General features: G+C 37.9%; 1 pseudogene; it reads right to left on the bottom strand.

Annotated features, from left to right (window-relative positions):
* Positions 1 to 33,499: 33,499 nt before the first annotated feature.
* Positions 33,500 to 124,302, bottom strand: LOC149236004 (uncharacterized; annotated as a pseudogene).
* Between the last annotated feature and the right edge of the window lie 19,877 nt (positions 124,303 to 144,179).

Raw genomic sequence — 144,179 nt, 5'->3', positions numbered from 1 at the left:
GATCCTATTAGCCACCTTTTTACACTGCCGTGATTAGGAAAGTTCCAAACCTCACCTGGAACCAGCTGTTATATGAAAACATCACTCGTTCCTCAAAAAACGAGTCTCCTTTAAGCTCTTTTCATCTGAATCATAAAATATGAAAACATCGTCGAGAAATTGGCCTTTCCGGCTCGTTAAAGTGAACGGAAGTGCTATCCGTCCTCTAGATTTTAATATTTTTGGACCTGAGGGATCATTACACAAAATGATCGAGCGTTTGTCTTGTTCGGCTCATTAAAACTATCGAAAGTCATCCCTTTCGCATTGTTTTATACTTTTTCGGACTTAAGGGATTATATTAAGAAAAAGGAACATTGGAGTTTCCTTTTCTTTTCATACTCTCTAAAATTGAAAAGGACTGAGTTATTCTTGTCGTTAAAATCATTAAAACAATAGTGACAAACTTGTCCATTCAGACAAGAGCAATTTCACTGTCGCTAGACTCGTTAAAACATAGCAACAGGTTTGCCCGAAGGGAAAATTATAGAACAAGCATATGTTATCCTCCTCAAGCTTGACAAAAATAAAGAGGCATTGGTCAGAAATGACTGGGGAAAATTGGGAAGAAAACTTGAAGAAATTTATTGGTAGTAGGTCGCTCTTGAACATGACACTTTCACTCTATCACCATGATTGAGTCAGGTTGGGTTATTCCATTCATCGGTCATATCACCATTGGTCCACTATACCATCCACTATTGGGGTTAATGCTACCAATCCATTTCAGTGTCGCCAATATGTTCAAGAGAAGTCACTCAAAGAATTCACCTACCTACCTTGTGTCTCATCCACTACACTTCATTCTTTCATGACTGCCACCCTGAACCTTGTATCATCAGATCGTTTTCACCTCTACAAAATCATTTGCTCAGTTCCATGTCGTAGATGTGGGATCCATTAATGCCCTCCTACGACGGGTCACTTCTTGTCGACATCAGCTCATTCTCCAAGGATCCAACCTAGGAATAACCCATTCCAGTACTTTGAAGCTTGCATACCTCAATGGAAAGTTTCTCACTTCTGGCGACAGGTTTACACTAATGTCCTTCGACTGAAATATTTTGCGTGGTGTTCGACATGAACTCATGTATTCACACCACATGAATTGTACTGCAGTACCTTGAGGCTCATCATCATTATCAGTTATTCCTCTCGTGTCTGTTAATAGCTTACATCATTGGCTGGTAATCAGGTGATGTCCTTCCATGTTCGACATCAGAACATCTTTTCACATGGATGGACTTGTACTTTTGAGTGAAGATTGAAAGAATTTTGAAGACCTTGGATCTAGTTCATCCATCTAGGTTGCGATATAATCAAGAAAATAAAGACATCAAATGTACATCATTGTTGCACAGATAATCATCCAAACTAAGGGATGATGGCTCTACCAGAGTCATCACTCTGCACACGGACGGTTGTCTGTCCTATGTACATGAAAATGAATTTATCAAGCTGAGCATCGGAATGCTCACCTCATCTAGATCATGAGAATATTATGAAGATAATTTATTGTATTGTATCTTATTACAGGTCACCTTCCGGTGCGAAAAACCTCGGATCCTCATTATAAAGCATTTCACCCGACATCAAAAGATTTACAACCTCATGCTTTAGGGGGCAACTGTTATTGACATATTTGGGCATTGCAACCCCAATCACATATTTCCATAAACCAAGGGCTTCTAAGTCCCTAAAAGTGTTGTTTCATACCATAAAGGAGCAAGGTCAGCTGATTACATCATCTCCCAAAAGTTTTCCATGAAACACCACTCAGAACTGGTCAAAGCAGGACCATACAGACTGCCCAGTGTAAGGGGTATGATGCATCTCACTTGCCACATGCAAAAAGTGCGATGCATACTAGAAAGCCCTTCTATAGGGTGCGATGAGTGAGAGCAGACAAATGGCACAAGCAGTTTTCTAGGTGGAGACCCTGAGAATCTTCTAGAAGCTACTCATTTGACACGTGCATCCTTGAATTCACCCAAGGATGAGTAAGAGATCATGAAATCTCCAAGTCGAACCAAGGACTATCAGAGATATGACACTAATCAAAATCCTAGAAGTTGACTCACCCCCCTACAAATATCTATAAATGGATCTCTCATCCCAGAGATCCAGATGTTGGAATTTGGTAATTTGCAAAGAAGTGGTGTTGGTTTCTCTTTAAAGACATTGTTGGGTGATCTTGCTTTGTATGAGGTGAAGAGGGCTTTCAAGCTGGGAGGATGGTGCTGGGTCAGACCAAGTGGTTGTAATCATCTCTTCTACTACTTTTACTAATAAAGCTATTTGAGTTTTCCTCCATATTCTTGTGTATCTCTGAATATTGTTTTGATATATGCATTTGTATGGTCAATATATATCTGATCCTATATTGTTTACTGTGATAGATCTCTATGCTTTGATGGTATTATGCTGTTGTGAATCTATAGGTGCTATTTGAAGTGGGACAAGTAAGGAAGCAGTGGCGAGATTCTATCAAAGGTGAAAGGAAACAAGCAAGGAGCCAAGCGGAAGACTGAGGTTGGTACTCTCTGCTTCTTTCTCATCTCTCTCTCGTAAAGGAAAAACAAGTGAATTTAATATGTTTGTTTCTAAGATAGCTACCCGTCTTAGTGGGACTAGCAGCTCTGAATAGACACTAGATTTCCCGATAACAATCCCCTTATCTACTATATAGTCCCTTGGAATATCCCTTTTCTCTCCAATTATCCAGTAGAGGTTGGCTAAGAAATTTATATTTCTCAAATCAGGGAATCTGAGCTATTACTTAGTCATTACCCATAAACACCATCGTGGTTGTTATACAGGATTTATGATTGTGGACAAGAGTATCTCTCCTAGGTCGGTGGCTAACCTAGAAAAATAGAGATACAAGGAACACAATGCTTTTCCTTAAAGTAGATAGATGATGGATTTAGGCCTATGTGGAATCTTCTGCACACTTTGCTCCTTCTTTAGCTTGGAAGCTCCAATCCTAGTTCTGATTGCCAAAATCAGAACCTACATAGTTAGATAACACAATCCAAGAAACTACGAGATCTATGTAGTATCACCTAATTACTTCATTCAATAGATCAACATGGTATTGAAATAAGTGAAATAACAACATCACATATAGGAAAAGAATGAATTCTTTGCAATACTATAAATGGAAGGAGATCACAACCATAAGTGGCAGTTGATATTGTAGAAGAGCTCCTCCAAGTTGTTGACTTGTCCTTTCCTTGTCAGAATATGCACCTTTAATCACCCTAAATGTATGAGAATATGACCACTCACTACAGGAACATCAGGGCAAAATCACTCTCCAAATGCCAACCCTTAACCATAGAGAAGGATGGGAATATATAAAGAAGTATCGTAAGTTGGGAGTTCTTATCCAATTACCAATCTAGGGTAAGAGATCCACATTTGATGGAGGGATGGGGTCAAAGGATAAGTGGTGAAAAATCCCAAGTAGGGAAGGATAGGATATGAATGTTTTATCCAAGGTAATTAGTTGTAACAACTTCTGTAAACACCTAGAAGGGAAAGTGTGCGGAATCCCGATCATTCACCCAGATTTATAGAACCAAATGAGGTGCAATGGGGAGCAACCCACTGGTGACCAACGTAGGCCAGAGTGGAGAAGCCTACTGGTGAACGCACTCCAATAGGCCTATAGGGAGCATTGGTCCTCAAACTAGCTCAGATAAAGCAGTTTAGAGTTGAAACTCTATGAAATGAAAGGTACATGCATAGGGATTTGTGAAATATGGTGACAAGGGGGAATGGGATGTTTATTGATCCCATTAGGAGGCTCACTGATAAGATGTGACAAAATGGCCTATAACAGAATTCCCCCTAAAGCGCAAAGTTAGAGATGATGACTCATGACTGAAATGCTTTACCTTATGACAAGTAGGGATAAAGGACAACTGACGAGCTTCATCTGTTACAATATATTTATAACATGACATCTTTGTTTGCTAAGGGAGGCATACCCATACTAAGCTGATAAGATAACATAATATGTACAATGATCAAAATACACATCCATAGATGTAATTGGTGGACCCACAACTATATGATTGTCTATATGATCATGGCCATCATACATTGTGATTTTTATGTAGCTCCTGAAATCACAACCCAGATGGATGAAGCTAGATCTAGGGTCTTCTATGTCATTCACATGACCAACCAATGTACGAGTCGAAACATGCGAATCAATGAGATAGAGTCTAACATGGTAGACACCATCTAATTACTAGCCAATGATGTAAGTCATTAACAGACATGGGAGAATCCATTGGTGATGTTAATGGCTCTCAAGGTACTACAATACAATCTATATTATGTGATTAAATGAGTTGATGTCAAACACCAGACAGAACCTTTCGGTTGAAGGCCATTGATGTAAACCTGTATCTGAGAGTGATGAAACTTTCCATTATTGTATGAAAGCACCAAGGTACCAAGGGTTGTTCCTAAGTCAACTTCTTGGATGATGTGCTGATGTCGACATGAAGAAACCTATCGTGGGAGGGCTTTGATGTATCCCCCATCAATGACATGAAACAGCTATGACGATAGAGACAGAATGATCCAAATGAATAAACATGGAACTGGATCAAGAAAGGCAAACACAAAATGAAGGATTAAGAGGATTGTAACAAAGATCAATTCAAGGAATTCTCTTAAACACATCGGTGACACTGAATGGAGTTGGTAGCATTGACCCAGAATTGAAATGGAGGCTCTAAAAATGCTATGATAATGAAAAGCCAAGTAGATTACCCAACCCTATGTCCATAGAGATGAAGTGGAAGAGTGCCATGTTCAAGAGAGACTCGATGCCATTAGAAAAATGAAATCCCTTGTTTTCCAAATTTCCCCAACCATACTAGTTAGTACCTCTTTTTTCTTAACAATATTAAGGAGGATAACATATGCGTCATCTGTAAGTTCATCCTTCAAATCAATCCCTCCTAGTATTCTTAATGAACCCTAAGAAGAAGTTGTTTTGCCCCATCACGATCGATGATTCCATCACTTTTTGATGTTTTTATGAGTCTAGCAAGGGTAAAAATCAACATATTTTTCATGTTTAGAGAGTTTGAAAAAGAGGCGAAAATGAAAACTCCAAATGTCCCTTTTCATAGGTAGTCCCTTAGGTCTGAAAAGGTAGAAAATAATACCCAACAGAAGATCTTAGCCATGCTCGACTAAGGTATTCCTTTTTTCTAGTTAGTATATCTCAATCTTGAAAAGGGTTAAACTTATATTGAGTAGACATATTTTCATTTACTTTTATGAGTTTGAAAAGACAAGTTCTTGACAATCTAGGGAACCATTTCAAGCGTCTTCACTTCTAGGTAAGAATTGAAACCTTTCTCTATCTTTCTACAGACAATTTTTGTTCTTTCATGCAAAAGTTTTAAGGTTCTTAGGCCCCCGAGGTTCATAAAAAATTCCCTGGGATCAACGCACCCTCCCATGATGAAAACTATGTTGCACCTAGGTAGGGGTACACTTCAGGCTGAGGTGAAACACTCTGGTAGACACTACTGGGGTGCATTTTCCTAAGTTGTTTCTTATTTTTTCCTCAAATTTTGTCAAGTTTTTTGCATGGGAAAGATCCTAATGGATCCCTTGTTGATGTTTCAGGTACCCATCAACACAAAATGACATTCATCTAGCGAGAAAGAGAACATGAGGAACAAGATTTGAATGTGGAAAACGGGATCTCCTTAGCTAACTGCCCAACAGAAAGAAATCAAGATTCAAAGTGTAATGGGGAAATAACATATATAAAGGCCCTAAAAAAACAGTTTAGGCTCGTATAGAGGATTCCTTCCCATCTGAAAAGGCCCTGCTAGCATCCCGAAGCTAAAAAATTGTGGGTTTTTGAAATTCTTCTGGCTTCCTGGTATGAGGCATCAAATGGAGTTGTTGAAATACCTTGTCTATTCAAGGGATATTTAGGCAAAATCATTCAAGTTTGGGGAGAATATTCTTGAGAAACAGGTATAGGACATTTACTTTCTAATAGGATTGTCAAAGCGAGATGCCCCCGTCTCTCTTCTAGGTGGAAGAAGTGGTGGAGAGATGGTGAAAGGCTATGTCGCTACCTATTACAGACCTTGAGCCCTTCCTACTAGGGATGGGAAGATCAACATAAAGTATGTAACCCAATTACCCTTGAGAACATTATTTTTCATTATTTCAAGGTCAGTAGGAAACTTGACACTACAAGTAGCAAGCAGATCTTACATGCAGTATGGGATAAAGTGTCTAGAGCCGACTATATTCAACTGGAGTGATGGTGTCTTGGTCAATTTGAAGGAACAACTTACTAAATAAAAGGAGGGGAAGTTGAAGAAATTTGGTTATGGTTTGATCTTAGTCTCTTTTTCTTTAGAGCAAGTGCCACTACTATAGCCTTAGTAGATTGTACTTGAGCCGATTGATCTGAGGACCCCATGGATGAGGAGGTGTTTAGAACATATCAGTTGACAGGTAGGCCCATCAGCGATAAAATTTTCACTAGCCTTCTTTGGGTGGCTATACAGACATTTCATCATAATTGATGATTATCCTTATGCAAAGATGGATTTCCATGATGATCTTGAGCTCGAGTTGCCTGAGGGTGAGAAATGGGATGCTTTAGGTTAGATACTTTGACCAATAGTTTTTTAAGGTTTTATGATTTTTTTTTTTGTGTTTTTTGATGTTCCCGAGACAAAACTATTTTCAAATGTTTTCATGCAGACATTGGACTTATTCAACAAGTGGGTGCTACATATCTCTGTCGCAGAGAGAGATAACCATAGGAGGAGGAAGTGGGACCAGTACAGGTCACTTTGGTAGGAAAGTATGCACTATGAGATACAGATGTCACAGAGATCCTATCAGAGGTGGAGTGCTCAGGGAAGGACTAAAACATGGGATTTATGAGACCATGCTCGATCAAATTCCATTGCGACTTCAGTGACACACAATCGGGGTGCCTAGTCGTATTGGTCGATTACTGTGTAAGATAACTCGTGCAATGTCATTTTATCATGAGAACCATTGATTTGTCTACTTAGATGTTTGCATGTAGCTTTTATATGGATGATGTAGCCATATGTGTCTTGGGGCACACATTTTGTAAAACCAAACTTTATATATATATATATATATATATATATATATATATATATATATATATATATATATATATATATATATATATATAATATATATATATATACATATATATATATATATATATATATATATATATATATATATATATATATATATATATATATATATATATATATATATATATATATATATATATATATATATATCTATATAGATATATATATATATATATATATAGACACACACACAAACACATAGTTAGTGTTTCCTAGTTAATATTCTTCTTTAAATATGATGTGATGTGAATTGAAAGTTATTTACATTCTTTGCAAATGTCGATCTAAAACAAAATTAGCTAGGGATCTTCTAATGTGTTAATATTTCTAGAAATATGTTAATATCATATGAAATTGAAATGGCTTTCCAGAAGATGCACTCTCAAAACCATGTGAAGGATTGCAGTATTTCTCACTAAATAGATGTTCACGACTTGTAGTAATACAAGTTGTGAGTCAAGCCTAATGACTATACAATGGATACCATGTGAAATAACATTAGAAAGTAGCTCAACCATTGCTCTATAATAAATGATGTTGTTAGTCGAGTGACCAATGAAAATCCATTACATACTCACTAGCTCACCATTCAGAGCAAATATAGCCTATGCTACGGAGGATAGGTTCTGAGTACTATGGCTAGCACCATCAACATAACTTATATACAGTTTGAGAGAGGTTTACATCTACAATCGAAAAGTAAACAAAACCAACATAAACCATGGGAAACTCTAAAAAACACATTGCAAACACACTCAACAAACTTAGTGATAGTATGTACCCAGTGTACCATGCATGGGATCGAGCATAGAATTTTTTGAGGTACAGTCCATTTCTAGGTTGCGCCAATGGAAATCCATCAAGATATACTAACTTGTAAGCCCCTTTTGCAAGGACTCTCTTGAAAATGTATGGTCCAAGCCACATAGTTTGGCACTTTCCTCGACCTAACTTGTCATCCTATTGGTCATATAAGAGAACCAAATATCCTTCTGAGAAGATTCTAGGCTTGACATTTTTTTCATATTATCCTTTGATGCATCTTTTATGGGATTCATTAGCTAACACAGAATCACGCTAAGTTTCATCCAAATGAGTTATATGTTAAATACGCTCCTCTTCTGTGGAAGTAGTAGGAACAAGTTCGATAGCTAGTTTTAGCAATGGAATTTCACATTCGATGGGGAGGATCACTTCCATACCATACACCAATTGGAAGGGTGTGAATCTAGTAGTAGTGATGACTGAGGTTCAATATACCCACAAGGAAGTAAAGAGAAGCAAGTGCCAGTCTGATTTGTTGACCCCTATCATATGTTGAAGCATAGTCTTAAGAATTTGTTAATCACCTCAACTTGTCTGTTAGCCTGGGGATAATAGGGAGTGGAATTTTCATGGGAAAGTCCCAATTTGGCAACAAATTCGGTCATCATATGATTCCAAAAGTGCTTCTTGTGATCCGTTACTATTTCTTGTGGAACACCAAACCTAGAAATCACGTGGTTGAAGAAAACGTATGCAGTGGTTTCGTTGATATTATTGAATGTAGGCATCACTTTGGCCCACTTAGTAAAGTAGTCAACAATGACAATGATGTAGCCATGCCCTTGGCCAAGTGAGGGTCACATGTCATAAAATCGATGCCCCTTTTCACAAAGGGACCAACGACAACAATGGGATGAAAAGGAGCAGGTGGAGCACAAAATTTTCGATCATATATCTGACACGCATGACATTTCTAGACTGTGAAGAAATAGTAGCAAAAAATGGTGGGCCAAAAGTAACCTGAGCATAAGATTTTTTGCGTGGTAGCGTAAATAGATAAATTTCCACTGCATGCCCTCGAGTGGCATTCATTCAAGACTTTCTCGACCTCTTCAAGAGTGAGGCACCTCTGTAAAATTATATCGATACCATGATGGTAAAGAGTGTCGCCGATAATCATATAGTTTCGGGATTGGTACCAGATATGTCGCTGCTCTAAGAGATAGGTATTAGGATGGAAATTCTAGGTCCCAATATAGATGAGAAAATATCCATACCATGGGTTAGATGATGAGATCATGAACAATGATTCATCTAGGGTGGAATATTCAGATGTAGATATAGCATCAAGGGAAGGGAGATCACACATTAGCTTGGCAAAATTATGGATTTATTCAACTTGGATTTGATGAATTCCAATTCGAAATATTGGAGAATAATGATCCACTTAGAGTATTTGCCCCAAAAAATTAATGTGACAATATGAATATCATAGGGTTGCAATCTGAAATGACCTTAGTTTTGCGAAGGAAGATGTAATGGCTAAATCTCTAGATGGCTTGAACAACCAGCAAAGCTAACTTTTCCACATGAGCATACTGGATCTTAGTATCATTGAGGTTCTGACTCAGATAATAAATGGGATGTTAAGTCCCCATATCGTCTTCTTGGAACAACACCATATCTATAATAGAGATGGCGACATCAAGGTACAGGAAAACTGTGCTAGTATTCTGGAGGATATAAAAGAGATGCTCAAACTAGTACATCTTTCAAGGCATTGAACTCTTTTTACCTATTGTCATCCCAATGGAAGGGAATCCCCCTTTTTAGTAAGTGAGTAAATCCTTTGGTTAGTTCAGCGTAGTTAGGGATGAACCTCCTCAGGAAGTTGGCTTTCCCTTGGAGTCTTTGTAACTGAACAAGAGTGGAAGGCACAGGAAAATCAATGATTTCCTAGACTTTTAAGGGATCAATACGAATTCCTTATTTCAAAACTATGAAACTGAGGATTTGACTAGAACAAACACAATACACACATTTGTGTGGGTTGAGTCAAATGTTATAATGTCTACAATGGAGGAAGATGGCCCATAAATGCATGGGGTGATCAGCTCGACACTTAGAGTGAGCATGGAGATCGTCCAAATAGGATTGTACAATGTGCTTGATTTCATGAAAAGTGCAGTCCATCGCACGTTGAAACATCACCCCTGTGTTCTTTAAATTGAAAGGGAGCTTCTAATAAGAAAAACTAACCCAAGGAAAAAAAAATGTGGTTTTTGGTTCATCTGCCAGGAAAATGTTGATTTGATTATATTCCAAGAATCTAGCCATGAATGGATAAATCTTGTAGCCAACACAGTCATCAATAATATGTTTAATAAATAGGGTCGGGTAGTTGTCCTTTGGATAAGCTCGATTTATGTCCCACTAATCAACACATACTCAGATTGTGTCATGTTTCTTCATGATAGGGAAAAGTTTTGATACCTAATCAGTTAAAGTAATGGGGTATATGAAACCAACCTGAAGAAGCTTTTCGATTTCAAATTTTATGCCAACAACCTTCTTGGGATGGACTAGATGGAGGCACTGTGAGATGGGTTTGGCACCAGGATATGTCTTGATTTCATGCACTACAATATTTGGGTCAATACGTGGCATTTCCACGTATGTCGAGGCAAAGACATCTTTGAACTCACAAAAAATGGTACAATAAATCTCGAATTCAAATGAAGTGCAAGATTCTTCGTTGTATAAATTTTTTATTATTCTAGTTTAATAGAAATATCGAGAGGAATGGTTTCTTTGATATTCAAAAGGTTCTTTTTAGAGTCAATCTCATGAATGGAAACAAAATTCATAAATGGTTTGAAAATATTTGGTAGGCACACACCACTGACATTATCTTCAATCGTATCTAGGAAGGAGGAATGGTGATGATGTTTGTCCCACGATGCATCGTCTGACATCATGATATCATTAATGTACACGAGAAAGGATCTGAGGGTGTGCCATAATCCATTGCTTGATCTACCCAATTGATCAAAGAAAAAATATGGGTCACACAAGCCAAGAAGACGACTTCATAATCTAGCTCAATGGGGCTAAGTGGCATCCACTGACCAAAACTTTTGACGATAGTTTAATCAAGAACAATCCATGGATCGGTCAGGATTGTAGATGATGATATCATGTTGATATAAGAAACCAAAGAAGAGGAGTTGGGAAGGACAAGGGAGGGAACGAAAAGGTTCCCATAAGAAATGAATAGTTCAACAAACAAACTCCAACATGTTGATAGGAATGTAGGGCTTCCCATACAAGAGGGACACTTCCAGTAACATTGGAATCAGAGGCAAAAAAGGTGAGTTGATTTATGGCCATGATCCCACCTTTATGAGGAAGGGAAATCATTCAGAAGTAATTTTAAATAACAACATCCATAACATAAACCCATGTACGTCCTAGTAGAAGATTATAATCTAAAGGTCCATCAATAAGTTATACTTCAATAGAGATGGCTTTGCCCCCTAATTCCACTTGGAGGGAGTTCAGAATCCCACAAGGTTTGTATGTCGTTCCATAAAAGGATTTTTAATGTGGTGGTCGATTGACTTAGTTGGGGTGAACTGATTTCCTTCAACCAAGACAAATACATCATGCACATCGAGGCTCCCTTGTCCATAATAGAACGATGAATTTTCTTACCATGGAAAGAAATATGGATCATAAAAGATAACTGAGCCAAAAGTTGAGGGGTATATCTTTCATGACAGAAAACCACTAGGTTGGAATATGATGGATCTACACATTTGATAGTTGACAATAAGGCCTTCTTTTGGGTAGGGCTATTTTGCAACACCTCAAGAGTTGACATAGATGAATGAGATTGAGCCAAATCTTCAACTATGTTGTAGTTTTGAATGGCTCTCAAATGAGTGTTGATAGTAGACATATGGATAACACCCTTCTGAGGCTTGATAGTCAATTCTATAGGAACTGGAAGTGGAACAAGATGAGATGAAGGTGGTGCCAAACTGGTAGGATGATTAGTAGCCTGATTGTTTAGTGGATTCACATTACCATAGTCCTTATTCTGAGTGGCCATCATGAAATCAAATTTCATATTTGAGGAGGAAAGCATCAAAACTATTTTAGAGGAAGAGGCATCCCAAGCAACCATATGGGTATCCTGATTGGGAAACGGGTCGGTCAAGAGAATAGGAGAAGAGGAATTGATTCACTTCAATGCAGTGTGGACAATCATGTGTAAAGTGATCCTCATTACAAATAAACATGGGTGTCGAGGTTTTTGTTTCTCATCTAAAGACAAATTTGTTTTTTTATCCTACGACGAGAAATATTTTTTTTATTACCTTTAACTTTCTTCTTTCTTATAGGTTTCTATTGAGACTTGCCTTTATCACCTGAGATGACATTTATCTCAGAAGTAGAAGCCACAGGAGAATGTGATGAAGGGTTTTGTACATGAGAGGCGAGATCAATACCAGATGGTTTAATCACTAACCGTGAACTGGCAGAACCTATAATGCCATTGGTAGCATGAGATTCTTTACTAGGTGGAGGAGGAACAATATTTGAAGGTTTCAGAGATTTTGATATCTTATCACAGAGAATGCCTGATTGTGTATAAACCATATCTAAATATTGAGCATGATCAATAATTTGATCTTCGGCCATGACTCCACCTTTGACCACATATTTTGTTATGGGAGCTAACAAATATTTGACAAACCATTCCTCTAACAACTGATCGGGGACATAAGTTTTGACCAATCGGCAACGACATCTCCACTCATGAAAGTGATCTGAAATGTGAGTAGAGTCTGATTTTTTAAAGTTAGTCGATAGTTCTGTTCTAGTTTCATATTTGTTAGGGAACTGGAAATGTGTGAGAAAGGTAGTGGCTGTTGAATTCGTGAAATGACATTGTGGGTAATTCAATATACCATTTAGTTACGGTACATGTAAACGTTCATTGGAAAATACAGAGTTGAATGGAATCAATATTAAGTGAATTGGATGAACACCATAGATCATATGTCATAACATGCGTCGATGGGTCTTCTCCAGGTTTCCCATTAAATTTTGGGATATTAGAAGGCAACTTAGTGGGAATAATATGCCACCATGGAGAATGAGTGATGGGATGGTTAGTAGGCTGAGTTAAATGCAAGAATTCAAGGGTAGACACAAAAGGAAACTGTTAATTAAAGTCTGAAGGCGGATGACCTAGATATGAAGGGCTAGCCTGGGCAACAGGTGCTTGCATTCTTAGATAAGGAAGGTTTTGATAATAAGGAACCTAGTTACCAAAATATGGAGGGTTCTGATAACCAACATATAAGTGGGTTTATTTCCCAACCCCAAGATGGCAATAAAGTTGCTGGAATGGTTGGGTTTGGATTTGATGGCCTCGAAAAGGTACTTTATGTGATCCATATTGTTTCCCAATCAGGGTTTTCAATTCCCCCTCATATGAGTTTGATTGAGACTGCGCCAAATTTTGAATAATTTGGCGTACCGAAACTTGAGGAGTACCTTGTGCAAGCGATTGAGAAGGTGAGGAACCTTATACAGGTTGATGAATCAGGATATAGGGAGAACTAGACACCATTAGAATGGGTTGTAAATGTTGGCTCACATGTATTTGAGCTTGTTAATTTCTAACGAATAGGTATGAATTTGCGATGAACATGGTACAATATGACATATCAACAATCAATCCCAATATGAACCAGGTTGTACGAGTAAAGTAAGTTACCAAACACTAGAATCCATTATAGGATGAGGAGGACTATAAGTACGTAGATTACCATATTGAGGTATAAAAAAAACAAGTTGACCCCAATCCATGGGAGGATGGGATGATGGAGGCAACTGTGATCCAGATGAAGGGTACCCAACATAAAGAGGGTTGGGCTATTGAAAATAGCTTTTCCCACTCACATAAGGGACATCCTGATGCTCTATTGTAGGCGTATATGGTGGAAGAGGAGAAGACTGTGTATCATTCATAAGAGAAGTGCCAGCCATTATTCCCGAATTGGATGTCATGGGAGAGGTCTAAGGAATTGAAGCCACACCAGAAAAGGTACTAGATAATGACTGGTAGCCAGGCAGGACAGACGAGCCACCATATAAATGAGCTTATGGTGATGTTATAAACATAAATGAGGATGTGACACTTGATGTCTCAACCATAGTGGTGGACAAAGGCTGGGAGCTTGAATCAACTTCATTCATGGTTAACAATCCCAATGAAGATAGCTGTGAAAAATCCATTGGTAATCCCAAAGAATCGGGTAAAGGAGATTGTGTTTGAGGTTGAGGAGAAGGAAGAGGAATGATTTGATGAAAATGATTTCCTTCCCAATGAACTGGAGTAGAAGGACGAGGCTCTTCTTGAGGGATCTCTTCAATAGTCAAAAGTCCATATGGAAGAGGTTCACTGTCAAGCCCAAGATATATTGGTTTTGTTTGAGACAAAGGAAGAGAGGAGGAAGGTCCCAAAGAATCAGGTAAAGATGGTTGAGGCTCCTTAAGTTCAATAACCTCAAGAAACAAAGTTTCTGACTCAGGGAGATCAAATTCAATGACCTCAGGTAACAAAGTTTCAGGGACTTCTGTTTCAATTGTGTCAGTGTCACCAACAGGAATAGATGTAATCTTGGGTTCAAAACTCAAAGGGACAGATGATTTTGGCTTATCAATATTGGGAGGAGGGCCAGAAGTAGTTCCCGATGTTCCCGATTCAGTAGTTTTCATTTTCCTATGTCTAGGATGATGGTTAGGAGTAGCCTCTGGAGGAAGTGGAGGCTTATTTTGCATTCTACACGAACAATGGGGAGGGGAATTTTTTTCTTCCATGTTGGGCAATAAATTTTATTAACACAAAAATAAATAAATCAAAAAGAGGGTAATCTAGGCATAAAGGATTACCAAGAAATTGTGAACTAAAATATACACCTTGGTGAACTAAGGAATTAACGTATGACAACCAATCTCCTCGAATGTTGTATTGTATGTATCACAGTATACAAGGCAACATAATCGATTACTTATGGATGGATAGAAACCTATTGGGGACTCTCAAAATATACGCGACGATACATGGGAGTGCAGTCCATAGTAGTGTTGTCTAATACATAACCATTCGATGAGAGTGTTCCCATATACTTTACGTGTGTGGAGCACCACCAATATACCCAAAGGTACGTGGAGTATGGTCCTACACACTCACATACGTGGAACATGATTTCATCCTTGCGATGCAACACTCGCAAACAATGAAAACTCCTACGTTTAATGGCACTTGAACATGTCTCTGACCTAGACCTCTAAATGTTTGTGTTAATGTTGCAAATTCTCCTTAGGTTGATTCAATAAATTTTATTGTTTATCATTGATTATGTTTCGGTTTTAGGGCTCACCACGAATGTCACCTAAATATCCTAAAATGAAAATCTAGCATGAGAAAATAGAAATTCTTTCTCTTTCAATGAAATATAGCTAAGGAAGGGAAGAAACAATCAATATGCAGCGCACATTAGGTAACAAGCTAGATGCATGATGAAATTTCCTTTCCAATGCAACTGTTCCTATGCTAATGCATATGAAAAACCCTAAAAGTTGATGCAAAAAATTCTTTTCATCACACTTAATTTTATAAATAGAGAAATCTGAGATGGAAATGTTCAATTACTGATTCAACTACAACTTTCAGAATGAGGACTAAACCAACAATCCATCTAAGCAATCACCAATCAAACACAATTAGTTTGCAAGCAACCAAGGGATAAGAGCAAAGAAAAATCAAAACCAATTCTTAGCAAAGGTAAAGAACAAAAATGCAAACCAAATGGAGTATTTAAAGAGACCACAAGACACTAAAGACTCAGGGAAGTTGAATGGGAAGTAGGTTGGAGAAAAATAGGCTCAAGAACCAAGGAAAAATTGTTGCAAGAGTAGGGGCCAACACTGGTGTAGAAGAGGCACCAGTGCATGGCAACACTAGTGCAGAGTGGGCCAGGGTGAGGTGCAATGCTTTGTCAAAGGCATAGGGGGTGCGTTGGGCATGGGAAAGAGTTTTATGGCACAAAAATTAGAAAAAAGGATCAATGAAATCACTTCCTAGGTCTATACTTGGTTGGATGATTCAACATGTCTATTAAGGAGGTAATTAAAAACAATGGACAAGGATACCACCAAGGGAATACTTCCTTCCCTAGTGGAGTTTCCAATTTGTTATACAAGATTTAAGATTGCAGACAAAAATTTCTCCCCTACGTCAGTGGCTAACCTAGAACAACAGAGAAACAAGGAACACAACAATTTTCCTTAGAGTAAATAAACGATGGAATGAGGCCTACTTGGAATCCTTCACACGCTTCGCTCCTTATTTAGCTTGGAAGCTCCAATCCTAGCTCTGATTGCAAAAATTTGAACATGCATAGTTAGATAATACAATCCAATAAACTACGAGATCTATGTAGTATCACCTACGTACTTGATTTAATAGATCAACATGGTATTGAAATAAATGAAATGAAAACATCACATATAGGAACACAATTAATTATTTGCATTACTATAAATGGAAGAAGATTGCATCTATAAGTAGCAGTTGATCTTGTAGAAGAGCTCCTCCAAGTTGCTGACTTGTCCTTTCCTTGTCACAATATGCACCTCCAATCACCATAAATGCATGAGAAAATGACCACTCACTATAGTAGCATAAGGGTAGAATCACTCTCCAAAAGTCAACCCCTAACCACATAGAAGGTTGGGAATATATAGAGAAGTATGGTAAGTTGGGAGTATTATCCAATTACCAATCTAGGGTAAGAGATCCACCTTTGATGGAGGGATAGGATCAAAGGATAAGTGGTGAAAACTTCAAATTAGGGAGGGATAGGATCCAAATGTTTTATCCAATGTAAGTAGCTATAACGACTTCTGGAAACTCCTAGAAGGGGAAGCTTCTGGAATACTAATTATTCTCCTAGATTTCTACAACCAACACAGGTTCAAAGGGGATGAACCTACTGGTGACCAACATATGCCACCGTGGAGCAACCTGTTGGTGAACGCACCCCAGTAGGCCTATAGGGAGCGCAGGTCCTCAAACTAGATCAGGTGAAGTAGTTTAGGGCTTAAACTCTTGGAAATTAAAGGTACATGCATATGGATTTGTGCAATATGGTGACAAGGGGGAATAGGATGTTCACTGATCCCATTAGGAGGCTTACTGATTGGATGTGAAAAAATTGCCTGTAACAATGGCTTACGCATTCATTCATGGCAGTGAACTATGGCAGCATACTCAACCTTGGCACAATACATTTTGATCACCATCATACCCAACCACAACTTAGCCATCAAAATGTGAATGATTTTCCCAAAGGTAGAACAAATTCCTTCCCCGAGCCTTCAATGAGTATTATGCATCCACCCATAATAAGCTTGCGAAAATAACGTAGTCATAGAAGAAAAAAGGAAGAGGAAACAATTCGGTAATGACCCTTTCCAACCAATAAAATATTATTAATTTATGACTCCATACTTCCACACTCATTGGTTCATTGCTCAGTGGTCTTCTTGAGCAGTTCTAGTAAGTGCACATTTTATTCTTATATTATTATTATTTTATGACAAACCCAATATAATAAAATGGAAAATCACTTACCAACTTACCACATACTCATTATTCTCAGGCTCAAAGGGGACATCACATTCATTCTAATTTTGAATTGTTTGAATTGCTTTGTATACTTCCAGTGACAAGACTTGTTTTTCAAAATTAGAAAATTACCTGAAAAAGGTATGATCATTGTTTGAGAAATGGAATTTGATCTTGAGTATTTTTGCCAACATAGCACAAAATACAAGACATGTACAAGGCCCGAAATATCAAAGAGCTAGTGGAAAAGGTTTGACTAAACCATTTACTCAAAAACTTCTTGTTTTGAACCTTTTTTTCATCTTCTATAAGTGCTTAAGCAACACGTCCAATATGTCCAACTTCCGTGCATGCTTCATGCAATACCCCTGGCCATCCCACCACATAGGTAGATACTCTAGGGATCATATTCATATGATAGGCATATATATATGTTGACTTAGTCAGGGTACAATCATGTATGTAATGTAAATAACACCTTACAATGTATGGTCAATGTAAATATTTACCTTTGAAATTTTATATGTATGTTTGATATATGTGCCTAGTGCCACAAGTCAATTACAATACCTGTTCTTAGGGTTGGTTACAGAGGTGCATATGCCAGACACCATACTACTTGAAATACCATAACATATTAAATTTCTATTATGGCAAGCATTGGAATTCTTATAATTGGGAACATTATGTGTTAAGTGTTTCATGTTTTAAGTGATTAAGTTTTTTTAGTTATAATTAGCATAGGATAAAGTTTTAATTGAGAGACTGAAGGAAAAGGGGCTCACTCAGAATGGAGAGAGAGAGAAAAAAAACTAGAGGAAATTATGGGGGGATATCAAGTGGTGGGTGAGGCAGGTGCTGGGAAATTGTAGGGGAGACTTCGAGAGAGAGAGAGAAAATGGAGGAGGGGAGATATTTTGTAGGTTTTAGAGCACGTGGAGAATGAGATAATGGACATCCCTAGCAGATTCTAGAAGGGGGCTTGTAAAGGTGTCACATAGAAAAAACACCATAAACGTAGAGGAGTCAATGACAGAAAGATCCATGAGATAGGGCACTTTCTTAACTACCTGGAGGTGGAGGATGCTAGTAGAAAAAGGGGGAAGTGAGGATGAGGAGGACACACTGGGAAAGAAGACAGAAATAAAGGCTAGGAAATGGAAAGGGAGAGTTGCAGCTAAGGAACTAAGTTGCGAAATAGATTTCACAAGGGAGGGAGCCTCATATTGTTGAGATAGTGTTAGGAGGGATAGAATAGAGCATAGATATATATTTCCACAGTTTAGTTTTAGAAACCTATAGAAAATTTTAGAGCAATAAAATCTCTCTATTATTGTTGTCTTTGAGTGAAGTTGTATGCACGGATTTTAGCAACAAGTTTGTAACTCGTTCCCTTGTTGTTGGGTTGTTTGCATATCGAATTTCCTTGTACTAGATTGTGATGGTTGCAGAATGAATTTCCTTGCTATTGTATTGGAGCCCTTGTTGTTGCATACTATTATTATTTTCATATCGGATTGTGTGGGGGTTAATTAAACCTATGCCTACAATGTTTTTTTTTATTTTGCATATCAAATTGTGTGGGGTTAAATGACTCCTAGCCTCAGCATCTAAGATGCTCTTAGGACTGAAATTTCCAAGTGGACCTATTGTAAGGTCCCAGAGGGCTACATAAGCTCCAAAAATTCCATAAAGGGAATATACAAGCCTAGAGCAGTTATATCGTACATAGTTATCTTGTGTGGGAGGACAACAAAAATATTCTCAGTTATCTTATTCAGTGCTTCAATCATTTACCCGGAATTCTTATCCCATATACACTTAATTTATGTTGATATAGCCTCATAAAGTGTGTGGTTGAATGGAATCGATGTCGTGTTCTATCGTGGTCTTTGCACGCTAGGTTTTTTTTTATGGTGCTAGAAAATCATCAACCGAGGGGATCTCCCCGATATGAAGTCGCAATCAAAACTCACACCATTTGGTGTAGGATTCCCATCCGATATAAAGGCAGAGTTGCCAATTCCTTAAATATTTGTTTTGCCTCTAGCTGTCAAAAAAAGAGAGTGATGCAATGGTATCTTCGAACAACAAGGTGAGTGCATATGGTGAGTGTGTATCGCAATTGTGTCTAGGTTCTATTACTACAAAAGTGGGGAGGGCCTCTAAGTGAGAGGTGATAGTACCACCTAGGAAGAGACACTCATGAACCAGAAGGACCTATCTCACATACATCATAATAGTCCACAATAGATGCGACAGTCATTACAACTAATGAACAAGGGAAGATCTATCTAACATCCAACAAAATAGTACACAATGGATGTGACGGTCATTATAAATAATAAGAGAGGAAAGGTTTATCTAGTATCCCACAAAATATTCCACAAGGATGAGACAATAGTGAATACCATTATAGAACATTCCCAATAAGATAAGCACTAAAATAATCGAAATAGTTCAACTATCTTAGTTCATGTGAAAGAAAACATTCACAGAATAGTCTTAAAAACATTCATAAGTCATGCATGAAAACATGTTGGTCTAACAATGCTTCTGTAATTAAGAAAAGTTCCAAGACACATATTTGAATTGTACATCACTAGCCCCAGTAGTGGGACATTGGAGCCACTCCTTGCTCCTCAAAGAACTAACTGATATCTCTAATGCTTTACGAGAGGAGCCAAGGTGAAATGTCCTTTTCTCATACAATGAGGGGGTATATATAAACAAAGGTAATGCTTCCCCTTATGACTCTTCTACTACCCTGATGACTATTCAAACATCCTATGAATTTTCAACTTAAATGACTCTTCATATTTTTGTGTGTCCATTGGACTTTCACTTTACAATACATTTGATTTACCATATGCATGGCCCATGATAGTGATGTAGCATATGAAAACTCATGACATGACTTAACACGATGCTATTGACATGGACTAAGTTGATGGTGTGGAAATGTTAAGTCACTATTGTTGGTGAGTGATAGATGTGTTCTTGGGTATGTTTTATCTTCTCCTCTGCATGCTTGATGATGTAGGGCCTTCAATGATTTTCGGTCTTGGGAGGCAGTTTCAAACTTGTGTCCCTTTTCTTGCTCTTGAGAGGTTCACTCATTCGTTTAGCTACAATTGAGTCCCTAGGAATGCTTCCCTTCTTCTTCTACTTCTTCATCATCTTTCCATGACTTGATAGTGTACCTATTCCTGCAATTCACTCATGAGAAGATGACATCAATATGAAAACTCCCTAATCTAAGATGATGCATTACTATCCATGAACTTAGCCCAGGACAAGTAACATGCTAAGATAGAGGGCCTAGTAACTGTGTATTGCACTATTCTAGGTGACAACGAGAGGGCTTGATCACTGAGACTGCATAGATCGCAACTGAGGTTTGACTAAGGAACTTTTCAACACAATCCCCACCGGGGAGAAAAATTTCACAGTGGCCACTAGGAGTTAGAATTGCTCAGTTCAAGTAGATAGTGGTTTGTGTAGGATGAGACTCTGGGAGACAGATATGCAAAGTTTCTAGAGGCAAGGAGGATAGGTCATCAAATAGGCTTAGAGGACAAATATGTGCAGTTTTTGAGGATAGTGAGCTCCAACTATGAGAGGGCCACTAGAGGACACGTCTACGTAGTTTTGGAGGCCAAGGGAGGTTGGAATCTTTGTGCATTGTGGGGTTCCAACAATCAAGGGGAAAGCTTGAGGACTGAAAGTGTGAACTGTGTATCTCAAGGTAGACTGGGAGGCACAACTGCGCAATTATGCGGGTCAAGGAATGTTTTTAGACTCAGAAATTGTGTAGAGCAATAACCCTGCAAGAATGTGACTACGCACTATGCATTTACAAGAAAAAAGGTCACATCGATGAGGTCTAATACTGCATAGTGCACATCTTAGACAAGGCCTGGTGAAGCTGAGTTTCCAGATTGGGAAGATTTTTAGAAAAATGGCTAAGTGTAGGAGGAAGATAGACGTGTGATGAACTTGAAATGTGATCACACACTTAGCATACTTTGACAAAATGGAAAAATAGACCATGGGAGCAACAAAAAAAGCATTACCCTCTATGTGGTTGTATCATGACAAGAAGTGATAACTGCGACACTTGAGATAGGCTATAGTTAGACCGTGACAACAATTGTGATAGTGCTCAAGACTTTGTGTATGAGTACGACAGGTGTTTACATAACTAGGAAAACTCGTATACACAAAGAAAAACCTTTGAAACCACCAAAAAGGGATTGTAGCACTACATATCTATCAAGCATGACAAAAGATAATAGTTAGCCCAACATGAAAAAGGGAACGAAACACTTAGCGAAAACACATGAAATGACTTTTAGTGTTTGCAACCATACATGTCATTGAATACATAATGATATGACAATGATAAGTCATCATTCATACTACACTAAGAGGTGTATTTCAAATATATGTGATATGCTGTGTTTTTGGTACCTTACCTCCAAAAGGTTGTGAATCATATGGAGTTTTCATGCTGTCCTGATCTATGATATTCTATCATATCTCAGGGTTCCTTTGTCTTCTTATCTGATAATTATATTTTCTCATAAGCTCGTTGAGTATCATATAGCATGTCCTCTTTCTTAATCTCCTTCTTAATCATCTTTCCATAACCTGCTAGAATTCCTATATTTGTAATCCACCCATGATAATTCCTATAGTCTAAGATGTTGAATGATAATCCATTGACTGAGTCAGAACTAGTATAGGGTCAAGGGGGAGAAGGCTTAGTGACTGGTTTTGACTAAGGAATAAGACTCCACAGTGCCCATTGAGGGACATAATTTCACAGTTCAAGGAAGTAGTGGTTGTTGCGGCAGTTTTCAGAGGCAAGGGGGATAGGGAAGCATAGAGTCCTGGGGGACAAATATGCATAGTTCTCGAGGGAAGTGAGCTCCGAATGAGGGAAGGTCACTGGAGGTAGCCTCTACATAGTTTTGGATGCCAAGGGATGCTGGTCTTTCTGCTCATTACATAGTTCCAGCAGGCAAGGAAAAAGGTTTAGGGTTGCATATGTGAAGCGCACAAATTAAGAAGGATAGATGAGGCTAGGTTGCTAGGAACCCTCCCGAATTTAGCTAAGTGTGGGATCAATGGAACTGATGTGAACAGTGATAGAACTTGACTGTGACCACACACTTGGACACTTATTGATAAAACATAGATCATCCAGAACATATGAAAACATACTTCACTTATGACAAGTGTGGCTTTGATGATAGAATTTGTGCGAATAATGATGACACTGATGTAATTGTGCATGAAAATTTGGTAATGAGTGCCAAACATGTCTACATGAAGGGAACAACTCATTTTCACAAATATTTCCCCTTGAAGCAAACCAAAACTTCCCTTTGCCTGACAAGCGATAACTCCCATGCTCGAAGATGACACTTGTTATATAAAGATAAAAGCACAAACAACTCTTCAGATCAAAGAAGGAAGCTTGAAATCATAACTTACCAATAAGTGACTAAGGAACGACTGATCATAAGATCCACCAAAGGCTCCAAAATTTGAGTGTAGGCCAAAATTTTGGATGGTGTTGCTGCTGCTACAACTCCTTTTGTGTAGGGCTTTGGTTCTTCAGAGAGAATTGATTCATCATGCAGATTGCCTTCGCCTTCCCATTTACCCCATGAACATACATGGCTAGCTCTATACCTCATCAGCCAAACACAGCATAATATTCAACATAATCACAATGTTTCGAGTTAGGAAAGTTAGTGTAGCTCATGAGCTTAAGATTTTTAGAGTATAATTTTTCATCTCTAGTGTTTCTCCACTGCCAACAGGCTGGGATAGTACCCTGGCGGAGTCACATAGGAACACAAACATTGCTCCACTACCAGCGAGCCTGGACAGTACCCCGGTGGATTTTCTTGCTTCACCTCTCTACAAAGGAAGCCTTTCTCTTCTTTTGCCTTTATTTTTTTATTTAAATAGAACCGCACATTGGCACTTATTTATTTTGGGGTGTAAGAGGGATCTCGACTTATTGAGAACATAAGAGGTTGCTCCTTTAGAGAAGCATATAGAGACCTTTGATTTAGGTTTTCTCATTTATATTTTTTGCCTTCTCCATTTCTACTAGTTGGATAAGCTTGAGAACACCAAAGAAGAAAAAAATGTGTATAGGCATAAGGGTTCATGACTAGACATGGGTTCATGGTTGGACCAAAACTCTCCTTACGGACGAATCATATTTTCTTATCGAAACTTCCTCCGCCAAAAGGTGTAACCAACACAAGGAAGACAATCAAATGGCTAGCCAAATGTTGAAGTGTCACAAGAGTCTTTATAGTTCGGCCACACATATACTAAGAAGCCAAAAAAAGTCTAGGCGCAACACCTATTCGCATGATAAAAAAAAAGGGAAACATAATAAGAAATAAAGAAAGAAAAAAGAAAGCAAACACAGACCCAGGAAACAAAACTAGAAGATAAGAGAAAAAATGGCTAAAGAAAACATGGTGTAAAACTAGAACAATAAAACAAGGACAGACTACAAGGAACAAGTGTTGAATCGGTACAAGAGAGGGAAAGCTAGGATACAAATAATCCTACTCCTAACCTAATAGCTAAAACATCGATTCACATGAAATGAGATTTCCAGTGAAGCTAGCATAATTGTTCCTCACTTGCATCCATGGAGATACGAACAATTAAAATGGATATAAAGCATTGTGCAATGGAAAAGACAAAGACTTGAATAACTTGCACAAGAAAAGGAAGGTCTTTCTCGTGGGCAGAAAATTTGTGTCACAAACAATACTTTCATCTAATCCACATGCTTACCTTTTCGATGAATACCATTTTTCAACAAACCTCGGAAGCTTCTTGAAGATGTGTCTTCATCTACATTGAGCTCCTTAGGAAGCATAAGAAAAGATTGAAACTTGTTGTTTCTACAGATCTTTCCGGGTAATATTGTTCTAGCGATTCAATGATTGGATCATAAAATTCATGATGTCCCTCTTGAAAACCCTAAAATATTGAAAAAGGTGAGTTTTTTATTAGAAGAGTGCGATCACGATGGGAATCGTGTGAGGAAAGATAGATTTGATAATACTCGACACTCATGTTGAGAGAGTCGGGACCTAACATAATCATCAGTGAAGGTTGAAGTGCCTCACCTTCTTGAAAAAAATATGAAGAGAGAGATGTTGAACAATGAAGATCAAGGGGTGTGAAACAACTGTCATTGGATATGATGATGGGAAAATGGTAAGCTGAATAACAATCACCCAAGATAGAGAAATGATGAGATGAGCTAATTGAAGCATTAGATTCCTAGTTTGAAATAAATGAAGAAAAATCAATTTGAACAATCTTGCGAATGTTATGAACAATCGAACCAAGTTCCTTGTGAGCTAGATATTATAGTTCACCTTCCTTCAACTGGTGACAAATTGTACAAGCATAATAGTCATCAAAATAGTTTAAAAAGGATGCTAGCACCATGGACGCATGAGACCAGTTGGGACATGGTGAATGGAATAGAAATTGATTCGTGTGACAACTTGTGCATTCATTATCACTCAAGAAGATTTATGGTGTGATGAGAGGACATATTTGCAATAAAAAATTCATAAGAAGACTAAGGAGCTAACCATTAAGGGACAAATTCGATAAGTATGATTCCTTCAGGAAAAGATAGTCCTTGAGATAATCCAGTTCACAATTCCATGACTCTATGAGAGATGCACATTCCCAAATCAAGTTTGATGTGAGAGATTTGCATGAAGATGAAAGAAATGCAATAAATTCATGAATTTGATCATAAGTAAGATCTTGAAAATTTGAGAGGTCACACCCGAAATACCAAATAGTTTTTACATGGGAACTCACATTGAGTGAAACCATGGAGATAGATGGATTATGTGAGAGAAAGAATATCTGATTTAGTTTAGGGGCCTAACCAAAGTCGCAAGATCCTAACATAATCATTAATTGAAGTTGAAGTGCCTCGATTCCTTGGAAGGTCCTAGAAATTTCCAGGATTGTAGAATTGTGTTTTGAAGCTTGAACCAAATCATGCATGCTTGGAGGATAGTTGGTTCTATTGATTTCAAAGCTTCTCACAAGATAGCAGCCATCTCTGTCACAGGTTTCAGTGGATTTTTCAACTTCAACAATCAGATTACTCGATTGGAAAGGCTTTTTTGATAGCATATTCAAAGACAAATGAATCAGTGATATCTCATGAGCAAGTTGATTTGAAGAATTGTGTTCATGTAGGAGAAGGGATGATGGGGAATAGGAAGGATACTCGATGATTTGATGATTTTGGATTTCATCATGGAAAACCTCATCACCTTGTGTCAATTGAGGGGATAACTCATTAGATGAAGAAAATGAAGAGCATGGAATATCTCCATCGTAAGTAGAAGTGTTACAAATGGTATGACACAAGGGGTAGTGAGGTGAAGAGGAAGTTTCTATATGAACATCTTCTTTGCTTGAATGAGGACTTATTATTTTGACATGGAAGATTCTGAAACAGAGAGGAAAGATTAGAATCATCTTCACCTTCCTACCCCTCCACCTGTGTATTGTGACTGCCTTGTACCTGATTACAATTTGAGCAAACATCTTTAGAATCAAGAGAATGTGAAGAACTGGCTTGTGAAGCATATTGATCAAGCGGGTCATGGTACAAAGAGTCAGGATATGTAGATGATAGAGTAAAACAAAAATATGGATTAGCTTTGAGACCAAAGTTGTCAACGGTGACATCATCTTGTGGAATGGAGGAGTGAGTCTTCACCATAGGCTTCATGAGCCATTATGGAATTTCCTCCATTGAAGCGGAAGAAGAATGAGAAGATGGGATAGATATTTGATTCATAGATTTCCAAATTTTACAATCACTGCAAGGAGGCACCCTCATCAGGACTGGAAAAGGTGGAGGAAAAAGAACAAAAGGGGCAGTAAGATCCTCCTCTAAGATTTGAGGTGCCTCAAGATTTGCAAGAGTTGGGGAAGAAGGAAAATTAGAAGGTTCAAGATCACCATATGAATAGACATGAACCAAGTGCTCAAACTCTTGTTGCAATAAATCCAAGTTCAAATTTTTTCAGGAATTTCACAACATAAGTGAAGAAATTGATCAGAAAATTCCTCAACTAATTCATCAAGCTTCATTCTTAAACAATTGATTCTTCCACAAACATATTTGTAGTTATAATTATCACAAGCTTGATGAAGCTCCTTGAGGAAATGATAAAGGGAATGGAGAGAAGTAGGTGGCAAGGTATGGAACCATCGATTAGCATGACCTTCAAGGGTGAGGAAGAAAAGCACAGAAGAAAACTCTTCATCATTGATTTCGTAAGATCCACAAAATTTAAGAAAATCAGAAATGTGCTCAGTTATGGATGTTCCATCCTCACCATCAAACTTTGACTAGGACAAGTGATCGAGAGGCTCATCGGAGAGTGAAAATTGATAAAGGAAAAAATTGGAGAAACACCCGGGAGTACGATTTGTGTATGAGTCATTTTAGATAAGAGATTCAAACTAGATGCAATGGGCTTAACTTGTCATATAGCCCTCCTTCTAGTGCCATTTTGTTGACGATGATGGAAATCTATCAACTGAGGAGATCTCCTCGACATAAAGTCCCAATAAAACCTCACACCATTTAGTGTAGGAGTCCCATCCGGTATAAAGGCCTGGTTGCCAAATCCTTAAATATTTTCCTTGGCTCTAGCTGTCATCACAGGACAGTGATGCAATGGCATCTTTGAAAATCAAGGTGAGTGTGCCTGGTAAGTGTGTAGTGCAACTGTTTCTAGGTTCTCTTACTGCAAAAGGGGAGAGAAAAGTGAGCCTCTAAGTGAAAGGTAACAGTACCACCTAGGAAGAGACACTCATGAACTAGAAGGACCTATCTAACATCCATCAGAATAGTCCATAGCGGTGTGACAATCATTACAATCAATGAACAAGGGAAGATCCATCTAACATCTAGTGGAATAGTCCACAATAGATGTGACAGTTGTTATAGTCAATAAGAAAAGAAAGGTCTATCTAGTATCCTGTGGAATAATCCACAAGGATGAGACAAGAGTGACAATCATTACTTACACATTCTCAAGAAGATAAGCACTGAAATAACCGAAATAGTTCAACTCTCTTACTACATGTTAAAAGAAAACATCATATATACAAATTTTTGCATAATAGTCTTACAAACATTAATAAGTCATGAATGAAAACATGTTGGCTTGAAAAGGGTTCTGTAATTAAGAAAAAGTTCCAAGACACATATCTACATTGTACATCACTAGCCCTAGTAGTGGGACATTGGAGCCACTCCTTGCTCCTCAAAGAACTAACTGATCTCGATAATGCTTTGTGGGAGGAGCTAAGGTGAAAAGTCCTTTGCTCATACAATGAGGGGGTATATATAATTAAGGGTAATGCTTCCCCTTGTGACTCGTTGACTATCGTCATGCTTTTTTAACTTCCTATGACTTTTCAACTTATATGACTCTTCATATTCTTATGTGTCCATTCAACTTTCACTTTAGTTTACATTTGATTTACCATATACACGGCCGATGATAGTGATGTGGAATATGACAACTCGTGACATGACTTGACATGATTCTTCTGATGTGGATTGACTTGATGGTGTGGAAATGTCAAGTCACTATTGTTGTTGAGTGATAGATGTGTTCTTGGGTATGCTTTCTCTTCTCTTCCACGTACCTTGATGATGTGAGGCCTTCAATGATTTTCAGTCTTGAGAGGTGGTTGAAAACTTATGTCCCTTTTATTTCTCTTGATAGGTTCAATCCTTTGTTCAGATACAAGCGAGTCCGTAGGCATGCTTCCCTCCTTCTTCTCCTTCTTCATCATCTCACCATGACTTGATGGTGTACTTGTTCCTACAATTCACTTATGATGGGATGACATCAATCCAAAAACTCTCTATTCTAAGATGATGCATTACTGTCCATGAAATGAGCTCGGGAAAAGTGATAGGATAGGGGACATGACCCAATAACACTGCATTTCACAATTCTAGGTGATAGGGAGAGGTATTTATCACTGAGACTATGCAGGGCACAACTTTGGCTTGACTGAGGAACTTTTCAGCACAGTTCCTACTGGGGAGAAAAATTGTGCAATGGTCACTGGGATTCAGAATTGCACAGTTTATGTAGATAGTGGCTGATGCAAGATGAGTCCCTGGGAGAAAAATATATGTGGTTTCCAGAAGTAATGAGGATTGGTTAACAAAGAGGCCTGGAGGAAAAATCTACACAATTCTTGAGGACAATGAGCTTCGGCTAAGGGAGGGTTAATAGAGGACACATCTACATGGTTATGGAGGCCAAGGGAGGATGGAATTCCTATGCATTATGTGGTTCGAGTAGGCAAAGGAAAATATTGAGGACTGAAAGTAAAAAGTGCGGAGTTCAAGGTAGACTGGGAGGCACAAATGTGAAATTATGATGGTCAAGGAAGGCTGCTGGAATCAAGAATTGCACAGAATAGAAACCGTGGAGGATAGTTACTATGCACTGAGCATTTCCAAGCAACAAGGTCGTATCGATGAGGGATGATACTACATAGCACATAGATTAGACAAGGCCTGGTGAAGCTGAGTTTTCCGGTCAGGAAGATTTTCAGAAAAATGGCTAAATGCGGAAGGACGATAGACTTGTGCTGAACTTGAAATGTGATCACAAACTTACATACTTCGATGAAATGACAACATATATCACCGAGGACACAAACAAAGCATTATCCTCTATGTGACCGTATCATGAAAAGAAGAAAAAAGTGTGACACTTGAGATAGGATTTAGTACGACCTTGACGACACTTGTGCAAAAATTCTCAAGACTTTGTGTATGAGTGCGACAGGGGTTTACATGAATAGGACAACTCGTATACACAAAGACCAACCTTTCAAACCACCAGAAAAGGATAAAAACACTACATATCATTCAAACATGCCAAAAGACAACAGTTAGGCGCAACATGCAAAAAGGAACAAAACGCTTAGCGAAAACACATGAAATGACTTTCAGTGTTTGCAACCATACATGTCATTGAAGACATAATCATATGAAAATGATAAGTCATCATTCATACTACACTAAGAAGTGTTTTTCAAATTTATGAGATGCGTTGTGTTTTCTGTACCTACCTCCAAAGGGTTGTGAATCAAATGGAGTTTTCATGCGGCCTTGATCTCTGATCTTCTATAATACCATAAGGTTCCTTGGTCTTCTTATTTGATGATTATCTTTTCTCCTCATCTCCCTGAGTATCATCTAGCATGTCCTCCTTCTTAATCTCCTTCTTAATCATCTTGCCATAACCTGGTAGAATTCTTGTATCTGTAATCCACTCATGAGAAGATGACATCAGTTTGATAAACCCATAGTCTAAGATGTTTTGATAATCCACTGATTGAGTCAGAATTGGTATAGGTTCAAGGGGAGAAGGTTCAGTGACTGGGTTAGACTGAGGAACAGGATTGCACAGTGCCCACTAAGGGACCAATTTGCATAGTGCCCATTGAGGGAAACAATTACACAGTATAAGTAGGCAGTTGCTGCTACAGGATGAGGCCCTAGAAGATGAATCTCTATAGTTTTCATAGGCAAGGGGGACTAGGTATTAGAGAGGCCTAGGGGAAAAATCTAAGTAGTTCTTGAGGGCAGTGAGCTCTGGCTGAGGGAAGGTCACTATAGGTAGTCTCTGTGATGTTTTGGATGCTAAGGGATGTTGGGATTTCTACACATTTCATAGTTGCAATAGGCAAGGAAAAAGGCTGAGGGTTGTAGGTGTGAAGTGCGCAGTTTAGGAAGGTTAGATGAGGTTAGGTTGTTAGGAATCCTTTAGAATTTAGCTAAGTGTGGGATCAATTGAGCTGATGTGAACAGTGATAGAATTTTACTGTGAACACACAATTGGACACTTAGTGATACAACATAGATCATCTAGAACATATGAAAACATACTTTGCTTAATGCAACAACCTGTGTGGTAGCTTACGACAAGTGCGGCTCTGATGATATACTTTGTGAGGATGATGACGACACTTGTGTAATAGTGCGTGAAAATTTGGAAATGAGTGTGAAGCATGTCTACATGAAGGGAACAACTCATTTTCAGAAAGATTGCCCCTTGAAGCAAACCAAAACTTCTGTTTTCCTGACAAGTGATTACTCCCCTGCCCGAAGATGAAACTTGCTAAATAAAGATAAATATGTGAATGAACCTTGAGATGAGAGAAGGGAACTTGAAATGATCAACTTACTAATAAGTGACAAAGGAACAATTGATCACATGATCCACAACAGGCTCCAAAATTTGAGTGTGGGCCAAAATTTGGAGGGTGTAGCAGTTGCTACAAAAGTTGTGTACCGAGAACCTTTTGACAACCCCACCAAAGGTTTCTTTGTAACATAAATTGTAAAGGAAGATGGAATTATTAAATGGGTTGAGTTAAAGGGATAGATTAAATTGTAAACTAGTATTGGTCTCGGGGTGGAAATAGAAAACCTTCATAAAGATAGGGTAGATAAAATATCTTTGGAATCCTTATTGCCTAAAGGGTGGAGACATTGATCTTTCAAATCCCTATTGCTTAAAGGGTGGAGACATTGACCTCTGGAGCTCTTTTCTAACTAAAGGGTGGAGACATTGATATATGGAGTCCCTTACTAGTTAATGGGTGGAGATAGATATCTATGGAGCCCTTATGTTGACTAGTGGGTGGATATAAACATCTCGGGAAGACCTAAACTGACTAGTGGGTGGAGATAGAAACCTCCGTAATCCCATACCTATGGGTGGGTGGAGATACACATCTCTAGAATCCCACACAAACTGCAGGGTGTAGGAAGCTTACCTTTGGAATTCCTGGAAGCTTGGAAATTGGGATAGTCTTCCAAAGCTAGGGGATGACAACTATGTTGGTAGTCTGTCAATGGTTGTGGGGGAAATTAGTGACTATACCCCAATGCCTATCCTAGTTCCAACCGACTTAAGTACCTTACTAATTGTGATATACCATTATATCCAGACTTTCTATGTGTGTAACTTTCTATATTGCATGATAGAATGGACTAGACAGAGGTTATCATTATAGTATTATGTGCGATTTGGAAATTAGATTATTGTGTGTGTTAGTGTAGAAGTTAATAAAAATAACCATATGACATATAAAATTCTTGTGTAGTACTCATAAAACCTTGGTTTCCCTAAGGTTGGGGTTATAGGGGTTGTGGGAATGATTTGTTACCTTAAGGGATTGTTGCATAACACTGCATGTCATTCATATTTAATGATTACACCTTGAGTAGATTTGATACATTAAGTATTTAAAGTCTTTGATAACCCTATGGTCCTTTCTCATGCCACCTGATATAATGATTTAGTCTATTACTCCTTTGTGACTGATATTTTTATATGCATAAATTTAGTTGATGCCCTTCACACCTCAACTCAGTTGGGTAAACAAGGGTAAGACAACATTGTAGGTTGTCTCTTCTTTTGACCATATAAGCATACCATATCCATGAATGTGTCTCAAAGAAATTACAATATCATGTGTATTTTTTTGGGTTATCTATTTCCTTATTTTTCTCCAATTTATTCATGCATAATTTTTTCCTTTATGCCAAGAATTTGTTAGCCAAATGGTGCCCACACTAGATCTCTACAAAATTACTGAATTCAATGGAATTATTGTGAAATGGAAATCAATCTAGGAAGATAACATTAATTCCCCATTTATTAGCTGAGGGTATTCCATATAGGAAAGGATGTATGGAAAGAATTGATAATGGATTAAAGTTTTGGTCACACGGTGCTTACCTAGAAAATATTTGAATCTCACATGTAACATTTTGCTGACCTGCACTAAATTGAATGCTAACTGATGTCGTAGGTTGAATGATAGTAAGGGTAATAGTATAAGTTTTCTGAAGGATAATTTGGAAAATGTCTATTCCTTCATCGATTAATCTAATCTTAATGATTTTGCATGATTTCATGATGACTTCCCATCTCAAAGAAACATGAATTTGTCATATGGTGTATCTATTACCCATCCATACATTCTTAGTTAATAAACGGATGAGGAGGAGAACATTATTAAACAGTCTGAAATAGAGTTCCAGTATATGTGTTGCCTTGATAGCGAGTGTAGGAAAATTGTATATTAGTTGTTGTAATGTTGTTTTTTGAATAATAATGAATTGTTATGATTGCAATAGGGTTAGAGTAACATAAGTAGTATAGAGTTATCAGAGGAACAAATTAAAACAAGCCTACAATATATGCACTTGGTCATTAATTTGAAAATTTCTAGGTTAGTTAACCTGTAGAATACACTGGTCCCATAAATAATTGAGATGACATGGTAGGATTTCAACCATATTTGTCGACAATTTGAGAATTTTACATGACCACAAGCTTGTGTAACAAATATTAGGGGAGATAGATTAGTGTGAGGCTTTATTAACTACTAGGCTACAATCCTGTAAGGCTTAGATTCCTGGCATACTATAGAAGAAATCATGAAACCATCTTCATGTTGATCTCGTTAAGTTTTGGAAGACACATTGTAAACATATACAATTCTTAGTTATCTGCAACTAATTTTCCTTAAAGGAACCATAGATTAGCCAATCCTTGATTCCCTTGTATGTTCTATATTTGAGTTGTGCTTGTGTTATTCAGGTGGAAGAAATCTCACCTACGTGTTGACACTATATGGAATTGACACATTTAAAATAATAATAATAATAATAATAATAATTGTCCAGAATTTTCCAAAATTGTAAAGGGGGGGGGTTGCCACTCTTCATCTTCACTGCAAATTCTTCGAATCTCTCAGGTCTACCTGCTCTTAAAAAATCAGAAAGGAATTTGTCATAATCAAAACATGGAGCCTTCGTACCATTGTCAATCATGATTTCTATATAGGTAGAAGCCTCCTCATATGTTCCTTCCTTGACCATCCCTCCAATGAACACAGTGTAAGAATTAAGATCAGGACATCAATTATTCCTATCCATTTGATCCCATATAGTGAAACCCATCTCAGGGATCCTTGCACGGAAATACAATTTCATCATCATGTTGTAGGTGTGAATAATAGGTTGAAACCCACATTGGCTCATTTCCTCAAAAAATTTAATGGCTTCATCTGGTTTTTGCAGAACCATCATCACTTTGATTAGAACATTGTATGTCTGGCAGTCATGATGAATCCCTTTCTCTTTCATTTCCTGTAACAACCCATAAGCCTTATCCAACTTCTTCTTGTTTCCATAATCATTGCTCAAACAGGTGTAAACAACAACATCAAGTGGGGAGCTATGTTCAAAAGACAACCAACTCTACAATCAGTAACATATTTCAACACTGATATCTTATAAGCATCTACGCAATAAAAAATTTCATAAAATACCAATCAATCTATGTGAAACATGTACTAAATCATAAGACAGTTAAATTTGTTTACAAGTATAGAAAATGACATACAAAAAAACATGTTAGAAGTATGTTGAGTTTCTATTAGAAACAGTTGGTGTTACCATTGTACAAATTTTATTTAATACAGTTTCACCTATTGAAAACATATGTTATTAGTCTTTCCAATATCTTACCATAAAAAAATATACTATAACATTCAATTTCATAATTGAGGGCATTGTTGTCTAATATCATATTCGGTTTGTTTTCAGAAATGGAGTATTATTAGTCATCGAAATTGTTGACACTGACCAGGGTTGTATCACAAGTGCTTTGTTACAATAAAGAAAAAAGTTGTGCCACAAGGATGTACTCTTCTAGATTATTTCCTCAGAAACTTGAAATTCCATTCCCACGCTAGAAGGGATGTAATGAGAAATCATAAGTTCCCTCCTATTGTGTTTATTGGTTGTACTTAAAATTTTTAACTACATTAAACATCTTATGCAAAGAATTTTTGAATCAATCATTTTCTCAAGATATTTTAGGATTATTAGCTCACAATTTGACTCCATGGTAAAAGTTTTGGCAACATCTGTAGTGAACCTCTTGTGAGGCTGCAAGGTTTTGTGGCATATCTCACAGAAGCTAAATCATAAATGGTTTAGTTCATTGATTTTAAAACAAAATATTGTCAAGATTATAAACTATCATTACATACCACCCTTTTTCATTTTCTGTAAGTGCTAATTCAGTTTAAATTACCAAGTAGGAATAGTGGTAAACACTATTTGTATCACCGTTGCAGTGGTACATTCATAGACCCAACAAAATAGATTCTATTGTGGTAACCTATGTATTATGTTCCATCAAGCCTCCTTTATCAACCAAATTTTTTTATTAATGTTCTACACTTCATGTTCATCGCAACAAAAGAGGAAAAGGAAAATGGGTGTTGCCGTATATAATATTATTTTTAAAAATTTGAGCTACCAAAGTTCAGGGCTCAAGCATAACTCCACGCTTATTAGGCACCCATGTTCTCACTGTCTTGGGATATCTACAAATTTTGATATCCATTTGTAGGAAGTGAAATGTTTTCCTAGTTCTTGATCTGTAAATTACATCCCTTGTGCAGTAGGGCATGTTATCTTCTCTGTACTATTCCAACTTTATTGGCCAATTCAACTACTTTCGAAAATTTTCCAATATTTAGCCAAAATTGTAGCCTAATTCAATATATATATATATATCTTAGTTGGACTCAAACATAAGTATTCTTATTAGGAACACATGCTCTTGCAATGGCTTGGGAGGTCCACCACAAGACACTTACAAATTTTCAATAATCATGGTTTTTACTCTCACAATTGAATAAGCAATTAGTTCAAACTGGTCTTTAAAGGCATATCTAGATAGAAATTGACTGCAACTAGCCCCGTCAACCCTCAACTTAAGCTTATTCCTTCTCGGATCCATATTTGTATGCTTCCATACAAAGACAATGAAATCAGTTCCCTCCAAGGCCATAAAACTATAATTACATAATCGATTTCTATAAAGAAATAAGTTTATAGTAAAAAACAACGAGGCACTAGTTGCAACATATATACATATTATGGATTGGGAAATCTAATAATAGAGATCACCAATAATCGAGCAACGGAATTTAAAGCTTGAAATTGAAAATTTAGAATCTCATGGGCGAATGATAAAGAGAACATAAAAATAAGACTAAAAATAGAAATAAGAGGTCTCAATACCCTAATGATGATAATGCAGAAATATATGTTTATGTTTTTCATTTGTCATGGTGTCCTCATAGTGATCTTCGATATGTGTAGAGGCCAAGGGGGCTTCCTATTCATTTCCACCTTCACTGGTAGTCTCCCACCCTTCAACCTCCCGGTCCACAATCCAAATGACCCTCCTCTTCTACACATTTCTTGAGCTCTCTCGACAGCCCATTAGATTGCAAGGCTTTTGAATTGTTTAAGTCGTATGAATTTTTTATGTAGACACTCGATTTCATGGGGCTTCTACAATCTGCAACATCTTCGCTGGTGGTCTTTATTGTCACCATTTCATGTGAGTGCAGAAAACTAGAATCGATGGAAAATGGATCATAGATTTAGTAGGAAAGAAATGATGACAAGATGTATGTCCTCGATCTCTGCTTTGGATGCATTTTAAAATGAAAATATGATCATCATAGTTAACATTTCCAAATATATAACCATATACATGTGAACCAAGGTCACCATTTGGACAAGAATTGAGTAATGATGTGCCAATGACAACCTTTTTCCCTAGGGGGTGAATAGAACATATTGCCATAAGAAGATATAAATAGTTCTACACTAAACTAGAGGTAGTTAAGGGTTTCATATAAGTTAGGAGAAAAAATTTATGGTAAAAAAACCAAATTCATTATAAACTAACTATTTTTTATAGCTAGAATAAATCTCCTAAAGGGAGAAGTATGGTTTGTTGAGAAAATCATAAAGGAATAACCAGTATCATGGTATAAGAGTAAGTTGAACCAAGAACAAGTAGGAGTCTTGTGAACATGATGTAAAGGAGAAATATTCTCTATTATAAGGTATGGAGAAAAAAATACTATGTATTTTTGAGGTACATTACATTTGGGCACCTAATTCATCTTTAAGAAATGTCAAAATAGAGACTATCAAATTTCTATCATTAAATAAGTGTTTAAGAAAGTATAACCTTTCAACCAATCTATAACAACATTTAAATCCCCTATCACTTGCAAGTTTATATTGTTGAAGTGACAATAAAAATGACTAACATAAATCATTGATCTGTATTATTGTAGTACTTGTTAAGTAATTGTATTTTTGTTCCTAAACTAAAGTAATCATTCATGTTAGTCATTTTTTGTTGTATCACTTATTAGCTAGTAATATATTTTAACCCAAGATTAAATTAGTCATTTATGTTAGTCGTTTTTAGTTGGGACACTTAAGATTGCTCTTTTTTAGTAGTATTTCACTCAGAAAAGCTACAGTGACTAACTTTTTTAGTCACTTAGTCACTAATTTCTCATTTTCTACTAGTGCATGTTGTCATGAGAAGCATATATTGATTGGTTATTTTAATATTATTGTGTTTGAGATATTAAATTGTCACCATATGTCATCATTATATAACTCAAATTATGGTGAAATATCTTTATACATAAATCTCTTTTCCAAGAAAAAAAGGGAAATAAAAGAATTTCCTCACAAATCCTAAACCACAACAATTTTTTATTGGGTTAAAAAAATAAAGAATACTTTCGGACATATCCCCTTATTTCATGCATGAATAACTCTTGCTCACCAAAAAGAAAGGGGAAAAGATGTAACATACTTCATATGCATATATTAAAATTCATATATGTGCATATATCATAATAATTAACTATATTCTCTCTAAAAAACCATCATAATAATTAACTACATTTTTTCATTCTTAAAAATGACTAATAAATTAACATAATTTATGAATGATCAAGATTTGGGAGAAAATGAATGATTTTTTTTTTTTGTTATCAAATCTCTCAAAATGAGTAAAATATTCAAATCAAACACCAAAATTTGAAAGATTACTTTAATGTCGAACACCTAAAGGTTCTACCCACTTTTAATAAACCAGAGTGAATTTTTGTATTCAATCTTCTGTGATCCATAATGAATTAAGCAAAGTCTTTTGGTAGAAATCACATAAGATAAATTTTTGGCTAACGCGTTTTGAACCAACAAGTGTGGTTCATCATCAGGACCAAATGAAGAGGCAAACCATGGCAAAGGCTTAAATAGAAAGCAATGTAGAGACATAATTTCAAGTAACAGTTATATTGAACAATAATATTTAAATTATGATATTAATTTATTAATATATTAAAACCAAATATTATTAAGTAACGACTATATTAAACATCTAGTTTTTGAAAAATAATATTTAAATAATGATATTAGTTTATTAATTTATTAAAAAATATTAATAGGTAACAACTATATTAAACGACTAGTTTTTGAAAAATAATATTTAAATAATGATATTAGTTTATTAATTTATTAAAAAATATTAATAATTAATGGCTATATTAAATGGCTAGTTTTTGAAAAATAATATTTCAATTAATTTCTTAAAAAAAAATCGAAGTCAAACTCTAAATAATAAGGGAAGTCAAAAATTGTAAAAAGGAGTCAAGACCCTAATCGAGACATGATCATTTAATAAATAAAATAAAACAAAAATATACACAAGTCAAAATATACATACATACATACATACATACATACATACATACATACATGCATGCATACATACATGCATGCATACATAGATACATACATACATACATACATACATACATAATCAATAAATAAAACAGGGTCAACAGTGAAATATGGGGCTGAGGCCCATTAAACAAATAACAAAAATACTAAAAGGAGTTACGAAGGAATTTGATGATAAAATACATAAAAAATTAAGGATCAAGAAAATAAACCCTAATGAAGAATAAATGAACAACAAACACTATAAAAAGGATGTTGATACCTACATAGATAAACAAACAAATAAAATAAATCCAAAAAGGAAGCCTAAAAAACTAGGAGGACAGGACAGGGACCCAACTTCTACTAATATTCCAACCATCATCTCTATTCAAATTATTGGGCCTTTTTTCAATTTCTAGGGCTTCCCTCAATTTACGATGATGGAAATGGCTAACCCTAGCAATGACTTGGGCCTCCTCAATGGATGATGCTTAGATTTATCTGTATGCTCTTCCAAATCAGAGGAGCGGGTCCTACCATGCTTGATTTCAGCGGCATGCTCACAAATCCTTTGATTAATAGAGTGACCAATCTCACCAATGTAGGGATCCCCATAAGAGCATGGGATAACGTAAACACCCTTCATATTCTTGGGGTCCACTGGGTATTTTTACAGATCTAATAGAGCTTTGGATGGTATTTAAAAGCCTAAAGGTTGAATCCACCTTATGCTTCCTTAGGATCCTCGCAATCTTGTCAATGGTCCTTGCATAAAAGGAAGATGAACACCAAAAAATCGATCCTTGGTATCTTTCTTAGCACTAGGAACCTTTTAAGCTCTAAGGAAAGCCTTAGTACATTGGTGTCTACTAGACCCATTATTAAAGAAAACACTTAGGAGATGTGATTTCTCTTCATTGAGATGGTTGTCATCAGAAACTCTTAAATGTCTAGTCTCTAAGGTGTTGAGAACAAAAAGATTTTGAGCTAGGAAATGATGGGAATTAGCATGAAGATATTTCTCCATATGAGTTTTCTTACGAAATACCTGATGATAAAAAGAACCATCATCATTCCTTGAGAGGAGGACATCAAGGAAGGGCGGACTACCATTACATTCAAATTCCATGGTGAACTTTATGGAAATAGATTGATTATTATGATGGAGGAAAAACAGTTCCAACTCTTTTTTACCATGGGACCAGATGACACAAGTGTCATCCACAAACCTCTTCCACATCTTAGGCAGAAGACAAGAAGAAGCTAAGGCCTTTGATTCAAAATCCTCCATGAATAGATTAGCTAACACAAGGGAGAGGGGGGAACCCATGATGACACTGCAAGTTTGCTCATAGAATATAGTCGTTACTTAATAATTTTTTTTTTTAATATATTAATATATTAATATCATAATTTAAAGATTATTGTTCAAATATAGCCATTACTTCAAATTATGTCTCTACATTGCTCTCTATTTAAGCCTTTGCCATGGTTTGCCTCTTCATCCGGTCATGATGATGAACCACACTTGTTGGTTCGAAACGCGTCGGCCAAAAATTTCTCTTATGTGATTTATACCGAAAGACTTTTCTTAAAACAAGAGTGAAGTTAAACAATCTTCTTTCAAATTTGTAATTAATATGCAGATAATCCATAAAACTAAACTTTATTATACACAAAACATTGTATAAAACTACAGGGTACAATCCATATTGTTGTGGATGCACGAAACCCTACTATTAATTACGTATTAACTAAAGGATTGTAGGTTTTTGTGATGATTTATCTGGATATGGTAAACGCTAATAGAACCCATAATATGTGTTAATATATCTTAGACCCAAACCACCAAGGGTTGGGTGTCTACAAACTGGATTGGGGTATGTTGGATGGTTGCATACAATGTCGATGGCTAATTACAATATAATTGAGGTGGCATCAAGGAAGGAATCGATTATATTAGGGAACACTTTGCAATGTAATGATATGTAATTTAGAAATTAAATTTACAATTATAAAAGAGTAAATAGTATTTAATTTAGAATAGAACTATACACTAGACTAAATATATCTGTGTTAAGCAAGATTTAGACTATAAATGAAAGATTTAATGTACTAACAGTGTTCAATCTGAGAAAACAATTTGGTAGGAAGTCAAATCATAGGTTTTAAACATGCAATATAGATGAAGGGCGTGGTCATAAGCAATGCAGTTTGTGGAAGCATTGACTAATGACAAAAGCTTTTTATGGTACCTTGTTTTGTTTAATTTAACTTCTATTTTTTTGCAAGACGAGAGATTATAAGGTGATATTCTATGTTCAATTTATGATTTTGGCTTTTTATAACGCCAGAAATTTGAGGATGTCTAATGTTGAAGTTATGAAGAATATGGTAACTATGTATAGTGGGTCTAATTCATTGGGACTAGAGGATTCTGTATTTTTGTATACAACCAAATGACATGTTTTTTCACTTGTGTACTCACATACCCCACTATTTTGGGAAGCTCCTACGTAATGTTGGGAAATAGTTCCTCCATAGGCTTGCCGGTACTAATTTCATCACACGTTAATAATTCATTTTTCCAATAACATGCTCATCTTCCAATTTGACATGAATTTTAATTTAATGTTGTCATGGGCTTAATGATAGAGATTTAGAGTTTATGAAGTTCTTTCTGTTCGTCTTTTGTTGTCACATCAATGGGGAAGGACAAAGAGAAGGATAACATACCTAGATTCATTCATTATAGATTTGGTTGAAATAGTTTAACATTGAGTAATATGTCCAACGAGATTTGTTTTGGAGAGTTTGCTAGTGTATATTTTTCCTAATTATTTTAAGTTTTGATTTTCTTTGGCAAGAATTTGATAACATAATTATGGTCGAGATTGTTAATTTTGGTTATATAAAATGTATATATCACTATTAATAAATTCTACATTTTAAAAAATCTTTAAACTATTTGAATCATGCTAATTGTTCACTAAATTTCTATCAAATTTCAAATTTAAATAATCAAAATTAATTTTAAAAAATATAACAAAAAAACTCCAAAACATAAAAGAGTTAAATTATGGCTTATAACTAATAGTGATTCAAACCACACTCTTGATCCCAAGGACCCATGGTTATCGACTTCCTAATGGGACCGAATATTATGTAGAACAAACAGTGTTGGGCGCTCTGAAATCGATGGCAAAGGAGAAGAGTTCAAGACTAGATGGTTGGTTAGCGGATCTATTATTACATTTTTGGGACATTATGTTAGGTGGTGGGCCCCAGTATTGCAGCAATAATGCTGCAACTCCTGGGACTCCCTTCTTTAATTTTATCAACCCGGTAGTTCATAATAAACTTGGAAGCGACGGTGCTGTATGCACAACTACTAGCTCTTGCTGCAGCTGTCACTTGATCAGCTGGCACAAGTCCGCTAGGAGCTTAAGCCAACTTCTATGAGCTCTTAGAAGGAGCCTTTTAACTGATGGATGGAAGCTAACTCAAAGGAGGCTAATCTACTTGTAGAAAGAAACTAAAAGTGGAAAGGAAATGCAAACCCTAGCAAACCCTAGTTTTACCGACTAACCCTACTGGTGCAAGAAAAATTATGAAAGCTACAGAAAGGAATGCCATTGACTCTTAGAAAGGTAAAATGCATGTGACTAAGCTACTTCTGAAGTGAAATCTGAAAAGAAACATCTTTTTGTATTTTTGAGTAAGTTGGCAGAATTATTGTGCATGTGCTTTAACTATTTTTTACTGTGCAGAGGTGGATTGGCGAAAAGAAATGCTTGAAGGAGGTTTGGAAGGTTAGAATAGGGCCTAAGGGGTCCCTAGCACCCTTCTAGAGAGTTTCATAGTGATCGGATCTCAAGAAACTGCTTTTGTGAGCTTCTACAGGAAGTCTGCAGGGGTTCTACAGGATGTTCTGAAATTTCTACAGGATGTTCCGAAAAGAGGATTTTGGAGGGTTGATGGAGGAAAAATGGTGGGAAAGTGGACATGGAGGTTGGATAAGGATGTTAAGGGGTCTAGGACTTGGTGCATGAGGCTAAGGAGCGATTGGAATTGGTTCAAGGATGGAGGGAGCAATGATGCACAAGAATGTAGAAATTAGGGCAAAGGGAGAAAACATAGCAAATGACAGGCAAGAATCTAAGTTGGAGGATGAAGCACGTTTCATGGATGGGGTAAGGGTAGCAGAGGAGGTTTCACAAGCGCTCTACACGTGATTTTTCAAAACTAACCAATAAAGACTAAGAAAACCAAAGATCTAGCTATTTTAACCTAATCTGACCTAAATAACAACAAAGAAAATGAACAACAGTTTATTTGCAACGAAATAAAGTGAAATAGCTATGCAAACTAAGCAATCATGAACCTGAGCATGTAACCACAACTAGTATCAACTTCTGCAAATGAGAATCTAACACTAATAATTGCATGAGGAAGCAAATACTGTGGTTTTGTTGGCAGCAAGGACACCTTGGTCCCAACTCATGGTCCCACTGAGGGAGAGGTGAGATCAGAGGTGCTTGATAGCCTTTTTCTAAAGATCTTCTCTGTTATTAACCTATGAAATCAATCTGAACATAAAAATCCTTTTTAATCATCAAAATCAATCTAAATAACAAAACAAGATTTAAATCTAAATAGCAGATTTTATTCTAAGAATGCAGCAAAAACACATAAAGGTAGACAAAGGAGGTACTGGGCACTTGAGTTGGGCCCAACCCCAAGAGCTACAGCCTCCTAAGAGAGATTAGATCTGGTTCAAAGCTGGATTCATCTTTATTGAGCAAGAAATAATAGTTACATCAAAACCTGTCCACAAGGGAAAGCTTGAAAGTGTGGTGAAATGCAGAGCTATTCTACTGCCTAAAAAATGACTAAAAGAATGACTAAAATTGAACTACAAACAAGCTAAATTCTGCCTACAAAATGACTAACTGAAATGATACGCTAAGCCTTATTATTTATACAAATTGAGAACCCCAACATCCCTCCTAAATTTTAGGAACTCGGCTGCCAAAACTTGTCGTTAACAACAACTTTACTAGCCCTTGCTCAGCTGCCCTTGTGATAATCGATTTGTTGGCCCTTGAACTCCAAGCTGATGGTGGAGAATTCGAGGTAAGGGCCCATAAATGAAGGGGACACCTTCCTAAAAATCCTCTCCACGAATTTGGCTGCCAAGTGCTCATTTAAACCTTTGATTTTGTCTCCAAATTGACCAAAAAGACTGCATAAAGCACAGATTAGACTTGTTGGCTTAATGACTAACCCAATTCACTCTATTAGCATAAATATAATAAAAAAAATGCAATAAACTAATGAGAATGGTGGATTAAGTCGAATTAGGAGGTTGAATGAGCCCATATAATTATCAATTTTTGGGGCTCATCATTAGGGGAGCTCATAGAATTGGCAGAGGAATCTCAGTCAAAATGCGAGATATCAGGGGTGATTAATGCTATGTTCATAGTGCCCATCCCAAAGATTGACAAGCCCTTAAACTTTATTGGCTATCATCCCATATATTTATGTAACATGGTCTACAAAATGTTTTCTAAAATCATTACCAGTAGGCTCAAAACAAATTTGTCATGGTATGTGACTCTGGAATAATTTGGCTTCTTGGTCAACCGACAGATTCATGATGTGGTTGCAATCACTCAATGGTGTATCCACACTATCAAGTCTTGTCGATTGGAGGCATGCAACATGAAGATTGACTTGATTAAACCCTGTAATAGTGTTGATTGGAATCTATTGTGGATGATCTTACACAAGATAGGTTTCAAGGTCAATCTTGTGGATTGGATCATGGCTTGCATGACTACATTGAAATTCACAGTAATCATTACCATGTTTCCTATTGAATCTTTTAAGGCTTATGTTGGCCTCAAACATGGATGGACACTTTCCCCACTTTTATTTTTTCTTGTTATTGATGCTTTGAGCAAAAGGATCTTGAAGGCACACTCCAAGGGTAACATTTCAGGCTACATATTATCTCAGAATGTCACTTTATCTCACACTATGTTTGTTAATGAAATGCTTGTTGTTGGGGTGGCTAAAATATCTGAATGGTGAGCCTTCTATCAAATTATAATTAGTTTCGAGGAAGCATCAAGTTGATTATTAAGCAAGGGAAAATTTTCTTTAATTTCCATGAAGCATGAGGTTGAATTGATGTTGGAGATTGCTTAAATCCTTAGGGTAAAATCGATCAATATGGATAAAGGATTTCATTATCTGGGTTTCTCTCTGAAGTTGAAGAACTATGAGGTAAAATATTGGTTATGGATTACCATGAAATTCGAGAAGATCTATCATTGGTCTCACAAGTGGTTGTTGATGGGTGAAAGTCTAATCTTGATTAAAGTGGTCATGCAGAACATATCCACGTACTATGCAGAAATTATGTTGTAGATTTGCAACTTTTCATGAATTTTTAATCAAAATCACAAGACACAAACCTACTCTACTACTCTGCAGAAGTTAATTCACAATTTTGAAAAAAAATTTAGACATGCAATAAGAAATAACACACATGCACATATATTTTTCGTGGGGAAATAAATATATTAAAACCCCCAATGTCTTCTTGCATTAATATGATGAATAAAGATGTATTACAATTTCTTTCCTCAAATGAGCACAACCTACCAGTGAATAACCTATCTCTCTGTTCATTGAGAAGATATGACCCATAATTAGTCAATTTATGCCTCTACTTGAGCTTCCTTGTGGAATTCCTGAGAAATTATGCCCCTATTATTTATGAATTTCTCCAAAATGGATTGTGCAATTCCCAAGGTTAATCATCTAACTGTATGCAACACCTATACTCTCAAGACTAGTCTACAACTGATGTTACACTTCCTTGGAATCTGAACCACAATTATGGAACTCAAATTCTCTACATGCACTAGATATTTTGGGCTAATTGATCAGTTAACTGAATGATCACTGAGTTTAACTGAAGTCCCAATGCACAACTAACCTTCCACTAATTCCTTAAATAGTTGGAACTAGTTTAACTGAATACAACCTAATATAATTGAATTATATTGATAAAAATTAGAAATCACTCATGCTTAATTAAAATCAAGCCGTCCAACTCTAATTAACTAAGTTAATTGAGTGACAAGATCCATGTAACCTTAGTTAACTACCTCCAAGATTTTTGATGACGTGGAAATTTAAATTTTCTCAATTTAATCAAGGAAAAATTGAATTGAGAATTTCTTGCTACATTTTTTCAACACTCCCTCTCAGCAAGAAAGGGATTATCGACCATCCCTATCCTACCCCTCCAGAACTCGAACTTACCTCTTGATAAGGCCTTTGTCAAAAAGTCAGCATCTTATTCCTTTATCGGAATATATTGTAGCAGCATTATCTACCTCTGCACACAATCACGTAAGTGGTGATATTGGATATCCATATGCTTAGATTGATCGTAAAAAATAGGATTCTCAGAGAGCTTGATGCAACTCTGATTATCAAATTAGATCACAGTTAGATGCATCATTTGACCAAACAGTTCGACAAATATCTTTCCCATCTAGATTGCCTCACATGTTGCTTAACTTGCATGCATATGTTTTTCTTCTGTTGAATTGAGCGCCACAAATATTTGCTTATTTTTGTACTAAGAAATAGTTGTGGACTGAAAACTGAAAATTCCACCTAATGTACTCTTTCATTCTGATGGACTCACTATCCAATTTGCATTTGTGAAGCCATACAACTTCACTCCCTCTTTCTATTTGTACCATAATCCAAACTGGGTAGTACCTCTGAGGTACTATAAAACACACTTAACTGCCTTCCAAAATAATTTGGTCGGCCTAACCATAGTTTGGATTAGTTGGTTGAATTCATAACACATATCTGGTTGTGTATTCACTAGATACATCAATGAACCCACTAGCTTTTGATAATTGGTAGCATCCACTTCATCACCTGAAGTAGCATCCTCCTTCCTGCAGTTGGTTGCTAGAGGTGTCTCCATGGGTTTACAACTATCCATGCAAAATCTTTGAAGTATCTCATTTGCATACTTTCCTCGAGAGACAAATAGTTCCCCATCAACTTTCCATACTTCGAACTTGAGGAAGTAGTGCATGAAACCCATGTCCTTCATTTCAAATTCCCTTGCAAGGTCCTCCGTGTAAGATATGATCAATTGTTCATCACTAGTTAAAACCAAATCATCAAAATATAAGACAATAAAAATTAATTTACCTTCTACCAAGATATGATAGATATTTGCATCCTTTTTAATTTTGGTGAAGCAAAAACTTGTGAGATAGCTATCGATCCAGGTGTACTAAGCATGAGGTGATTGTTTGAGACTGTACAATGATCGCTTGAGTATGCACACATGAGATTATCGATCAAATGTCTCAAAATATTCTAGTTTCTGAGTGTAGAACTCCTCCTTAATAAATCCATTGAGGGATTTTGTTCTTACATCCATCTGGTGGATCTTCCACCCCATCTACGCAGCGAGAGAAAGGGTTGATCTAATTGATAAGTAACTCTCTATAGGAGAAATTGTCTCCTCATAGTAAGTTACCTCAACTTGAGAGTACCGTTTCACCAAAACTATGGCCTTATACTTCTTTATGCTTCCTTTTGTTTCTTGATTTACCTTGAAGATCCATCTCGAACCCACAACTAATTTATCTACTTTTCTTGGGACCACTTCCCAAACATTGTTCTTTACAATGGATTCGTATTCATGCACCATTGGATCAACCATACAGGTTTCTCTAATGCTTCCTTGAAAGAGGATGGCTCAATATCTACAAGCTCGGTCTTTAGAGCCATGTAGCCAGTGTATTGATTAGGTGACCTTCTCTCCCAGTGCTGATTTGAAGCACCCACATTCTCCCTTGCATCCTACACAAGTCTCTCAACCTCCCTAGTTCTTTTCCTTCCTTCTATGGATGGTTCTTCTTGAGTGGTTGTCTCCACACTTTGCCCCTCAATTTGTGGCTTCTCCACAACTTATTGAGGCTCCTCCTTTAGAGCTAAAAGCTCATCTTTTGGTGGGATTTGAAGCTCCCTATCAAGAGAGCACCGCATCACTTTCTCTTCATAAAAATTTACATCCATTCGTAAAGCTCTCATTCTGAGGGATGGAAAGTACACACAATAGTTGTGTGGAGTTTCTATCTAACCCAAAAATACCACCAAGTATGTTGTCAGCTCAAGCTTCTTCCTTGATTCTTTGGAGACATGGTAGTAAACAGAGGCTCCAAAAAACCTGCAGTGTGAAACATATGGCTTCCTCCCTAAGAAATCCTCCTCCGGTGTAAGCATTCCCAAAATCCAATGAGGACTCTAGTTCTACAAATTTATTGTTGTGTTACATGCCTCAGGCTAGAAATGCAGAGCTAGGCCTTGTTCATGCAATGATGCCCTCACTGCTCCCACAATTCTAGGGTTATTTCTCTTAGCCACCCCATTCTGTTGTGGGTTGCGGGGTATTGTCAACTCTCGTCGAATGCCTTATTTTTCACATAATTTTTAAAATTAATTTGACACTTACTCACCTCCATTATCACTCATGAGATCCTTCACCTTCTTGTCAATTTCTTTCCCAACCAATGCCTTGAATTCTATGAACTTGGAGAATGTCTCATCTTTCTTCCACATGTAGAAGATCCATCACTTCCGTGAGAATTCATTAATAACAATTACAAAATATTTGTGTTTGGTAGTGGAGGCTACTGAGAAGGGTCCACAAACATCAAATTGGATCCTTTCTAGGACTACATGTGCTTTGTTGTCCCAATCATGGAATGTGGATTTTGTGTACTTATCCAAAGTACATTCTTTCCATACATCATGGTGCTCCAGTGCTCCTTTGGGGAGGCATGTGGTTATTTGTTGCATAATCTTCAACATGCCATGATGCAAATGGCCAAGTCTTATGTGCCAAAGTTCACCAACTTCCCAACTCTGCACATTTTTTGCCTTTCTAGTTAATGTAACACAGTCGTCCACATCTATTTTATCAGGTTCTTCACACAAACTCGAATCTTCTTCACCTATCCCATGGTTATGTGTCTCAGGAATGATTTCCTTTTTCTGAAGATCACATCATAACCACAGTCTTCCAAAACTGCAATAGAGATGAGATTTTTTTTTAGGCCCATAAAGAACATGACATCCTTGAGCCTAAGACGAGAGCCTGAATCCCTCTGAAAGGTGACTATACCAATCTTGGTCTGTCATCCCCTAGCTCGATGTGCATCTACAAATCTTTCTCCTCCAAGTCACTAAAAAGTCTCTACACCCTATCATTTGGAACGATACACCTCATTCCAAGAATCACATCCTCCTCATCATTGTGTTATCCATGCATACAATAAGGGTAAATTTAAGCTTGAACTATGAAGCCAAGGCTTCACCTGTTGCTCCTCCTAAGGTCTTCTTACTTACCTTTTTGTGTGGACACCTCGTGGCATAGTGCTTGAATTCATGACAATGGAAGCATTTAATTTTGGAAAAATCTTCTGCTTTCCCCGTTGGATGGACTCTCATATGGATTGATATTTCTTCTCTTTTCCATTCTTTCCCTTTCCAACCAATACAATTTTTTCTTCATCCTCGCCCTTGGATGAAGTCCCATCTATTATATTCCACCTTATTTCGTCTTGTACGAATTCAATCCATAAATGTTCCCAATTCAGTAGTTTCTCCCTCATGTTAAGAAAATCTTGGTAGCTATTCCATCTCTTGGGAAGGCCTAGAAGGGCTAGGCTTACCAAGTTGTCTTTTGGAACCTTAACATCAACCCCACCAATTTCATCACAACATTGTGTGAACCTTCTTGGATACTATGGATTAATGTCATTCTTCTGCATCTTAATACTTCTAAGTTTATTCTTTTGTCAGTTCTTTCCACATTGCGAATGAAATTTCCTTTCCATGGATATTTGAGACAATGTGATTGCATACTCCCTTCAAGATTATTCTCCTTGGCTTGGCTAAATATTTCTTCCACTAAGCAAGGTTCTAGGCATTAGATTTCACTAGTTTTGTAACAATGTCTTGATGTATTCTAGCAATCCATTGTCACCCAATACCACCTCCATGCGATAAAATTAGACCTACCTTCCAAGTCATACTCTAGGCTTAGTTCATTGAAGGCCATTGTCTCAGCTCTAAAGAGATCCTGCTGCACTGAACTTAAAATTTGATCCTCTAGAGAAACAACTTTGAAATTCATGTTATACTATGAATCTTTCTCTGATACCATGTACAAATTATGGTGTAGATTTGCAACTACTCATGAATTTTTAATCAAAATCACAAAACACAAACATACTTTATTTCTTTGTGGAATTTAATTCACTATTTAGAACAAAAATTTCAGACATGGAATAAGAAATAACACACATGCACATAATATTTTTCCTGGGGAAAGAAATCTGCTAAAAAACCTAATGCACGCTTACATTAATCTGATGAATAGAGATGTATTACAATTTCTTTACTCAATTGAGCACAACCTGCAAGTGAATAACCTATTTGTCTAATCACTGAGAAGCTCTAACCCAGAATTAGTCAAATTTTTCCTCTACTTGAGCCCTATTTCCTTGTGCAATTCCTAAGAAATTATGCCCCTATTATTTAGGAATTTCTCCAAAATGGATTGCACAATTCCCAAGGTTGATCATCTGACTACATGCAACATCTATGACTCAAGAATAGTTTACAGCTAATGTTACATTGCCTTGGACTCTCCACAACATCTAGAGAAATCAAATTCTTTGCATGCACTAGTTATTTTGGGTTGATTGATCATTTAACCAGATGATCACTATGTCTAACTGAAGTCCCACGGCACAAGTGACCTTCCACTAGTTCCTCCAATAGCTGGAACTAGTTTAACTGAATGCAGTTGAATATAACTGAATTATATTACTACAAATTAGCGATCACTCATGCTTAACTGAACTCAAGCCCTCCAACTCGAATTAATTGAGTTAACTGAGTCACAAGAGCCATGTCACCTTAGTTATCTACCTCCAAGATTTATGTTGATGTGGAGATTCAAGTTTTCTCAATTTAATCAAGGCAAAATCAAATTGAGAATTTCTTGCTACATTTTTTCAACATACTAGATGCATTTATTCAAGTTGCCCAAAAATATCATCAACAATGTTAGGTCAATAATAGCCAAATTTCTATGGGCTATCCATGGTAGTACTCAAAAATTTCACTTTCTTTGTTTTGAGGAGCTGAAAAGTAACATAGAAAATGGAGGTTGGTATATAAAATACCCTGAACATTTCAATGTGGTTCTACTAGTGAAAAATTTGTTGAGGGCTTTAAATGGTGAAGGAAGCTAGCAATAGATTAATAGATCCAAATATCTCAAAAATGATCAGGTGGTTAGATGTCTCAATGGAGGGGCTCTAGAAAATATGGATGCTACACATATATGGAGGAGTATGATGAAGGTAAAGCATTGGATATTGGGAAATTTGAGGTGGGAGGTAAGCTCGGGGATGAGGGTGGAGGTAGGATTGGAATCCATAAAAGGTATGGCTATCACAAATACTCTATATGTTAAATCTTTGAGTTTCTTACACAATAATGTTATTTTTTATCTGAATCAAATTTATGTGGAATGTTATCCTAGTCTTGAATGTATGGTTAGGGGCGGGTAGATTGGACTCTCAAGTCCGCTGAGATAGGAATGGGACAAATACAAGATACAATTAACACTTATTGGTATATACTTGTCGAAAGAGGAGGACAGGTCGAGCTTGAAAGGTAAAATATATAAATTCCAAATACCATTCAAAGATATCATTCTCATATTTCCAAGGTTCAAAATTAGATTATAGAGCATTATGGTTTCAAAGGGTATGGAAATAGGAGATCCCACTCAAATTGAAAATATTTATTTTGTTGGAAGTCCATAATATAATGATAACATGGGATAATTTATTGACAAGAGGCTTCCATAGCCATAGGCATTACTTTCTAACTGGGTTTTGGATTGAATATTCAAGACACCATTTTCTCACTTTCACATTTGTGAGCTCTGTTTGGTTTGGGGTTTTACAAATGCTAAAGCTTTTTCCACTTGGGATAGGTATTTGATAGGTGATTGTCTCGCTATTTGTTTAAGTATTATAAGGAGCATAGGGGTCTACCATTTTTCATTATGTGGGGCATATGAAGGGCCAAAATTTTTTGGATTTTTTATATGGTTGTGCTAGACATTAGGAGAACTTGTAATAAGGTAGTGGCCTATTATTTGGAGAATGGGCCTATGAGGGTAAATATCACAAGAAGGAGTTTTTCATTTAATGATATTTGGTCAAATTTTCCTTTGGGTCTAAGTGTCATCTTTCAAGATCTATGGTAGTGGGGCAGTTGTAGTTTTCAGGCCTTGTCACTTTCTACACTTTTGTTGGTCAAGCAAAGATGGATTTAATAATAGAGTGGATCTCTTCGCTTTGTGGGAAGTCATATTTTGTGCCAAGTGGCTTAAAATAAAGGAGATTGATATCGTGGGCTATTCCAAAGTCATCATTGACTGGGCCTTGATGATATCAGACATTGTACAACCATCTCTTTCATTCTGAATGAGTACAATCAAATTGTTGATCAGGATCATTTTCTCTCACATTTATAGAGAACAAAATTAGGTACCAGATGGTCTATCAGAAAAATTATGTAGTATGGAGTTAGGGAAGTTAAATTTCACTAATTATGAGAATGACTTAATTCAGTGGTCTAGAGACATTAAGATAAGAAGGACTCTCTATATTTTCTCTCTTATTTTAGTTTTGGAACGTTATTTTATGTATAATGATCTGGAACAATTTATATTTTATGATGTTATTTTTCTTTTATGAAAGCACTGAGGACTTGTAAGAGTTTAGAAAAAACTATATGGGTATTGTTAAAAACCATAGTCACGACTGGAGAAAATAGTAGATAGGTCTCTATAGACATAGATTGGGACTATTAATGTTTCTTGGTAAAGAACAAAGGTTCCAGGGTTAATGTAATTACTTTTATTATTATTAATGAAATTATGTTGTATTTTATTTATGAAAAAAAAGATAGACACTATCATTATCACAATACTATCACTAATAAGGGAGAGTCTTGAGAGTGGAAAGAGTGATCTCAAACTAGGACTAAAATGTACATTTTGGAATATTATTAAGATTTGACAAAACGTGAGTTAGAATAATTAATATTTTGTAATTCTATTTTTAAAGGCTAAAAATATACTAAAATTCTTAGGTTGATCTCTCACAGGGTAGACTCGACCAAAGCCAAAAATGAACTTTTTGTAGACAGGTGCAAGATAACTATGTTGTCGAGTGGTCCAAGATCATACAAAAGAGAGTATCAGGATGTACTAGTCAATAGTAAATAGATATAATAAGAAAACAACATAGTTATATCATGGCATAAAATTAAGTAGATGGCTTTGATTCGATGGCTAGGACCTAGATGGGATTTTTGTTGTATCTAGTTATGGCCCTGGTTGGGGGAGGAATCCCAAGATGTTGTATCTATTTGTGCTCCATCCATTGGTGCGGGTTTGTCACATGATCAAGGCATCCACTCAAGTCAAGGTGCATTGAGTTCCCTAGGCATGTACAACCAACAAGGTTTATTGTTGGAGCTGTTAGTCGGCTTAGCCGACTAGCCTAAGCCAAGTCAACAAGTCTGCAATGTAATGAAAGGCTAAATAATGAAATACTAAGTAATATGTTTGGTTGGACTGTTAGACTAGCATAATTTTCCCTATAACATATATATATATATATATATATAGATATATATATATATATATATATATATATATATATATATATATATATATATATATATATATATATATATATATATATATATATATATATATATATATATATATGTATATCTGCATACAATGTAATAGTTATGGTTTTAGTTTCAACATATAATAAAGATATATCCAAGCTCTTTTGTTAGTTCTCCATTACTATGTCTCTTTGCATCTTTGTCTATGTTAATCATGTGATTACTTGATGTCTGTCTACTGGTAACTATGCATGATTTTTTTCTAGATTACAACCTTGGTTCCATTGCTAGTAGTCAGAACTCAAGTCACAGAACATGCCAGAATAAATTTTAACATTATAAGAGATATAGTTATGGTGGGAGGAAAACATCAATAATTATTTAAATAAATACACACACAGAAATCATCTAACAATTGCAAAAGCCAAAACTAACTTCTTTACGGAAACGCATGAGCAATTGATAGAAGGTGCAACAGTTGAAATCAAGAAGTACCTTGACCACATTTCCGAGGAAAAAACCTCAGAACGAATTGATGCCCAACTGTTACTAAAAATATCGAATGGAGGTTGAAAGAATTTACATGACTGGCTTGAGTCAATTCTTGAAGACTGTTGCGAAGAACAAGCAATAGAATACCGGACTTTGATCGAACGTATTAAGACCATGTTTTACAACAATCTGCATGATGGTTTCTTTTGCACAATACCTACCCTTTTACACAAGTTCCTTCTTGAAAAACGTGCAAGACATATGGTCAGGTACCAACCACCGTTAGGGATACTAGCCATACCGATTTGATGAAAGATCAAACCAAGTGGTGGAAATTTTTTAACAGCTAATGTAAAGATACAAATGAATTGTGGGATTATTTCATAAGAAAATAATCATGGCTGATGAATACGTCTCCGTGAACCAAAATTAAGTTTGGTCAACATGGGGGAGTAATGGATTGTGAGAAATAAAGAAGAAAAATGAAATGAAAGAAATAAAGTTGGAGAAGTAGATGTACCTAACAAGGATGGAAGGAAGAAAGTCAGCTACAAGGAAACAACAACAAGAATATAACCGACCAAATAATGATCGACAATATAAAAAATAGACTAATATACATAAAATAGCAAGGGACAATAGACAACAAAAATGAGAGAAAATTAGAGAACAAGAATACTAGAGGAAAAGAATGTAGATTTGGGAGCGTGTGAGGGAAGATGCACAGGACTCCTTAGAAGAGTTGAGAGGTGTAGCATTGCTCGTGTCGATAGAGAATGAAGGTATACTAATAACCCCTAGAGTGAAATAAAGCACCATTGAAGTCTATGAATCTGGTCCAGCAATAAGAACAACTCCGACTATAGCAATAATGAGTCCCATTATTACAGAATTTCTTCAGCCACAAAATTATTCAAAAAGTACCCGCAGTTTGGTATAATGAACAAGGAAAAAGAAACTCTCAAGAGACAAAAAACTATGACCAAGATCAATCAAATAATAAAAATGAATTAGAAAAATTACTTCTCCAATTGAAAAATATCATGATCTGACCCTCCCCTACCGCAACTTGTATTTGTTGAAGAAACCCAATGTACAAAAGCTGTCAACAAAGAGTCGTAACCTCAAGAATGTCGGTTCAAAAAATATTTATATAACACATGTCAGACCGATGAGTCATTATCACAAGTTATCATCGAAAAAGAAGAAAATAAGAATGCATCATTCAATGATGAGTTTGACAATAGCAACCATTTAAGTCTAATATGTTGATCGCCATGACTTCCTTCAATCAAAATGGCTCTGAACTTCATATCCATCTACGAATGTGATGAAGACTCAAAAAGGCAATGGTTTGTCTGTGAAAAATTATGGACCATGAATGAAATAAATAATGAAGACAAGAAATTGGTGTGGTTAACTATAGACTTAAGAAAATGAGCATTAACATGGTTTATGAACCTCATAGAGAAAAAACCCTAAGTCTAAAAGCGAAATTAAAACTAGTTTTCTTACATTTTTTAAAGCATAAGATGTCAAGCATCTTGCAGCCCAAAAATTAAAGGAAATCAAGCAAAGACAAAAAAAAATTGTATGCGAGTATGAAAAAAAATTCAAATATTTTTTGAGCCAGATTTCATATACCATTGACGAACATCTTTTACTCCAATGGTATGTGGTTGGCCTACTACAAAAAATACAAGATCTGCTTCAAATGCATGGAGTTACAAACTGTGAAGAGGCACTAAAAATAGCACAATGCATTGAGAAAGATGAAAAAGGTTAGTTGACTATCTTATAAACTAATAACAAACTTGAAGACAAGCTAGACCATTTACAAAATTCTCTAATTCCATTGGCTCTCGAAAAGGTTCATCTCCGGTGTACTAATTTCCACATAGAAGGACATGTTAGTGCTTGTCAGTCTTGCCAGTCACTAGTGATCAAACATGCTCTTAAAAGGTTTTTATTACGGTCTCAAAATAGAATTTTTATCATTTCATTAGGTTTTCAAAATAAAAATTTGGTCACTGGCTAGAGTGTCTAGGTCTATTGCTGCTCCTTTAAAAAATTTCATGTTCGAGTCATTGCCATCACTCAGTTAGATGTGCCATCAATTAAAGGTAATCATCATCATCTTAGTCATATCATCATGGTACTCATTCAGCTTAGTGTCACCATTAGGTCATTAGGGTCAAAGTCATCAAAATTTGTCATCTGATTCATAAATCCTGGCAATTGCTACGTTTTCATTCCAAGGCTGCAAACCTCTTTGTAGTGATTTATTCCATTATATTTAGGTTGTGTTGTAGCAAATACAGGTTGGTGGTCTCTAATGAAGCTCAATAACCTCTTAGTTCTCTTAATTGTGATTGCAATGCTTCATTTCCCTCTCCTAGGGTTTTGAAAATAGTTTTCGAGATTTCATGATTTCCATGGTGAATTTTTGTTAGAACTTGTGTCCTACTATTCACACACCTTTTTATATCCTAATTACAACTTCCTAAACACCCTCTATCAAAACCATCCTCAAATTCCATCATTTTCACTTAAACCCTATACAGAGCACACTTTCTAAACCATTGCACTATGTTTCTCTTGTTTGAAACCCTTCCCCTCACCCAAATACTAAATTTCCACTTTCCTTAGCTCCCTAACCTCCCTCACTATCCCCCAAACGTTTCCTACAATTTTTTAATTTCCCTATCCCTTTCATTTCCCTAAATTTCCTCACAACTATCAAAATCCCTCGTTTTCCCAAAACTAAACCCTAATTCTTTCTCCTAGTGAGCTAGGGTTTCACCTTGGAAGAAGATATAACGCACACTGAAAATAAGAAGTACAATAAAGGAGGACATTTCTCAAGAGTAGAGTCATCTAACATCAAAGGGATCAAATGCATCACAAATTCATCAAGAGGTCATTTGCGTCACACAGGGACAATTTTGCTTCAAAGCGTGTTCCTGATCAAATGGAGATGAAATTGACAAAAGTAAAAGAGGTTTTTGTCAATCATAGATCAAGGGACAAAATAATCCTTCATGGTTTACACAGGTATCCTATATTGGGAGATATGCAACTTTCTTGGAGACTTATGTCAGAAAATAAAAAACATTCAAGTCAATTTCCCATTTTAGTCATGATTTGGTGGCATGGATTCCAGGAAAATGAAAATGAATGTCCATAAAATGAGAGAGGTGGTTCTTCCAAACATCCTTATCCAAAAAAACCTCTCTCATGTGTGCAAATCACATTATGGTTAGAGAGATATATTTCCATCTTTGAGGGATATTTTCGTAGAGAAACCCAGAATTTTGACAAAAAAGTTGTATGATTGGATAGATAATCACCTATACTTATCATATAACCACTTTTTCAAGCTTGTTGGAAGATAAATTGGGAGAAAAGGACAAAAGATAGATCAAAAAGTCACTTTCTGCCACTATTCTGAAACAGCCATTGTGCTTATAAAGACACCTTCGAAGAATCGATTTTGAAGGTTTTCCCATGGGTATTTCAGAAATTCAAGATGTTCTGAAAACTAGACAGGAAATTATAGTTGACCTTTCTCTCAAATTTCAAATTTGACTTCAGAAATTTTTCCAAAGTCTGCTTGCAAGATGGTGCTACACTTATAGATGAGTGCACTACGCTTATAGCTAAATGCGTTATTCTTATACCTATAATAGTCTTTTCAGTTCATTTTCACCAGATCTTGGTTTTATGATGTAATTTTGATATTTTAAAGACTTGATGATGTAATTATGGAATAAATTATCATGATAGGTTGTTTTTGTGCTTAATTAGGCCTCATAAATGAAGCAAAACTCAAATCAAAGTATAAGAGAAGAGTTTGTATTTGACCTTCTCACTCTCTCTTGTTGGTTGAGAGATTCTTGGAAATTGTTCCACCACTTAGGGATTCGATCCCTGAAGGTGGGGAAATGGTTGGTTTGAGTCTATATGTATCATTTCTCATTTAGAGAGAAGGGTTGGACTTTAGAAGAGATACTTGTACCTTATGCTTTCATACAATTAATCAAGGAGAAGTTGCAACTATTTTTTAGGAATACTTGTTCAGTGAGTTTGTGGTGTTGTTTTCCTTCTATATCAATTTCTTATTGATGAATTCATCTCTCTTAACATGCTTTGATTTCTTCATGTGATTTTCCTTATAGTCATATAGGCATAATTCTTTAGATTCAAAGCTCTATTTATGTGGAAAATCATGTTTATGTATCTCTTCTTCTAGATTAATGAATTCATGCTAATACATGCTCATTATGATTTCTTAAGATTTCAGACCCTACACTACATTGACCAAAATCTTTAATCCACCACAAAACATTGTTATCTTGCTCCTTTTTATGCCTGCTACTGCAAACCTTTAACACCTTGACCTAATTGCTTAGTCTCATCCCTAGTCCAACAACCTAAAAACCATAAATTTCCAAACAATTTAAAAAAACCTATACATCTAGCCTAAGATCTATTTCTCTCCCAATCAATGACTGAGAAATCATTAGAGAGATCCCTCTCTAGTTTAGCAGGGCTAGCTATTGAACTGCAAGTGGTTTCAAGTTACCTCTTTTGATCTCCTCCTCAGTCTGGGACATTGTAGGGGCTAAAAGTTTGGTGCCATTTTCAGGGAACGAAATATCATATCTTCCCAGGGAAAGAACGACAAGAATCAGATATGATTGCTGATGGTGGACAGTGATAAGACACTAGGAGGCTAAAGCATCCCTCTTGGAAACTCCAATTAGTTTCATGCCATTTCAAAGTACTCCATTTGTGACTGAATTGGTGACTTTAATGCCACAATATGAATCCATGTCTACAAGTTATACTCCCTTAAATCATGCTCATATTCTAGGTTTTCCAAACACATGCCTTGTGTAGATTGGAAGATTTATTTGCCGAAGTTCAAAGATGAGAAAGGAGAGCATGCTACTCTTCACTTGGTCAAATTTCACATGTAGGTACATAGGCTGTAGATTCATTTCCTAAAGATTTTCTGAGGAAGATGTTCATGGCCACCTTGGAGGAACAAGAAAGATAATAGTATGAAGGTTTGCCACATGGTTGTATTTATTCACTTGCTGATTTTTGTATGATGCTTTATGAAAATTTTAAAGAAGAAAATCCATCTTTACTGTTGGTAAAATATTGTTGCAAGCATTTTCAAGGTTTTAATCATCATTTGGAAAGTGTTTATGGTGATTAAGCGTTCATAGATGAAGAGATCTTGGAGGCTTTATATGAGAACTCTTTCCATCACCAAGAAGAACAGGTGTTTTCTCCCTTGGATGAAAGTGAAACTGAGCAGGACTCCAATTATGACATTAAAAAGGTTGTAGACATTTCAGAATAAAAAGAGAACATTCATCCATGTTTTAATGAAGAAATGATGCTTATGAATGATAGTCGTGTTCCATCCTACAAGTTTGATGAATCTTTGCAGTAGATTTGTCAGTATTTTAATGAAAGGTATGAAGATAGTCATTCATTTGTTGTTTCAGATTGTTCTTTCTCTAGATTTTTATTTCAAGATCAGGTTTGTGAAGACCAAGATGAGGTTTCTAATGAAATGCATGAACAAGGATCTGAAACACTATTCCAAGGTAAAATTCGTGCAAATCGTAATTTTGAACTGGCATGTGTGGAGGTTTCAGACAATGTAATTATGGCATAAAATAGTCATCAAAGATTGTAGGTAGATGATGGAGAGGAGAGCAGCGATAAACGAGAGGTTGTTTAAGAGCCTCATGCACATGATGATCTTCCTCCAGGTAAAGAAAATTAGGAGTCTTTTGAAGAAAAGGAGCTTGTCCAGGATCCTATGGATGTGCACATCTTTGTTATTGATGATATGGTTGCCTCAAATGCAGATTTTCGAGAAAAATCTTCCCTTTTTCCTAATGTGAATGAAAAACTTAATGAACATTTTCATAGTCACAAAAATTTTGCATTGGAAAATGAAGGGTGTGCTTGTATTTCTGCTGACTTTGAAGACAGGGTAACATTTCATATTATTCAGGATCCTTTTACTAATTTTCTTTAGTTATCAATGGAGATGAATTTTATTGTATTTATGGATCATGCACGTGTTTAGTAAACACTTTCAGTGGCCTATCTTTTGTTTTTTCTACCTGTTCAAAGAAAGTGTGAGTAGGATTCAAATAAGTATCCATTTTCTAGATTGGTTACACTGGAGGGTGGTTATCATCAGGATATGAAGCCCGAGGTGAAGGCCCTAAGATCCTGATGGTATGCTGCCATTAGCATGTTTAGTCAACATGTTTTTTACAGTCAAGTCAGTTTAGTTAGTCAATCAGTTTTTAGTTTGAGTCTAGTCTTTTGCATTTTGACTCCATTGCCCAATGAATAAGGCTACCTAGTCTACAGTGTTCTTGAAACCTCCAAGGAGCTACCATCCCCAGCTGGAGCCAATGTTAGTGCCTATCAGTATTGCTAGTCACCAGTGATCAAATACTCTGTTACAAGGTTTTTGTTGGGGTCTCAAAATCAAATTTTTATCATTTCATTAGGTTTTCTAAATAAAAATTTGCTCACTAGCTTGTGTGTCTAGGTCTATTGCTGCTCCTTTCAAAATTTTCATGTTCCAGTCGTTACCATCACTCAGATTGATGTGCCATCAATGAAAGATCATCATCATCATCTCATTCATGTCATCATGGTCCTTATTCAACTCAGTGTCACCATTAGGTCATTAGGGTCAAATTCATTAAAATTTTCCATCTCATTCATAAATCCTGGAAACCGCTACATTTTCATTCCAAGGCTGCAAGCCTCTTTGCAATGATTTATTCCATTATATTTAGGTTGTGTTGTAGAAAATACAGGTTGGTGGTCTCTCATTAAGCTCAATAATCTCTTAGTTCTCTTAATTGTGATTGTAATGCTTAATTTCTCTCTCCTAGGGTTTTGAAAACAGTCTTCTAGATTTCATGATTTCCATGGTGAATTGTTGTTAAAACATGTTTCCTACTATTCATACACCATTTTCTATCCTAATTACACCTTCCTAAACACCCTCTATCAAAATCGTCCTCAAATTCCATCATTTTCACATAAACCCTAGACATAGCACACTTTCTAAATTATTGGACTATGTTTCTCTTGGTTGAAACCCTTCCCCTCACCCAAATACTAAATTTCCACTTTCCTTAGCTTCCTAAGATCCCTCACTATACCCCCAAATTTCCCTAGAATTTTTCCATTTCCCTATCCCTTTCATTTCCCTAAATTTCCTCACAGGTATAAAAAATCCCCTGTTTTCCCAAAACTAAACCCTAATTATTCCTCCTAGTGAGCTAGGGTTTCACCTTGGAAGTAGAGATCACACACAATAAAAATAAGAAGTACAATAATGGAGGAAATTTATTAAGAGTTGAGCCATCTAACATCAAAGAGATCAGTGCCTCACAAACTCATCAACCGGTCATTTGTGGCACATAGGGACGGTTTTGCTTCAGTGCTTGTTTTTGACCAAATGGAGATAAAAATGACAAAAGTAAAAGAGGTTTTTCTCAATTATAGACCAAGGGACAAAAAAATCCTTCATTTTTTACACAAGTATCGTATATTGGGAGATATGTAACTTTCTTGGAGACTTATGTCAGAGAAAAAAAAAGAAAATGAAGTCAATTTCTTGTTTTAGTCATGATTTTGTGGCACAGATTCCGAGCAAATGAAAATTAATTTCCAGAAAAAGAGAGAATTTTTTCATCCCAAAATATTGATCCACAAAAACCTCTCTCAGTTTTCCAAAATGCTTTATGGTTAGAAACATATCTCTCCATATTTGAGGCCTATTTTTGGAGAAAAACCTAGAATTGTGACCTTGCTATGCTTTCTCTACAGACCTCCAAATGAAAAAAAAGTCGTATGCTTGGATAGATAATAACCTATAATTATCATATAACCACTTTTTCAAGCTTGTTGAAAGATAAATTGGGATAAAAAGACAAAAAATAGGTCAAAAAGTCACTTTCTTCCACTATTCTGAAGTAGGCGCTGCGCTTATAGCTGAGTGCACTACGCTTATAGCTAAATGTGCTAGCTTATACCTGTAGCAGTCTTTTTAGTTCATTTTTTCCAGATCTTGGTTTTATGATGTAATTTTGATATTTTAAAGATTTGATGATGTAATTATGGAATAAATTAGCATGATATGTTGTTTTTTCTCTTAATTAGGCCTCATAAATGAAGCAAAACTCAAATCAAAGTCTAAGAGAAGAGTTTATGTTTGACCTTCTCACTCTCTCTTGTTGGTTGAGAGATTCTTGGAAAATGTTCCACCACTTATGGATTCGACCCTTGAAGGTGGGAAAATGGTTGGTTATAGTCTATATGTATCATTTCTCATTCAGAGAGAAGGATTCGACTTCAGAGGTACCTTATGATTTCATATAGTTTATCAAGGAGAAATTGCAGCTATTTTTCAGGAATACTTGTTCAGTGAGTTTGTGGTGTTGTTTTCCTTCTATATCATTTTCTTATTGATGAATTCATCTCTCTTAACATTCTTTTCTTTCTGCATGTGATTTTCCTTACAGTCATATAGGAAAAATTCTTTAGATTCAAAGCTATGTTTATGTGGAAAATCATGTTTATGTATCTCTTCTTCCAGACTAATGAATTCATGCTAATAATTTATCATTATGATTTCTTAATATTTTAGACCCTACACTACACTGACCAAAATCTTTAATCCACCACAAAACATTGTTATCTTGCTCCTTTTTATGCTTTCTACTACAAACCTTTAACACCTTGACCTAATTTTGCTCTCATCCTTGGTCCAACAACCTAAAAATCCTAAATTTCCAAACAGTCAAACAAAACCTATACATCTAGTCTAAAATCTATTTCTCTCCCTGTCATCGCCTAAGAAATCCTTAGAGAGATCCCTCTCTGGTTTAGCAAGGCTAGCTATTGAACTGCAAGTGGTTTGAAGTTACCTCTTTCGATCTCCTCCTCAGCCTGGGACATTGTAGGGGCTAACATTTTGGTGTCGTTCCCAAGGAATGAAAGATCGTGTCTTCCCTAGGAAAGAACGATAAGGATTAGATCTGATTGCTGATGGTGGACATTGATCAGACACAGGAAGGATGAAGCATCCCACCTAGCGACTCCAATCAGTTTCATGCAATTTCAAAGTACTCCATTTGTGACTGAATTAGTGACTTCACTGATGCAAGATGAATCCAATATCTACAAGGTATACTCCCTCAAATTGTGCTCATACTCCAGGTTTTCCAAACCGTGTGCCTTGTGTAGATTGGTAGACTTATTTTCTGAAGTTCAAAGACAAGAAAGGAGAGTATCCTGCTCTTCACTTGGTCAAATTTCACATGCATGTACATAGGCTGCAGATTCAATTTCCTGAAGGTTGTCTGATGAAGATGTTCATGGCCAACTTGGAGGAACAAGAAAGATCATGGTATGAAGGTTTGCCACCTGGTTGTATTTATTCACTTGCTGATTTTCATATGATGTTTTATGAAAATTTTAAAGAAGAACATCCATCTTTACTGCTGGTAAAAGATTGTTGCAAGCATTTTCAAGGTTTTATTCATCATTTGGAAATTGTTTATGGTGATGAAGAGTTCATGGATGAAGAGATCCTGGAGGCTTTATATGAGAACTTTTTCCATCACTAAGAGGAACATGTGTTTTCTCCCTTGGATGAAAGTGAAACTGAGTAGGACTCCAATGATGACATTAAAAAGGTTGTAGACATTTCAGAATAACAAGAGAATGTTCAACCCTGTTTTAATAAAGAAATGATGTTTATGAATGATATTCATATTCCATCCTACGAGTTTGATGAATCTTTGTAGCAGATTTGTCAGTATTTTAATGAAAGCTATGAAGATAGTCATTCATTTGTTGTTTCAGATTGTTCTTTCTCTAGATTTTTATTTCAAGATCTGATTTGTGAAGACCAAGATGAGGTTTCTAATGAAATGCATGAACAAGGATATGAAACACTTTTCCAAGAGTAGATTCATGCAAATCGTAATTTTGAATTAGAATGTGTGGAGGTTTCAAACAATGTAATTATGGTAGAAAATAGTCATCAAACATTACAGGCAGATTATGGAGAGGGGAGCAGCAATAAAGGAGAGGTTGTTTTAGAGACTCATGCACATGATGATCTTCCTCCAGGTAAAGAAAATGAGGAGTATTTTAAAGAAGATTAGTTTGTCCCGAATCCTATGGATGTGCAAATCTTTGCTATTAATGATATGGTTGCCTCAAATGCAGATTTTCAAGAGAAAACTTCCCTTTTTCATAATGCGAATGAAAAACTTAATGAACATTTTCATCCTCACAAAAAAATTGCATTGGAAAATGAAGGGTGTGCTTGTATTTCTACTGACCTTCAAGATAGGGTATTATTTCGGATTATTCAGGATCCTTTTAATAATTTGCTTGAGTCATCAAGGGAGATGAATTTTATTGTATTTATGGATCAAGCACATATGTTCAATGGACTTATTGTGGCCTATATTTTGTTTTTTTCTGGTTGTTCAAAGAACATGTGAGCAAGATTCAAATAAGTAGCCATTTGCTGGATTGGTTACACTAGCTGAATCATTACACATGATTGTATATACATCTTCAGCAGGTGGACAATTATCATCAGGATATGAATACTAAGGTGAAGGCCCTAAGCTCTTGATGGTCTACTGCCATAAGTATGTTCATTCAGTATGTTTGTTATAGTCAAGAGGGTTTAGTTAGTCAGATAATTTTTAGTTTGAGTCTAGTATTTTTCATTTTGACTCGATTGCACAATGAATAAGGCTACCTGGTCTACGGTGTTCTTGACACCTCCAAGGAGATGCCATCCCCAGTTGGAGCCAATGTTAGTGCCTGTCAGTCCTGCTAGTTACCAGTGATCAAATATTCTCTTACAAGGTTTTTTTTAGGGTCTCAAAATCAAAGTTTTATCATTTCATTAGGTTTTCAAAATAAAATTTTGGTCACTGGCTAGTGTGTCTAGGTCTATTGCTGCTCCTTTCAAAATTTTCATGTTCCAGTCATTTCCATCACTCAGTTGGATGTGCCATCACTGAAAATTCATCATCATCATCATCTCAGTCATATCATCATGGTCCTCATCCAGCTCAGTGTCACCATTAGGTCATTAGGGTCAAAGTTATCAAAATTTGTCATCTCATTCATAAAACCTGACAACTGCTACATTTTCATTCCAAGGCTGAAAACATATTTACAGTGATTCCTTCCATTATATTCAGGTTGTGTTGTAGCAAATATAGGTTGGTGGTCTCTCATGAAGCTCAATAATCTCTTAGTTCTCTTAATTGTGATTGTAATGCTTCATTTCCCTCTCCTAGGGTTTTGAAAATAGTCTTCCATATTTCATGATTTCCATGGTGAATTTTTGTTAAAACTTTTGTCCCACTGTTCATACACCTTTTTCTATCCTAATTACACCTTACAAAACACCCTCTATCAAAAACATCCTCAAATTCCATCATTTTCACATAAACCCTAGACATAGCACACTTTCTAAACCATTGGACAATGTTTCTCTTGTTTGAAACCCTTTCCCTCACCCAAATACTAATTTTCCACTTTCCTTAGCTCCCTAACCTCCCTCACTATCCCCCCAAATTTTCCTAGAATTTTTCCATTTCCCTATCCCTTTCATTTCCCTAAATTTCCTCACAGCTATCAAAATCCCCTATTTTCCCAAAACTAAACCCTAATTCTTCCTCCTAGTGAGCTAGGGTTTCACCTTGGAAGAAGAGACCACACACTAAAAATAAGAAGTACAATAATGGATGAAATTTCTCAAGGGTTGAGCCATCTAACATGAAAGAGAAGGTGCCTCACAAACTCATCAAGAGGTCATTTGTGGTACACAAGGACGATTTTGCTTCAAAGCGTGTTTCTGACCAAATGGAGATGAAATTGACAAAAGTAAAAGAGGTTTTTGTCAATTATAGACCAAGGGAAAAAAAATCATTCATTTTTTACACAGGTATCATACATTGGGAGATATACAACTTCTTGGAGACTTATGTTAGAAAATAAAAAAAATAAAGTCAATTTCCTATTTTAGTCATGATGTTGGGGCTTGGATTCCGAGAAAAATAAAATGAATTTCCTTAAAATAAGAGAGGATTTTATTCCAAACATCCTTTTCCACAAAAAACTCTAGCCATTTAAGAAACCCATTTATGGTTTTGAGAGCTATCGCTCCATATTTGACGCCTATTTTCGTAGAAAAATTCCAGAATTTTGACCCTGCTATAAGGCGTTGCACTTTCTCTATAGACCTCCAAATGACAAAAATGTTGATTATTGGATAGATAATCACCTATAATTATCATATAACCTCTTTTTAAGGCTTTTTGAAAGTTAAATTGGGAGACAAAGCCAAAAAAAGGTCAAAAAGTCACTTTCTACCACTATTCTGAAGCAGGCACTGTGCTTACAGAGACACCTTGGGAGAATGAATTTTTAAAGGCCTAGGTAATTTTCAAAAATTCAAGATTTTCTATAATTTAACTTCAAAAAGGTTTCCAAAATTTTCTTGAAAGATGGCACTACGCTTATAGCTGAGTGCGCTACGCTTATAGCTAAATGCGCTATGCTTATACTTGTAGTAGTCTTTTTCAATTCATTTTCACCAGATCTTGGTTTTATGATGTAATGTTGATATTTTAAATATCTGATGATGTAATTACGTAATAAATTAGCATGATAGGTTGTTTTTGTTCTTAATTAGGCCTTATAAATGAAGCAAAACTTGAATCAAAGTCTAAGAGAAGAGTTTGTGTTTGACCTTCTCACTTTGTCTTGTTGGTTGAGAGATTCTTGGAAATTGTTCCACCACTTAGAGATTCGACCCCTGAAGCTGGGCAAGTGGTTGGTTTGAGTCTATATGTATCATTTCTTATTTAGAGAGAAGGGTTGGACTTCAAAAGAGAGACTTGTACCTTATGGTTTCATACAATTTATCAAGGAGCAATTGCAACTATTTTTCAGAAATACTTGTTCAGTGAGTTTGTGATGTTATTTTCCTTCTATATCAATTTCTTATTGATGAATTCATCTCTCTTAACATGCTTTTATTGCTTCATGTGATTATCCTTACAGTCATATAGGTAGAATTCTTTAGATTCAAAGCTTTGTTTATGTGGAAAATCATGTTTATGTATCTCTTCTTCTAGATTAATGAATTCATGCTAATACATTCTCATTATGATTTCTTAAGATTTCAGACCCTACACTACATTGACCAAAATCTTTAATCCACCACAAAACATTGTTATCTTGCTCCTTTTTATGCCTGCTACTGCAAACCTTTAACACCTTGACCTAATTACTTGCTCTCATCCCTGGTCTACTAACATAGAAACCTTAAATTTCAAAACTATAAATATAGCCTAAAATCTATCTCTCCCAATCACTAACTGAGAAATCCTTATAGAGATCCCTCTCTATTTTAGCAGGGCTAGCTGCTGAACTATAAGTGGTTTGAAGTTACCTCTTTCGATCTCCTCCTCAACCTGGGACATTGTAGGGGCTAACAGGATATACGAAAGTGTTGATGGTGTTGGACTTGCTAACATGTCAGGGAATTTTCTCGGTAAGAAGTCCCAACTAGACCTCAGACCATTTGGTGTAGGAGTCCGAACAGTGGGTCTTACATATTGCCTTGACCATGGTTATGTGCAGAGGCAAGTAAGATGTCCCTATTGGTAGCAAGGGTGTGACATGTGTAGCAAACAAAGGAGGGTGCATGAATGGTTCTAACACATGGAAGGTGGAATGAGTGCGCCCCTTGGAAACTTGTGTAAACAAACAACTTGGAAAGGAAAACAAAAGAAAAGATGCATCACAAACTGGAAGGAAGGTGAACCAACAATCCAAAGTGATGGTCAAACCAACAACACATTTCAGTAAGATTCATACATACATATACAAAAAGAGTCTATACATATATGCATAAGAAAACATATACATGTATCGTTAGAGTAAACAAGTTAACTGAAATACAATAAAAACATATGCATGAAGCATGTTAACTCTGTTATATTAAGAAGTGAAAGTTTCAATCATACAGTACAACCATGAACAACCACTAGTCCGGATAACAGAACATTACAGCCACTACCACTTGGTCCTCCAAAGAGATGTACTAGCTCTCCACTGTGGAGAAGCCAAGCCTCATTACAATACTCTCCAAGCTTTCTCTAAGATACTCCTATCAAAAGCTTTAATGACCAAAAAGCCTCTATAATGAGTTACGAGGTACTATAAATAACAAAGGGTCGAGTGACCCTTGGAATCCCCCTTTGTGACTATTCACCTACCCTCATGACTCTTTAACTACTCTATGACTGTTACATTCAACTATTAACACTTGATCTTCCACTTTACAAGAAATTACATACAATCTGCACATGTACCCATGTGAGAAAAAATAGGCTTGAGAAAGACATGCAAGACATCACTATGACTCAGACAATTGTGGGAAGACCAACTATTTGACGTTCTCAAGATGGTTGACGGTGGTAAACTGATGCCATGCTTGGTAGTCCGCGATGGTGTTCGTGTACTCTATGGTGGCATCTTTCTCGAAACGAACTCTTGCCTTTGTTGCATCTGGGTACATTTCTTTGGCTCCTCTATCCAACTCGTCTAATAAAATGTGCTTCATTGTCTTGAGTGCGATCAGACCAGTGACATACTGATGCGTAGTGTCTGCACTGATCATGAAGCCTACGCTAGTGGATATGCACATCAATTCATCAAAGTATGAGTCCGGCTCCTCACAGACTTGTCTCTTTGTTGTTGCCTCGGTGAGTGTCCCAATAGATGGGATCACATGTGCATGGACAACAACATCCATGCTTTTGAACACCCATGCATGGGAAGCATTTAAACTAGTGATGAGCTGCGGGAGTTCCTCATAGTTCCGGATCTAACTTCGGATGCGTGCCTTCAACTAAACTGCCATGGGCTTCATCATCTTGGGAAAGTGCAAAGGGGATCCCTCATGTCTAATTTTCTATGTTTTCATGTGATCGACAACAATATGCAAGTTTGACAATATACATGCTCTCCTAGCACAACACTTCTACCAACCGTTGAGATGGACAATTGTCTTGTGCACGGTACCAAATCTAGTATACAATGCCCTCATGACTGTCTCAAGGGATGATACTTCATCTAGTATCACCTTCTTCAACTCTGCTTGGCTGGATGTTATAACTAGTTCTACTCCCTGCTTTTCCATTTGCAACTCGTTAGCCATTCGATCGTTCTCTACTATCAAGAAGCAAACACTCAAGCTAGTGGCTTCGGCATATGCTCTAGTAGCATCATCCAATGTTGTTGGATTCTTGCACACATCACATACGATCACTCGTTCCTCAAACTGCATAGGAGATGTGTAGAAATATAGAGTAGACACTCTACGTGATTGCACAACTCTATGTTGTGACTCATCAAATGATATGTTATGCATCTCTTCTTCCAGATTGTCATCAAGGATCTCAGTATCTCCTTAGTCACTAAGGACTTTCTCGGCTTCTAGATTCGGTGAAAACAATGGGTCGACCTCTTGGTAGTAAGGCATGAGGTGGATGTCTTTCTATAACTCTGGCTACTCCATCTCCATATCCATCTGCTCAAGTACTCATTCAATCTTTTGAGTGAAGTCCTACTCCTGCAACTGCTCACCCTGTTTGCTTTGTTCTAGCTGCTCGGATGAGTCTACTACCTGTATGGGCACAGTTTCATCAATATGTGCATTTTGCACCCCCTATTGTGTATGTCCATACTATGCTTCCTTCTCTTGTCTTCACAGCTCCTCTTCCTTCTAGAGTTTCTCCTTCAAATCTTACAACTCCTTCATTGTTTCCTCCATCCTCTATTTATCTCTCTTCCATTGCACGTTCCCCTTGTCACACTGTCATTTCTTCGCCTTTATTTCCAAAGATGCTTTCTCCACAAGTGGGTCTTCACTGAACTTGCAACTTTGTTCTGCCTCTGCACTGTCGACAATATTTCTCTTGCCTTTGTCGTGCGTAGGTATGTTTCCCTCTGCTGCTATTGTTGTTGGTGCTTTCCTAGATGCTGCTTCACTGACCATTCCATAGCAATGCTGACTGGTTCATTGGGCCCTGAGAAGATGTGACAGTATCTCCATGGGTCTTCCTCAGCCCAATAACACGCCCCATGTATCCAAGTAAATTTCACTCTCGTGTAGTGATCTTTCACAAAGAAATGTGGGTCGTACAGATTGATTCTTATGGTGCTGAAAGTAAATTTCTTGAACTCTTTTATCTCGACATCCACATGCTTGAGATTCTGTATCTCATACAACCCAATCCGCAACAAAAGAGTGGATTAGGGTGCCTTCTTTTTCTGATGTAGTCTAGCTGACAGTCCTGCCGAGATGTGGTATGACACTTCTTGCATGACGAGCTTGTCCATGGAAAACTTCGGCAAAACATGCGGAGGCTTCTCTATGCTGTACATCCATATGAAGGTGCCAAAAGGTGAGACATACCAATCCGCTATGTCAATCAGTGCCTCCATTTCTACCTTCGATATGCAAGGTGGATCCTTCTCAAATATCATCTTGTACATCGGGGTGAAAAAATGGTCTGACAACTATGTGATGACTTCGTGGAAGCTGAATTCGAAAAGTAGTCCAGAATAAGTGTTTACAAAGGTTTCCGCTGATGTCCATGCCCACTTCAAGTGTAGGAATTGTTGATGGGCACATATTGCATCCAAGATTTATGCATACATGTAGATTTATGCATTCTAACTTGAGCTCCTACTACCTGTTCCTTCAGCTTGTGAGCCAACATGTTGGATCAGTTGCATGATTTTCCTTCACTGACTAGTTGGTCAAATGCGATCACCCAACTCTTTGGGAAGGTCTTCATGCTCTCTTGGTCATATAGGTATCATGCAAAGATGACCAAGTACTAATATACCTTCCATATTGTCTTCATCTTGTAAATCTGGTTGGGTGTCATCCTGAACTTGGATGGCTCTTTCACCTAGTTCTTCAAGATATCCCTAGAGTTGGCATTGCTGCTGTGTATGCTGAAGGGTGTCTCCATGGTGATTACTGGCTTCAGTAAGTGGTACATCTGCTAGTAGTCATGTTCCCTGAAGGAAGAAATCTCTATCTCATTGACACTACTTAACACCATCGTCCCAGGATTAGTGTGCGAGACGATCCAATGTATCATGTCCACGCATGGAAGCACGAGATACCTTCATGCAATCTGGTACAAGCTGGACTTGTGAATGTTCACATAGAATTTTTGTTCTTCAAGATCTTCCCCAAATGTGCCTGAGAATTCATCATTGATCTCCTACCATTTCATCTTGATTTCTTTGTCTACAATCAGCTTGGTGTCTTCATAAATCAACAAACTCATAGACACTCGCTCAATTGCGTCTCCAATTGCACTTCTGTCGGTGTCCTTTGACCCTGCTGTCTTAGAGGCCATTGATCCTAAACTTCTAAGAGATGAACAAACACCTGCTATATATGGAGACATGGCGACATGCATGGAAAGCAATCTATCAGTTAAAAACAAAGAAAACTTGAAGACTGAGATGCAACATTCTTGGGAGACTGATGGCAAGGATTGCATAATTTTCATTGGGGGGGCGAGAGACTGAATGCCAAAACTGTGCAAAAGGAAATATAGGTTGTCGAGAGGCTAGTTGACTACTGAAATTATGCAATGCATAATCTAGGCTGACATGCTGGGTGCTAATATTGCGCAATGTGCAATTTCAATTGGCAAGTCATGCAGGTCCAAGGACTACAGTGCAAAATTTTCTGGGACAGTAGACACTGCCTCTCACAATTGCGCAAAGCAAGTTCAGAGGACACTGTCTAGCTAGATTTGCACATTTTCTGGGAGGAAGGCAAATCCTTGCCTCTCAAAAATGCACAATGTTGCCCAGGAAAGGTAGAGGCTGGGCCAAGGTTGCCCTGACCTGCCGATGGGCGACTAAAAACATATGGAGATCTGAATGCATGGAGAAACAGAGTGTAGGAAAGAGTGAATGATGCACGCAAATAGCAAATGCAAGATTCAGAAAACAAAAAAACATGTATATGTGTGAAACAAGTCACCGAATCGGCAACCATCCATGCAAAACAGTGTCATGCATGTGACAACAATGAGATGCAAATGAAAAATGAAATGGTGCTTGTATAGGCTAACATGTATGCAAACGACAACAAGTGTTCACAGAAATCAAGCTGAGAACACTCACATAAGCCAAAATACAAAAAGTGACATAAATGCTGCAAAAGACAGGTAAAGTAGACTTACCTAGAAATAGATGAGCTAGATGTGCCAAAGACTCATGGATGTTTTGTGGGATGTTAGAGCTCCAAGATTGATGTGAAGAATGAGATCTGAAGTGTCAAATAAATAAGTTTGCGGCTTATGACATGCATGCCACAAATCTAGGAAAATGCGACACTTGGAGGGAGGTTTTTAAAATGATCTTTGCATGTAAACTCCAACTGCTAAAAGTAGATCCCTAAAATATAGGGATGCTTATTGCATGTTTCTTTTTGTTATTTCAGGAAAAATGAGCCCATGCATGCAAATCAAGTTTGATGGGTCTTAGGTAGAACCAATCAACCTGAAGGCACATGCAAAAACCTACTTGACTGAGAAAAGAATTTGCACAATTTCTGAGAGGAGCTGGGTTGGTTGTCCCATGCACAATTCCTGGGAGGAGTAAGTGATTGCTGCCCATAATTGCACAATTTCTAGGCTGAGCTGTAGTGCTGGGCTAGATTGCACAATTTTCTCAAGGAATCCTGTCTGACTACATTGCACAATTTTTGGGCCTAGTAGCTTGCCGAGCAGATTTGCAAAATTTCTTGATGGGAGGCTGGTTCCCCTCCAGAATTGTGCAATTTTCTAAGGGAGATTCTCAGCCAGCAACTAACTTAACTCTGGAATGGCAGCCTATGAATGGAGTGAAGCAAAATGACATGCACAAGCTGGGAAGCCACTGAAAAACTGATGAAGCCTATGTATTTGAAAGTCCAAGACATGCCAGTAGGATGGTTGGTAGGGAGGCTCTAAAACAAAGCTAAGGTAAAATTTTGGAGGGTGGTTGTAGCCGCTACAACACTTGGCAACACACTGGTAGAACTCCAGCTCTCTAAATGGACCTTGTTCATGAAAAGCAAGTCTAACACCTCTGAAAGTATTATGCAGTTCTTTGTTCATCTTGGTTTTTACACTTGCTTGATTATAAGGTGTAGCATCTTCCAAGCCCTTGGTCGGTTGATAAACATTCCAAACCAAGCCAACATAGTTGTTTCGATTGGGGATGAGGGGCATATTGGTGCATAATATTTATGGTCATCATAGTTTTAGTTTCATCTTTGGTGTTGCTCCACTGCTAGGAGGCCTGGACAGTACCCTGACGGAGTCACGCAGGAACATAAGCATCGCTCTGCTTCTAGCGAGCCTGGTCAGTACAGTTGGGTTGTGTTATATTCTTTCCATGGTTAGAGGGGGCGCAGAGCCCCCCCTTCATTGTGACAACTATGCAGTGGTGGAGTCACAGGGGTTTGAGGGGGGGCGGTTAGCCCCCCTCTATGGGGTCTAGGGTAGTGCCCCAGGGAATTTTTTTTTTGGACACTATAGGAGGTGGGTGGACCTACCTATGGTTTTGTGCATGGTTTTCACACATGGTTTTGGGCACGATGGTTTTCGGTATATGGTATTGGATGCTTCAGTATGTATATATATGTATTGTAACGTTGAAAGGAACATAATGAAAAATCAATCTGGTAGTCCCGGTTTTGGGATCCAGGGGAAAATCTCTGTGTATATGTGTTTTATGTGTTATTCTCTTGCTATTGTTTATTTTTTGTTTTCAGAATTCGTATGCAGGTAATTTCTGTATGATGTTAAAACCTACATTTGGTATCAAAGTTGTTTTGGCTTTAAGGGGACGCCTTTGTTGTTGAGGGGTTTTGCTCAGGCCTGTGGTAGACACTATTCAATGGGAGATCTGCAGGGTCGATTCTGGTGGTGAAAGAAGACGACGAGTAGTGGAAAGATAGAGATTGAGAAATTTAATGGTAAGAGTTTTGAGCTATGGAAACTCAATATGGAGGATCTGTTGGTGGATAAAGATCAGTGGATCACAATAGATTTGGGTACTAAATGAAAGGGAGTGTCCGATGAAGAATGGAAGAAGTTGGATCAGAAGGCAAAGAGAACAATATGATTCTGTGTCTTAGATTCAGTATTGATGAATGTATCAAGGGAAGCTACGACGAAGGCTTTGTGGGAGAAGTTAGGGATTTGGTACCAATCTAAGTCTCAGGTGAATAAATTGTTCGTACAGAGAAAAGGTGTATAACATGAGGATGAAAGATAGAGACTCGGTGACAGAGCATCTGAACGCATTTGATATTGTGGTAAGTCAGTTATTATATTTTGATATTAAAATTTCAGATGAAGATAAGTACATCAGTTTGTTGTGTTCTCTACCAGATTCGTGGGAGAGTCTGGTTATTGCAATAGGTAGCAATGCAACTACCTTGCAGTTTGATGAAATAATCTGATCCTTACTGACGAACGAGATGAGACAGAAAAATATGGAGAGCCAGAATGGTGATGCCTTGTCTGTACGAGGAAAGTCCCAGAATAGAAACAAAAATAATTCTTTGAGTGGGAGATCTAAATCTAGAGGCAGATTTAAATCGCCAAGAAAACCTATAAAGGTGTGCTAGAAATATGGAAAGGAAGGGAACTACAAAAGGGACTGTAAATATAAAGGTCCTGAGAAAGGAAAGGTATCTGATGATGCTCCTTATAAAGAGGAAAAAACCACCTTAGATGAAGGTGGGGATGTGTACATGGCTTCTTCAAGTACACATGTAGATCATGAGGCACGGTTGATTGACTCAAGTGCATCCTTTCACTTCACTCCCCATAGAGAGTGGTTCTGCGAGTATGATAAATATGATGGTGGTGATGTCTTATTGGGGGATGACAATAAGGCTAGAATCGTTGGTCGTGGAAAAGTTAAGTTTAATTTACAAGGTGGAAGGATTAGAACACTTATGGGTGTTCTTCATATTCCTGCATTAGCCAAAACTCTGATTTTTGTAAGCAAGCTGGATGATGCAAGTGTAAAAGCAATGTTCGAGAAGGATACCTACAAGATGGTTCGGGGAGCACTCTTATTGATGAGGGGAGTGCATATTGAAACTCTATACAAGTTGCAAGGTAGCACTGTTGTCGATGGGTGCAACAATTTTGTGGTTCCTGAAAGTGGAGCAGAAAATCTAGTGGTCTCTGGAGAAACGACCATACTATGGCATCAAAGTCTTGGGAATATTGGAGAGAAGGGCCTTCGAATACTTCATGGTAAAGGTATGGTAGAAGGTATGACTAATAGCTCTCTGGATTTTTATTTATGTGAAAATTGTGTATATGGGAAGCAGAATCGGGTGAGTTTTCCCTCTCGTGGTAAGAGGGAAAAACATATATTAGAGCATGTGCACAGTGATGTGTTTGGACCTGTGAAGATTCCATCACTGGGTAAGTCTGTGTACTATGGATCATTTATATACGACTTCTCAAGGAATACATGGATATATTTCCTTAAGAAGAAATCTGAAGTCTTTGACAAGTTTAAAGAATATAAGGCTTTGGTGGAAAACCAAACAGAGAAGAAGATAATGGTGCTGAGGACAGATAATGGTGGAGAGTTTTGCAAGAAGAAATTTGAAGAATTCTGTAAGAAGTGTGGTATAGCACAGCAGAAGACTACTCCATAAACACCTGAGAAAAATAGATTTGCAGAAAGAATGAACAAGAAGTTGATGGAAAGGGCAAGAAGCATGCTCAGTGGTGCTGGGCTAGAACATGAATTATTGGCAGAGGTGGTGGAGACAACATATTACTTGGTCAACAGATCACCTTCATCAACATTGGAGGATAAGAATCGATAAGAGGTATGGACTAGTAAGAAAACCTCTCTTTCATATATGAGGGTATTTGGATGTGATGCATATGTACATGTTCCAAAGGAGAAAATAACAAAGTTGGATAGTAAATCTGAAACTTGCATCTTTATTGGGTATAAGGATGGTTTAAAGGGTTATAAACTTTGGAACCTAGTAACAAGGAAGGTTTGGTACATTAGAGATGTGGTGTTCAGAGAGGTGAAAGATGTTACTAATCATGAAGTCACTTCAAAGGAACTTGAGAGGATAGAGTTTGAGCTAAAGGAGGAAGAATTAGACTCTGCAGCAGAAGAGGAATCAGAGATGAAGAGCCACAAACTCCTATTGTGAGAAGATTAGTTTGAGAAAGAAGGCAGCCATTAAGGTATAGTCCATCTTCTTTCCATTCAAATTTTGTTTTATCTATTATTGATGATGATCCAAGAACTGTGAAGGAAGCACTAGATTCACAGGATGGAAAACTCTAGAAAGAGGCCATGGTTGATGAAATGGCATCTTTTCACAAAAATGAGGCTTGGCATCCAGTGGAGTTGCTGACTGGAAGGAAACCCATTGGCAGCAAATGGGTGTTCAATAAGAAGATAAATGCAGAAGGAAAGGTGGAGAAATACAAACCTTGGTTGGTAGCAAAAGGTTATTCCCAGGTGCTAGGAATTAATTTTGGTGTTATTTTTTCTCCTGTTGCCAAGGTAGCTTCTATTAGATTACTTTTATCTTTTGTTGCTGCTTTTAATTTTGAGGTAGATCAGATGAACGTGAAGACAACATTTCTTCACGGGGATGTGGAAGAGGAGATCTACATGAAGCAACCTGAAGGCTTTGCAGTGAAGGGTAAGCAAGAACTGGTATGAAAGTTAAGAAAGTCTTTGTATGGGTTAAAATAGTCACCAAGGATGTGGTATCAGAAATTTGATATTTTTATATGGGGATTTGGCTTCACCAGAAGTAAAGCAGATCACTATGTGTATTTTAAATTAATTGGTGATCGTGTTATTTATCTGGTCTTGTATGTGGATGATATGTTGCTGGTTGGAAATGACAAAGAAATTATCCAGGATTTGAAGACCCAATTGTCCTCCAAATTAGAAATGAAAGACCTTGGTGCTACAAACTATATTTTGGGCATGAAAATTAAAAGATATTAGAGGAAGCTTTGGTTAATCTAGAGGAAGTATGTCGAAACAATATTGCAAAGGTTTAATATGCAGGATAGTAAACTGGTAAAGGTTCCTATTACTGTAGGTGTAAGGTTATCTGTTGAATAGTGTCCCAAGACACAAGAAGAGAAAGAGGACATTTCCCGTGTTCCAAATGCAAGTGTAGTCAGTAGCCTAATGTGTGCGATGGTCTGTATTAGACCAGAAATTACACATGCAGTGGGAGTATTGAGCAGGTCTATGTTGAAACCAGGGAAGGAGCATTAGATAGTAGTGAAGAGGGTTTTTAGGTATTTGCGTGGCACTAGTGATTATGGTTTGTGTTACCAAGGAAGACTAGGATTGGACAGAGTGTTGGATATTCATGGCTTTCTTGATGCAAACTAGGGTAGAGATCTGGATCAAAGAATATCTACAAGTGGGTAATTGTTTAACCTATATGGAGGTGCAGTCAGTTAGATGAGTAAGAAACAATTTGTAGTGGCACTATCAACTACAGAGGCAGAATACATGGAAACCACTCATGCAAGCAAGGAAGCAGTTTGGTTGCAGAGATTGTGTTCAAGTATGGGGTTATTATAGGGAGCTATAAGGATAGACTATGATAGCCAAAGTGCAATTTTCTTGGAAAAGAACCCTGCTTATCATTCAAATACAAAGCACATTGATGTTAAATATCGCTTTTTGAGGGTTATGATAGAAGACAAAAATGTGTTGCTTGTAAAGGTAGACACTTTGAACAATATTGCAAATGCATTGACAAAATCTGTGAGCTGTAAGAAGTTATCTTGGTGTAGAGAAAAAATGGGCGTTGCAGGGCTGGATAAATGACTAAGCTCTCCTGTGGAAAGAAAACAACAAGTGGGAGAATGTTGGGTTGTACCAGGGGGTTAGAGGGGGGATGGAGCCCCCACTTCGTTACGCCGACTGCACAGTGGGGGGGTGGCAGCCCCCCCTGTACAGGGGGTTTGATTGGGGTGGTTAGCCCCCCTCTACAGGGTCTGGGGCAGCGCCTCAGGGAAATTTTTTTGGACCCTATATTATGTGGGCTGACCTACCTATGGTTTTGTGCATGGTTTTCGCACATGGTTTTGAGTGCGATGATTTTCAGTCCATGGTATTGGATGCTTCAACATGTATATATATGTATTGTAACATTGGAAAGAACATAATGAAAAATCAATGTGGTAGTCCCGGTTTTGGGATCTAGGGGAAAATCTCTGTGTATATGTGTTTCATGTGTTATTATCTCGCTATTGTTTACTTTCTATTTTTAGAATTCGTATGAAGGTAATTTCTTTACAGAGTTAAAACCTACAAGTACCTCGACAGAGTCACTTGCATCACCTCTCTGTGTAGGAATCCTTTCTCTTCTTTTGCCTTATTCATTTTTTCGAAAATTTTCGATTTTCATTTCTTCATTTTCATTTTTGTAACTGTGCATAGCACTTATTCATTTCAAAGGTGGAAGAGGGATCCTGATTTTTTGAGACTAGAAGAGTTTTTTCCTTCAGAGAAGTAGTTTATATATACCTCTGACATGCTTGTTAAGGTTTTCCCCCTCACCTTACTCTACTTGATTGAGCTAACAAGGATTAACCCAAAAACAACTGCCTAGAGTAGCTGACATGAGTTAGCACGCAAGCATTGTGTTTTCACCAAGGTTAACTTCGAACAGTATATATTATCCATTGATATGTCATGGACTGAAGACAAGTTTCTCATGCAGAGGTAGGATGATAGATAACCAAGTATTGATAACTACACATGTCCTCTTGTACTTTGCCCAGCTTGTTTCAAGAGTGGCACATGATTCCATGCAAAACTAACCTACGAATTTAAATAAGCAAACAAAAAACAAAACAAAGAAAAATCATAAGTAATTACGTAAGAAAAGTGAGTAAGAAAACAAGTAGGCAAGTAAGCAAATGAACACAGTAAGAAGCAAACATGCATGCAAGAAAACAAACCAAAAGCAAACACTATTACTACTCCTAAGCTAACGGTGCATGGGTCTGCTCATGTGAAGTGATACTTCCAATGCAGCCACCACCACATTGGTTGACCTGTGTTGGTGAAGGTATGGTTCACGAACAACACAGTTGTGCAAACTAGTAAACAAGTAAGATTTAAGAATGAAGATCGACACACTCCGAGTTTAAATTCATCCATAGAACATAAGTGAGTGCAAGTGCACGACATGCAATCTGTAGACTTAACATGATGTTGTGTGACATGTGCTCGCTATGTAAGATGCCTCCAATGCATGAGTGATGGGATCGTGTAGTTCAAGTGGAGGAAGCATGATCTGTGTGTGAGACTGATCTTCAATGCATATAGACGATGTAGAATTTTGTAGAATTTTTCTACAAATCAGCTAACTGTGATACCATGTAGAAATTTTTCTATAGATCAGCTAGCTCCAATACCATGTAGAAATTTCCCACCTGTAGATCACCTGGTAATGCAATGTACTAAAGCAAAACACTTGATCGACTTCTACAAACAATTTAGCGGAAGCTTAATCAACCATGAGAAACATCAAGCATGAACACATATAACTTATAAGAAGGAATCAATCACATAACACATAATATATCACTGGGGAAAGCACCAACATAAAACCCCAACACTGTATTATCAATCAAGTGGAGATCCTCAACAACATACAAAAAGAATTAGCTCAATAGCTATCCTACTCTCTCTGTAATCAGAATATGAAAATCATGGACTACCTAGGCCTCAATATATAGGCTATAAATTGGCCTAATCATACATGTTGTCACCTCAGGTCCAACTACGTAGTCAGAGAAGAAAATAGGTTCCTTTGTCAAGCAAGGAATACTTACTAGAAATATCCTAGCATATGATAGTACATTGTCCCTCATGTGAGCTCAACTGGGTCTTTGTCTGAACTGCCATGCATCAATTATTCATGAGAAAATACTCAGTTATCTCAAATAATAGTTGTCACATACATGCAAGTATCAACAAATTGTATCTCATTAATTTAACAACTTGTTAAATTAATCTAACTGAACTTGACTAAGTTAAACTAAGTCAACTGATCCTCTCAATATAGAATTCATCCTTAATTCCTTAATCAGTGGAGCAAATCAAGGACACATTCCCCAATTAGTGGAGAAATTATTGCATGTTCTCACAAAGACTTCAAGTTTGATTTTCCATAACTAATTAACTCATGGAGATTAATTAATTAATATTTTAAACTACTGGTAAGACCAAATTCGTTTTTACTTTCTATAGTTAGACCAGGGACTGCTAAAAATAGGAAGGGACCCAGAAATGCTATTTTTAGAAGTTTCTATTTTTATCAGTTTCACCTCTCACCCAAGGTGGCCAAAATGCTCATTGGCCAAACTGCTATTTTTAGAAGTGTTATTTTTAGTAGTTTTATTTTTAGCACATTCTAAATTTAGCATTTCTTGCGCACACTTTTCAACACTCCCTCTCAACAAGAAAGGCTTCCTCTTGAGCTCAATCCTGTAACTCTGGAATGTTCTGCATGCAACACATCTACCAAGTGCGGTTGCTCCAGCAACAATCAAAACAAAAAACTCCCAACTGACCACTCTATTGGGTTAGAGACATACTCTGATGTTGAAGCTCTTCCTATTGCTGACAAGTGCTCCCTCTCTGACCTATGCACTACTGCAACATCTCCATGCATCTCGCACCTTTTCACCCTTCTTTGTGCTACCGTGCACTGTGCAACACACTTGCGCCTCTCGCATTACTGTAACCTGCATGCTCTGCACTGTCTTGGGATTCCCTGCACTTTAGCTCTCTCTACCGCTCCATTTGCATCTTTCTCTACCAAATCAGTCAGTTCCTGCTACTCCACATTGGGGCTCCCATAGCAAATTTGAAAGGTTGGGTACCTCAATGATCCTACCCCTCCTCCTTCGGATGATCACTCCACATCGCCTCACCTCCTACTTAGAGGTATGGCTGCATGTGATCCCTCAACCCGTCTCTCTCGAAGTTTCCCCCTACTAGAGGTCTCTGCATGATTAGATGTCTCTATTCGATCTCCTCTTAGCTTCTCTAGTTGTGGTTGCTCCACAACCTCCTGAAGCTGCTACACTAATCGTGGCTCCTCCACAATCGTCTGAGACTTATTCTGTTGCTGCATGTTGAGAGGTAATTTACTGTCCCTCTCAATCACCAAGTATCTAACCTTTGTCTTGCTTCTCAAGGCTTTACATGCATCTTGTACCTCAAGTGCATACAGGTTCTTGGCTAGCACACCAATCCGTTTCCACTTTCCCGCCGTCATGAAATTTCCTGGAAAAAGAGCTGATTTTAAATCAGCGATATCTCCCTCATCCGAACTCTGATTCAGACCATATCTTTTTTTATTTTGGGTATTTTTCAACAAGGAATCCAGATATGCTATTTATTTCTAAAAGTTTTGTGGAAAAATTTTCATATATGCTCTACAAACTCTCGGCCCAAAACTCAAAACTTTGAAATCTCCTGTCAGTATAATATTCTCTCCTTGATCACCTCTGCTCTAATACCATGTCAAATTTTGTAGAATTTTTTTACAAATTAGTCAACTCTGATACCATGTAGAACTTTTTCTGCAGATCAGCTAGATCCGATACCATGTAGAAATTTCCCACCTGTAGATCACCTGGTAATGCAATGTACTAAAGCAAAACAATTGATCTACTTCTACAAACAATTTAGCGGAAGCTTAATCAACCATGAGAAACTTCAAGCATGAACATAGATAACTGATAAGAAGGAATCAATCGTATAACACAGAATATATCACTGTGGAAAGCACCAACATAAAACCCCAACACTATATTATCAATCAAGTAGAGATCCTCAAGAACATACAAAAAAAATCAGCTCAATAGCTATCCTGCTCTCTTTGTAATCAGAAGATGAAAATCATGGACTACCTAGGCCTCAATATATAGGTTGTAAATTGGCCTAATCATACCTACTGTCACCTCAGGTCCAACTACATAGTTAGAGAAGAAAATAGATTCCTTCCTCATGCAAGGAATACTTACTAGAAATATCCTAGCATCTGATAGTACACTGTCCCTCATCTGATCTCCACTGGGTCTTTGTCTAAACTGCCATGCATCAGTTATTCATGAGAAAATATCTAGTTATCTAAAATAATAGTTGTCACATGCATGCAAGCATCAAAAAATTGTATTTCATTAATTTAACAACTTGTTAAATTAATCTAGCTAAACTTGACTAAGTCAAACTAAGTCAACTGATCCTCTCAATATAGAACTCATCCTTAATTCCTCAATCAGTGGAGCAAATCAAGGACACATTCCCCAATTAGTGGATAAATTATTGCAGGTTCTCACAAAGACTTCAAGTTTGATTTTCCATGACTAATTAACTCATGGAGATTAATTAATTAATATTTTAAACTGTTGGTAAGACCAAATTCGTTTTTACTTCCTATAGTTAGACCAAGGAATGCTAAAAATAAGAAGGGACCCAAAAATTCTATTTTTAGAATTTTTTATTTTTAGCAGTGTCACCTCTCACCCAAGGTGGCCAAAAAGCTCATTGGCCAAACTGCTATCTTCAGAAGTGTTATTTTTAGCAGTTCTAGTTTTAACACATTCTAAATTTAACATTTCTTGTTCCACACTTTTCAACACTCCCTCTCAACAAGAAAGATTTCCTCTCAAGCCCGATCCTGTAACTCTAGAATGTTCTGCATGCAACACATCTACCAAGTGTGGTTGCTCCAGCAACACTCAGAACAAAAAAACACTCCCAACTAACCACTTTGTTGGGCTAAAAACATACTCTGATGCTAAAGCTCTACTTACTGTTGACAAGTGCTCCCTCTCTGAACTCTACGTTACTGCAATATCTCAATGCATCTCGCACCATTGCACCCTTCTCTGTGTGACCCTACACTGTGCAACACACTTGTGCCTCTTGCATTGCTGCAGCCTACATGCTCTGCGCTATCCTAGGATTCCCTGCACTGTAGCTCTCTATACCGCTCCAACCGCTTCTATCTCTACCCAGTTAGTCACTTCCTGCTACTCCACATCGGGGCTCCCATAGCAAAGTCGAATCAAAGAGGCTGGGTACCTCAATGATCCTACCCCTCCTCCTTGGGATGATCACTCCAAATCGCCCCACCTCCTACCTAGAGGTATGGATACATGTGATCCATCAACCCACCTAGCTCGAAGTTTCCCCCTACTAGAGGTCTCTACATGAGTAGATGTCTCTACTCGATCTCCTCTCAGCTTCTCTAACTGTGGCTGCTCCAAACTTCTTGAAGTTTCTACACCAATCATGGCTCCTCCACAATCTGAGACTTCCTCTGGCGCTGCATGTTGAGAGGTAATTTACTCTCCCTCTCAACCACCAAGTATCTAACCTTTGCCTTGCTCCTCAAGGCTTTGCATGCATCTTGTACCTCAAGTGCATACAAGTTCTTGGCTAGCACACCAATCTATTTCCACTTTCCCGCCGTCACAAAATTTCTTGGAAAAAGAGATGATTTTAAATCAGCAATATCTCCCTCATCAAAACTCCGAACGTTTTTTTTTTTTTTTTTTTGGGTATTTTTCTGCAAGGAATCTAAATCTGCTATTTATTTCTAAAAATTTTGTACAAAAATTTTCAGATCTTCTCTGCAAACTCTTAGCCCAAAAATCAAAACTTTGAAATCTCCTCTCAGTGTACTGTTCTCTCCTTGATCACCTATGCTCTGATACCATGTAGAATTTTGTAGAATTTTTCTACAAATTAGACAACTCTGATACCATGTAGAACTTTTTCTATAGATTAGCTAGCTTCGTTACCATGTAGAAATTTTCCACCTGTAGATCACTTGGTAATGCAATGTACTAAAGCAAAACACTTGATCTACTACTACAAACAATTTAGCGGAAGCTTAATCAACCATGAGCAACATCAAGCATGAACACATATAACTGATAAGAAGGAATCAATCACATAACATAGAATATATGACTGGGGAAAGCACTAGCATAAAACCCCAACACTATATTATCAATCCAGTGGATATCCTTAATAACATACAAAAAGAATTAGCTTAATAGCTATCCTGCTCTCTCTATAATCAGAAGATGTAAATCATGGACTACCTAGGCCTCAATATATAGGCTGTAAATTGGCCTAATCATACCTGTTGTCACCTCATGTCCAACTTCGTAGTCATAGAAGAAAATAGATTCCTTCCTCATGCAAGGAATACTTACTAGAAATATCTTAGCATATGATAGTACACTGTCCCTCATCTAATCTCAGCTGGGTCTTTGTCTGAACTGCCATGCATCAGTTATTCATGAGAAAATACTCAGTTATCTGAAATAATATTTTTCACATGCATGCAAGCATCAACAAACTATATCTCATTAATTTAACAACTTGTTATATTAATCTAACTGAACTTGACTAAGTTAAACTAAGTCAACTGATCCTCTCAATATAGAACTCATCCTTAATTCCTAAATCAGTGGACCAAATCAAGGACACATTCCCCAATTAGTGGAGAAATTATTGCATGTTCTCACAAAGACTTCAAGTTTGATTTTCCATAACTAATTAACTCATGGAGATTAATTAATTAATATTTTAAACTACTGGTAAGACCAAATTCGTTTTTACTTCCTATGGTTAGACCAGGGACTGCTAAAAATAGGAAGGGACCCAAAAATGCTATTTTTAGAGGTTTCTGTTTTTAGTAGTTTCACCTCTCACCCAAGGTGGCCAAAATGCTCATTGGCCAAACTGCTATCTTTAGAAGTGTTATTTTTAGCAGTTCTATTTTTAGCGCATTCTAAATTTAGCATTTCTTGTGGCACACTTTTCAACAGATGAGCGATAAGGAGCCTTGGGTGTTTCAACAATTTCCTGATCGGAAGTGAAACCAACCTCAAGACACCAAGGGCTTTACATAACCATGATCTTGGGCTAAAGTGCCTCGACAATCTGTGGAGTTTCGACTTTGCTGACAAGTAGACCATCATAAATTGGTGGCTTTAAAAAATCAACTGTGATAGAATCATCACCGTGATTGAATACAGGGGTAAATAGATCACATCAGCTATGATTAAAAAAATCAATGATTTCATCAGCATCCTCATGATCTGATGAATCCAATAGAGGGGTAGATGAGAAGTGGAAAAATTCACCCTCTGCTTTTCGGAAAAGGTAGATGAAAAATCAAGTGGATTTTCAAATAATAATTTATCCTCTCCATTGTTGATGATGGACTAAGATCTGGTGTGTTATGCGAATGATCAATAATGGGTGCATCCGTAGATAAAGATACACATGAAAAATCATGGGTGACAGAAGGGAGTCATCCTTCGCCGAGGGTTGATGCTAAGGCTCCCAGTCATACTCTTCATGAATGACAACACAGGTTAGTTGTGCAACACCAACTCCATTGATAACTTGACTCTTGTTCACAACAAGTGTAGAGTCCATAATGGAAGAACACAAGATAGTGCAATCTGGAGGATCATCAGAACATGAAGATGTAGGTTGAGGTAAAACATGCAAGTGACAACCCATGGGCTTCGCAAACATATATGCATGAAAATTGAGGGAAGTGATGTTGGGAGAATGTGATAGTTAAACGGTGTGTGTGCATGTTCTCCCACATCACTCTGCGGTAGTGCAGCTATTTGATGAGGGGACGGTAGACAATCACTCATGATAGTGACTGTGTCCATCTGTGATTACCAACTCCATCATCGAAGTATGTTGAGTGGGGCTTGAGCTTGAACTTCTTTTTAGGATTGACAGATTGGGAAGGAAATATTCAAATCTATCCCTCAGATACTGGAATTTCATCTGAATTTTCAAAGCTTCAAACTGCAACATGCGAAAGCGGTCCCAAAATTGCATAGGTGATTATTGCAAGGTCTTCCATTGTTGTAACAGTTTTTGTTTAAGAGGTTCTGGATAAAAATGATGGAAAGTAGATTCAATGAGATCATAGAACTATTCAAATGAGTGCACGCTACCAGGAGGTAGACTCCAGTACCATTGTTGTGGGGATTCACAAAGTGTGTATGTAAGAAGTAGGTTGGCCTCTTCATTAGAGCCTTCATCTTCATTATTAAGCATTGCAAATATATCTTGTAAATACACAGGCCATGCCACTTCACCTTCACCATCATATGTGAATTCAGACAAGAGATCAAAAAGCTCATTGATGATGTCGAGAGGTTCGTCATGTGAAAAACATCGTGGAGGGATGAGTGTGACAGTATCCATGATAGATGTGTGAAGATTCAAAATAGGATGAGAGGACAAAGCTTGTCATCTGGACCTCCTTCTAGCACCAAAAATGTTGATAGTGCTGGACCCACCAACATGTTAGGGGATCTCCTCGGTAAGAAGTTCCAACCAGACCTCAAACTATTTGGTGTAGGAGTACCAACAGTAAGTCATATGATATCACCTTATGTTGACAAGGTTAATCCTCTCTATGGACATAGATGATCCTTCTAGCCCAATGAGTGGGTCTAGTAACTGAAGTGACAATAAACTAGACATCTTCCTAGATTATAATTGAAAAGTATAACTAGAGAGATGACCTACCTCATTCTGATGCTATTCTGATTTCCTTTGTTGAGATCCTTGAACTGCTTGTGTCACAGACTTTTTCCTACTTCTCTTAACACTTATGTACCTACATAAGTAATCAAGAGACAAAAAATCATGTGAAAACCAATAACAAATCCAATAATAACCTACTTAATTGATCAAGGAATGCCAAGCTAATACATATATGATCATATATATTTTCAGAAAATGAACCAATAGTTGTATATTATTTAAAGAATAAAGGGAAGCTTACAACCATATCCTTGATGTTGAAAGGCTCTCCTTGAGTGGTAATCCAAGTCCAAGCCAAGTAAATCTCCAAACTCTCCTTCTCCAAGTGTATTGAATAGCCTCTAAGAACAAGCTCAGCATAGGGGTGCAAATGGACATGCACCAACTATTTGGGAATGGGAGAGGAGGAATTGATAGGCTGGGAGAGGGAGTTAGGACTCCTCTAAAGATAGGATTAGGCCCACATCTCAAGGAGGTAGCTCATAGGGATGAGAGCAAGAGGTCAAATTAAGAGGATTCGACCTCATCTATGCGGAACCACCTCAGGCTCACCGCTCTGGAAGCTTCTAGATCACAAATATTCTCATCCTCTTTTGGAAAAATTCCTTTTTGAGACCTTCATGGATGAAAGGGAATAGAGTGATGCCATCGTTGGCCTAACGTAGTGCAACAGGAGATCAGAGCGGTTTTGAGCTTCATAAGGGCGATGACCCTCATTTTACAGTTTTAAGAGCTATTTCTTTAGGGAAAGTGTTACAGGTCTATTTGGACACATCACACCCATCATTCAGATCAATACTTTTAGGGCTCATCAAACCCTAATTCAGTTGCTACATGCCGTAAGAAAGTCATCACATTGAATTCCATCATTCTTGAGAGTTTCCTGGCCTGAAGACATCCTGAAATGACTCCTTGAGGGACCAGCGCAGCCTTGGTTAGGGCTAAGTGTGTTGCAGAGCACTTAGGCCCATTCAAGCCTGCTCTGCAGAGCACCTAGGCCCACTTTGACCTGTGTTGGGTGAGATTGAGCGAAATCTTCATAGGGTATTGGGAATATTATTTCATTCTAGACCATTCTAGAAGATTCCTACCTCTTATCCTCTCCTATGAGTTCAAAATTGGATAGGGAATGAATCCAATAACCTCCTATCCTCTCATCATTTCCTCCATGGAAACTAACTCCCAAATTGGAAATCCATTCAATTCCCAATTTATGATAAAACCACCTCCATTTCCCTATAAATTGAGCAGTCATCATAGTGATTAGGGGCTAGACTTTTAGAATTTGTAAGGAGATATTGTTGGTATGAGGTTTGATATTGTAAGAAAGTATTGTTATGCTACCGAAGTGTTGTGCTTTTGGTGTGATGAAGGATGGAACTCAAGCTGGATGAGTGACATGGGATCGGACTTCTTTGGTTGTAACTCCTCCTTCTACTTAATAAATTTGTTTACACCTTTTCCCATATTCTTGTCTTTATGTATGATTATTATATGTGTAAACTATTTTGATTCCATTTGCTTATAGTATATAGATATCTTTCTTTGATTGGTTTTTTTCCTCTTTTTATGATTGCAGATACTTATCGAGTGGATTCAGTTCGAGAAGGAGTGACGAGAGCTATTCAGAGGAGACAAAGGGAAGTGGAATATAACAATTAGGTCCCTTGTCTTATTTGTCTTCTATAGAAAAGGGTTAAACTCTTTAAATCTATTGTTCTAGGTGTATCTACCCACCTAGGGAAATTATGTTTATCCATAGATAAAAAATTCCATATAACAAGTTGGTGAGCATACAAAGGAAAGATCATCATTCTGGGTAGTTTATCTTCATCCTAGTGCACCCTAGTAGCCTTTACTTGCTTTCATTGATCTTGTTTCAACCTTTTTGAAGTGTTTTTTGGTAAAAAAATTTGCTTGAAAGCCCCTAGAATGGCCTCTTTGGCACCAGCGCGGGCTTGGTTAGGACACAAAGCACTGCAGAGCACCTTTGGCTTGAGGACAATGCTCTGAAGAAAACTATCTCGCATTCAGGTCTGTGTTGATCCTCTTTAGGTCAAAATCCCACCTTTGACTTGATTTTTTCCAAATTTCCTTCTGTTTTTGCTTGCTAAAAGATTAATGATTGTTGTGTCTATGAAATGAATTTGTGTTTCCTTTCCTAGCCCTACTTTAGCCTTGATTGTTTAGTGTTTCTCAAATGATTTCTTTATCATTATCAATTCATTGTCAAAGTTAGATTATAGTCGACTAATTTTTGCTCAAAAGAAAGTGTCGTAAAAGTCTTCATTTCTTTTGAAAAGGAACTGTCATAAAGTCTTCGTTCTTGCAAAAAGATTGATTGGTTGTATGTGAATTAGTTTCCTTTTATTCATTTCAACATTAAGGGAATTGAAAAGAAAATCTTGCATTATGAATTGAAAAAGTTTGAGTGTGCTTGTAGGAATAGTTTAGGGAAATTGCATTAGGTGTGCTCTTTGTTCTTTGATTAAAAGAATCTGATTGTTCTATCCCTACTAGCTAAGGTTTTTATTGTTCAAATTTAATTTCAAAGATATCACGTGGTGAACCTTGAAAGGAAAATTCTTAATCAAGACCAACTTAAATTAATCTCAATTAACCTAATGGAGCATTGTCACCTATTGAAAAACATTTAGAGGTTCTAGGCTAGAGACGTGTTCTGGCATCGTAAAACATAGCAGCTATCGCTAAATCGTCCACGATACATTCCTAGTATGATACCTCATTCCACGTACATACGTATATCGTATCCTGTCCACGTAATTTTAGGTATATAGGGCGGTGTTACAGTACGTAAATTATAAAGGAATTCTCTCACTGTACGGTTTCACATTAGATAATGCTAACATGGATTGGGCCTCCACGTACTTTTGGGTATATATGGGAGGAAAAAACTAGGTTGCTATCCATCCTTAGGTAACTGAGTCAGCTACCTTGTACACTATGATACACCAAACACAACATTCAGGGAAATTTCCTGCCCATACTTCTCAGTTCACCAGGAGGTATTCTACAGTTCACAGTTCCTTGGTAATCCTTTTTCCTAGATTACCCCTTTTTGTTTATTTCTTTTTTGTAATAAAATCAATCAACAATTGTGGAGGAACATCAAACCCTACCCCATCGTTTGCGGAGGAGAGTGAGTAAACTGCCTTTACCACCCAAAGCTACACCTATTTGGTCAAAGCGGTCTCGTTTGAATGAATCTAGTACTTTACAAGCTTTTAGTTCATCATCTGAATTACCAAAAACACCTATATCGGTAAGTACTATTACCCTAGTTACTCCTACAATTACTAGTACATTTGTTATTGAAGTGGAATCTCCAAAATTACTTGAGGACACTAGAATTGAATTTAGTGAAATGGTAACCCAAGTTGTCCAACAAGAAGTTGATTCTCAAACCAAAGTTGTTCAACAAGAAATTATTTCTGAACTTGAATCTGTTCAACAAGAAGTTGATCGTGAACCTATCACCGTTCAATCAGAAGTTACTTCTAAACCAGATGTTTTTCAAGAAGCCCAACTTGAACCGATTGTTCGTTTACTAGAACACTTGGATCTAGAAGTTAAACAATCAAAAGTTGTTACCATACCAGAAGAAGATCGATTAGTATATCCTCAGACATCCGTAACTGTCAAGACTTCCCATTTACCTTAGGAACAAATATCAGAAATATATTACGGACCTGACGGTGAAATTCTTCCACCTGGTTTGATTTCAATCAAAGAGGAACTTGAGGAATAAACACCTAGAACTCCATTCCATTTTGGAACTGGACTTTACCTTTATCCTCATACTCCTCATTTTACTACTCCTTTTGATCTTGATTACTTTCAGACACCCATTAATTTTTTAGGAAATTTATTTGGACATTTGGCTATGGCAGAGTCAACATCCCAGACTGTACCATCTGTTATAGCTATGGAAGAATCTTCTATCGCAACCTCTTTGATGTTTATGATGACACCTGAGTAACATTTGTATGGTGTTCCGTCCATCCCATCGGGTTACCAATCTTTATCTGGAACCCACTCAAGTGTTGCTTCTAGCCCTTGGTCTTCACCCATGTCCTCTACAGGAATTCTATCTGGTTCTTCATTAATGGATACTAAACAGCTGACCCATCAAGTCAATATCAAAATGGTTCATCTGGTTACCATCCAATGTACCCGCTTTACATTGGACTACCCCCATACGGAGAACAATATGCACAATCTCCTTATCCTCCATTTTCTCAGGGGCAACCATATCTCGCTATGCTGTTGTCTTTAGGTTAGCCTTGAATGACTATCTGTTAGTGGCAGCCAACAATGCCCGTTCAACCGAGGCTTGTGTATCCATCACAACCTGTGCAATCTGTCTCATCCATACCTACTACGCCTGTTATTACAACTTTACCACAGTCACAAGCTCAGATTGTTGTATCTCAACCTTTGCAAGATGGTCCTTCAACCTTAGACCCCCAAGTTTCAAGTTTACAAATTCAGCCTTCTCAAGCAGTTTTTGTTGGAAATAATACTGAGAGGGGGGGTGAATCAGTATTATCACATCAATAAAACTTTTTCATTTCCATATTCAGATTCATATATGCTACTTCCACAACTTCTTATGATTTAGTTAGTTGATCCTTAATGAGGGCATTAGAACATTATCAACTATATTAACAGTAAATAGATGTAGTTAAATAGAACAAATCATCACACATAAGCCACACACATGAACACCATGAAATAAGGTGGAAACCCAATGTGGGAGAAAACCACCTGCTGCAAGTCATCTCAATCTTCTTCTTAATAAGAAAATCCTTTTACAATATTTATGTACTGGTGCAGTCTTATACCAGTACGCAGGCTTCTACCTGCAGAGAGCTACAACCCTCTCTCGTTCTCCAGTCTCTCCTAGAAGGGAGCTACAACCCCCATAGTTCTTGTACTAGCCGATCCATTTACTAGTATGCAGGCTGCTACCTGCTACAATGCTCCAAAGCTTTCAACTGCTACTGGAAGGGAGCTACTGCCCCCTTAGCTCTTGTACTAGCTAAGATACTAGTACGTAGGCGCCGGCCTACAATCTTCTCTCCTCCAGATACCACGTTTCATACATTTTCAGACTGGATACACCTGAAGCACAACACATAATCTGAAAGGCCACGTTTCATCCAATTTTCATACTGGACCCATAAATATCATTGAAGCGCATAATCAATCAATCTTCTGAATCACCCAATCACCAGATCAATACATATACAAGGATAATATGAGTGTTAGCAACCCGATCTAGTCCATTAGATCCATTACTAGATCTCATCCATCAACACAATCAATCAAACTGAATATGTAGAATACTGACACCTTTAAACTGTCATCAGAACCCATCAACAACCAGAACCACATGTATGAACCAAACCTGCATATATACGCGCTTACACCAAAGCCAACCCACGTGCAGATCTATAAATATTCAAACATGACTTGCAGTGATTTCAAACTTAAGTTATACCCAGTTCAGATCATTTTTCAATATACAGATCTAGAATAAGCATAATCAAATATATAGAGATAGTTCATTTCAAACCATTTGATCCCAATCTATCCTTAGATCTTGTTCTCCATCAACCGGTGAGATCCCACTATAGCTCAGATCCAGATCTGCACCATAACCCAATCACAGTATTCCAGATCTAGCACTTTGTCAGATATTCAATAATTCAGATGTTGCTTTGCCAAATGATCTCCTTCCTCTTTTATAGCCTTAGTCCTTTCTCAATACCACAATCCAAAACCATAGGATCAAAAAACTGTTGGACTAATACCATGAACCAACCATGAAAGTGTGTGAGATCAACACTTTTGGATGCAATACCACGGACCAAAACCATAGGATCAAAAACTGTCGGACTAATACCATGAACCAACCATGAAAGTGCGTGAGATCAACACTTTTGGATGCAATACCACGGGCCAAAACCATAGGATCAAAAACTGTCGGAGTAATACCATGAACCAACCATGAAAGTGCGTGAACTTTTCTCTTGCATGAAGGGAACTTTTCTCTGCATGAAAGTGCGTAAACTTTTCTCTACATGAAATAAAATTTTCTCTGCATAAAAGTGCGTGAACATTTCTCTACATGAAATAAACTCTTCTCTGCTTAAAAGTGCGTGAACTCTTCTCTACATAAAATTTTCTCTGCATAAAAGTGCATGAACTTTTCTCTACATGGAATAAACTTTTCTCTGCATAAAAGTGCGTGAACTTTTCTCTACATGGAATAAACTTTTCTCTGCATAAAAGTGCGTGAACTTTTCTCTACATGGAATAAACGTTTCTCTTCATAAAAGTGCGTGAACTTTTCTCTACATGGAATAAACTTTTTTCTGCATAAAAGTGCGTGAACTTTTCTCTACATGAAGGAAATTTTGTTTCACTATAATTTATCAAATAAATTTGTTGCACTATAATTTATCATTTATGTGATTTGCCATCAAGGACAACACTTGTCTCATAATGCCAACAATCTCCCCCTTTGGACTTGTCATACTGAGAATTGTTATCTGATATCTCTTCCGTAGATTCATCTAGATATATATAAGTGAGTTGATTTTCTATGAGTTGTTTGCCATTAAGTACAACACATGCATCATAATGCCAACAATCTCCCCCTTTGGACTTGATGGCAACAATACCAAATCACTCTCCCCCTTTGACATCAAGGGCAAAGGGCGAACCAAGATATTTTCTTTCCTAGAAAGGCATTCCGCTGTTCATACTCCCCCTGAGTACCTGCTGAAATCTATGAATGAGCTCCCTCTTTTTATATGCCATGGTGCACCAATCTGTCCATGCTGAAATCTATGCTCTGCTGAAATATGTTGTTCATGCTCCCCCTGACTGTAAGCAAGGTATGCAAAAAGATGTTCTACAAGAAGAACATGACTCTATACATCATAAATGACCTTCCTATCACCAAAGACTCATACATACATCTATCTCCCATCACAATGGTGATATACCAAAAGTTTACATATGATAACATAAGAGAATAACATCATTCATCCCAGGCATAGTGGGGAAACCAACATAGCCTGTTACATGACCTGAAGAGATCTCATCAAATGACTAAAATAGAGACACACTATTACATCATGAGTCTTGATATGACCTTTACATCGAATGATATACATGACATTTATAACAAAGGCCAAATACCTAAATAAGATCATGATAAACATCAGCAACAACACTGTATGATCTGCTCCCTAGCATCTGTCAACAACAACTAGATCAGAAACTTGTATTAGTGCATGAATCATCAAGGTATGTCTGTATCAACTCATCCTTTTGAAGAGAATTCTGTATATACAGAATCATTCACATTCTATCATATGTGAGAAACACCATAGCCATCCAGATCTGCATGAACCAAGTATCATCAATTGGGAATATCTGCATCAATCAACATATGAAACAACCTATCATCATATAGGTAAGAACTCATAATCATCATGTCTCCAACAATGTAACTTTGAATAATCATCCATGTATCCAGCCAACAATCCTCATCCATATATGTGCTAAGAACAATAGGAATCCTGCATCATAACTGTAGTATATGATCTGTATGCATATGACGACAATAGCATATGAGTGACTCATCATCAAGTAAAGAAGATGTACTACTCCTTATCCTTATGAAGATCACCGTGTAAGCACCATTAGAGAATCAACCGCAAATCTAATCTAAATATCAGCTATGTAACCCCAAGAATCATCTGAACAACTCATAACCATATCATAGCAATATGAATCATTTATCCATATAAGCATCATCACCAAGGACTATTAACTATAATGCCAACAATGCATTAAGAGCATATGCTCCCCCTAAACTTGTGCCATCTGTGAGATCTGATCATGCATATTAATAAGAAGTATCAAGACATCAGTAATATCAAGTTAGAACCAAAATACTTCTAACCATCATATCCACACACCATTAGCAAAATGCAACCATTATCAATTAGAGAAAAACTGATCCTTTTCTTGAATCTGTCCCTACTGCCTTTCTTCAAACAACCATATACGCGACTGTGCAGTAAAAAATTTGTGTATATATGCAACTTCCCTTTATCAAGCTTGCGTAGGAGATTGAAGTTTTACACTTCCGGCTCCCTCTGTTATGTCTGTATAATGTGTTATGCCGCCACTTTCTGACTGAACTTCCTTTTTCTTCCATATCTTCAAGTGTGATGATGTTTTCTCCTTTTGGTGTGATGTTCGTGCTTTGTTCCTGCATTCCTTTGCTATATGTCCAAGCTTGTTACATGCATAACATCTTACATGTTTCATATTCCTTTTGTAGCAATCAGCAGCTTTGTGACCAAACATATTGCAAGAAAAGCAATATCCATTAAAGTACCTTGACTGAGATGATCTGTTTGTTTGATGATCTTGAACCATTCTTCTTCTACATCTGGCTGCAACATGTCCAAGGTTATGACATACATAACATTCAACATTATTCATAGGAGGAGTAAAAGATTTTCTTTGAAGAATTTCTTTCCTTGGTTGATGATGAGATTGACCTTTCATCTCTCTTATCTCCTTGTTGATCATTTTAGATTTCTCTTTAGAGTTCCTTGCCTCACCTTGTGAACTAGATTCACCTTCAACAGATTCATGAAAGCCAAGACTAGTTTTGATAGCAGGAGATCTTTGACTATTAAGAATATCATCCAAGACTTTAGTACTATCTTGAAAATGTAAGAGCTTATCCTTTTCTTCTAATTTACTTTTCAAGATATTTACCTCAACCTGAAGTTGTTCTTCTTTTTCTAGATATTGCTTCTTCATGTCTTCTTCAGCTTTCCTTTCTTCTTCCAACTGATGCTTTAGCTTGAGAATCTCCTTTTCTTGTTCTTCATTAATATCCTGTTGCATTTGACAAATTCTGAAGGCACATTCTAGCTGAGATTTTAAGCTGATAACTTCGTTTCCCTATTTTTCAATATCTTGGACTAGATCTTTATTCTGCTTCTTTGATTCTTCAAGATATTCCTTTAGAGAGCGGATCGTGACTTCAAGACTTTCATAGTAACTGGATCTATCTCTGAGTTTCTTGATGGTTGTGTTCTTTTCATTGACTTCATTTCTTAGAGATGTTGCTTCAACCTGCAACTTTTGATATTTCTCCTTGAATAACTCTCGTTGAGCCTTTTGTCTAGTAACAACTTCTTTGAGGGCACCACTCTTTATGTTCACAATTCTTTCTTTTTCACTAATTTTGTTTGTCAGCCTGTTAAATTCTGCTTCTATTTGATATCCTTCTTCCTCACCCATAAGAGCACATTCAGTTGTTTCGTTATCACTTCCATCTTTTCCAAATGGATAGATAGCTGGAACATCAGAGGATAGCAAATTCATACCTGATAGTTCATATTCATTCTGAAATGATTCCGAATCTGAATCTGAATCTAAAGAGCTTCTTATACCTAATCCCCAATCGATTCTCCCACTATCATAGTTCTTCTGAGATGTCTTCTTCTTCTTATGAGCTTTCTTCTTAAGCTTCCTTCCCATTGTTCCACGAATCTCCTTCAAGCGATCAAGCTTCTAAAAAAGGACCTGCTCTAATACCAATTGTTGGAAATAATACTGAGAGGGGGGGTGAATCAGTATTATCACATCAATAAAACTTTTTCATTTCCATATTCAGATTCATATATGCTACTTCCACAACTTCTTATGATTCAGTTAGTTGATCCTTAATGAGTGCATTAAAACATTATCAACTATATTAACAGTAAACAGATGCAGTTAAATAGAACAGATCATCACACATAAGCCACACACATGAACGCCATGAAATAAGGTGGAAACCCAATGTGGGAGAAAACCACCTACTGCAAGTCATCTCAATCTTCTTCTTAATAAGAAAATCCTTTTACAATATTTATGTACTGGTGCAGTCTTATACCAGTACGCAGGCTTCTACCTGTAGAGAGCTACAACCCTCTCTCGTTCTCCAGTCTCTCCTGGAAGGGAGCTACAACCCCCATAGTTCTTGTACTAGCCGATCCATTTACTAGTACGCAGGCTGCTACCTGCTACAATGCTCCAAAGCTTTCAACTGCTACTGGAAGGGAGCTACTACCCCCTTAGCTCTTGTACTAGCTAAGATACTAGTACGTAGGCACCGGCCTACAATCTTCTCTCCTCCAGATACCACGTTTCATACATTTTCAGACTGGATACACCTGAAGCACAACACATAATCTGAAAGGCCACGTTTCATTCAATTTTCATACTGGACCCATAAATATCATTGAAGCACATAATCAATCAATCTTCTGAATCACCCAATCACCAGATCAATACATATACAAGGATAATATGAGTGTTAGCAATCCGATCTAGTCCATTAGATCCATTACTAGATCTCATCCATCAACACAATCAATCAAACTGAATATGTAGAATACTGACACCTTTAAACTGTCATCAGAACCCATCAACAACCAGAACCACCTGTATGAACCAAACCTGCATATATACGCGCTTACACCAAAGCCAACCCACGTGCAGATCTATAAATATTCAAACATGACTTGCAGTGATTTCAAACTTAAGTTATACCCAATTCAGATCATTTTTCAATATACAGATCTAGAATAAGCATAATCAAATATATAGAGATAGTTCATTTCAAACCATTTGATCCCGATCTATCCTTAGATCTTGTTCTCCATCAACCGGTGAGATCCCTCTATAGCTCAGATCTAGATCTGCACCATAACCCAATCACAGTATTCCAGATCTAGCACTTTGTCAGATATTCAATAATTCAGATGATGCTTTGCCAAATGATCTCCTTCCTCTTTTATAGCCTTATTCCTTTCTCAATACCACGGTCCAAAACCATAGGATCAAAAAACTGTTGGACTAATACCATGAACCAACCATGAAAGTGCGTGAGATCAACACTTTTGGATGCAATACCACGGACCAAAACCATAGGATAAAAAACTGTCAGACTAATACCATGAACCAACCATGAAAGCGCGTGAGATCAACACTTTTGGATGCAATACCACGGGCCAAAACCATAGGATCAAAAACTGTCAGACTAATACCATGAACCAACCATGAAAGTGCGTGAACTTTTCTCTTCCATGAAGGGAATTTTTCTCTGCATGAAAGTGCGTAAACTTTTCTCTACATGAAATAAATTTTTCTCTGCATAAAAGTGCGTGAACATTTCTCTACATGAAATAAACTCTTCTCTGCATAAAAGTGTGTGAACTTTTCTCTACATGGAATAAACTTTTCTCTGCATAAAAGTGCATGAACTTTTCTCTACATGGAATAAACTTTTCTCTGCATAAAAGTGCGTGAACTTTTCTCTACATGGAATAAACTTTTCTCTTCACAAAAGTGCGTGAACTTTTCTCTACATGGAATAAACTTTTCTCTGCATAAAAGTGTGTGAACTTTTCTCTACATGAAGGGAACTTTGCTGCACTATAATTTATCAAATAAATTTGCTGCACTATAATTTATCATTTGTGTGATTTTCCATCAAGGACAACACTTGTCTCATAATGCCAACAATCTCCCCCTTTGGACTTGTCATACTGAGAATTGTCATCTGATATCTTTTCCGTAGATTCATCTAGATATATATAAGTGAGTTGATCTTCTATGAGTTGATTGCCATCAAGTACAACACATGCATCATAATGCCAATAGTTTTACAACAACCACTTGTGCTTGGAGTCCAACAAGCTTAGGCTAGTTTACCCTTTACTGGAATGACTCAGACATACATTGGTTTAGTGTATTCACAACTTGGTCAAGTTTACATTGGTGGGCAATAATCATTAAATCAACAATCATTGTATCAACAACAACAACAGTTGCTTCAACAGCCTTTGCATCCCCAATATCAACAGCGACAATTCCAGCAATACCACCTTCATTATGGACTTGGTCAACAATCCTATGCTGGGTTTGGTAAACAACAAGTTTACCCAAGTCCCGGTCAACAAGCCTATGCTGGGTGTGGACAACAACAAATGTATCCTGGTGCTCAACAACCACCTTATACCAGATTTTCTCAACAAACTTACCCCTATCAAGGTTACTAGCAGCAGATGCCTTATGCTGGTATGCTGATCCAAAATGGATTTTGGATAGACTCCTAAGTCTAATTGTTCCTCACTGAGGCAAAATGAAAGTCCAAGTAAGTTCCTGGAACTAGCCCCATTGTAGAGATTATCTCATTCTGAATCTACTGCAACTTGAATGGGAAAAAACTGACTTAGGATGCAGAAGTTATCATAAAATGAAGCTGCCTTTATCCTTTGGAAAAAGGGGCAAAATCCCCTAAAAAGGGATCCCAAAAACCCTCTAATTCTTCTGAATCTCCTAAAAGATCAAAACTATCGCATAAGGGGAACCTTTTAAAAAAGCCGGATTACACTATCGGTAGGCAAAAACACAAAGAAACGACCAAAAAGAGGCCTATCGGAGGCTTAAACCAATAATAAATAAGAGCCATCGGATCTAGCTGATCAACGGTCCAGATCTAATCGGCAAATCGTAATCGGTGGTGGTAGGCAGAGGATATCAGAACAATCTATATGATTATTGTGATCGTGATATCGCAATCGACAATTACAACGGAGCGATATCGCAATCGGCGATTACAGTGGAGCGCACATTAAATGGCCCAGGGTATGTGCGATATGCGATTGCGACAAGTCGCATCGCAATATCGCATCGGAGCTATGCAATGATGATGGGGCTATATATGTCTATATATGTGATGTGATAGCTGGACCTAACAGGGCCATAGGTGGTAACTGATATATTTTGAAGTCTGTCAAAAGGCAGTTTTATGTGTAATTTTGCATATTTCGTTTGATAAACGAAAAGTGAAGGAATGCGCTGATGCGATGAATCCAGACCCGAAGGGGTTCCTAAATGGAAATGAATAATATTTCAAATCTTCCATAAGGCCATTTTGTGGGATTTTCAGCGTTTTGACGTATTTTCAAAAATAAAGGGAAATCACAAAACAAGCAGGATTTCAGGAGGACCGAAGGCGAGAAGTGGTTTGGGCTGAGCTCTGCCCGATCCCATACAATGGCTACCACATGTCCAGGCTAAGGAGAGAGAAAACCACCCTTATCGGGTGGTTAACCCTCGTATTCCTAGGTCTCCTGAGATCGCATATGGACCATTGGATCGGGGATCTCGTAGATCAACGATGGGGATTACACTAGTGCCCAAAGGCGAACCTGATAGGAAAATAGTGTGGATTTATGAAGATTTGAAGTCTGGTGAATAGTTTTCTCTCCGGAATTTTCCCGTGTTTAGTTTATTTTCTTGTGTAAGCTAAGAATTCCAAAATTTGGGGATTTCAAAGGCTTGATGGCCCCTTCCATTACAGTACATATGGCCACGATCCAAGAGGTCATTTAGCAATGATTGCTAACACTTAGAGAGGGGATTTGAGTGGACCAAAGTAGGATACCAGAGAGCCTGAGAAGGAAAATGAATCAACAATGTTGATTTGGCTTAAAGAGCCACAGAACGACAGAGGTTGGGGTTGTTGGGGGTTTGTTGCTGAAAGTGAAGCCAAAGCAGGAAGCTAAGGTGAAAGAGGAAGCGCAGAAGCAAAAAGAGCAGCCAAGGGAGTCACTTAGAAGTCAAGTGAAAAGCCCAGAGAGCTGTAAACTGATATAGAGTAGAAAATCCAGAGCTAGAGCTAGAGCCGAAGAGCCAGAGTCAAAGCCAAGAGCCAAAACCAAGAGCCAAGAGCAAGAGCCAGAGCCAAGAGCTAGAGCTTCAAGAGCTAGGGGATAACATGGTGTCTGAACCCACTGTTTCTGTGGAAAATAGTAGGAGTTGAGCCAAGAGCTTGTAAAAAGGACTTATACCATAATCCCAGAGAGCCTAGTTGATTCGACTAGAGCTCATGGAGACATAGCCCAAGAATTTTGAGTGAACTACTAATTAAATTGTTGTCTTATGTGTTTTTTTTTTACTGCTACATTATTTACTGTTATATGTATTTATGGATCAGTTGAAGAAAACTTACATATCAACACAAACAACAGATTTTAAAGCATATAACCGGTTTAAAATGAATACCAGCATACACCTTTATGTTCAAGCACTTCTTAATTCTGCATTGGTTAATCAATAAGACTTGGGAATATTTAAATCTTTGGAAGTGGGAGAGGTTCTTGTAATTTAGACAAGGAGCCTAAGTGCCCCATTTTCAGATCGGGTGGTATCAGAGCTTAAGATTAGTTAACCCTACATTCAAAGAATATTATATCAAAATGCTTGGTTGACAAAGCAAAGACTGCTTGTCTGAAAGGTGTTTGAACAGCAAGACGCTGATTGCATGCTTGTTTTGTTGACTGACTAGTGTTTGAGTTTGCAGGGGTGAAAGGAAAGCTTTTGATAGCTCAGTCTAGGAAGGACAAATAGGAAGAAGGGATGAAGGAATTCTTCTATCCCAAGGACCTCAAGGCAGTCCTTAAAGAACAAGAGGTTTGTTGCAAAAGGTTGCTGAAATAAGCTCTTTATTAATCTTGTTTGAAGTTTTTTGTTCATTGACTATAATGACAACTTCCTCAAGTGTATCCTCAAATTCTTCCTTCTTCATCACAAGACTCTTTGATGGGGGCTTAAAGCAAGACTTGTTCATCATGATGGACAAGGTGAGAGAAATGTATGAGGATGGAAGAAAGAGCGGCATACTTAGAGAGCAGCTAAATTCCATGAAGGATGAGAAGCAGTTGCTTTCTGACAGACTGCAAGAAATGGAGAGGCAACTTCATATTGCAAATATGAACCTGAAAAGGATGCATGAGTTGGAGTCACAGCTCTTTGTTGCCCAAAAAGCCTTAGTCAAGTATTATCTTGAAGAAGAGGTAAACCATTCTAGTTTGTCTTCAAATTATTTTAAGAATGCTTATTTTGGTTCTTTTGAAAAACATGCTAGAGGCATAGGTTACAAGCTAATGTCCAAGATGGGCTCTGAAGGAAAGGGCTTGGGAAAGCATGCACAAGGTATTGTTGAACCAATAATGGTTGAGGAAAGGCCTAAGTATTTGGGTCTTGGCTATGGACAGTCTTATGGAGAGAGTTCCAAAGCTACCATGAAGGCCATTGAAACAGCTCCAAGAAGGGGTTGTATTGCAGAGTGTGAAGATTGTGTTCAAGAGGAATGCAATGGCTTGAAACATCACTTGTAGGATACAGGTGTTCAGAAGCACACCCTTGAACCAGAAAGTTGTGGAAACTCTAACAACCTTTAAGAGATTGATGGTGTTCCAAAGGGAGTCACTTCTTCATTTGCTTCCCCTCCTCATGAAGGCAATATAGGTGAAAGAGGCAGGTATAAATCTGGTAAACACATTCCTTTTGATTTTGCAAAGCATGATAAATTTCCACATAGATATGGGAAAAGAATTGCATGTTCCTTTTGTGGTTTGGATAACCATCATGTTTCTATATGTTGGAAGACAATGGCCACATATAGGAAACTTTTGAAGGAAAAGAAGCAAAAAGCCAAAGGTCCATTGGGCAAGGAAAATAATGTTGTTAAGAGGATGCACATGTGTTGCACTTACTACCATAAGCAAGGAAATCTTGCTGCAAGATGTTGAACTTTGAATCTAGCAATGCTTCCACAAAAGCTGAAGAAAGTGGAAAGAGAAGATGGCAGAAATGAAAAGGAAGGTTCCATGAATGATGTATCTCAGAATGATTCACATGTTGAAGTTGATGTGCAGACAAAGGGAGGACCTTTGAAATGGATTGGTAAGAAACGATTAGAGTTCTTTCCCAATTAAGGTTGCATGTCTATTGATGCATCTATTTGCATTTCTTGTTGATGAGATGCAAGTTGCAGGACTTTACCAAGAAGGTGAATGGAAGAATTTGAGTAGGAGACTCACTTTGTTGCTACAACATTATATTTCATTTCAGCTTTGAAAGTACAGTGTTCTTAAGTGAAAGTTGAAGGATGAAATGCATGCATAAGCATGATGTGCATGAGAACATGGATGTTGATGTTTTCCTTGTATTTGAACATGTATGTGCAATTAACTTGAAGGGTTGATTTCTTTGTTGTAAACATGCATGTAATGCAATATTAACTTGGAAAAAAAAAGTTGAATTGGTCTCCAAGATGGAGACAGTGATGAAATGTTCATCTTTTGAAAAAAATTCCTAATGGTCCTTTTCTACATTCTTTACTTGAAGGGTAATATGTTTTAAAGGCATGTTTTGTGGGCTTGTTGTCTAGTCCATCATTTGCATGCAGATTTAAGACAAGGAGGTGTTCACAGGATGTGAGATTTGTTTCTTTTGTTGAAGCAAGAGTTTAGGCCATCCAGTTGTTGTCTGTATTATTGTTGTTGTTAACAGTTGTTATTGACAGCTTGTCAAATAGGTACAAGTGAAAGTTTTGTGAAGCAGATGAACTTCACATTTTTTTGAGCCACCTTGGATCAATGATCAAGGCAAAGAAGTTCAAACCACCTCCTATGACCATTTCAACAGAAGTTCTGCAGGAAGGCAATGAGGAGGAAGATAATTCTTCCCAGTGAGACCAGCCCTTCCAAGAAGGGAAGTGGTCAAAAAATTTGGTTTAGAGGTGCTATGTAAGGAAAGTGTGGGGAGGCTGAAAGAAGAGGGTGAGTCACTCCCATTTACTGTTCAGATCAGTGTATCAGTCTTTTGGAGACCAAAAGTTATTTTAGTGGGAAGGCATGATCCAAAATGGATTTTGGATAGACTCCTAAGTCTAAGTGTTCCTCATTGAGGAAAAATGAAAGTCCAAGGAAGTTCCTGTAACTAGCCCCATTGCAGAGATTGTCTCATTCTAAATCTATTTCAACTTGAATGGGAAAAAACTGACTTAGGATGCAGAAGTTATCATAAAATGAAGCTTCCTTTATCCTTTGGAAAAAGGGGAAAAATCCCCTAAAAAGGGATCCCAAAAACCCTCGAAGTCTTCTAAATCTCCTAAAATGTCAAAACTATCACATAAGAGGAACCTTTTAAAAAAGGCGGATTACACTATTGGGAGGCAGAAACACAAAGAAATGACCAAAAACAGGCCTATCGAAGGTTTAAATCAATAGTAAACAGGAATCATTAGATCTGGCCAATCAACAGTGCAAATCCGATTAGAAAATCACAATGGATGGTGGAAGGCAGAGGATATCAGAACAAATTATATGATTATTGCGATCGCGATATCGCAATCAGCAATTACAACAACGCGATATCGTAATCAGAGATTACAGTGGAGTGCACATTAAATGGCCCGAGGTATGTGTGATATGCGATTGCGACAAGTCGCATCACAATATCACATCGGAGCTACGCAATGATGACGGGGGTATATATATGTATATATGCAATGCGATAGCCAGACCTGACAGGGCCATAGGCGGTAACTGATATATTTTGAAGTTCGTCAAAAGGCAGTTTTATGTGTAATTTCTCATATTTCATTTGATAAACGAAAAGTGAAGGAATGCGCCAATGCGATGAATCCGAACCCGAAGGGGTTCCTAAATGCAAATGAATAATATTTCAAATCCACCATAAGGCCATTTTGTTGGATTTTCAGCGTGTTAATGTATTTTCAAAAATAAAGGGAAATCAAAAAACATGCAGGATTTCGGGAGGAACGAAGGCAGGAAGTGGTTTGGGCCAGGCTCCGCCTGATCCCATACAATGGCTTATGTGTTCAGGCTGAGGAGAGAGAAAACCACCCTTATCAGGTGGTTAACCCCCATATTCCTAGGCCACCCGAGATCGCATATGGGCCATTGGATCAGGGGTCTCGTAGATCGATGATGGGGATTGCACTACCACCCAAAGGAGGGCCCTATAGGAAAATAGTACAGATTTATCAAGATTTGATGTCTGGTGAACAATGTTCTCTGCAGACTTTTCCTGTGTTTAGTGTATTTACCTATGTAAGCCAAGAATGCCAAAATTTGGGGATTTCAAAGGTCCGATGGCCCCTTCCATTACAGTACAGATGGCCACCATCTAAGAGGGCATTTAGCAATGATTGCTAATGCTCAAAGAGGGGATTTGAGTGGAGCAAAGCAGGAAGGCAGAGAGCTCAAGAAGGAAAATGAACTGACAGCACTGATTTGGCTTAAAAAGCCACAAAACGACAAAGGCTAGGGTTGTTGGGGGTTTTTTGCTGAAAGTGAAGCCAAAGAAGGAAGCTAAGGTGAAAGAGGCAGTGCAGAAGCAAAAAGAGAAGCCAAGGGAGTCACTTAGAAGTCAAGTGAAAAGCCCAGAGAGCTATAAACTGATAGAGAGCAGAAAAAGCCAGAGCTAGAGCCAGAGCCGAAGAGCCAGAGTCAGAGCCAAGAGCCAGAACCAAGAGCCAAGAGCCAGAGCCAAGAGCCAGAGCTTCAAGAGCTAGGGGATAACATGGTGTCTGAACCCACTATTTCTATGGAAAACAACATGAGTTGAGCCAAGAGCTTATAAAAAGACTTATACCATAATCACAGAGAGCCTATTTGAGTTGACTAGAGCTCACAGAGATGTAGCGCAAGAGTTTTGGGTGAACTCCTAATTAAATTTCTATCTTATGTGTTTGTTTTTACTATTGCATTATTTACTGTTATATGTATTTATATATCAGTTCAAGCACACTTACATATCAACACAAACAACAAATTTTAAAGCATATAACTAGTTTAAAACAAATACTAACATACACCTTTATGTTCAAGAATTTCTTAATTCTGCATTGGTTAATCAATAAGACTTGGGAATATTTAAAGCTTTGGAAGTGGGAGGTGTTCTTTTAAGTTAGACAAGGAACCTAAGTGCCCCATTTTCAGATCATATGCAAAGATCCATTGCCCAGGCAATCCCATCTTACTCTAGTTATGCTCAACCTAATCTCAATAGATAGTTTCCTTTTTTTGCAACACTTGAATTACCAGATCTAAGTCGGCTCACCAATGACCCAATTCTGTATGCACCTTGGTGGCCGGCGATTCCTCATAAATTACCTTCCAATATTCTGAAATTCAATGGAAACCCTAGAGAAGACCCGTCCAATGATGTCATGATTTTTTGTTTATGGTGTTCATCAAAATCCTTGAATGCTGATTCAGTTAGACTACATTTTTTCCAGAGAACGCTTACTATTCCGGCTGTGAAGTGGTACATTGAGTTACCACGAGCTTGTTTTGATAACTTTACAACCTTAGCTACCACGTCTTTAACCCACTTATAGTTACCCATACGATATGAAACTGGAACAGAACTATTAACCAACTTTAAAGAGACTACTGCTACTCATATCTTTGATTGCGTAAGCATCCTTTGATGCTCTTAAAGATACCTTGATTAGAGCCTAATTACTGTATTCCAAGAATTATGAAAATGACTACTTCATGTATCTTTCTGTTGCAAATTCAACCATTGCGATGGTTTTAGTCCAAGAAGAAGATGGGATTGAACATCTGATATATTATTTGAGTTGCAATCTCAATGATAAAAAAGTTAAGTACTCTTACGTCAAAAAATTAGCTCTAGTTGTTATTCAAGTTGTACAAATATTTCGCCACTATATCCTGCTCCGGAAGACTACCGTCATTTCAGATTGCAATCCTATGACATATATTTTGTCACGTCAATTGCTGGGGGGAAATACTCAAAATGGATAGTGATTTTGTAGGAATTTGATTTGGAATTCATCAAATCCAAATCAAAGAAATCTCTAGTTTTCGCCGAGCTTCTTTGTGAGCTTCCCTCGAATACCATTGATTCAACATCAAAACCATCAATTCTAGATGAGTCTCTATTCCTGATTTCGTCATCTGACCCATGGTATGGAGATAGACTAATTCATCTCCATACCCAAACTTTCTGGCCCGATACCTCTCGCTTGCAGCAATGACGTATACGAAACCAAGCGAAAGATTATATGATCATTGGCGACATTCTTTACCGTCATGGTATTGATACGATTTTATGGAGGTGCCTCACTCATGAGAAATCCAAGAAATTTTTGAATGATTTCCATTTAGGTGCTTGTGGTGAACACTTATTTGTTTATGCTACCGCATAGAGGATTCTCCGTGTTGGTTACTTCTGGCCTACCATATTCAAAGATTGAATTATTACTGTTAGAATATGTCATGCATGCCAGATCCATGACTGTAAAGCTAGATTACCACCTGCACCACTGCATCCTATCATTGTTGTTGGACTATGTTATGAATAGTGTTTATTGATTCAAGAAGTACCCACAATTTTATTCATTGTAAGGTAGCAAAAGAAATGAATTTCTTCTTATATCCAACACCAGAGTGTCAAGTGATGGTTGCAAATGGAGGAACAATAAATTGCTCTCGAAAGTGCCATAATATTAAGCTATCAATGGGAGAATATGTATTGACTAGCCCAATGCTTTCCATTCCAATGGGAGGTGTTGATGTTGTACTAGGAGTCCAATTGCTACAATCCTTGGGTACAATAGCTTTTAATTTTCAAGAACTTTTCATGAAATTTTCTGTGGAAGGAAAGGAAGTTGAATTAAGGGGTATTGTAGGGAAACCAGAAAAGATAGATCAACGCCTTAGAATTCAGCCTCTTCGAGGGGGAAACCTCCTTTACATTACATAAATGAACAATTCTTCGATGATACAAATGAAAAGACCTCCTTTCTATATATAGGAGTCTAAGGGGTCATAACATAATCAGAGCCAACATAACAATAATAATGTAAGGGCACAATAATAACAATAGTGGGCTTCTATGTGGCACAATAGTAACAATATGGGCACTACATGGGTACATCAATATAATAAGTGGGTTGTACTAATAACAATAAGGGGTTACACTAGTAGTATAGGGGCCTAACATGCCCCTCTCCTCCAAAAAGCATTGTCCTCAACGCTTGAGTAGTTCTTGATGATTTTGTATAAAATTCTTTTCCTCCCATGTGGAATCTTCAGTGGGTAAGTTCTTCGACTTGATGAGATACTTTGAAATTGATTGATTTCGTAGCTGTCGAGTTCTTGTTTCTGTGACTGCTCCAGGTTCCAATATGATTTTTCCATCTTCTTCAATTTCTGGCAATATTTTTTAAATTGGGATCTTTTGCAACTTTTGAATAAGTGGCCATACTTCTTCATCCTTCTTCCATTCATCCCTTGCTTCGTTTATCCAATCTGGTTGGATAATAGAAATAGCACAAAACAATGCTTCCACATCCTCATCCTCGAAGAGTCTTCCCATTCAGTAAGGTCGCCATTTTTTAAGTGCATGTAGTATTGCCAACATTTCCTTCTCATAAGTAGGTTGCTTGATATGTAGCAGTAAAAATACCCAATCACCTACATCAAAACATTTTTCACTACGACGTTGATCTACCTGTTGTTTCATGCGATTTTGCACCGAAGTGGCATTATCCTTTAAAATTTGGAGAACTTGTTGTTGATGCTCGATGTGATCTTTTTCTGCTTGAACCTTTTTCTTCTTGATATGTCCTTCTATCTCTAGAGTTTGAGGAGTGGTAATTTCTTCCAATCCTTTACAAGATATGGTCAGATTCATTTCTTGATGCTCGATGTGATGTTTCACTTCTTGAACATTTTTCTTCTTGATATGTCCTTCTATCTTGATAGTTTGAGGAGTGGTAATTTTGACCAATGAATTACAATATATGGTTGGATTCATTTCTTCTTTCTCGATGTGATCTTTCACTTCTTGCACCTTTTTCTTCTTGATATGTCCTTCTATCCTGAGAGTTTGAGGAGTGGTAATTCTTGCTAATTCTTTACAAGATATGGTCTAATTCATTTCTTCTTTCTCTGGGGTGGGGTCTGTTAGCTACCTATACCAATAGGTTTCATATTTCATGATTGGCAAAGAAAGTTCCAAATATGCTCTGCTTTGGTGATGCAAAGATCCCATATTTTCAAGGAAAGACAATGTGTGTACATAGCTTGATGTTGATTCAATTTGGATGGATGGTCCTACAGCCTAATCTGGATCATGCCATGTTTCAATTTTCTATTGTAGAATAGACAAAGAAGTCTGTCCAAACTGTTTAATCTTGGCAGACCAGAAGTTAGGTAGAGAATTAAGGTTCCCAACTGCTTAATCTGGGACCCTGGAAGCAATAAGGGTAGTTCTAGAGAGAAAATCAAAAGAAAAAGCCAAAAGAAAAGAAAAGGCACATAAGGGTCTGCAAGTCTAAGTGCACCCTCCATGAAGAAACAAAAAATGCTAGGCAAGTAGATGGGTAGGTAGAGGGGGTTGCAGAAATGTCATTCCTTTCAACTGAATTTTTGCTGGTCTAACATAAAGGAAGCATCAATGGATAATGGGAAGCTCCTCTTCCCCATCACTTTGCAGCAAAACAAAGGAGCATGTCTAACTTCCTATTTTCCTCCTTCACTATTCATTACTAACATCCCTTCACCAGTGTGTTCATGGAAGAATTCAAGGTCTTATGGTGGTTCTTGTTCCTTTAAAAGCCACATATCTTGTGTAAAATTCTTTTCATTTTGATCTACTCCCTAAGTTAAGTTGTTTTCATATCAACTTAGAGTTATCACTCCTCATTCACCTTTTCCACTCATATTAACCCCTAACTTCTTATTATCTAAATCCCCTATATTCCCCTTTTCCGCTACTATTATAAACACTATGGTGTATAAACCCCAAGCATTCTATAAATATTCCCTTCCCCTTGGCATTATAGCGATATGTCCAAAGTCAAGGATTAAATTGACCTCTGGTCAGTTTAACAGCCTAAGCATTACCCCTCTTTTCCCTTCAGAAATCATTTAAACCATTTGCCCCTTCATTTGCAAAAGAACCTTGTAAAAAACCCCATTTCCACCCCTAACCCGCTTTATTTGCAAAAATACATCAAAACCCACTTTTCGGCTTTATCCAAAGTTTGGCGCAAATGCGCGTTTTTATAAAAAATACATTGAAAACCCATATTATCCGCCGAAATCCTAAGTCCCCGCCGGGCACACATTTCAAAAGAAATATTAAAATAATCCCCGCCCGCTGCCGTATCGTCCTGGCGCCTTAGCGATCCGTCGACCGTCGGATCTGGCTCTTTTCATCCGACGGCCCACATGCATATCGGGTCGGGCCCGACGTCCATAAGATAGCACCCGAGAAACTGTCAGAGGGTGACGTCAGGCCTCTGCCACGCGTCGCCCCCACAATTTCTCGGGTCGCCTTCTGACAAAACCGCGGCCGTATCTAAGGCGGTCCGAGAAAATCCACTTACCGCTTATGGTTTTCTGCTGCTCACGTCACCTCCTCATCACTACCACGTCGTGCTCACGTCATGCCACATCGCCGTCGTGTCAGCGCCCCTGTCCGCCACTGCTCCGACCTGTCCACCACCTCATCATCCCCGTGGACCACTCACAGGCCGCCACGTCACTTGATGACGTCATGCTGACGTCATCCGACCTTGACCCCACCTGATGACGTCATGCTGATGTCATCCATAAAAAGCGCCAAAATCCCAAAAGTCCATATTTTTGTCGAAAAACGTGGTTTTTCTCACTTTTTGCAAAAACAAGAACTATTCTGCTCTGCATGCAAATTACGTTCATTCGTTGCCAACCTGCAGAAATCGACCCAGAGACCTCTGGCGCTTCCATTCCACCTGCACTTGTAGCCATTGCCGACAGTTTACCAGGTATTTATCCAAAGCATTCCTCTGTGCCTGGTTTTGTATCCATAAATTGTCTGAAGCTAGCTTAAAAGAGTGAAAAACACAGTACCTACCAGCAAATCCCGGTGGCTAGCCTCCATTTTCAATTGTTAAGTCGAAAACTCCCCTGCAGAACCTGCATTTAGCTAAATTTACCTAAAAACACAGTCTGTCTGCGTATTTGTGGACTTAAAACCCAAACTGCTCTAATTCACCGTAAAGAGAGTTTTTCAGGCCTGACATTTGCTCTGGCAGTCCTCGGTGCAGTATTTCAATTGCTGTTATTACAATTTACCCTCTGTTCCTTTGCAATATACCTCTCTGCTTTAAAGATACCCCTCTGTGCTGCTCTCTTCAGTAAAACCACTTCACATACAAATCAGAGGCCTTATTGGCCATGGAAACACCAATAGCATTGAATATTCAACCTTTGAATGCCCCACAAAGAGAATTAGAATGGAAGGCCCTGGGGGATAAGGATTATCAGATGATAGACTCATTTTCAATGAATTCCAAATTTATCATCCATCTGTTGAATGAGTTAAAGGCCCAACACCTCAGTGGAGCTTATATTTTAGGGATTTGGGACTCCAACTTGCCCATTTACAACCTCCCTCAAGTCAATGCCCTTCCAGACTTGATCCATAGATGTTGTGAGTGCTATGATCCATGTCAGAGAGCTGTTCTCAATCCCTCAGGTGCAGTCTTGTTCCATATCACCCCTGAGGCCATAAATCAAATGCTCAACTTTCATTCTGCAAGACCATTGACTCCTCTCTCCATGCTAGATTTATTAAAGAAGGGGGGCAACCTGTCCAGTGCCCAGATCATCAAAATCAATCAGTTATTCATACAGCCAGGCTCTGAAACTATGACAACGCCTCCTATTGGAAATCCATACCTCAATGAATTGGGAAAAATGCTTGTAGATTTGATCAGCTATGTCTTGGGCTACAAGGGAACTGAGGATGTTGATGACACCATTATGGCTATGCTGTCCATATTTTCTCCTGGAAAGCCTCCTGCTATGCACTATGATTATGCTACATACATTGCAAACAAGATTCATGAGCAACTGTTGAATCTAGAAAGGGAAAAGGTGTTTAGATACACCAGATACATATATCATCTGTTCTTATTTTATCAACCTGACAGTTTCCCTATTCCTCTCAAAAAACTTGATGCCGAGGGAAATCCAAGGTCAGTTGTGTTTTGGACCTCAGTTTTTCATCACACCTCTTGCTCACCATACACATACTCTGAATTCATAGACCTTTTAATTCATCCAGCTTTGACCTTGTTATATGGTGTTCCTCCTCCAAGATTAACAGATGAAATGCAAATAATTCTCCATCTTTCTAAGTCCTACAACATTGGTGATTGGTACTTTTACCAACACCACACAGTAATCAGAATATATGGCTGTGAGTTGGACCCTTATAGGCTGCCAAGATATGTCCCCATGAGACTATTTGCCTTGGAGTATTTTAGGCAGTTTGGAAATGCAGCCATGATCCATTTCCATAGTAAAAACAAGAAAGTACAATTGAAGGTCAGGAACCAACTAGGCCCTTTTCTTTACAACATAAGGGAGGAGGGATGGAAGGAAGCAGATGGCATGCTAGAGGCCCTCCGATTTGAAACTAGTTTCAAATGGATACCCTATGACCCTAATCATTTCATTTCTCTCAGAAGGGTAAAACATAAACTGGGTGGCTATCCTCATGTCAGATTGCCTCATATTGAGAAATATGCCAATCAACTAAGTTGGAAAGAGGGCACCCTAGAAGAGCCAATGACTAGAAAGCAAATACTACAAAGAGAAGCAAAAAATATTGAGAAAGAGGCTGACTTGGAAACTTGTGGACAGGTTTCCTCTTCATATCAAAGGCAGCTTGGAGCAGCTGCATCATCTTCCACAGCACATCAGCAGGTAGCCAGAACTACTCATCAAACTTCCAGCAAAGGCAAAGAGAAACAAATGGAGCCAGAACAGCTAGCTTCTAGAGAACAGCAGCGCGAAGTGCAACAGCAAGAGGTACAGCAGAAAAAACATCAAGAACAAGAGCAACCAGGGCAGCAAGAGCAAACGTTAGAGGCCCCAATATCCATAGGGCAATAAGCACAGGACACTCTGCCTCCTAGGCAGGAGACTATAGCGGAGGCCTCGGTCCTCCAAACTCCACAAAATGAGGACAAAAATCGGAAGAGGGACAGAGAGACTCCCCTCACCATCTCCAAAACTCACGGGGAGAAAAGGCATATAATGAATCCCCTCTCTGAGGAAGAAATGCCCATTGGGAAATCTTTAGGCATGGGCCCACCAAGCATGGAAGCATCTGCAAGTTCCTTTCAGCAGGAACATGAAAGAATAGTTGGAGGAGAAGTCAGCTCCTCAAGCCACCAAAAGGGAGCTGAAGTAGGCATCAAACAACAATTTATTGATATCAAAAAGAGGAACGAGCCAATCAAGATACAGCTCTACAATCACTTGTTAAAGATGGCTCCTACAAACCAGCAAAGATTGATGTCTACCTATGATGTACATGAGGGAAAAATGGTAATGAGTCATTTCATGCCAACCATGTTGCAGCCCCAGTCAGCTGCAGACTACATAAGGACCAACCTTGAGGTCCTAGCCAAAGACATCCACCGTATGGATCAAATAGAATTGCATAAGCAAATGGGTGAGATGGTGTATGCCACTCTTACAGACAAAACATTGGTAAATCTTAGGCTGGAAAATAGCCTAAATAACACAGCTGCCCAACTTGAGTTGGAAAAGGCTTCCTCCCAAGCAAAGGAAAACCGAATCAAAGCATTGGAGGATATCATCATAGAGCTTGGGCATGATCCCAAGGACATTAAGGCTGTACAAGCGCTGCTGAAGCTAAAAGATGCAGATATCGCAGCACTAAGAAAAATGGTTAAGATCCCAGCAACTATTCATGCATAAACAGAAGAGGTTGCTCAGCTGAGACATGACCAAGATGCAGCAGCTATGCTAGTATCGTTATACAAACAACTAATCCAGACACAGGAGAAATTGGGAGAATCAGAGGCTGCACTACAGGCAACATTACAACAGAAGGAAGGAGGCCAAACTTCTCAACCCCCTCCAAAGATAATCAATCTTGAGGAACCTCCTCAAACTACTGCTCCTCCCACAGAACAGACAACACCCTCTACATCAACACCAACACCAACAACAGAGCAGGCTCCAAGCCTGGACATGCAGAAGCTCAATAGTGAAATCCAAGCCCTGGAAGCCCAAATCGCAGAACTAAATGAGGCTAGGGAGAGTGTAGCTAAGCTAAATGAGAAATATGTCAAGTCAAAACAAAGCATAGCTGAGAAAGGAAGAGAGATAAAGGCTCTCAAAGAGAAGATAAAGGAGCTGGAAAAAGATCTCACCCTGGACAAAGTGGTGGCTCAGCTCAAGACAGTTTTATGGGCCAACATTGGCCAATCAATCACAGATCAGTGGCAATACATTGAAACCATTCATGAGAAAATATAACTCATAGGAAAAGCACACAGAGAAATCCAGAGAGCAAGGGCATCTCTAGGCAACATGCCTGAGGTAGCCAATAGAATGATTAATGTGCTCAATAACCGTACAGGTCCTCAGCTGGCAGCAATGGGAATTACTAGCAGAACTGAAACCATTTTGCTAATAAAGAGGGTCCTTACATTAAGAAGCCTGGTACAAACACTGGAAAGAAGAAGCCAGGACATGCAGACAGAAGTAAACAGGTTCATGGACAAGTTTGCAACACTTCAAAGCAAAGGTCTTCCTGGCTTACTGAATAGCGTAGGTAGGCTACTTTCACATGAGAACTATGCAAAGAGGGTCAACACATTTGCTACAAATCAGATCACTGAAAGACCTAGTACTTCAGAAGAAACAGGGCCAGCATCTGGGCAAAATCTCTATGATAGAGTAGAGAATTTATTTTTTATCATGAATGAGATCAAGCATTTGTTTGAAGTGCCTCCAAACTTCTACAAATATACAGAGGCAGATGAGACCTTGGATGAAATTTTGAGACATCAATTGCCCACACAAGAATGGTGGACCAAAATGATACAGATGATATTGTAATCAAAAGCCTTTCATCAAATTTTTTCATCAAAAGACATAAGTCATCACCTTCAGAAAAAGTGATGCACACAGTATGATTATAGAAGAATGGGCTGAGCCAACTCAGCAAACCCACTAGGCCACCAAGGCAGCACTGACAGTTACAGATGACAGGGCCGAAAAGGCTACAGCAGGACAAAGACATAAAGACACATCATTAAGCATTTATAACAGAACGTTCAACCGACTCAGTGGCCCCCAAAGGTCAAAAAGTCTTCTGACAGTATTAAAGAGCATTCATTTTGTATTCATAGCAGTAATAACTTCTTTATCTGCTATTTTGTAAAGTTGGGGAACGTATTTATTTCTCAGATGACTCAACGGTTCAGATATTTTGCATGACCGATTGTATATATTCCCCCTTGCATAAGCTTGCAGGGGTTGTTGTTGATTTCTCTTCTAGAGTTCTTATGCTGTAAATTTTCAGAGTTTAATACAAAGGCTGATGGAATTTCCAAAGTTTGTGTTGTCTGAGGCGTTGTAACACGACTGCTGAATGCTACAGGATTCCTACGTGTTTTCATGGCTCAATAAGTTTCCTTTAAACTTTCTTTATGCTCTTTTATTATTTCGTCATAACTCATCCATGTCCTATACTTCACAGTTAATGGCAGAGAAAAAGACTAATCCCAGGATTTATTCATAGAATACCCTGAATTCAATCTGTGCTATTATAAATGTTTTCTTCAGTTATGGTTACAAAGGTGTAATTCTTAATTGTTGCACCTCTACACTATATCTTTCACAGTGACTATTGGTTAGGAATTCAAATCTGCTCCTTTACAATATATCTCTTTCTCACACCCCAGCTTAGTGGAAAATTCTTAATTGCTTTTCACTGGTTAAACACACTTCATCCTCATAATTTCAAGCTTGTTTCATGAGATATTCAAATGGCCCTGCAGTTTCAGCAATCCCAACCTACCTCTCAAACAACCTGTAGCCACAGACTCCATTGCCCAATGGACTAATACTGTCTAAAGATTTCCACCTTAAGCACTGAAAGACATCACTCAACCGAAATATAAAACCAAACCCTGAACTCACAACTAGCCTAAAATCCTCTCAAAACAGAGACAAACCTTAAAGAGAGAGCCCTCTCTGATTACAGTTGGGCTAGAAACTGTAATCCAAAGCTTGGTTAGTGGTTACCCCGGCCGTATTCCCTTGGGAGTCAAAGGTAACAACCTGGGTGCTAACATAATTGGCGACTCCACTGGGGACTCCTCAAGATTTTCTAATTTCTGTATATTTCTTAAAGCTGCTTCAGTCAATCTTCATGCTAGCTTTAAGATATACACAGCCATTCCAAAATATTGTCTGGCCCTTGTAGACACAAAAATATTCCAAAAACATACTCAGAAAACAAGTTCAGAAGCTGGCTCCCAAGAAGAATCCGCGATATACAAGGTCAAATCCTGTTCCCAATCCACCAACTGTTTTTGAAAATCCTAATACAATCCCTAAAATCATTAGGAAGCAGCAAGGACAGGAAACTCTTGCTGATTTGAGTCCTGAGACAGCTTACCCAAACCCTGTTCCAACTCCAATCAAGGTTCTATTCCGGTCTACCCCTGATTCCCCCAGTTCACCATCCACATCTAAAAGCCCTCCTTTCACACCTCCATCCACTTCACATATTCCCTTGACCAACACTCTAGTTTCTACCATTCCCATTACCCCTGTTGTACCAGTTGTTCATGTTATCCCAGTTATCCCTGTCAATCCTATAAATCCTGCAAATATGGCTAATAGATATGCACCCCTACAGTTGCCTGCTAATGCTGCAGCTCTACCTCAGGACTACCAATCCAAGATATCATATTTTGACTCCACTGGCCCTTTCACAACAATTCAGAATGCCAAAAGGATGCAAGACCATTTTGAGAACTATGAAATAGATGATGACAGTGTGAGAATGAGAATCTTTGTTCAGAGCCTGACCGGGGATGTAAGAACTTGGTTTAGATAACTGGCTGTAAATACCATCACAACTCCTGATGAGCTTTATCAAGCCTTTACTAAAAGATGGGAGAAAAAGAAAGATCCCTTGCACATACTTGGTGAATATGATACAATCAAACGAGGTCCTCAAGAGACCGTTTTGGAGTATTGTGCAAGATTCAACAATGTATATAACGCAATACCACAGAATTTAAGACCTCCTCCCGATTTAGCCTTGTACAAATTTCCTGATGGTTTTGACCCTGATATGGCATATCAGTTGAAGGAAAGAGCCCCTGAAACCCTTGAAGATGCCCAAAAGGTTGCTGTCACAGTAGAGGCTAACCTGATTGCCAAAAGACACAGGGCAAGATTGGAAAAGAGAACCACCTTCAAAGAAGAACCCTCAGCCTTTGATCAAAAACTGGATGCAATACTCACTGGTATGAAGAGATTGGGTGATAGAGTAGAATCAGTTGAGAGAAAGTCATCATGGGAAGCACCACAAAATAACCCTATCAGAAATCCCAATTTTAGGAGAAATCAAAACCCAAACGTTGGCAAGGCCGGTTCTGACCTAGACATAAGACCTCCTTTCCAGGAAAACTATACTGAGGCATCCACTTCGAATGAGCAAACAGATGACACCCACATTAACCTGATGGGCCTGAATGATGAGCAGCAAGTTTTTTCTGAGTCAAGAAGATCATAAGGATGATGTCATTCAGCAATTCCAAACCAGGTCAGGTGAGTCATTTGACTTTAAACAAGGCTATGACACAGCTGTTTATGAAGTTCATAAGAAATACAAGCTAAGAAGCAGAACTATAAATGTAACACAGCCTGAAAAAACAAAGGATAGCCAGCAGCCCAAAAGAGCCATAGTCACAGAGCCAAATGGCACAACTGATTCAGTTACAAATGAAGTAACCGTTCAAGAAGTCACTGAACCATTGCCCTCAAAACAACAGCTTATGGCTACATCACCCTTGCAACCTAATCCAAGTAACACTCCTCAAGAGGTGAGTAAAATGGACAAGCCTCAAGATCAGAAAGAGAACCAGGAGGAAGGCATCGAGGATTCCATTGAAAAGGAAAAGGCTGTTAATCAAAATACCAAAACCCAACCTGATAAACCTTTTGACTTAGAAGCTGAAATTGGAAAATTGAAGATAGCCATTCCTCTTTCAGAATTGGCCAAACACAACATCTACAAACAACGAATCAAGAAATCCCTTCAACTTACTGATAACAAAGATGATGTTAATGTGTTCGATGATACTCCTGAACTACTTTTCGGCCCAGAAGTTGTTGGAAAGACAACAGTTGTAGGAATCTTACCTTTTTATGTCAGCCTGCACGTTCATGATAAGATATTACACAATGCAATGTTTGACTTGGGTGCCTCTCACAACCTGATGCAAAAATCAGTCATGGAAAGATTAAATCTAGATATTACTAGACCGTATAAGGACCTATTCTCATTTGATTCCATCCAAGTTAAGTGTTTAGGCCTGATAAAAGATCTCTGTGTCTCACTTGTCCAATACCCCAATAAGACAATCTTGATGGATGTTGTAGTTGCTGATATCCCTCCTAAATATGGAATGTTGTTATCAAGATCATGGGGGGCAAAACTTCAAGGTTCCTTGCAGTTAGACATGTCATATGCCACCATCTCTGTCTTTGGGCAACCAAAGAGACTATACAGAGAAACACTCATGAAATACATGGTCAGCAGTGAGGAAAAACCTCAAAACTTTCCCATATATGCTGTCCATTCTGACTTAGACTCATATATTCTCTTCAATGATAATACAGGTCTTACAAATGATGATGAAACCAAGACACTCAAACAAGATCAAGACATTAATGAACAAGCTGCTGCTCTAGAAATCAAGTTGATCCAATCAAGTGATGAGACTGTCCTAGAAGATAAACTAAGTGAAAACCAGAACTTCAACTCACAATTCCAGATTACAGAGAAGCTATTAAGCCTCCCCTAAAACAAGAGATCCTATGGTTTCTTGAATTTGATGGGTCAGTCAACAAATTAGGGGCAGGAGCAGGAGTTTGGATACATAATGAACTAAGCAATCATGCAGAGGGCCGAGCCTATAGGCTAAACTTCAGGTGCACTAACAATATGGCAGAATACGAAACTCTTTTACTAGGCCTCAAACTAGTAAAATCCTTACAAGCCACAAAGGTTTCAATCATGGGAGATTCAGACTTAATTATCCAACAAGTAAAGGGGAATTTTGTCACTAATGACAAAAGAGTGAGATCTTATAGGTTTGCTGCTGCTGAAATACTAAACTCCTTTACTGAATTTAAAATCACCAAAATCTCTAGAACCCATAATCTTCATGCTCATAGTTTGGCCACATTTGCAAGCACCTGCAAACTACCCTTTGAACCTAGCCATTGCTTTACAGCCGAGGTAAAACACAGACCTTCTGTCCCAAACAATGTTAAAGACTGGCAAGTGTTTGAAGATGATACACAAATAAATAATTTCTTGACCTTGCAACAAGAATTTGCAGGACTAAACATTGACACTGAGGGAGCAAGTCAATCACAAATACTTAGTGAACAGAACCACAGGGCAATATCACCCAAAACAGCTAACCAAATGCTACATCCAACAATTTTTAACAAAGACAACATACAAGAAATTCAACAAATCAGTTGTGAAGAAATAGCTGGTGCAGAGGCTGAAATCATAGAGCTGAAAGACAATTTTCTTCCAACAGGCCTAACTCCATTGGAGGACATTTTTTATTCAAATGATATCCCTAGAAAACCAAAGATGCAGCCCCTTAATGCTGCCATTGAGGAATGCAACATTGGAACCATTGAGAAACCCAAGATAATAAAATTGTCTGCATCCTTACCTCCTGATCAAAAGCCTAAATACATTGACCTCTTCAAAGAGTTTCAAGATGTCTTTGCATGGGGTTATGAAGATTTTAAATCCTATGACACCTCTGTTATCCAACATACTATCCCTCTCAAGCCTAATCAAAAGCCATTTAAGCATAAATTGAGAAGGATCAATCCCATGCTTCTCCCTTCAATTGAAAAAGAGTTGCAAAAAATGTTTAAAGCTGGCATCATAGCACCAATCAGGTTTTCAGACTGGATCTCAAATTTGGTGCCCACAAGAAAGAAAACTGGTGAAATAAGGCTTTGTGTTGATCTAAGGAACTTGAATCAAGTGTCCTTGAAAGATAATTACCCCTTACCTAAGATGGATCACATTCTCCAAAGAGTGGTAGGGGCTTCAAGGATCTCATTACTTGATGGATTCTCAGGCTTTAATCAGATCCTAGTACATCCTGATGATCAAGACAAAACCGCATTCACTACCCCATGGGGAACATTAAAATATGTAAAGATGCCTTTTGGATTGAAAAATGCAGGGGCTACATTTCAGAGAGCAATGGATATTGCTTTTGCCAAGGAGATTCATGACTTCCTTGTTATTTATTTAGATGACCTCACACCCTTCTCAAAATCTGACCAAGAACACTTGAAGCATTTGAGACAAATATTCTTAACATGTAGGAAATATGGCATTTCCTTAAACCCCAAGAAGTCTCTGTTTGGTTTGGAAGAAGGTAAGCTGTTAGGTCACATCATTTCAAAGGATGGCATTAGAATTGACCCAGACAGGATACAAGCTATCTTACAAATGCCCCACCCAAGAAACATCAAAGAATGGCAAGCCTTCTTAGGTAAGATCAACTTCTTAAGAAGGTTTATCCCAAACTTAGCAGAATTGATCAGATTACTAAATAACATGCTTAAGAAGGATTCAAAAGTGAAATGGACAGTAAAAGCAAATCAAGCTTTTGAAGGTATAAAATTGGCCCTTACCCAAACCCCAGTCTTAACAAATCCTCAATTTGATAGAGAATTCCTCATTTTCTCTTTTGCCTCCCAGCATACTATTGCTGTTTTTTATTACAGAAAGATGACCAAGGAAATAAAAAACCCATTGCTTTCTTTAGTAGAGCTCTTAGAGATGCACCTCTGAAATATCAGATCATGGAGAAACAAGCTTATGCTTTGGTCAAGGCCATTAAAGACTTTAGGATTTACATCCTGTACTCCCATATTATAGCTTATGTGCCAAGTCCCATTGTGAAAGACATACTCACTCAAGAAAACTTAGAGGGCAGGAGAGGAAAGTGGATTGCCAACATCTTGGAATTTGATATTGAAATAAAACCTACGAAACTGATAAAAGGGCAAGGTTTGGCTAAATTAATGACAGATGCAAACTTCCAAGCCTTAGACATAAACCAGCTGGACAATGAACCGGAGCTGGCGACTCCAAAGATCAATGTAGCCTTTGAACAATCCCCTTGGTATTCTGATATATGTTATGTGTTGCAAAACCTGTGTTCTCCCCCATGATTGTCCAGAACTAAATTTAGGTTCTTAAAAATGAAAGCTTCAAGATTTTGTGTCATGGATGGCAATTTTCTTTGGAAAAACCATGAGGGTATATTGTTAAACTGCTTAATTGAAAACGAGACTAACAATGTCATGAAAGAATTTCATGCAGGTGACTGTGGTGGACATTTGTACTGGAAGTCCACTGTGGATAAAATATTGAGGGCAGGTTATTATTGGCCCACTGTTTTCTCTGATGTCAAAAAATTTACCACTTCATGTCATAAATGCCAAGTGTTTAAGGGAAAGAGAAAGTTACTTCCACTTCCTTTGAGGCCTATTGCAACAGAAAGACCTTTTCAACAATGGGGCTTGGATTTCATCGGGGAAATTCATCCCTCATCCTCAGGCCAACATAGATGGATTCTAACAGCTACAGACTACTTTACTAAATGGATTGAAGTTGTTCCTTGTAGACAAGCAAATGATTCTACTATCATTCAGTTCCCGGAGACCAATATCCTTTCCAGATTTGGTTGTCCTGATAAGATAATAACAGACAACGTTGCTGCTTTCAGATCTAAGAAGATGGTGAATTTCTGCCACAAATTTCACATTACCTTGGGCCATTCTACTGCATACTATCCCCAAGGAAATGGCCTAGCTGAATCATCAAATAAAAGCCTTGTAAACATCATAAAGAAGGTACTGGAAGAAAATAAGAAGAACTGGCATAAGAAGCTGGTCAATGCCTTATGGGCAGATAGACTAACAACCAAGAGATCAATTGGGGTCAGCCCATATGAGTTAGTCTATGGATTAGAGGGCAAGTTTCCTTCATCACTAGGGGTTCCTGTTATGAAACTACTTCAAGAAAGTCAAGCTGAGCCCAATGACATGCAAAGAAGGATCAATCAAATAATATGTTTGCAGCAAACTAGAGACCAAGTTTATAGCAGAGCTCAAGTTTTACAAGAAAAGCTAAAGAAAGCTTTTGATAGAAGGACCAAGGCGGAAGATTTCAACATTGGTGACAAAGTCCTCAAGTGGGATTCAAGAAGGGAAGATAAAGGAAAACATGGAAAATTTGATTCCCTTTGGAGAGGACCATTTGATGTTCAAGCAGTACAAGGAAACAATACCTACTTCCTTAAAAGTCTTGATGAAGCTGATTTGGATGAAGGTCCTGTGAATGGCAGGATGTTAAAGCACTATTTTGACTACCATCCGTGAGTGCAGCCTAAGTTTCCCTTGTGCATATTCAGGTGTATATATTACTTTCTGTTAACATGTAAAAATGCAGTTTCCCAAGTTTTGTGAGTTATCAACAAAAGGCAAATAAGTTCAGAGACCTACTAAGATGGCAAGAGCACAATTTTGAGATTTCAAAGAACAAATATCCAAGTTTTGATAAAAGAAGCCAAGGGCCAAGGCATTCTGACCTGCTGTTCTTGGTCTTTCAAATGGAAAAACCATCCCCATGTGGAGCCACTGTTAGCTACCTATACCAATAGGTTTCATATTTCATGATTGGCAAAGAAAGTTCCAAATATGCTCTGCTTTGGTGATGCAAAGATCCCATATTTTCAAGGGAAGACAATGTGTGTACATAGCTTGATGTTGATTCAATTTGGATGGATGGTCCTACAGCCTAATCTGGATCATGCCATGTTTCAATTTTCTATTGTAGAATAGAGAAAGAAGTCTGTCCAAACTGTTTAATCTTGGCAGACCAGAAGTTAGGTAGAGAATTAAGGTTCCCGACTACTTAATCTGGGACCTTGGAAGCAATAAGGGTAGTTCTAGATAGAAAATCAAAAGAAAAAGCCAAAAGAAAACAAAAGGCACATAAGGGTCTGCAAGTCTAAGTGCACCCTCCATGAAGAAACAAAAAATGTTAGGCAAGTAGATGGGTAGGTAGAGGGGGTTGCAGAAATGTCATTCCTTTCAACTGAATTTTGCTGGTCTAACATAAAGGAAGCATCAATGGATAAGGGGAAGCTCCTCTTCCCCATCACTTTGCAGCAAAACAAAGGAGCATGTCTAACTTCCTATTTTCCTCCTTCACTATTCATTACTAACATCCCTTCACCAGTTGTGTTCATGGAAGAATTCAAGGTCTTATGGTGGTTCTTGTTCCTTTAAAAGCCACATATCTTGTGTAAAATTCTTTTCATTTTGATCTACTCCCTAAGCTAAGTTGTTTTCATATCAACTTAGAGTTATCACTCCTCATTCACCTTTTCCACTCATATTAACCCCTAACTTCTTATTATCTAACTCCCATATATTCCCCTTTTCCCCTACTATTATAAACACTATGGTGTATAAACCCCAAGCATTCTATAAATATTCCCTTCCCCTTGGCATTATAGCCACATGTCCAAAGTCAGGGATTAAATTGACCTCTGGTCAGTTTAACAGCCTAAGCATTACCCCTCTTTTCCCTTCAGAAATCATTTAAACCATTTGCCCCTTCATTTGCAAAAGAACCTTGTAAAAAACCCCATTTCCACCCCTAACCCGCTTTATTTGCAAAAATACATCAAAACCCACTTTTCGGCTTTATCCAAAGTTTGGCGCAAATGCACATTTTTATAAAAAATACATTGAAAACCCATATTATCCGCCCAAATCCTAAGTCCCCGCTGGGCACACATTTCAAAAGAAATATTAAAATAATCCCTGCCCGTTGCCGTATCGTCCGGGCGCCTTAGCGATCCGTCGACCGTCGGATCTGGCTCTTTTCATCCGACGGCCCACATGCATATCGGGTCGGGCCCGACGTCCGTAAGATAACACCCAAGAAACTGTCAAAGGGTGACGTCAGGCCTCTGCCACGCGTCGCCCCCACAATTTCTCGGGTCGCCTTCTGACAAAACCGCGGCCGTATCTAAGGCGGTCCGAGAAAATCCACTTACCGCTTATGGTTTTCTGCTGCTCACGTCACCTCCTCATCACTACCACGTCGTGCTCACGTCATGCCACATCGCCGCCGCGTCAGCTCCCCTGTCCGCCACTGCTCCGACCTGTCCGCCACCTCATCATCCCCGTGGACCACTCACAGGCCGCCACATCACTTGATGACGTCATGCTGATGTCATCCGACCTTGACCCCACCTGATGACGTCATGCTGATGTCATCCATAAAAAGCGCCAAAATCCCAAAAGTCCATATTTTTGTCGAAAAACGCGGGTTTTCTCACTTTTTGCAAAAACAAGAACTATTCTGCTCTGCATGCAAATTACGTTCATTCGTTGCCAACCTGCAGAAATCGACCCAGAGACCTCCGGCGCTTCCATTCCACCTGCACTTGTAGCCATTGTCGACAGTTTACCAGGTATTTATCCAAAGCATTCCTCTGTGCCTGGTTTTGTATCCATAAATTGTCTGAAGCTAGCTTAAAAGAGTGAAAAACACAGTACCTACCAGCAAATCCCGGTGGCTAGCCTCCATTTTCAATTGTTAAGTCGAAAACTCCCCTGCAGAACCTGCATTTAGCTAAATTTACCTAAAAACACAGTCTGTCTGCGTATTTGTGGACTTAAAACCCAAACTGCTCTAATTCACCGTAAAGAGAGTTTTTCAGGCCTGACATTTGCTCTGGCAGTCCTCGGTGCAGTATTTCAATTGTTGTTATTACAATTTACCCTCTGTTCCTTTGCAATATACCTCTCTGCTTTAAAGATACCCCTCTGTGCTGCTCTCTTCAGTAAAACCACTTCACATACAAATCAGAGGCCTTATTGGCCATGGAAACACCAATAGCATTGAATATTCAACCTCTGAATGCCCCACAAAGAGAATTAGAATGGAAGGCCCTGGGGGATAAGGATTATCAGATGATAGACTCATTTTCAATGAATTCCAAATTTAACATCCATCTGCTGAATGAGTTAAAGGCCCAACACCTCAGTGGAGCTGATATTTTAGGGATTTGGGACTCCAACTTGCCCATTTACAACCTCCCTCAAGTCAATGCCCTTCCAGACTTGATCCATAGATGTTGTGAGTGCTATGATCCATGTCAGAGAGTTGTTCTCAATCCCACAGGTGCAGTCTTGTTCCATATCACCCCTGAGGCCATAAATCAAATGCTCAACTTTCATTCTGCAAGACCATTGACTCCTCTCTCCATGCTAGATTTATTAAAGAAGGGGGGCAACCTGTCCAGTGCCCAGATCATCAAAATCAATCAGTTATTCATACAGCCAGGCTCTGAAACTATGAGAACGCCTCCTATTGGAAATCCATACCTCAATGACTTGGGCAAAATGCTTGTAGATTTGATCAGCTATGTCTTGGGCTACAAGGGAACTGAGGATGTTGATGACACCATTATGGCTATGCTGTCCATATTTTCTCCTGGAAAGCCTCCTGCTGTGCACTATGATTATGCTACATACATTGCAAACAAGATTCATGAGCAACTATTGAATCTAGAAAGGGAAAAGGTGTTTAGATACACCAGATACATATATCATCTGTTCTTATTTTATCAACCTGACAGTTTCCCTATTCCTCTCAAAAAACTTGATACCCAAGGAAATCCAAGGTCAGTTGTGTTTTGGACCTCAGTTTTTCATCACACCTCTTGCTCACCATACACATACTCTGAATTCATAGACCTTTTCATTCATCCAGCTTTGACCTTGTTATATGGTGTTCCTCCTCCAAGATTAACAGATGAAATGCAAAGAATTCTCCATCTTTCTAAGTCCTATAGCATTGGTGATTGGTAATTTTGCCAACACCACACAGTAATTAGAATATATGGCTGTGAGTTGGACCCTTATAGGCTGCCAAGATATGTCCCCATGAGACTATTTTCCTTGGAGTATTTTAGGAAGTTTTGAAATGCAGACATGATCCATTTCCATAGTAAAAACAAGAAAGTGCAATTGAAGGTCAAGAACCAACTAGGCCCTTTTCTTTACAACATAAGGGAGGAGGGATGGAAGGAAGCAGATGGCATGGTAGAGGCCCTCCGATTTGAAACTAGTTTCAAATGGATACCCTATGACCCTAATCATTTCATTTCTCTCAGAAGGGTAAAACATAAACTGGGTGGCTATCCTCATGTCAGATTGCCTCATATTGAGAAATATGCCAATCAACTAAGTTGGAAAGAGGGCACCCTAGAAGAGCCAATGACTAGAGAGCAAATACTACAAAGAGAAGCAAAAAATATTGAGAAAGAGGCTGACTTGGAAACTTGTGGACAGGTTTCCTCTTCATATCAAAGGCAGCTTGGAGCAGCTGCATCATCTTCCACAGCACATCAGCAAGCAGCCAGAACTACTCATCAAACTTCCAGCAAAGGCAAAGAGAAACAAATGGAGCCAGAATAGCTAGCTTCTACAGAACAGCAGCAGGAAGTGCAACAGCAAGAGGTACAGCAGAAAAAACAGCAAGAACAAGAGCAACCAGGGCAGCAAGAGCAAACATTAGAGGCCCCAATATCCATAGGGCAGCAAGCACAGGACACTCTGCCTCCTAGGCAGGAGACTACAGTGGAGGCCTCGGTCCTCCAAACTCCACAAAATGAGGACAGAAATCGGAAGAGGGACAGAGAGACTCCCCTCACCACCTCCACAACTCACGGGGAGAAAAGGCATAGAATGAATCCCCTCTCTGAGGAAGAAATGCCCATTGGGCAATCTTTAGGCATGGGCCCACCAAGCATGGAAGCATCTGCAAGTTCCTTTCAGCAGGAACATGAAAGAACAGTTGGAGGAGAAGTCAGCTCCTCAAGCCACCAAAAGGGAGCTGAAGTAGGCATCAAACAGCAATTTATTGATATCAAAAATAGGAATGAGCCAATCACGATACAGCTCTACAATCACTTGTTAAAGATGGCTCCTACAAACCAGCAAAGATTGATGTCTGCCTATGATGTACATGAGGGAAAAATGGTAATGAATCATTTCATGCCAACCATGTTGCAGCCCCAGTCGGCTGCAGACTACATAAGGACCAACCTTGAGGTCCTAGCCAAAGACATCCACCCTATGGATCAAATAGAATTGCACAAGCAAACGGGTGAGATGGTGTATGCCACTCTTGCAGACAAAACATTGGTAAATCTTAGGCTGGAAAATAGCCTAAATAACACAGCTGGCCAACTTGAGTTGGAAAAGGCTTCCTCCCAAGCAAAGGACAACCGAATCAAAGCATTGGAGGATATCATCATAGAGCTTGGGCATGATCCCAAGGACATTAAGGCTGTACAAGCGCTACTGAAGCTAAGAGATGCAGATATGGCAGCACTAAGAAAAATGGTTAAGGTCCCAGCAACTATTCACGCACAAACAGAAGAGGTTGCTCAGCTGAGACATGACCAAGATGCAGTAGCTATGCTGGTATCATTATACAAACAGCTGATCCAGACACAGGAGAAATTGGGAGAACCAGAGGCTGCACTGCAGACAGCATTACAATAGAAGGAAGGAGGCCAAACTTCTCAGCCCCCTCCAGAGATAATCAATCTTGAGGAACCTCCTCAAACTACTGCTCTTCCCACAAAACAGACAGCACCCTCTACATCAACACCAACACCAACAACAGAGCAGGCTCCAAGCCTGGACATGCAGAAGCTCAAGAGTGAAATCCAAGCCCTGGAAGCCCAAATGGCAGAACTAAATGAGGCCAGTGAGAGTGTAGCTAAGCTAAATGAGAAATATGACAAGTCAAAACAAAGCATAGCTGAGAAAGGAAGAGAGATAAAGGCTCTCAAAGAGAAGATAAAGGAGCTGGAAAGAGAGCTCACCCTGGACAAAGTGGTGGCTCAGCTCAAGACAGTTTTATGGGCCAACATTGGCCAATCAATCACAGATCAGTGGCAATACATTGAAACCATTCATGAGCAAATAGAACTCATAGGAAAAGCACACAGAGAAATCCATAGAGCAAGGGCATCTCTAGGCAACATGCCTGAGGTAGCCAATAGAATGATTAATGTGCTCAATAACCGTACAGGTCCTCAGCTGGCAGCAATGGGAATTACCAGCAGAACTGAAACCATTTTGCTAATAAAGAGGGTCCTTACATTAAGAAGCCTAGTACAAACACTGGAAAGAAGAAGCCAGGACATGCAGACAGAAGTAAACAGGTTCATGGACAAGTTTGCAGCACTTCAAAGCAAAGGTCTTCCTGGCTTACTGAACAGCGCAGGTAGGCTACTTTCACATGAGAACTATGCAAAGAGGGTCAACAAATTTGCTACAAATCAGATCACTGAAAGACCTAGTACTTCAGAAGAAACAGGGCCAGCATTTGGGCAAAATCTCTATGATAGAGTAGAGAATTTATTTTTTATCATGAATGAGATCAAGCATTTGTTTGAAGTGCCTCCAAACTTCTAAAAATATACAGAGGCAGATGAGACCTTGGATGCAATTTTGAGACATCAATTGCCCACACAAGAATGGTGGACGAAAATGATACAGATGATATTGTAATCAAAAGCCTTTCATCAAATTTTTTCATCAAAAGACATAAGTCATCACCTTCAGAAAAAGTGATGCACATAGTATGATTATAGAAGAATGGGCTGAGCCAACTCAGCAAACCCACTAGGCCACCAAGGCAGCACTGACAGTTACAGATGACAGGGCCGAAAAGGCTACAGCAGGACAAAGACATAAAGACACATCATTCAGCATTTATAACAGAACGTTCAACCGACTCAGTGGCCCCCAAAGGTCAAAAAGTCTTCTGACAGTATTAAAGAGCATTCATTTTGTATTCATAGCAGTAATAACTTCTTTATCTGCTATTTTGTAAAGTTGGTGAACGTATTTATTTCTCAGATGACTCAACGGTTCAGATATTTTGCATGACCGATTGTATATATTCCCCCTCGCATAAGCTTGGAGGGGTTGTTGTTGATTTCTCTTCTAGAGTTCTTATGCTGTAAATTTTCAGAGTTTAATACAAAGGCTGATGGAATTTCCAAAGTTTGTGTTGTCTGAGGCGTTGTAACGCAACTGCTGAATGCTACAGGATTCCTGCGTGTTTTCATGGCTCAATAAGTTTCCTTTAAACTTTCTTTATGCTCTTTTATTATTTCGTCATAACTCATCCATGTCCTATATTTCACAGTTAATGGCAGAGAAAAACACTAATCCCAGGATTTATTCATAGAATACCCTGAATTCAATCTGTGCTATTATAAATGTTTTCTTCAGTTATGGTTACAAAGGTGTAATTCTTAATTGCTGCACCTCTACACTATATCTTTCACAGTGACTATTGGTTAGGAATTCAAATCTGCTCCTTTACAAATAATCTCTTTCTCACACCCCAGCTTAGTGGAAAATTCTTAATTGCTTTTCACTGGTTAAACACACTTCATCCTCATAATTTCAAGTTTGTTTCATGAGATATTCAAATGGCCCTGCAGTTTCAACAATCCCAACCGACCTCTCAAACAACCTGTAGCCATAGACTCCATTGCCCAATGGACTAATACTGTCTAAAGATTTCCACCTTAAGCACTGAAAGACATCACTCAACCAAAATATAAAACCAAACCCTAAACTCACAACTAGCCTAAAATCTTCTCAAAACAGAGACAAACCTTAAAGAGAGATCCCTCTCTGATTACAGTTGGGCTAGAAACTGTAATCCAAAGCTTGGTTAGTGGTTACCCCAGCCGTATTCCCTTGGGAGTCAAAGGGAACAACTTGGGTGCTAACAGGGTCCTGGCGTATATCCTCTTCTTTTGATGTTTCTTGATCCTTTTCTTCCTCCTCTTCATATTCTATGTAAAATAATTTCTTCTCAGCACACTTATGACCTTTAGTTCATTTGCTATCACAATTGTAATAAAGCCCCTTTTCTCTTCTTTCTTCCAATTGTTGTGGTGTAACCCTTGTAAGTTGTGGAAGGATGGGAGAAACAACACTTCCATCTTTATAGTTGTGAGGGGTATGCTTCCTGGTTTCCATAATTTTGCTTTCCACTATGTCAAAAATCCCTTTTACTCTTTCCAATTGTTGTGGTGTTTCTCTAAATAAGGTGTTGCTCTTTGTATCCTCATAATGTGCTATCATTTCCTCCATGAAAATTGACCACGTAACAAGTTGTTTACAAGAACGAAACCCTTCATACCATAAAAATTGATCCGGTTCTAAATATGAAGATGCAATACATACCTTTTGTAACAGTGGTACACCATGTAGATCAAAATATTGCTCCATATGAAGTATCCAATTTACTAGATCCTTGCCATCAAACTTTTTCATCTTGCTTTTTCTTGATTTTAGGAGCTCGATCTTGAAACGATTTTAACTCTGTACTTTCAGATCTTTAAGTTCTAAAAATGCAACATATAGTAGCCCTCTGCGTCCTCTTTCCAATTCCACCAGTCTAATCCAAATTGGATTCTCCAAGAAAGAGTTATACACAATCTCCCAAGATGACCTGATTATAGACCTTTCCAGAAGAGCGAACTTGTATGAAGTGCCACGTGTCATTTTTTCGACCTTTTTCTCTAAAAAATATATACAAGAAACTATAGTCTATCCTCCTTCGGTACCTTCTTATGAAATTTCAATCCAATGCTCAGAGAGAAAGTTATGATTATTTTCCTGAGGTCACCTGTTTGGAATGTAATTCAGGAGTCTTCAAAAAGACCAACTTCCGCAGAACATATCTCCGCAAATATAGAGTGAAAAGCTCTAAAATTTGGACCCGAGATTCAACGCGATTTCTTCTCAAATGGGTTATTTTTTTAGCTTTTGAAACGTCACAGGAAAATTTTTATAGTGAAAATGCCACAATGACCTGTTCGGAGTAGCGAAACCCTAGAATCCAAAGTTCTGATACCAAATGTTATGAAACTAGCTCAAGAAAAGATAGAAAAGATAGATCAACGCCTTAGAATTTAGCCTCTTCGAGGGGGAAATCTCCTTTACATTACATAGATGAAAAATTCTTCGGTGATACAAATGAAAAGACCTCCTTTCTGTATATAGGAGTCTAAGGGGTCATAACATAATCAGAGCTGACATAACAATAATAATGTAAGGGCTCAATAATAACAATAGCGGGCTTCTATGTGGCACGATAGTAACAATATGGGCACTACATGGGTACATGAATATAATAAGTGGGTTGTACTAATAACAATAAGGGGTTACACTAGTAGTATAGGGGCCTAATAGACTATTTTCCAAATGGGGCATTGACTTCATGACATGTAACCGTCACTCGATCGGGGGGCATGGGTACATTATAGTCACCATTGGCTATTTCACAAAATGGGCTAAGGTGATGCCTACATTAAACAATAGTGGTGAGACGGCCGCACTTTTCTTTTTCAACCATGTGGTTTCCTAGTTTGGTGTACCACAAGCTATAGTTACGGATCATGGGTCACATTTTCGCAATCACATGATGACTGAGTTAACTGCCAAGTTAGGAATTTCACATGATAGTTCTACTCCTTATTATCCACAAGCTAATGGAAAAGTTGAGGCCATCAACAAAGTCTTGAAGTGATTGCTTCAAAGAATGATAGGGGTTCATAAACGAAACTAGCATTTAATCTTGTACTTTGATTTTTGGGCATATCGAACCTCGGTAAGGAATGTAATTGGATTCACACCCTTTCACTTGATGTATGGTCTGGAGGCAATCTTGCTGATACAATATGAAATTTCATCTATTAAACTCACAATTGACCTATTACCCGACACTTATAATGAAGAAGCGCGTTTCTTAGAACTCCTCCGTCTAGATGAAACCTATTGTGAAGTCACATCGGCTAACGAAGCACATAAGAAATGAATCAAGGTGCAATACAATTGAGATGTCAAGCCTTGTATTTTCTTTGAAGGAGAACCTGGTCTTGCTTTATGATTAGAAAGCTGATAAACTAGGAGCAAGAAAGTTTGAACCATTATGGATGGGCCCTTATATTGTCAAGCGTGTTTTCGCAAAAGGTGCCTATGAGTTGGTGGATTATGATGGAATTCCATTGTCACAACCCCAAAATGGGTTGTATCTCAAACGTTTCTATGCTTAATTGAGTGTAGTAAAATCACTGTATATATGCTTTAACTTCATGTGTGTGTGCAAGTGTGTCTTCTAGAGTTTTTATGTGGTTAATTAATCTGCTTTGCATTTGTTGTAGATGTCGGAATCTTTGGAACCATTTGTTGGTTACGTCAATGGTTCTAGTTATAGTAGGCAGAACCTATCTTCTGCAACATGGGCCATTTTCGCTCCAAGTAGTGAGTTAGTGAGTTTTCAAGGTATTTGTATCGGGCATTCTACGAACACTATCACTGAGTATAGTGCATTGATCGAACTTCTCTCGGATGCCATTTCACTTCGCATTCACCGAATCATCATTAGGCTAGACCCACAGCTCATCGTACTACAACTTACAAGTGTTTATACCATCTGAAACCCAGCTATTCTTTGTATTTTCCTTAAATTTCGTCTTTTGGAAAGACATTTTAAGTATATTCAATATCAACATATTTTCATAAACTTTAACACATTAACTGATTCGTTGGCGAACTATGTGTTAAACAGAGATTTGCGACACATGTAAAAGTAAATTTTCAATTCACATCATTAGTTGAATAGGATTGCACATAACCATATATAAAAACTATGAAAGTAAAAATAGGTAGATGTTTTAAATCTTTTGCAAAATTTGTGTCCAAGACATGCTTGGTCATATGACCTAAAAACTCAAAATGCATACAAAACTCATCCTAAGTAGACCTAGTGATGCTCGTGATAACATGTCACAACATGAGCTATCATTCACAATAACCTCATCCAACAGCTAGGAACACCAATAGTATGGTGTTTCAGCCTCATAGGTAACTCCTCGATCTGAATATCTGGAATATTGAGGGTTAACCCCTCTACATGATCCTGGAACTCTTCCAGTGTCTCGGTCAAATCCAAATCCTAGAGAGCTATTCTACAGACATTTCTCTATGCTGGTCCACCTACCTCTTGTTGATGTCCCATAGGTCGAACAGTACCAACATCTGTATGCATGAGAATGATTTTAGTTTAGTTTTGGAAGCATAAAAAACACAAAAACATGTAGAAACTTAAAAATAAAAAACCTTCGGTCAAAAACAATTTACCTATAGAATCCCATTGAGCGCTAAGCAGTAAACTCAACTCTGGATCTCCACGAAAATCCATCCCTGTGTATGGATGCTCCTCGATGACAATGTGTTGTTGATCGAGCCAACTGAAGAATGCAGTAGAAAATGTGATTGATGACTAACTGACATGTCTAGCCATCAATTCGACCCACCTCTGCATCTATGGATCTCTAGGACTAGCTACACCCAATGTTACATGTTGAGGTTGCATCAATGGAATTCTCTTTAAGGTAAAAGTGATTAAGAGAAATCCATTGCTAAAATTATTCATCTTGCCACTCTTTACCTTTGTCATCTGCTCTTTCAGTTAAGAAAGTACGACCTTACACCAGTTGAATACAGTTGGCTCAAGGCACTCAAGTGCATACTACATGTATGATCTATTCGCTAGATGAAATGTCACATTTCCTACCAACTTTGTGATAGTGAAAAGGATTGTTCTCAAAGGAAAATCATGTACATCCCTGATGTTTATTTTCCCATCCTTGCTAGGTTGTGTACCTAGTTGAAAAAACTTTCGCATATAGTCCCTCGCTGATTCACCTCCACAGGCAAATCTTGAAAGAGAAATGGGGGCACCATGTCTCGACAACTTGGTAAGAAAGTCAACATCATTGATCATAATAGGGACCACTTTGTCCCTTATGTGAAAAGCCTAATCTGTTGGATCCCATGCATGAACTAAGAATTGCAATAGTTCTAATTGTTGCCTCATCCCAGAAAACCTGAAGTATTTGAGCACCAAAGTTTGTGAGGGCCTCAACAGTACCTGGATCATTTAGGGAAACCATGTATTATTCTTCATGCTCTCTTTCTCGCCAAGTAATAGACATTATCATCTGATGAAAGCCTGAAATCAAACCATAAGCTTAGTTAGGATCCATTTCATGCAAAAAACTGGAGAAATTTTTGGCCAAACAGGTGAAACAAATTTGTGAAACTCGCCCAGCGTAGCCCAAGCAAGGATACAGTATGGTGCAGAGCAAGTACCCTTCTGTTTGGGTTCTCTGCAGTGTAGTTTTTGATGTGGAAGGTTGCACTGATCCTAGGGTAAAATATACTAACCCCAGGGTCCCTAAAACCCAAAAAAATTGCCTGAAACTGCAAAAGAATGACATGAAAAGAAAGAGGATTATATCTTCTACCTTGTCTGGATGGCATGAGAAATTATCCATAGAATCTCTCGCAATCAGCTACTGAAGTTTGAGGTAAAAAACTAGTTCAGAGCACAAACTGAATGGAAAATATCAAATGGTGAAAATGACATGGTAAATTCTTGTTTTATGTTTATTTCATGATCATTAAATGAATAAACTTTAGTATTTACCTATTTTTACCAATGAAATAGGTATGTTTGATCCGTTTGGTGTTGCTTTGAATAGATTTACAGCTGATACAGTGAATTTGACATGCATGATCGTGAATTGTACTTTGACCATAGAGCATACTTTTCTCTCTTTTTCAAGCTCTGTTAAACATCGAAAAAGGAACCCCCTTGGAGTCCTCTTTAAGATATTTTTAGGCTCTTGAAATATGAAAAGATTGTCAAGCGCTTGTCCTTTTCAGCTCGTTAATGAATTGGAAATGAAATCTACTCAGTATAAGTTTAACCCTTTTCCGGATTGAGATAGATTATTTATGAAAAATGAATACGTTGATTGAACATGGTCAATAGGTTCTCTCTCGTACTATTTTACACTTTCCGGACTTGAGAGACAAATTTATGAAAAAGAACTTATGCATTTCCCTTTTTGTCCCTTTTCAAACTCTCTAAACATGAAAATGATCGAGTTCTCAATGTTGTTAAACTCGTTAAAACATCAAATAGTGACAAACTTGTCCATCATGACAAGAACGAGTTTCACCTTCACTAGACTCGTTAAAACATCACATACCGGTGGATTCACCTGAAGGGTGGAATTTATACAACAAGTATATGTTATCCTCCTCAAGCTTGATTAAAAATAAAGAGGTACTGGTTAGCAATGGTTGGGGAAAATGGAAAAGGGGTAAACCACCTTATGGTATCAGGTCGCTCTTGAACATGACATTTTCACTTCATCTCTATGACTACTTAGGTTGGGTTATCTGCTTAATGGTTATCATAGCTAAGGTCTATCATACCATCCATTACTTTGATTTTGGGTCAATGCTTCCAATTCATTTAGTGTCGCCGACATGTTCAAGAGAAGTCACTTAGTTAAATTCATCCTTTGCAGTACTCATAAACCTTCATTCTTATGACTGCCATTCCTGAACCTTGTGTCGTTAGTCACATTCTGTCTCCAAAAATGATTACACTCGTTTTGTGTCATTGATGTGGGATACATCAAGGCCCTCCTGCGATGAGTCACTTTTTGTCGACATCAACACATTATCCAAGAAGTTGACTTAGAAACACCCTTTCAGTACCTTGGGGCTTGCATACATCAATGACAAGTTTCTCACTTCTGGTGATAGGTTGACATCACTGGCCTTCAACCAAAATACTTTTTATGGTGTTCGACATCAAAACATCTATTCACACCATGAAAAATGTACTACGGTACCTTGAGAATCATTATCATTATCGGTGATCTCTCTCACGTTTGTTAATGGTTTACATCATTGGCTGGTAATTAGACATGTCTTCCCATGTTTGACCTCAAATCACATATTCACATGGTTAGACTCATACTTGAGTGAACTATTAGATGAGATAGAAGACCCCGGATCTAGTTTCATCCATTCGGGCTACGATTTCAGGAGAGTAGTAAATCATCTATACGATGGCTTCACACTGATGGTCATCCCATCATGGGTCCATATCTATAGACAACTATCTATGTACATGTAATGAAAGTTTATATATGTTGAGCATGGGTATGCCTTCCCTCAGCGATTCATGAAAAATCCAAAATATCATGATATTATGTATTGTAATTGATGCAGGTTACCATCCACTTTAGAACCTCCTCATCACATCGTAAAGCATATCACTCGAAATTATTATTTTCGACTTGAAGCTTTAGGGGGCACCTGTTACAGGTCTATTTGCGAACATCACTGGCATCATTCAGATCACTACTTTTAGGGCTCATCAAACCCTAATTCAGTTGCTACATGCCCTAAGAAAGTCATCACATTGAATGCCATCATTCCTGAGAGTTTCCTGGCCTGAAGACATCCTGAAATGACTCCTTGAGGGACCAACACAGCCTTGGTTAGGGGTAAGTGCACTGTAGAGCACTTAGGCCCATTCAAGCCTACTCTGCAGAGCACCTAGGCCCACTTTGACCTGTGCTAGGTGAGATTGAGTGAAATATTCATAGGGTTTTGGGAATATTCTTTCATTCTAGACTATTCTAGAAGATTCCCACCTCTTATCCTCTCTTATGAGTTCAAAATTGGATAGGGAATGAATCAAGTAACCTCCTATCCTCTCATCCCTTTCTCCATAGAAACTAACTCCCAAATTGGAAAGCCATTCAATGCCTAATTTATGACAAAACTACTTCCATTTCCCTATAAATTGAGCACTCATCATAGTGATCAGGGGTGGGACTTTGAGAATTTGTAAGGAGATACTATTGGTGTGAGGTTTGAGATTGTAAGAAAGTATTGTTATGCTACCTGAGTGTTGTGATTTTGGTGTGATGATAGATGGAACTCAAGCTGGATGAGTGAAATGGGACCGGACTTCTTCAGTTGTAGCTCTTACTTCTACTTAATAAAGTTGTTTACACCTTTTCCTGTATTCTTGTTTTCATGTATGATGATTATATGTGTAAATGCTTTCAATTCCATTTGCTTATAGTAGATAGATCTCTTGCTTTGATTGGTTTTTTTCCTCTGTTTATGATTGCAGGTATTTTTCAAGCAGATTCAGTTAGAGAAGGAGTGGCGGGAGCTATTCAATGGAGATAAAGGGAAGCGAAATATAACAAGTAGGTCCCTTGTCTTATTTATCTTCTATAGAAAAAGGTTCAACTCTTTAAATATGTTGTTCAAGGGGTAGCTACCCACCTAGGGAAATTGTGTTTATCCATAGATGCAAAATTCCACATAACAGAAATCTCCAGAGATTTTCCAACCAAAGTTAAAGGAGGGATTTGGGTTATATACATGGATGAGTATATTGTTTAATGATCATGTTTCGGGAACTTTAGGGTATGTCACAGGGAAGTTTAGGAGGTGTGAAAAAATATCATGTAACAGATTCCCCCTAAATCATGAAGGCAGAACAAGGAGTGATGGCTTAGATGCTTTAAGAGATTTTGGCAAGGATGAGGACAGGCATTGTCAGGAGACCTACAAATCAAGGACACATATACATATACATATCTGAGATCAAGACATGAATCCACAACATGGATGCAACCATCCGGATGATGAAGACTATATGAAAAGATCCATGGTATGGGTGCAACCATCCATATAACAAGGATCATCATGAATATAAAGTCCCACAGTATAGTCATAGCCATCTGTAGAGTAGAAAAATCTATATAATAATGAATGACATATAACTCCATGCATGCTGAGTCATAACAGACAAGACTCGGGGTCTTTCACTCCATATCGAGCTGATCAATGTACAAATCCTAACATGCAAATAAAAGTGTTGAAGTTGAAGATGCTAGAAAACCACGTGATTACCAACCAATGATGTGGACCATTAACAGGTAGAAGAGAAACCTCCAATAATGGCAATGGCTCTCAAGGTATAACAATACAATCCGTGAATGTGATAATGAAGTTGAGGTCGAACACTCATGAAATCACCCAATTGAAAGCCAATAATGAAGACTTATTGTCGGATGCGAAGAACTAGCCATTAGGGCAGGCCAGCTCTAAGGTACTGAAAGGGATTTTCTAATTCATTTCCCTGGATAATGAGCTAAAGTCGATAGGAAGAAACCCATCAAAGGAGGGCCATAATGATTCCCCCATCATCGACATGAAACGAGGAACAAAGTGGAATAAGTTTCAAGACTGTAACAATGACTCAAATGGTGTATAGGTAAATAACTGCATATTGGACTTCTCTTGAACATATTGGCGACACAACTCCAGAGTGTAGCATCATTAGACTCAACGTAGGACCAAGGGTCATAATGACGAGGTGGAATAGTCAAATAAGAGGAAAAATGGATCACCCAAACCTAGAAGGACAAGTGACTATGTGAGGATATCCCAAACCCGACACGAGAAACAAATGAGTGTCATGTTCAAGAGTGACATGCTGCCTATACAAAGGATTTTCATCTTCATTTTCCCCCACTATTTCTGGCGAGTACCTCTTTATTTTTACACAATATTGAAGAGGATAGCATATTCTTGGCATATAAGTTCATCCTTTGGATGAATCCATCCTAGTAAGTTTTACGAGTCCTAGGAAGGAGGAACTCGGGATCGTCATGATGATGAGTCATTCGTCGTAGATTTTTAACGAGTTCGATGTAAGAATAACTTGGCATAATTTTCATATTTAAAGAGTTTGAAAAAGAAACGAAAAAGAAAACTCCGTCATGTCCCCTTTCGTAATTTGTCCCTCAAATCGGAAAAGGTAGAAAACAATATCTAAGGGAACCTCCTGGCCATGTTCGACTAAGGTGTTCCTTGTTTGTACAATAGTCTATCTCAGTCCAGAAAAGGTTTAAAATTATAATGAGTAGACATCAATTCATTTATTTTAACGAGTTCAAAATGACAAGTACTCGACAATATTTTCGTATTTTTGGAGTCTGAAAAGAGCTAAAAGATCACTCCACCTAGAGGAACGAGTGGTATAAAAGGATAGCAACTGGTTCAGGTCATGAGGGAAATGCTCAAAACAGGTAAAGGTTAAGGGGCTGGTGAATAATACCACTCATCGTAGATGTTCCTCGGGCATAGAAAAAACAGTTACCAAGTGAAAGCATATGATTAGCCAAAGAGATGGTGACGATGGAATGAAATAACCAAGGCTCATATGCTAAAAAATAGGTTGATAAAAATGGAAATCACGAGATGTAAAGTGGGAATGGTTTCATTTTTACGCTAGATTGAAACATGGGAAAATATGCTTGAGTATACTTGAATATGGTTTCATTTTTCACAAGATTGAAACATGAGAAAAATTGTGCTCAAATTTGGTTTCGTTTTTACACAAGCTTGAAATAGAAAAAAGCTATGCTTGGATAAATTTGCATTCCCCCATCATAATGACTCAATTGAGGTACATGCCCCCCAAGCTTCATTGCATTTACCTAAGTGGATAGAATTAAGGTTGGCTTATGAGATCAAGTGAAAGACTCGACAAGGATTTTACGAGATCTAATCAAAGACTCAAACTTGAACTGGATTTGTTTCATTTTTTAATGAGCTTGACATAGGAAAAGAACCATCCTCTTGACACCTTGTTTCATTTGTTAACGTGGTCGACATAGTAAAAGAATTATCCTCATGTAGACATAATTCATTTTTTAGCGAGGTTGACATAGTAAAAGAATTATCCTCATATCCCTTGTTTCAATTTTTAAGGAACTTGACACAAGACAAGGAACTCTGCTCCAAGGTCCTTATTTCATTTTTTAAGGAGCTTGACACAAGACAAATAACTCTGCTCCATCCCTTGTTTCATTTTCTAAAGAGCTTGACATACGACAAGGAACTCTGCTCAATATCCCTTTGATCACAAACCAAAGGAGGTCATGGCTTCCAAGAGGTTCTCATCAGAAGGGAGAACAACACTCTCGAAGGGATACATGTCCAGGGATCCAAATGAAAAACCAGGTTCCAATGCCCCCAGTACATGGTGCACTACATCACCTACTAGATCATCAGTGGATGTGAGAATGGAACAGGTGGCCGCGTAATTAACCCATGGCAGGGGTGATATTGCTTTCATATGAGAACCATTTAGAGATGATGGTTGATTGGGAGGTTATTCAGCACTGATGAATGTAAGTTGATCAATGATCACAATGCTTCCTGCATGTGGGAAACACATCACTCAAAAGAGGGAGGAAACAAGAGCTCCCATGATGTAAAGATAGTCATAGCCAAGGAGTAGATTAAAATCTAAAGGGCCTTGGACAACCATCATTTATATAGATAATATTTCCTCCCAAAGTAATAGGTAACTTAAGAAGGATCCCTAAAGGTTGACCGATTCCTCTGTTAAAATCTAACAGATTCTGGGTGACGGGGAGAAGCTGACAAGAACCTAAAGCTTGCCAAGTAGTTGAGGATAGAATGCTAACAAATGCGCCCTCATCTATGAATGTACTAAGTATGGTCGTATGGTATGTTGTATTGTAATCTAAAAAGGCACATAAGATGGAAGACGATATCTTGCCAGTCGACTCCAATCAAAAGAAGTGACTAAACTACTCAGAGGGGGTGTCATAAGAATGTGATAACTTCCCTCTTGCTCGATGGGAATAAGAGAAATTCTCTCATGCACCTCAGGAACAGGAGGATTTACCTTCGGTTCATTCGAAACTAAAGAAACTAGAAGAACCTGAGTAGTATGAGGTTCACTCTCTACCGGAAAGGTACGATTAACTGAAGGTGGGGTCAAGTCTATTGGTTTCTCAATCAATGGTTGGTCTAGAATGGACTCATGAGACTCACTTTCAAAGAGGGTGGGGTTTACCAAAGATGACTTGTGATCAATCATTGGATCAACTAGTGAAGGATTAGGGGAAAGCTTTCGATACCCAGTCGAAAGACGAGGTTGAGAAGCTGTAAGTTTTTCCAACTCTTTGGAAGCTTCATCCATAAGAGGACAAAGGTGAATAGGATGATTACCTTCACACAACTTAGAGGGAAATTTGATTTTTCCCTTTTTCCCATGAGATTTACTGTTACTAGTTGAGGGTTTGTAACTAGAATGATCACTAGAGACTGATGACAAATGTCGATGTGAACTTTTGGACCACACTTTTAAGACCTTGGGAATACTAGGACAATTTCGAAGAAGGTGGTCATCCTTACATAACATGCAAGGGAATTTTACTTTCCGGGGCTGATTGGAATATTTTTCTACATTAGTTGCATCCATAGCAATGGCTGCTTGGTTGCCACCTTGCTTATTTTGCTTCTTCTTCTTTGTCCTCTTCTTCTTCTTCTTAGCTTCTTTGTTACTAGAATCTAGAACTTCACCAAGCGAAGAGGAAGAAAAGGGTGAAGGAACAAGCAAAGAAGGCGAGGGTTCAACTTTAGGATCAACATGAGGTTGATGTTGTTCAGGTGGAGGAGAACTTCATTGAAAATAAGTTTGGACACTTAGAACCACTGTTGTTTAGAATAATCAAACAGGAAGACCAATGGTCAATCTAGGAAGGGATAACATTGCCATATAGGGAGCACCAGTATTTCCAAAAGAAGGAAAAGGACTAGGATTCCTATGAGAGGTGTTTCCTTGACTAGTAGACTTAGGAAGTGTTGTTATTGGTATCAACCTAAGATCTACTAAGGAGTACTTCCATAAGAAGGTTGTTATTCCACAGATAATAAATTTTAGAATTTCAAACAAAAAAATTTCCTTTTCATGTTTTAAGAGTCGAGAAAAGGACGAAAAGATGACTCTAGTCACTTTCGATGGTTTAGCGAGCTTGAAAGGACAAGTTTCTTGATGATATTTTCAAAATTTAAGGAGTCAGAAAAGATCAAAATGATCACTCAAGTAACTCTAGGAAAAAGGAGTACCAAGTAACTATGAACTGCAATGTACACCTCAACAAATAAATTTACCAAGGACTTGACGTACGTGTAGGAAATCTCCTTGAATGTTGTGTTCAGTGTTTACAGGGCGGTAGAATCAAATTCCTATGGATAAAGGTTTGCGACCTATGAGGGTCTCCCTTTATATACTCTATAGTATGGGGAGCACAAGTCTGTGCTAGCGCTGTCTAATGCAAGAGCGAATGACAACTGCTAAGTTTTAAAGATGTCGAAACACGTCTCTAGCCTAGAACACTAAGTATGAACGTTAATGTTTCAAATTCTCCCTAGATTAATTGATAGATTCTAAAGTTAATCTTGAAATTATGTTTCAATTTCAAGGCCTTAACGATGTCACCTAAACACCTATGATGAAACTATATGAGAAAAAGGAAAAAAATTATTTCCAATGAAAGCTATACTAATCAAGGGAATAAATTTCAATCAATAATGCATCAAACAGAAATGCATCATGTAAAAATCCTTCCACTAACTTTCACTTTTGACTTCTAAATGCAAAATTTGAAAACGAAATCTAATCTTTCATTTCACTAAATGTAATGCCAAAAGTAAAAATGATTTCCACTTTTCACTATCCTAAATGCAACTTTTCGAAAGAAAAATGATTTTACTTTACAAAGATGCACTTATATGAATTATGCTTTTCTTTTCATTTTAAATGATTTGATGCACGTAATATAGTTTTTAGCTTTCAATCATTGAAAAAATGTGATATATTTTCAATGATGAATCTCAAAAAATAAATTTTCGATGCAACTAATCTAATGCATTTTCACGAAAAGTAAATTTTGAAATAGAAGCTAAAACAAATTCAAAGTGATGTTTTCAATTATTTCCATAGAAACCAACACTAAATCAATTAGCAAAACAAGCATCTCAACGACACCAACAAGAAGCAAGTGATGACCAATTGACTAGAAACCCTAGAACTCAGTCAAATTTCACTTTGAAGCCAATGAGACAAATTTTGCAAATTAATTAAGGCAATCAATCAAAAAATTAACAAATCCAAGCATATAGGATAGGAAAAGACCTTAGGGGCCAAGACACACTGGATTCTTAGGAAGAAACCTCAAAAATTCTCACATTCAAGGATCATCACTACTTTATATACCCAAACCCACGATTATCACTACTTTTCATAGGAAAAATCGTGATTCTATCACTACTTTGTATAGCAAAAGTAGTGATGATTTCAGCACGACCAAAAAATGAAGATTTTTCTTTCATCATGACTGTAAAGGTAGAAACCACAATCATCGCGACTGTAAAGGTAAGAACCGCGATGCCATCGCTAATGTAAAGGGTAAATTCGAAATGGGAGAGGAATATGGGGAAAAACTAGAAATATTGCAAGAAACAATCTAGAATTACCACTCTAAGGTAGTAATCAGTGATGGTATAAGCCCAGAGTGATGCAGACAAGCCGAAAAATCAACAGTTGGTCAAACTAGTCAAAAGATCAAAGTGAAAGATTGGATGGAAAGGGTCATAAGCTCCCCAGTGTAGTCATAATTTTGTTGAAAAGGTTAATCCTCTCTGTGAACAGAGATGATCCCTCTAGCCCAATGATTGGGTCTAGAAACTGAAGTGACAATCAACTACACATCTTCCTAGATTAATTGAAATGTAGAACGAGAGAGATGACCTACCTCATTCTGATGTTATTCTGATTTCCTTTATTGAGATCCTTGAATTTCTTATGTCATGGACTTGTTCCTGCTTCTCTCAGTGCTTATGTACTTGCACAAGTAATCAAGAGACAACAAAGTATGCCAAAATCAATAGCAAATCCAATAATAACCTACTTAGCTAATCAAGGAATGCTAAGCTAATACATACATGAACATATATATTTTGGGAAGATGAACCTGTAGTTGTATGTTATTTAAATAATAAAGGAAGCTTACAACCATATCCTTGAGGTTGAAAGGCTCTCCTTGAGTGGTAATCCAAGTCCAAGCCAAGAAACTCTCCAAACACTCCTTCTCGAAGTCTAATGAATAGCCTCTAAGCACAAGCTCAGCATAGGGGTGCAAATGGACATAGACCAACCCTTTCAGAATGGGAGAGGAGGAATTTATAAGCTGGGAGAGGGAGTTAGGACTTCTCTAAAGATAGGATTGGGCCAACATCTCAAGGAGGTAGCTCATAGGGGTGAGACCAATAGGTCAAAATAAGAGGATTCGACCTCATCTAGAAACTTCTAGATCATGAATGTTCTCATCCTCTTTCAGAAAAATTCCTTTTCGAGACCATCGTGGATATGAAAGGGAACGAAACGATGCCATCTCTAGCCTAACAGAGTACAATAGGCGATCATTGTGGTTTTGAGCTCCATAAGG

This window comes from Pinus tabuliformis, chromosome 8 (assembly GCF_031772625.1).
Source record: "Pinus tabuliformis cultivar Carrire ecotype Pingquan chromosome 8, CPIR1, whole genome shotgun sequence".
NCBI lineage: Eukaryota > Viridiplantae > Streptophyta > Pinopsida > Pinales > Pinaceae > Pinus > Pinus tabuliformis.
This window is presented reverse-complemented; position numbering and strand designations above follow the sequence as displayed.